At 47.2% G+C, this 143,440-nt stretch overlaps 3 protein-coding genes across 8 annotated transcripts; 1 reads left to right on the top strand and 2 right to left on the bottom strand.

The window, feature by feature from the left end:
- Positions 1-33,650: 33,650 nt before the first annotated feature.
- Positions 33,651-49,941, bottom strand: SPRING1 (SREBF pathway regulator in golgi 1). Of its 3 annotated transcripts, none has more exons than XM_019734106.3 (5): positions 49,648-49,941; positions 41,540-41,696; positions 37,883-38,034; positions 37,368-37,481; positions 33,651-35,496 (listed from the first exon to the last, which is right to left on the bottom strand). In XM_019734106.3, the coding sequence occupies exons 1-5, from the start codon at positions 49,756-49,758 to the stop codon at positions 35,413-35,415; spliced, it is 618 nt and encodes a 205-aa protein (XP_019589665.2). In that variant the 5' UTR covers positions 49,759-49,941; the 3' UTR covers positions 33,651-35,412. The 3 variants fall into 3 exon arrangements, with proteins under 3 accessions (XP_019589665.2, XP_019589664.2, XP_074177374.1); XM_019734105.3 differs by having other exon boundaries at positions 49,712-49,937; XM_074321273.2 differs by lacking the exon at positions 41,540-41,696 and having other exon boundaries at positions 35,279-35,496; positions 49,648-49,938.
- A 125-nt stretch (positions 49,942-50,066) lies between these two features.
- RNFT2 (ring finger protein, transmembrane 2) lies at positions 50,067-117,967 on the top strand. 4 transcript variants are annotated; one of them, XM_074321099.2, is made up of 13 exons: positions 50,076-50,224; positions 51,780-51,884; positions 52,437-52,614; positions 53,106-53,164; positions 57,776-58,254; positions 60,207-60,283; positions 63,813-63,913; positions 67,003-67,156; positions 95,567-95,665; positions 103,096-103,245; positions 104,518-104,583; positions 104,715-104,816; positions 110,879-113,841. In XM_074321099.2, exons 3-13 carry the CDS (start codon positions 52,591-52,593, stop codon positions 111,011-111,013), a joined length of 1,446 nt encoding a protein of 481 aa, XP_074177200.2. In that variant the 5' UTR covers positions 50,076-50,224; positions 51,780-51,884; positions 52,437-52,590; the 3' UTR covers positions 111,014-113,841. The 4 variants fall into 4 exon arrangements, with proteins under 4 accessions (XP_019589662.3, XP_019589660.3, XP_019589661.2 ...); XM_019734103.3 differs by lacking the exons at positions 51,780-51,884; positions 110,879-113,841 and adding an exon at positions 117,848-117,967 and having other exon boundaries at positions 50,067-50,224; XM_019734101.3 differs by lacking the exon at positions 51,780-51,884 and having other exon boundaries at positions 50,067-50,224.
- Positions 115,678-133,994, bottom strand: HRK (harakiri, BCL2 interacting protein). The gene is made up of 2 exons (XM_074321101.2): positions 133,524-133,994; positions 115,678-120,494 (listed from the first exon to the last, which is right to left on the bottom strand). The coding sequence occupies exon 1, from the start codon at positions 133,853-133,855 to the stop codon at positions 133,580-133,582; it is 276 nt and encodes a 91-aa protein (XP_074177202.1). The 5' UTR covers positions 133,856-133,994; the 3' UTR covers positions 115,678-120,494; positions 133,524-133,579.
- Between the last annotated feature and the right edge of the window lie 9,446 nt (positions 133,995-143,440).

Here is a 143,440-nt window from a genome sequence, read left to right as displayed (position 1 = left end):
TCTCTCGCTTTTTTGTACTGAATTAGGAACCCGCGTACTATATTCTGTGTGCCTATATTCTGCCTCACAAAATAAACACCGAGAACACAAATGCACCCCAACCGCTCACCCCAATCCTCGCCCTGCAGACCTTCCTGGAGGACACTGGCTCAGACCCGTCACCACAGCTCTTCGCCACTTAATCATATCAAACCTACTAGTTGTCGTCAGTCTGTGAGTGAAAAATGGGTTTTGATTTTTAGCGTGGTACAGTGGTTAGAAGTGTGGACTCTGAATCCGGGCAGCCTACGATCTGCTCCTGGCCCAGTAGTAGCAGTGGCAGCTGTGTAGACGAGTTACTAAACCTGTCTGAGAGTCTGTTTCTTTGTGTGAGAGGATTCCAGTGGTTCGGTCACAGGTTGGGGAGGAGGGCTGCATGACCTGACACGTGTAGAGGGCACAGATCAGGCGGGCCTGTGTGAGTACTCCGGGCGGCTGGCTTTCATCGTCACTGCTGATATCCCTGGTCATTTGCGGTGTTGGGCACACACACCCCAGCCCCTCACCTTCCCTTTCCAGTCAGTGTAGATGGTTCCCTGTATTTCTCAGGTTCTGCACTAAGGCTGGGGAAGAAGTGGTGAGCAGTGAATTCTGGGCTTCTATTCCAGCTGCCATACAGCCCTGGGCTTGTCACCGGCCTCTTCCAAGCGCAGCCCAAGAGGAAGAGAACTAACACTCAGGGTGACGTGCTTTCTGTTTCTTCCAGTGGGGACAACCAAGGGCAGAGGGCAGAGGGCGGTGGGACTCCTCTGGAGGCAGGGGACCAGCACCTACAAAGTAACTGTCCCTGTCCCTCTCCAGGGCCAACCCAAAGAGGCAAGTGGGAGCTTCCTGCAGAGCTGGGTTGGGGAGGACTCTGAAGTACAGCAGAGCTCGATGGGAGACAGATGCAGACAGGAAAGAGATGCTCTGGCCTGAGTACAGGAGGAGGGTGGGGGTGCCTGCCAGCCACCTGCCCCCCACCCTCACCTCCCACAGCCGCCATCCCCACCCACCACTGCTCTGCCTACCAGGAAATAATGCCTCCACTGAGTGTAAGGACCAGAACCTCTGCAACCCAGGTGACTAGGGCTGTGCTTCTGCACCTTGTTCTTCCTCCGCCTGCTCTTAAGGGCCTCACTTGGAGTTTGAAGGGCCGAGTAGCCTGTGAACGGTCTTGTCCAGCACTCCCTCATCCACTCGGCCAACAGAAGGCACGACGGGCCTCTCACAGGTATTCAGAAAGTGATAGCACAGCCCCGAGGCAACAATCGTTTAGGAGCGCTGGTAAACCTGCAGCTCGGCTGTCTCTCCAGGATAACTCCACACTCTCGGCCTGGGATTGATACTGGGGGGGGGGGGGAGCAGCTGTGCCAACGAGGTGCAGAGGCCAACACTGCTGCGAGAGGCTGTGGCGGGAGGGGAGCCTGAGCGGCCTGCCCTGCCCTCTCCGTCCCCTGTGGGGCATGGGGCTGTGGACGGCTCTGCAGCAGCCTGCCATCTGCTGCTGCCAACATCTGTGCTTGCTGCCTTCCACACAGACAACTGTCTGTCCTTCCTCGCCCCTTCCCTCCAGCCGCTCCTGCTCCCCTCTCCCCCGAGAACGTCATTAAAATGGGTGTGCAGACGGCAGGCAGATGTTTGAGACACTTCCTGGCCTGTCCAGGCACAGGGCAGCCAGCATGCCCTCACCGGTACCTGGGCAGCCAGATCTGCAAGCCTCTAGATAGCTCACAAGTGTGCCCTGCTTTGAGCTAACCCAGCAGGAGCAAAGTCCGCATGTGCAAAGCAGACACCTGAGAGTAGTGTCTACACTGCACAGGGAGCATTCTAACTGATTTAACAATTTCTTTCCTCCACTGGTTCTAGGTTCTTAACCAGAAGAAGAGGGGCACAAGTACTGGGTGACCTGGGAGCTTTGTGAACACTCACCTGGCCAGTACCCACTCCTACGCAAATCAGATTCGGGGAGGGGAGTTACTAAAAGACGTCTGTAGGGCCCAGGTAACGCTAATAGACGCCCCCCACCACCACTACTACTTGCTATCCGTGTGCATTTCAGTTCTGATTTAAAAATCAGTCATTACCTACATAAGGGGGAAAGGACTATCTCTTCAACAAATGGCATTGGGAAAACTGGATATCCATATGACAAAGAATGACGTTGAACCCTTACTTTAGACCATATGTAAAAACTAACTCAAAATAAAGACCTAATCTAAGACCTTACACTACAGACCTCCTGAAAGAAAACATAGGGGAAAATCTCCAGGACATTGGACTTGACAATGATTTCATGGAGATGACACCAAAAGCATCGTCAACAAAAGCAAAAATAGACAAATGAGAGGACATCAAACTTAAAAACGTCCGTGCATCGAGGGACTCAATCAACACAGTGAAACGGCAAGCTACAGAATGGGAGAAAATATTTGCAAGCCATATATCTAATGAGGACTTCATATCTACAATATGTAAGATATGACTGCTACAACTCAACAACAACAAAAAACTCAACAACAACAAAAAAACCCCAAATAACCTGCTTAAAAACTAGGCAAAGGACTTGGATAGACATTTCTCCAGCAATACACAAATGGCCGACAAGCACATGCAACAATGCTCAACGTCACGAGAAATGCAAATCAAAACCACAATGAGATATCACTTCACACACATGAAGATCAAAAGAACAGAAGAGAAGTGCTGGCAAGGACACAAAGAAGCTGGAGCCCTGTGGGCTGTCGGTGGGGATGTAAAATGTAGTAGCCGCTGTGGAAAACAATGTGGAGAGTCCTCCAAAGACTAGAACAGAGCTGCCATATGATCTGGTAATCCTACTTCTGGGCACGGATCCAAAAGCTTTCAAAGCCAAATCTCGAAGAGATACCTGCACCCCATGTTCACTGCAGCACATTCACAATAGCCACAAAGTGGATGCAACCCAAATACCTATGGACACACGAACGGATAAAGAAAATGCAGTATTTCCATGCAACGGACTATTATACAGCCTTACTAAAGATGGAAATCCTCTCACGTGCTACCACCACCTGGATGAACCTGGAGGACATTATGCTAAGTGAAATCAGACAGTCACAACAGGACAAATGGTATGTAAGTCCACGTACGTGATGTATCTAAAATCGTAAAAAATCATAGAAATAGAAAGTTGAAAGGCGGTTGCCAAGGCCTGGGAGCAGGGGACACGAGGAATAAGTGTTTAGTGGGTACAGAGTTTCAGTTTTACAAGATAAAAAAACTCTATAGAGATTTGTCGCACACAATGCCAATACTGAACTGTACACTTACAAACGGCTAAAATGGTAAATTTAATGTTAGTTGGTTTTTACCAAAGTAAAAAAAAAAATTAGTAATTACCTATGATGGAGGAGAGTGGACTTTAAACTGAGCTGTTCTATACCAAAGTGACCTTTAGATCAATTAGAAATGAGTTTTAAACACCTAAGAATATGTCCAGTTAGTAAATAGGATTATAGTTTTCACATTTATTTATACAAATTAGATCCAGAACACAGTTTATGTGAAATGAGCATCTAAGGCATGCTCCTGCCTTCACAGAAATAATTTTATTTCCTAGAACGATCTATTTGTGAACAGGAAGGGATCTTTAGAGTCCAACAGTGTCCTTAAATAAGGATGAAGATTCTGGGAATTGACTTACTTCTCCCAATATGGTGGGAGGCAGAGTTCTCTCAGTTCATTTCTTTACATCCACGTGGAGAATATAAACCCCCTTCCGCTCAGGGACTGTCTGCTTTGCTCACTGTTATAGACCCAGTGGCCAGAACAGCGCCTGGCCTGCAATGGGCCCTCAGAAAACGTTTGTTCAGTGAATGAATGAGCACGTGAACGGATCAACCAGTGAACAGTGAGCGTGGTACCATGGGGATCTGTGAGAAGGCGTTCCCGTATCGGTGTCATTTTAGTATGTTCACTCCTGTGCATGTCTGCGTTACTAATGCACGTTTTTGTGGACTGACCATAAATTCTTAGAGATGACCTAAACAGGCATTCAGGAGCTGCCAGCTAAGGTAATTCTACTGAGGCTCCAGGCATTGTGTTCTTATATTTTATAAATAAGGATACAAGGAGTACGCATTCACCTCTCACATCATGGAAGACTAGCTCTAGGAGATGCTCTGAGAATAAGAGTTCCATAGTCAAATGAGTTTGAGAAGTTTGGCGGGTAAACAGAGCTAAAGAGGTCTCTAAATGTGGGAGGTCTCAAAGTCTTTAAATGCCAAAGTACATGGTCATTCTAGACATGTGGAAAGAGGTCAGACAATTAAGTTTGCGAACTCATCCTAGACAAAGTGCTGCATACCTCATTGCTGAATATCACTACGGTCGCCTTCCAAGTACTCCCCTTGGGAAGCTCTGCACCGATGCCAGCACCTAGTCCACCCTTCAAAGCAATTTTGGAGCTCTTTTTCTGGAATGGCCGTCAGGGCTGTCATTGTATTACCCTTGATGTCCTGAATGTCATCCAAATGACTTCCTTTCAATATTTCCTTTATCTTCGGGTAAAGAAAGAAGTCATTGGGGGCCAGATCAGGTGAGTAGGGAGGGTTTTCCAATACTGTTATTTGTTTACTGGCTAAAAACTCCCTCACAGACAGTGCCGTGTGAGCTGGTGCATTGTCATGATGCAAGAGCCATGAATTGGCGAAAAGTTCAGGTCATTTTCATCTTTTTTCATGCAGCCCTTTCAGCACTTCCAAACAGGAAACTTGGTTAACTGTCCAGTTGGTACAAATTCATAATGAATAATCCCTCTGACATCAAAAAAGGTTAGCAACATCATTGCAACAAGTTCACGAACTTCATTGTCAGACCTTCGTATGTAGCATTCCTAAAACCCATTTGATATTGGGACCCTTCTGCATCCCCTCCTTGAGGAAGATTTTGCAGTAAATGAAGTTAAGTCTCATCTGCAGTAAATGCAGGTGCGTAAGTGCTGCACTTAGAACTCATCATGTCTGGGATTAGAGAGCTACAGGCAAGCAGAGGCATGCAGAGTGAAAGAGCTTCCTTCTCTCTCTCTCTCTCTCTCTTTCTCTCTCTCTCTCTCTCCCCCTCTCTCGCTCTCTCTCTCTCTCTCTCAGCACACATTGTAAAATGTGCATTATGAGCCATACCTTGTGAAAGGTACTGAAAATAGGAAGATGGATGAGAAATGGGCTGCCTGCTTCCCCTTCACACAGTCCCGTAAAATCTGAATACCGGGGCTCCTTGTTGCAAATGCCAGAAGACCCACCAAACTGATTGAAGTGAAAAAGTGGAAGTTATGGGCCTAAATATTTGAAAAGTCCAGGGAATGGGTGGGAAGGTGAAATAAGAAATTACTACAAAGGCTCCAGAAACAGATGACGAGGGCTTGGGATGGTAGAGGGAAGGTGGGATCCAAGAAGTAGTTCACATGTGGAATCCGGGATTTGTCCAAGTAGCCGATACAAGACCTTAGATGCTGTTTTATTCCGGGCACTGCAGGGATACAGGAGAAATAAACACCAGACACGGTCCTGAGCCTACAGGAGTTTATAACTAGTTGATTCACTAACTGTCCACTGTCTTTTCAACAAGGCTCATCAACTTTGTCAGAAGCACACATATCCCAGGATTAAAGGGACAACAGTGAAAATGGCACTCGGACCCAGGCATACAGAACGCAGGATGTTGGAAAGGAAAAGACTGGCCAGCTCCTTCTGAGCCAGCGTCACAAGATGTGCCACCTCTGGGGACCCGGACAACCAGTGAGTGGCACATTGCAACGCTGAACCTTTTTTCTCCCACGATAACCGGAATAATTCCAGCGTAAGAGAGGAAGGAAACCGAACAAAACAAGAACAAGGGTGGGGCGGGAGTAAACAAGCTAAACACAGGACAAGTTATAAGGTGCAGAAACAGTTGCCAAGTTGCGCTGTGCCAGAAGAACCGGAACCAGGAGTCAGGTGTGACGGTGGACATTTGGAAGGATGAATGACTTCCGCAGTGTGCCTTGGGAGCTGCGGCTCCTGAAAATGGCCTTTTGCCCACCTCCGATCACTTCCTCAGCAGCCAACAGTGATGTGAATCACCGCACAGGTTGGGGGGACATATACTTACAGAGGAAAGAGGTCGGAGTCAGGCGTGGAATTTAGGTTGATGTTTTATTAGTTTCTTCCTGGAATTTGTGGGTCTTAGAGTCACAAACACAGAACAAATGTTGTTCTGGGCTGTGTAATTATTATTTGCATCCGTGTGGGGGTTGGGGAGAGGAGGATGGCTGGCGAGAATGGGTCCTTTCATTTGCAAGCACTTGGAGGCTACTTCCAAGGAGCTTTGCAAACGCAGCCCCCATGGAATGTAACCTCTCATTAGGACAGGTTGTAAGGCAGAGCTGGGCATGGCTGCTTAATACACACACAAGATGAAAGGGTGAGAAGGGAGGCAGGGGAGGGTGGTGGGGAAAAGGGATGGCTGATGCCTCCATAAAGAAAAACAGGAAAGGAAATCATTGGATTTGGGTTTGGGTCCCAAGTGACTTTCCCACTGAGGAAACTCCCAAAGATCCTGAACCAACCGTGACTCCATTTCCCCCTCGTGCATTTCAGGATATCACCAGGTTTGCTATCAGACATGCTCATCTTTGGACCCCTCCTGGATCCAGCCTGAGGGCGGGTACCGATGCGGAAATGCATCCGTGACACTTAATATTCTGAAACGTGAATCACGATGGCTTTCACAGAGCCCGCACCTCCCAACCTCACTCAATACCTATGTGGGGGGCTCCGAGTTTAGAGTTATTCCCATTTCACTGACAAGGAGCTGAAGGCAGAAGGAAAAGGTCCCTTGTCAACCAGACAACAGCGGACAACTCAAAGACCAAAGATCCCGACTTCCCTATTTCCTGAATCCCTCTAGGCCAGGGGTTCTCAAACTACAGCCCACAGGCCACACCAGGTCCAATGCCTGCAAGCTGAGAATGGTTTTTACGTATTGAAATGGTTGCGGTAATTAAATAACCAAAAGAAGAGGACTATTTCATGATACGTGGAAATGACATGAAATTAAAATCTCTGTCCATGAAGAGTTTTACTGGCCAATGGCCACGCCAAGTCATTCCACAGCATCTACGGAGGCTTTCGGGCCTCAGTGGCGGAGTTCAGTAGTTGCAACAGAGATCACGTAGCCCAAAGAGCTGAAAGTATTTACTGCCTGGCCCTGTACAGAAAAAGGGCACTCCCCCACCCCCACCCCGCCAGTGGCTGCTGGAGGGTGAGACCCTCCATGGCAACTGCTCTCGGTCAAACAGAACTGCAGCGACCTTCATCCAAAGAGGTGCAAAGGCCCGGCTCCTTGGCCTCCAGGTGGGATGTTTCTGAAAAGCCATCCCTGCACAAGGAGGCCCTGCGTCTGCTGACTTCCTTACAGATGTCGGTCCCAAGAACAAGCCCCCAGAAGGCTCCATGCACTCTCTGTCTCAGAATCTATTTCCTGAAGACCCAGTCTCAGGCGGGGGACATAATGAAGTGCAGGGAGAAACACTGTCTTTTCTCCTCTGCTAATCACAGACGAGCAGCCATGTCTCCGTGTCTTCTTAATGTGGGTATCGCTGATGCCTGATCAACTCCAGGCTGGTTCTCCTTCTGTCAATTCAATTTAATAGAGAGGCTCGGTGCTCTCTGGTTTGGTGGTCGCTTTTCCTGCTGATCCCTCCAGAAGTCTCTCAGTGCCTGTTTTTGAAATAGCGAAGATTTCTTGCTGCTCTGGGGGCAAGGTCCCAGTGACATTCATGGCCCACATGGTCCTGCTTTCTCTCTGGCTTCCCCCTGCCCATGCATCCCCTTGCTCTGTGAACTACACCTTCCTGACAGTCGCACTGTTAGTTCCCTCTACCAGGTGCTGCTGCCATCGCCTCAACCCCACTTCACACCTGGCGCACTGAATGAACTCCTGTGTAGTCTTCAGATCTCAACTCAGTTGTCTCTTCCTCTGGGCAGCCTTTTCCAGGGCTGATTTCTTCATTAGATACAGCAAGTATCTAATGAAACACAGTACCTGGGGCCCACAATACCTCCAGGGGCCCATGAAAAAAAAATGTTTCATTTCTTTGAAAGTCAGAAGAACAAAGAAACTGTAATAACAACTTTATAATGATGAATCCAGCCTGGATTTACACTAATGCAGTTGTAAATGTAATTTTTTTTAACGTGAGAAGAGGACCCATTGAGTCATGAATAATGCAGCCCTGGGCTTTCCTGACCTCCCCCCAACCTCCCACCACGACGAGGTCAGGTACCCCCATTAAATGCTTTCATTGTGTCCTGAACTCTTCTCTCAAAGCACTTATCACAGTTGTCATTTTGCATTTGTCCCTTAAACTACATACTTGATGAGACAAGGGACCACGTCAGACCTATTCTCCACACATCATCGTGACTAACATGGCGTCTGGCTAATAGTATATGCTCAATAAATACTCGCTGCAGGCCTGACTAAGCAAAAGCAGTCCACCCGCACAAGGGACCCCACTTTTTAAGCAAGAACACTCACTCCATCTACTTTTAACTGCCCGCCTTGCCTGCAGGTCCGAGGGAGGGGACAGGATGGAAACCAAGAGGAAAGACTCACAATGGGAGAACTGACGGTGCCAAACTTCTCCCCTTGGGGAGCAGGGGCGAGGGGCGGCAGAGATTGAGCATAATAAACAAACATTTCCTTGTCTGGTAGGTCATTTTGTAATTATGTGCAGGTCAAGCGCTTTATAGACTCCCGGAAGTCAGACAATATCTGCTTCCAGAGGCCATTAGTGCCCAAGGGCCCCTGGAGAGAAGAGGGACTTTCATTAGAAGGTCTTGTCCTATGCAGGCAGGAAGCGTGCTAAGTGACGGTCCAGAGCGAAACAACGAAGCAAGCAGAAAGCAATAGGAAGGGGCACTGACCTCAGAGTTCAGAGAAGAGGAGGGGGAGCAAAAGCAATATATGAACCTGGGGAACTGGCCACGTGCAGCTTGAAGCCTTGAGCAAGGTGCGCTGGGGGAAAGGGGGTGAGAATGACTTTATGCTGCTCCAAGGAAGTTGGCAGGAGGAGTGGAGGGTGGTGCCTTTCTCCATCAGGCGTTTTGCACTACCATTGGCACTCTCCAAGGACGGAAAATGTGCCGAGCCAGTTAGAGAGAGGACAACAGGCGACCACCGAGGAAGCAGATGGAGCTGCTGCCAGATGTGGGGCTTGGTTCTTGCCACCTGGCTGCCCTCATTCATTTTCACTCCGCAGAGATGGTGGGGATTTTTCAGTTCACTCTCACCCCTAGGGTTGCTCCCCTCTGGGAGGGATGGGGTTGGAAGGTGACACGGGTAAAGGGGAGAACTGACTGGCAGCCAGAAAAAAAACACAAAAGCTTAAGCACAAAACCCCCAACTGGTAGCAAACAGGATGGACGGGTGGCCGTGTGCCAAGATCCTTTGGGTTCACATGTGACTTAGGCTCGGTGGCACAGTTGCTGGGGCTTCCCTTTGCCGGAACCGGGCAGATTATGGGAAGAGGCACCAGCATTCTTAAAATTCCCGTCCTCACAGACCTAAAATTAACACGACTGTTTATAGAGCTAGATATGGATTTGGACTATCATAGTCGTAAATAAGATAATAAAGATCCAATGACCCCGTATCTGAACTGCAGTTATTTTTGCCTATGGCTACCAATTGCTAATGCATTTAACAGGTCATAATCATCAGGAATTATGTCACTGTCCTTTGTATTCAAGGATGAAGATGACTGATATTGTGTTGGATGTGGCAAAGAGCATCAAAGAACGGACCATATAATCTTTTTTTTTTTTAAACAGCTTTTTGAGCTATTCACACACCATACAATTCAATGGTTTTTGGTATATTCACAGAATTGTGCAACTCTCACCACAACCTAATTTTAGAACATTTTTGTCTTCCCTAAAAGAAACCCTGTACCAACAGCAGTTAGTCCCAAGTTCCCCTTCCCTCCATCCCCTGGAAACCACTAATCTTTCTGTCTCTATGGCTTTGCTTATTTTACAGATTTCATACAAACAGAATCATACAACGTCTTTTGGGACTGGCTTCTTTCACTTAGTGTAATGTTTTCAAGGTTCATCCACATTGTAGCAGGTGTCAGTGTTTCATTCCTTTTTATGGCTGAATAATATTCCTTAGTAGGGATAGACTACATTTTGTTTATCTGTCAGTTGATGGGTATTTGGGTTGTTTCTTTTTGGCTGTTGTGAACATGCTGCTGTGCACATCCATTACCCGTTTTTGTGGGGACACCTGGAATATACCTAGGAGTAAAACTGCAAGGTCATATGGTAACTGTTTAACTTTTTGAGGAAATGTCAGATTTTCCTACAGCGGCTGCATCATTTTACATTCCCATCAACAATGCAGGAGTGTCCCAATGTCTTCACATTCTTGCCAACACTTGTATTGTCCATCTTTATTCCAGCCGTCCCACTGGCGTGTTCTCATTGTGGATTTCATTTCCCTCATGGTTAAAGACGTTGAACATCTTTTCATGTGCTTATCGGCCATTTGTATACTTCTTCTTTGGAAAATGTCTACTCAAATATTTCACGAAGTTTTCAATTGGGTTGTCTTTCGATGATTGAGTTGTAAACATTTTTTTATGTATTCGGGCTACAAATTCTTCATCAGATCTATGATTCACAAGTATTTTCTCCCATTCCATCCATGTGTTGCCCCTCCCTGTCTTAATGGCATCATTTGCAACACAAGGTTTTTCTTTTTATTTTCATGTAGGCCAATTTATGTTTTCTTTTGTCATTTGTACTTTCGGTATTGTATCGAAGAAACCATTGCCTAACTCAAGGTCACCAAGATTTATTCCTATATTTTCTTCTAAGTGTTTTTTACAGCTTTAGCTCTTACATTTCTATATTTGATCCATTCTGGGGTAATTTTTACACATGGTGTGAGGTAGGAGTCCAAACTCATTCTTTTGCATGTGGCTATCCAGTTGTCCCATCACCATTTGCTGAAAAGGCTATTTTGCTGATTGAACTGTTTTGGGCACAGTTGTCCAAAATCAACTGACATAAATTTCAGGGTGTATTTCTGGACTCTCCACTCACTCCACTGATCTACGTGTGTATCCCCATGCCAGGCCCACACTGTCGTCACTGCAGCTTTATAGTAAGTTTCGAAATCAGGAGTCCTCCGATTTTGTTCTTTTGCAAGATTGTTTTGGCTAGCGGGGTCGCCAGCATTTCCATGTGCATTTTAGGGTTAGCTTGTTAATTTCTGCAAACAAAAAAAAATCCGGCTAGGATTTTTATGGAGATTAGTTGGACCCCCATGTCACTCTTTACACCGAAATAAATTCCAAGTAGACTAGTGTTCAATTTAAAAATTAAAACCATAAAAAGACTACGGAGAAAAAAAAGGTTATTAGAATATATATATATATATATATATATATATATATATATATATATATATATAATTGCGGAGGAAAAACGTCACACACAAAACCCCAAAGCTGCAAGGAAAGATTAATACTCGCGTATACAACTACATAAAAATTAAAATCTTCTATCTGGTGAAAAAAATTACAAATGTAAACAATAAACTGGAAAAATATTTGTAACACATTTTTTTAGTATTCAGAGAGCTCTTATATATCTCTATGAAAAAGACGCAGCTGAAACAAAACATACAAAAGACACACACAAAAACAATTCTTAAAAGAAAAGTACATGGCCAATAAACAAAGGAAAACAATGCATTCATAATGCATGGGACTGAAAATGAGCCAATTTTTCAGCAGTCAGACTGGCAAAGACTGAACAGGTTGACCATGCCCAGGGGGGTAAGGAGGTGGGGCCAGCGCTTCCATACATTCTCGGGGAGGGTAATTTGGCGCGGCTGTTTTTAGAGTGCCATTTAGCAATATCTACTGAAATTTAAAGTATGCATACCCCATGATTAGCGAGTCTACTTCTAGGGATTTGTTCTACAGATAGGTTTGCTCATGTACTCCAAGATGTACACACATGGATGTTTCAACAGTGGCACTCTTTGGTAAGAGGGCATTAGACGCAACCCAAATATCTATCAATACCCAAACATGGCGTAACTAAAATGAAATAGCCAGCCATGTAAAAGCATGAAGAAGTCTTTATGTGCTGATTTGGAAAGATCTCCAAGAAAATGCTGTATGAAAGGAAAAAAAAAAAAAAAAGGCAAGATCTGAACATCATCAGAACAGCACTGATTAGCCGTGGCACCTCCTCTCCTGCCTGAGTTCAGTTCCAGCCCAAGGTCAGGGCTAACCTACTAACCGAATGACCCTGGGTAAGTCACTCCTCTCTTCGTGCCTCAGTTTCCTCCCTGGTGAATGGGGTCTACATGGAGCCCCCATCATAGGATTCAACGGGATAATGTCCAGAAACATTTAGAAGAGTATGTGGTACCTGGCAAGCACTAGCTAAATATTGGAGTTTTGAAAATTATTCTTACAAAGCAAAAGAGCAAGAAGTAGAACAGTACAGATAACATGCTATATAGTTTTTGTATTTAAAAGAAAAAGAGAAATAACGCATGGAAACATTAGTCTGCATATGAGTAAATTATTTCTGTACAAACACAACAAAATGGTGACATTGGAACAGAGAAGCTGCAACAGCAGTGGGACAGAGATTTTTCACTGTAAAACCATTTTGAATGTTGAAACATATGCATTATATTAACGAGTCAAAAATAGATAAAACTAAAAATTAATAAAGGTTATACATATATATCCTCAAATATGAAAATTTCTATACAAGAAATTAAACAGTGTAACGTTACATGTGGGAACTGACATGAGTTGCAAGGAGACTTTTACTTTCACTTCTCCTTTCATACTATTTAACTTTTTTTTAACTTACATGCTTATGTGAGCTTTATAGCAAAAATCAGAAAAGGATATCTACGCCAAAAAAATGATAAAGAAAAAGGCTCCCTTTGCATCTTGCTCGAGAGGCTCATCCTCCCCAATAGTCTGGTGCTTTCAGCCGAGCAGCCGGCCATACAGGGAGCTGGGCAAGAGCAGGGTGGTCAGCACTCGAATGATGGTTCCGGGCTGCAGTCAGACACAGAGTATTTCTCCCATCCATCTCCCATTGGTAACAGAATCAATATCCACTTAAAAACCTCTGCTGGCTTCCCACTGCCTACAGGAAAAAGTCCAAACTCCGTAACACAGCGTGAAAAGTCTTTTGCAATCTGTCCCCTACACCTCTCCAGCTCCATCTTCTGTGTTCCAGCCACACCACGCAGTGCAATGCTGGGGGAAAGCATGGGAAGGCAGGGGATGGCAGACCTGGGGGGAATCTCAGGTCTCCACTTGTTAGCCTTGACCTTGACCAAGCAAGGCAGTGTCTCCCAGCATCGTCTGAAACACAGGGGTAATACCCCCTACTCTTTGCAGCACGTCGGAGAATTCAGTGAGATGATACGCCTTCAAGCAGGGAGCGCACTACGTGTCTGGTATATAGCGTGGCACATAATCATCAAATGGTGCCCTTTGATGGCTCTAGCACTTCTGTTGTTCCCTCTTGTGGTCTTTGTAGGAGCTCTTCCTTCTGCCCCTTAATCTCCTTCCTCCTTTTCTGATTGGCAAACTTCTCATGAAATTTGCCTGACTCCCCCTTCATATTCCCGTACTATTAATTCTCTTGCCCAGGGTGACTCTCACCACTCTGTATCATCTATTACAGGGCATGCTCCACGTCTTCGTTATCACTTAGTACAAATCCTGGCAGAGCAGGTGCTCGGTAAATGTTTTCTGAGCGCATACACTTGCTCAACCTACCCTCAGTGAACCTCTGGGTACCAACTTTATCATGTTCATCTTGAGAAGGGGATTAACTGATTGAAGAAAATATGCTTCCAATTCAAGGAAGCAGAAAAGAGCTGCAGTCAACTCCCCGTGACTGGTGTGTTGTCTGAAAGAGTCGCACAGACCTCTGCCGTTAGTTTCATAAGGCTTGGGAGAATTCCCTTTAACGCATACCTGTTTGCATACAATGTAACCCCTGGGCACAATAATGCTGCCTTCTCTTCCAAATGAAATGTTTATGACGACATGGAAAGGCAAAGCGGACCATTCTGCTTTCCAATTACAGATGCACTAAGGCACCAACACCTGAGAACTATCAACCTTGTTCTCTTCCTGTCTGCGACCCTGGCAAATGTCAGCACAGATGTTTCTAAATTGTGTATAAAAATAAACAAACCAACAATAAAGGCTCTCTGGCTGGCCCCACACGCCCAACGGCAGCCTGGAGTGTGCTTTAATGGCCACGGAAACCCTTGAAATGAGAGGTCCACACTGTCTGTTAACAGCCCACTGGGTGGGGCGGGAGGGGTCCCAGCGCCCTAAGCTCAGGGGCGGGCACTCGCCATAGCCTGCCTCGGAGGAAGGGAGGCACGGCAGGTTTGAGGTCTTTGCATGACTCTGGGATCTGGGTCCCTGCTGTCAAAATTAAGCACTTTGCAGCACAGATTATAGGTTGGTGAATGGAACGAACGAGTGAGATGCCTAGTGCTGTGCTGCTGACTTTTACACAAATCTCATTTCATCCCGTGTCCATTCTGCAAGATGGGTATTCCCATTTTGCAGCTAAGGAAACTGAGCCCAGAGAGATACACACAAAACAGCAGTCAGTGGCACAGTCAGAATTGCCCCCAGTTCTACATGGCTCCAATACCTGCCCGTTTTACACTTCCCCCAGCAACAGACAGGGGCAGGACTTCACCCTCTCAGGGAGGAAGCACGCTCTCCCTTTGGGTGCCTGCGAGCTTCAGTTTAGGGTAAGCCAGCTGCTCCTGCTCTCGCCTCTGCCTAGGCAGGTAAGAGGAAAGCTGTTCCTAGAAAAGCCACGTCCTAAGGCAGGAGAGGAGGTGGTACCGCCCCCTAGTGTTGGACGGACCACACTCACCTCCACAGCTCACCAGACCCACACAGGAGTTACAGGGGGCACACGCTCTCTTGTGACAGCTCTTTCCCTTTAAGGCTGCCCTAGATGTCCATTTTAACCGGATTTCGACTTCAGAATGGAGACGCACTCTGTCAGTCACCCTGTCGTCCAACCAGAACTCTAGAGGTGGCCCTGGCCCAGCAGTCATTAGCTCAAAACAGGCCACGTGTGGAAGTGCCGCGTGAGGCCCTTGCACACCATAGGTAGTGGGAGTTGATGGAATTCGATTCCAGCGCAAGCTTTCCTTTCCAGGGCACGCCCATCAACTGGAGTATAGCAGAGGCTCCGATCCCAGGCACATCTGTTGAAACACGGTGTTCTGGGCAGGCAAATGCTCCCCCCACCCCATCTTTACAGACAGAATGACTCACCCACATAGGGCAGGGACTCCATGTCTGCTTGGAGGGCGGAGCAGGCGCTACCTCTGGTGGGGAAAAAGCCAAGTTCATGTATAATTGATGCAAGATGTCGGGGGTTTTTTGTTTTTTTGGGTTTTTTTTTTTTTTTTTTGATCAGATAAAAGATTCTCTGCTCTTTATCCCACTCAAGAGATTTTCTGTAAGTTTCTTTTTACAATATAAGTACTCAATCATCAGAAAAGACTACAAAGCCAGATAAGCCCATACTTTAAAACAATATCTTGGGCACACCCGCCCCTGCGCATCCCCTCCCCCCCCACACACACACACACAAGATGGATCAGTTTCAGAACACGCCTTTTGGCTCTGCAGTTTTCTGGAAATTTCCCTGACCCTTGCTTGCCTCAATTTCTCCTATCTAGAAAATGGAGCCATACTGGCTAGGATTCATGAAGAGATTCAAGGAAATGTAAGGCTCTTAAAGAAGCGTTCAAGTATTCTGAACTTGAGATTCTCATTCCAATAGCTCATTTCACCTTCAAAGCACTGCAGCATTAACCAGATCTGCCTAATTACAGTGCAGAGAAATGGCTTGCATGTGTTTCACCTGAATGTGACAGAAATTGGGGTGGTCATCTGTCAAAAATGTTCCTGTGCCCGAGAGAGAGATACATAAACTCTCAGTCTTATCTGATTATCAGTGAAGGTTCTGTGTGCTTTTTTGTGTTTTTCTTTAAGGTCTAAATACTGGGTACATGATAAAAGAACAGCTCCTTTCTGCAATATGCCAGCTGCCACGGGTTTCCAGGCAAGATATTATTTCTGATAAATAGATATGGACAATAGATAATGTCTATATTAATATCACTAAAACATGGTCCTCTCCTGCAGCTCACCCAAGACGGGGACGACAGTGTATAAAGAGGCAGATGCCAGACAAGAGACTTTCTTCTTGTGACAGTTTGAGCTCCCTGCTGCAATTAACTTTTTCTCCCCCTCCCTCTCCTCCTTCATCTCATGCAATGCGGTTCAGAGAAAGGGGGCCTGTATTTTCCTCCTGCTGATGGAAGTTGATTAGCAGTCAGGTGGAGTGACGCTCAGGGGACAACACAGCGGATTAATTAAATCACTTCTACTGGCTAAGTGGTGACACTTTGATTTATAGCAGAGCTCACTCAACCAGACAGCAGCTTTTCTTGCATGCCGAAGGAAGAAGGGCCAAACTGGCCACTGGTTGGAGGCCGAGGGCTCTGCAAACTTTAAAGACAAGCATCCTAGTCATTAAAGCAGAGGCCCCCGCTGGGCTCTTCTCTCCGGGGCAGGGGTCCTGCAGGCAAGGGAGAGAAACTAAAGAGAATGGAGCATGGCTGAGGCAGGCCAGCCATGGAACGAGAAGCCAGGGGATTCGTTCCAGAACGTGCAGAATCTCACCTCTGCTGATAAAGAAAAGCAGGCTTGAAACGGTTCAGTGCCGTTTTCTCCCTGTCTGTTTCTGCCGAACTGTGTGTCGGACTGGTACCTTGGCTTGCCCTAAAGCCCTAAAGACACAGCTCTGTGATGCTCCTGTCATACGGACTCACGGATTTGTGACTCTTTCCTGTTACAGCACGGCGTCTTCTCGACGAGGAGCCCTCAGACCAAAAGACACATGCTAGCTGTGCTTCTGGTGGTGTGTTTTATGTCAGGAGCTGGATGCATCTTGTGCTGACCCTGTGTCACTCTTGGCTCGGCTGCAAAGGAGCTCAGTGCTGAGCTTGCTGCCTAATCTGCTGGCCCTCAGGCACACTCCTGGATATGAATGCTCTTTATCCAGAGAACTTCCGTTTATCGCATCTGAAAATCTGAGAATGTTTTTTGGGAAGCTGCCTCCGATGCCCTTAGGAGTGAGGTCATACAGGATAGGAGTCAAAACCCTAGATTTTACAGCAAGCTCCGGTTCTGATTGCCTGTATCGGAGCAGGGTGCTTGTTAAGGTACAAATGCCTGGGCTCCACTCCAGACCTTTCTGAACCAGAATAGCTCAAGGCAGGGCCCAGGAATCTTCATTTTTAACAGGTTCCCCTAAGCAATCCTGGAATGTTTGAGAACTAGTTTTAGAGTCAGACAGCACTAAAACCGAATCTCAGTTCCACCAAGGAATAGCAGGTTCCCTCAAGCAAGGTCCTCCACCTCTCCAGGCTTCCTTTCCTCAACTGTAAAATGGCATTGGTGAGAATTAGACGTCTATATGTAGGTAAACACATAACCTAACATGGCTGGCCGGAAACTGTAAGATTCAATAAATGGTAGACAATCCAACTGTCCATCGACACGTGAATGCATAAGCCAACGTGCTAGGTGCATACATGGAATATTACTCAGCGGTAAAAAGGAACTTCTGACACGTGCTACAACATGGAGGAACCTTGAGGACATTATGCCACGTGAAAGAAATCAGACACTAAGGAAGAAATATTGTTGGATTCCACTTAGATGAGGTCCCTACAGGAATCAAAGTCATAGAGACAGAAAGTAGAAGGGTTGCTGCCAAGGGCCAGGGGAAAAGGGAATGGTGAGTTAGTGTTTAATGGGGACCAAGTTTCAGTTGTGGAAAATGAAACGAGTTTTGTGAATGGATGGTGGTAATGACTGCACAACAATGTGAATGTCCTGAATGACACTGCACTGCCCACCTGAAAATGGCTAAAACAGTAAATTTTCTGTTTTGGATATTTTATAACAATAAAAAATATTTGATATTGTTACAACCACTCCCAACAAACCAAATTTAGTTTGGATCCTCCACATTTCCCACCTTGCCCCTCAAATCCTCTCCACTCAATTTAGCAACAAAACATCTGGTTGAGGTACCAGAGGAAGGGGGACGGATAAGGATGGGAAAGAAATGACAGTAGTCAGCCCTCTCGTTGTTTTTCCTTAACCCGGAGCCCGAAAGGTCCCTGACGAGCCACAGAATGCTTATCCCAACCGAGAAGGAAGCTGATGCAACATCAAATATTAAAAGGGTAGAGGAACCAGCACAGCTTTCCATATAAATGAATCGACTAACATATATGAAGATTGCTTTTAAAATTCAAATATAATTATTCTTTAAAAGGCGTCCTGTGAGCTCTGTCTCTCTCCCGACACTGACACTTTGGGGGCCGTTGTCACGCTCCAGTGAGGAGCCCGTTGGCAGTCAGCCCAAAGCACTTTGTAACATGCCCTCCAGATCCTAAGTGAAAACTGATCAAAGAACTGGCACTGGCAAAGACAAGACTGAAATCAGCCCTCAAAGGGGTGGGGCTGGGCTATTGTCCCTCTTTGTGGGAACAGCTGCTTGACGGGGAATGGGAGCTCCATGATTATAATATGCATACGGACTGCTCTGTTAACAGAAGCCGGCTTAACGTCCTCCAGGGGCCTCCACCTTGCGTTTTGGCAAAGGGCTGTGCGAGGATGCTGTGTCAAACCTTTTTTAAAATGTCTCCTTGACACGGAGGGTGAGTAAGGGCGCCTGTGACTCTCATGACAGCCCCATGCCTCCCTCTGCTGTTCTCCTGCTCCCTTGTCTTGGCTGCCCACTGACAGCTGCACAGAGGTCATCCTGCCCCCTGCCCCTCCCTCCCTGTTTTAATCAGGACAGAGGAACTGCAGGAAAGGAGTTGTGGAGTTGTGGTTACCTGATGGCCCCGGGAGCCCAGCGCCTGGGTCATATGGGGGGCGGGGATCTTTTGTCTGCAAGTCGGAAGCTGGCAAGCCTGCAGATTCCCCAGGGGGCCAGGGGAGTGAGTTTCTCCCAAGTTCTTATAAATGAGAACACACCACTGAGCAATTAGTCTTCATCTGCTCTGCACAGGATAGCACTTGAATGGAAAAGGAAACAGGCCATCCCGACACTGGGGGCCTTAAGGAGCCCCAGGACACACCTGACCTCTGGTTGCTGGGGCCAGGGGAGGAAAGTGAGCCAAAGCCTTCGAGAGAGACATGGTGCTGGGCTCTCCACATTCCTCATCAGACACGATTCTCCCGTGCGAACCAGCATACCTCTGTACCAGAGGAGGAAACAGCGCATCAGAAAGGCGAACGCAATTCCACCAAGGTCTCAATGCCAGAAACTGGCAAGGCTGGGACACACCTCCCGGTCTGTCTCACTCTAAGGCCTTTTGTTTTGTGGGTTAGTTTGTTTTTAATTATACCCACCCAAAGGAAACGGATAGGTTTCTTTTTCGGGGGGGGGGGGGGGGGGAGTTGGCTGTTCCCAAAGCCCTGCCCTGCCCTGCCCCAATTCAGACTGATTTCACTGCCTTCTCCACCTGCTGGCAGCTAAAAGGCCCTCGGGCCTCCAACTCTTCAGTGACTGCGGGTAGACTGGGGCTGGGGGGTGGTGTAGCGGGGTGGGAGCAGTTTGAAAATGAATATATGCATGTGTCTCTCCTGCTAATCACTGGAATGCATTTTCAGGAGAGGTGAGCACAGGGATTAGCTGCAGGACTCCCATTAATGTTAACTTTATTTCAGTAATGAGGTGCCAAGGCATAGAACAATCACAGTGGCTAATACGGTGTAATCACAGTGATGAGATACGCATGCTGGGAAGGGAGGGAGAGGGGGGATAGTCAGGAGGGGGAAGCTGCTTGCTGGTTGGGACAGATGACACGGAAGTGGCAGCAGGAGCAAAACTCTAGAGGAAAAGGCAGGAGGCAGGTGAATCTTGCCGCGGGGCACAGCAGGTTAAACGAGAGCCCCAATTTAGAGGAAATAATAATAGCAGCTCCTGAGTGAATAGTTACATTGGCCAGGCCAGCTGAGGAACACTGCTATAATCCTCACGATGCGATGGAGAGCTAGGTATTCTCCCCATTGTACAGATCAGCAAACTGAGCTTCAGCAAACTAATTTGCCCAAAGCCACACAGCTAGTGGAAGAACCTCAGTTTGAAGTCAGATTTCTCCTAATCACTACACTTTACAGTACTCCACCTAGGCTAGAAGAGAGGGTAGAGAAATAACATGCAAACACCAGGAGCTCAAACGGTAGCATGTAAAGGAGTAAGAAGCGGCTTTGCATGTGGGCCCACCCCACAATACCGGTGGACGGCTGTGTTTGTAAGGCTCACCACACTACACCACAGCTGTCCATTTGGATGTCTTAGAGATACTGGGAGAGAAGAATGAAGGAAAGGGAGAAAACCAGCCTCATCAGCCAAGTTCTAGGCACCATCTGTAGCCGGAAAGGAAATCCTCAGTGCACCCATGAACAAAGTTAGAATGTTCTCCGAATCTCAAGACTGCCGAAATTCTTCAGTTTGCAAATGCTTGCAGGCCGGGGACAGTTCACTCTTAACAGTTCACTTGGAGGGTCTCCCCAAGTGTGGTCTGTAGGCTCAACTGGGTGCCTGCAGAAAATGCAGCTTCCTGGGTTCTGCCCTAGACTGAGCCATAAGCACTTCCAGGGAGAGGCACTGGAGCTGACCTTTAACAAGACCCCTAGCCTAAGTTTCCAGAAGATGTCGCTGTGCTTTACAGAACTTGCAGGAGTCCAAGACACAGCATTTCAATGTCCACAACCAGTAAAATACACCCTGCAAGCTGGTCCTACCCAAATGCCACGACACCATCACCCCACTGGTTGTTTAGACATATGAAGTTCATAATGGTCAACCGGCTTATGAGCACCTACTATGTACCCAGCTCTAGTCCATGCCCTGGAAATGCAGCAGGGGACAAATCTAAGACCCTGCTTTCATAAAGCTTGCATCCCAGGGAAGAACACAAACAGACAGACAGGACAATCTATTGGAGTACCGTGAGGAAACTGAGTCTCAGCCAGGGTGATGGTGCCACCCAGGGGACATTTTTGGTTGTCACAACTGGGTGGGAGGGAGCCAGTGTCATCTGGTGGGGAGGGGCTAGGGTGCTGCTCCACACCCTAAAATGCGCAGGACAGGCCCCACCACATAGAGTCGTCTGGCCCCAAATGTCACCAGTGCTGAGGCTGAGGACCCGGGGGTCAAAGAAAAACAGAGGTGTGCTCTTCAATGTAGGGGTCAGCAAAGGCCTCTGGAGGGGGACATTTGAGCGGAAATCCAAAGGGAAGTGAAGGACGCCTGTGGCAGAGGGGACAGGTGCAAAAGCCAGGGGAAGCGCACGAGGGACAAACCACCTGGAGCTGGGGATTTCAGTCTAAGAGCGCGGGAGCCGGGGGTTCCCAGCAGGGCGGGGAGATGCTCTCACTTATTCTCCCAAAGGGTCCCTCTGGCCACTGTCTAGAACAGCCTGTGAGGAGCTAAGGGACCAGGGGGTCTAGGTGGGAGGCTGCTGGCATCATCTAGACAGGAGATGTGTGGCTTGAACCAGAGCAGGAGACAGGGTGGCAAGAGGTGGTCTGGTTCAGAACGTACCGACGAGGCGAGCTGCTGGGATTGGCTAATGGCTTAGATGTGGGTGTGGGACAGAGAAGAGTCAAAAATGAAGCTTGGTCCCTTTTAGGGAGGCTCCAAGTGCCTCCCTAAAAAACGCTGATGCCTAGCCCCAACCCCGTGGTTCTCAACTAGGGGTGACTGTCTGTCTCCCCAGAGGACACTTGGCAATGTCTGGAGATATTGCTGGTTGTCACCCGTGGGGATGAGGGCTGCAACAGGCACCTGGTGGGGAGAGGCCGGGGATGTCCTCAACTCCCTACAACAGCCTTTCCCCCACCCATCATCCCCCCCACCCATCATCCCCCCACTCTCATCCCCCCAACCCTCATCCCCCACCCATCATCCCCCATCCCCCTCAACTCCTCATCCCAACCCCTCATCCCCCCACCCATCATCCCCCCCACCCATCATCCCCCCACTCTCATCCCCCCAACCCTCATCCCCCACCCATCATCCCCCCCACCCATCATCCCCCCCACTCTCATCCCCCCAACCCTCATCCCCCACCCATCATCCCCCATCCCCCTCAACTCCTCATCCCAACCCCTCATCCCCCCACCCCCTCATCCCCCAACCCTTCATCCCCCCACCCCCTATCCCCAACCCCTAATCCCCCCAACCCCTCATCCCCACCCCCTCATCCCCCACCCCCTAATCCCCTCAACCCCTCATCCCCCAACCCTTCATCCCCCCACCCCCTCATCCCCACCCCCTAATCCCCCCAACCCCTCATCCCCACCCCCTAATCCCCACACCCCCTAATCCCCCCAACCCTCATCCCCCCACCCCCTCATCCCCCAACCCCTAATCCCCCCAACCCCTCATCCCCCAACCCTTCATCCCCCCACCCCTCATCCCCACCCCCTAATCCCCCCAACCCCTCATCCCCCAACCCTTCATCCCCCCACCCCTCACCCCCACCCCCTAATCCCCTCAACCCCTCATCCCCCAACCCTTCATCCCCCCACCCCCTCATCCCCACCCCCTAATCCCCCCAACCCCTCATCCCCACCCCCTCATCCCCCACCCCCTAATCCCCCCAACCCCTCATCCCCACCCCCTAATCCCCACACCCCCTAATCCCCCCAACCCTCATCCCCCCACCCCCTCATCCCCCAACCCCTCATCCCCCACCCATCATCCCCCAACCCTTCATCCCCCATCCCCCTCAACTCCTCATCCCAACCCCTCATCCCCCCACCCTCATCCCCCCACTCCATCATCCCCCCACCCCTCATCCCCCCACCCCCCTCATCCCCCCAACCCCTCCACAACACACAGGACAGCCCCCACCACAAAGAATCGTCCAGCTCGCAAAGTCCACAGGGCCGAGGCGGAGGATCCCTGCCCTGCCCTTACTCTCTATTGCCTCCTCTCACCCAGCGCCTGGCCCGCCAGTGTAGCGGGGACTTCGTCAGAGTCTGGAGATTCCAAATCAATGCACGTCAGTGGCTAAGGTCCATATTAACTACATCTCACTTGCTTCTGCTGGTGACACAGATCAGATGCTGCTGCTGTCGCCACTGCCACCACATGAAACAAGAGCGTTAGAGAGCAAATTCATTATCCAGCTGTTAAGAGCAACAGAGCACGCACACCTCTCTCGGCCTGGATTACCTGAAAGCCAGCCCTGTTGGATGATTGAGTGGCTGTCAGCCTCCTCTTCTCAGTAACCTTGACACGCCTCCAGTTCACAAGCTAAAAATCCAAAAGGCAACGTCGGAGGCAACAAATGGATGGGTTAATTTGTTTCATGCCCCCATTGCCACCAGGCTCTCACAGGGAAAAAAAAAACCCTCCATTTGCGGGGTTTAATATCCCAGCTGCTAGGAATCAGATTAGACAGAAGGAAGAAAATGTGACGTCGATGCAGAGATCCGTTCATATTCAGTTATGTTTGCTTAAAAATCGGTTTTTGATCTGCAGGTTATTCCTGCTGGCTTAGACCTCAAGCAACAGCATAGCATACTTCCAGGTGGTATCCTTAAGGAAAGCTAATTAGGATTCTTGGCACTTGTAGCACGAAACATTTTACAATTTTCTGCAAAGCAATTTGCCAACATTAGCTAATTAAAACACCCAGCCTTCCGTTGAGGGACAATGGGAAGAGGGTAGAATCTTCATTTCTCAGCATCTGCTGTAGGATTAAAACTCCAAATTCCTGTTGCTTCCACTTCGTTGAGGTCCTTCTCGGAAGGTGGCCTTTCAATTGTTTTTAGCAACATTCCCGGGAAAAGATTCCCGTTTTCTAGCACTCAGTCCCTAAAAGAAGGGGCAAGACTAAGAAGGGGGTCTGAGCAATTAAGGCTGGTCCACTGAACCAGAGGTTAGCAAATGATGGCTCACAGGCTGTATCCGGCCCTCGAACTGTTTCTGTAAATAAAGTTTTATTATAACACAGCCATGCCCATTTGCATACATACTGTCTATGGCTGCTCTTGAGCTGCAACAGCAGAGTCAGGCAGTTGCAGCCACTGATGTGCTTTCTGTCTGTACAGGTTTGCTTATTCTGCATCTGTCATTTACGGCATCATACAATATGTGGCTTTTTGTGTCCGTCTGCTTTAATTTAGCATCATGTTTTCAAAGTTCATCTATGTTGTAGCATGTCAGTACCTCATTCCTTTTTGTGGCCAAATAAATATTCCATTTTATGGACAGACCACATTTTGTTTAGCCATTCATCAGTTGATGGACATTTGGCATGTTTCCACTTTTTGGCTATTGTGAATAATGCTGCTGTGAACACTCTTGTACATGTTTTTCTGCATATTACTTTAAAATCACATATTAACTTCCTTTATTAAAGACTAAAAGAAAAGTTATAAACCCATGTTTTCTCATGGGAACAACATTACAAATATTTATTGGAATGACTAAGGCATTTAGGACGGTAGAAGCATCTGGGTGTGGAAAAAAGGAAAGTAGGTCAGGAGTCAGGACACAGAAGTCACTTATCTTTTTCATTCATTCTATAAATACTTATCAAAATAGGGTGTAAGACATTATACTAGGTACTAATGATTTCACACCCTGTTCTTTCATTCACTAAAAAAGAAAGAGTTGTTGCCCATGCTGTTCTAGAAAACAAACAAAGGTCAGTCATTCATCTTTCCAGGGCTGCATTCTAATCGGCACAATACATTCACCTGGGGCGGCTGGGAGACGCAGGTATAACGATATACCTGACAGTGTTCCGGAGTATGAGACCCAACAGTTACAATGACAATATTACCAATATGACACCAGAAATGACTTGTATCCATTTCCTTTCCTCCCATGAGGTAAAGTATTGCTTCCTACTCTGTGGTGAAATTTTTCACGTACCAGGAGTCGCCCATGGCACAAGAACCACACACACTTCGTTGCCTTGTAAAAAACAGATTCAATTTTAGTAAATGGTTTGATATTTAAACACAAGCTTCAAAGGGGCAAAGACCATTCAAAGCGACAGGAATAAGTCAGAATGAAAGGAATTATCTGCTACTCGACAAGCTGCCAGGAATCAGTGGAAAAAGGAAAAGGATGGCTGCAGAATCAAGTCCTGGCATTGCGCTTTCCCGTTTCTGCCAGCAGATGGCGACAGGGACCTGTGAGGTTGCGTTAGTGCACGGATTGACAGTGAAAAGTCAAGGACAGAGGGCAACTGAGACTTGTGCACCTTGTCAATTGTTTTGCAAAGGTCTGAGCACTTCTAAGCACATGGTGGGAAAGAAAGAGAGGCATGTGGAACAATGACGTGCTTATAAAGGCTACAGGGATCTGACAAAATTGCAAATGGCTGGCGGTCTAACTCCAGCTGTCCCCAGGATAAAGCTAGCAGTGGTGGTGAGGAGGAAGATGTCAACAGCATTCGAAACAAAGAACTTCAAGCAAGTTACAATCACATGATTATCCCCTCAGATTACATCCATTGCAAGGAATAATATAGTATCATTAAAAATCAAGGGGTATTAGATATGAAACCAAAAGCACAGTAACAAAAGAAAAATTAGGTCAACTGAACTTCGTCGAAATTAAACTTGTATGATTCAAAGAACCCCATCAAGAAAGTGAAATGACAACTCACAGAACGCGAGAAAACATTTGCAAATCATGTATCTGCTAAGGCGCTTGTATCCAAAATGTGTGAAGAACCACTTTAATAATTCAGCAATAAAAAGACCCCCCCAATTTAAAAGTGGGCAAAGGATTAGGATAGACCTCTCTCCAAAGTAGACATACAAACGGCCCATAAGTACATGAAAAGATGTTCACCATCACTAGCCCTGGGGACATGCGAGTCAAAGCCACAGTGAGACACCATTCCATAACCACTAGGATGGCTGTCATCAAATCGACAGACAATGGCAAGTGTTGGTGACGATGTGGAGAAACTGGAATCCTCGTACATTGCTGATGGGAATGTAAAATAGTAGTCACTCAATAGACTCGATTTTAAATTCCAGAAGGCCGTCTTGCAGTTCTTTATCTCCCTCGCGCACAGCACAGCTAGGCACCCAGTGAGTGCTAAGTAAAAACCTACTGAATGAACCACTAGGGCTGGTAATTCAGCGTCATCACCATGAGAGGTAACAACGTTCAACCCAGAGTTTCTCCACCTCCGCACCTGGGACATCTGGGGCCAGACGGTTCTTTGCATAAGGGGCTGGCTGCCCTGTGCACACAGGGTGTCAGACAGCAAGCCTGGCCTCTCCCCACTAGATGCCAACAGTACCTCTACCTACACACTTGTGACAATCAAGAAAGTCTTCGGTGTTCCCTGGGGGCCGCAATCGCCCTCAGGTTAAACGGCACTGATGTAAAACAACACTTTCCAGGTCCTGGGAGCCACCAACTAGAATCCCAGAATGCCTGTGCTGGAGGGCTCCTTAGGCATGATCCTGTCTACACACTTTCACAGGAGGGCAAATAGGCCCAGGAAAGACACACTGGAGCCAGAAAGGACTCCAGCCGTGCAACTTGCTGTTTCTCCGGCCCTGCACCGCTCTTTGGATTTGTGTATTAACTCAGCGCTCATTTCCTTTCAGGGCTGTATTAGTCACCCTGAGCTGCCGTAACAAAATACTATAGACTAGGGGGCTTAAACCACAGACATTTATTTTCTTGCCCTTCTGGAGGCTGAAAGTCCGAGATCAAGGTGTTGGCAGGTTTGGTTTCTCTTGAGGCGCCCCTCCTGGCTTACAGATGGCTGCCTTCTTGCAGCTCTGGTGTCTCTCCCTCTTCTCATAAGGACCAATCCTGCTGAATGAGAACCAGCCCTAACGGCCTCGTTTTAACTTAATCATCTCTTTAAAGCCTTATCTCCAAATACAGTCACATTCGGAGGTATGGGGCGTTGGGACTTCAGCATATGAATTTTGGGGGTACACAATTGAGCCCTTCACAAGAACTCTGCTCAGTGGGTATTAAGATAGAGCCCTCTCACCAGGAAAGGCTAAGTGCGGAAAGGCTAAGTACCCCTTCCAATACGTTCTTCAAAACCCTTCTGAGCAGAGACCAGCAACTAGAAGGTGAAACAGTTTGCTTAAATCAAGGATAATCCCAGCCCAAGGCCAAACATCAAACTTCAGAGACATGCGAACCTTCCTCTCCCTAGGGCCTTCCTCCTTAGCACTCAGAGCCAATGCAACCCTCCCTACATCACGGGGCCTGAAAGTCCAAGTTCAAGAGCAAGAAGGATCTGGGATCGATCAAAATCCTGGTCTAAACCACCAAGCCAGTGGGTCCCTATGCAAAGTACTTAATCTGAGTTATTTTCCTTCAAGTGAGAATAAAAAGACCTACCTACTCACTTCATAAGAGCGGTTGTTAGGATTCAAAAAGAAGCCTTTAGCTCAGCACCTGCCCACCGGAAACGACTAGAAGATGGTAGCTGTTACCACTATGTGCCAAGGCAACGTGCTGTCCGCTGGGCCTGCAAGTACCTTCGGCAGCTCTGACAAACGTTCGCATGTGGCTCCACCAGCTGATGGTGTAACTCGAGCAAAATCTAACCCGTGCATCAGAGCCTTCCTCCATAAAACGAAGACGAGAAAGCGCACCAGCCTCAGAAGATGGCGCAGATCCACGGCTGGCAGAGACGCAGAATGGTACGGTACATTGTAAGCACTTCACAGGGTTTTTCCTTGTCTGGATGAGAAAGATCAAGTGACCTACTGTGCTTTGCATCTCGGTAAATGGGAGAGGAAGAAGGGGCAGCCATGGCACTGGGTTAAGCCTCGGGTCTCTGACAGAACTAGCAGCAGAAAGACCACTTCCTGAGTCCCTGCGCACACATTGGCAGAACCCGGGAAAAGGTGCCCATTTGTCATCACTATCAGGTGGTTCCCCACCTACAGACACAGCATCACTGTCTTAGGAAGAGGGAGTCCACGCACGCAGCGGTCCCACAATCTCTTGGCAGGGATTATGTTGAGGACAGAAAACCTATGGAACTGGTGCCACCAAGTGGCACAAAAAGCAATTGTTGGTGACGGTGCCACCAGCACCTCATTCTTCTCTCCTCTACACCTCTCCATCCTCACTTCCCCTTCTTCCTTTGAAAATGGGGCTCACAAGCATGCTTCACCGTGTAGCTAGGCGGCTGTCCTTGGAGGTCTGAAAAGGCTGCAGTGAAAAGACAGGGCTTTAAGATGATATTTGACTCGACTCTGTAGTTCCTCCCTGCGCTAAATCAGATCAATGAGCTTATTTGTGTCAAATAAATGAGCCCCGCTGACCGCGAAGCTGCTGCAAGACTATTTATCTCAGGCTCCCGAGTTGGCACTCAGCAGGCTGCAGACAAAGCCCAGGAAGGGGACGGAGGTCAGGGACCGAGTTCCCAGAGCAAGCCCTGCACTGCTGCCCCGGTGAAAACCTCCCAGGAGAAACTGAGTCAGCCTGTGGAAGGACTCCGGGCCGCCAAGCCTCTGGGGAAGAGCGAGCACGGTAGATTCCAGAGGGTTCCACGGAGCACTTAGGGACATCTTCAAAAACCGAGGTCCCTGGTTCCCTCCAAAACCGTCATGTGGACCAGACCCTTGACAGAGCAGAGTTGGCTTTGGGGGAAATCTGGGCTGGCTTGAGCTCAGATCATCTTTTCACTGACCCAGCAAGATGGTCCACGTGCCCTTCCCCACCTTTTTATATTTTTTTATTTTTACAATTCCTGCATCTAGTGGCTCCCTAACATGAATGGCACACTTTGATTTGGAGCGGGGTTTCCCCCATCTTTCCCTCAGCTCCCTCGAGAAAGGAGAAGCCTGCCATGACCAGCTTCGTCCTCACCATGCTTCACGCACGTCTACTCTGGCCGAGGTGGAACGCCTCTCATTTATTCGTGAAGAACAGAAAGACTTTTTTCCCCACTGGGTAAAAATCAGACACTGAAGAGAGATGCAGAAATGCAAAGCCAAGACTGTGTGCACCTCTTAAAGGGCTTTCACTTATAACCTGACTTTATTTTAGGGGCTGGATGATACAAGTAAAATGTGAATTTTCCTGCTTTGTAAATTAAGTAGCTCTAATTGGGTTAAATAAATGTTAACGGGAACTGTTGATTGTAAAACACCATACAGCAGGGTTCTACCTTGATATATGTACTGACAAAACACACGTTTATATATAAACCACGAACAAAACTTTATGTTGAAATTTCAACTAGTGGTTAATGCCACTTCTTCCAGTTTAAGGTGTCTGCCTTATAATCACAAAAGAAATGAAAGAAAAACCTTTTACTGGACAATGACTGCAGACGCCCTTACTAGGAATTCCGAGATGCTCTGGTAGCTCAGGTTAAGCACCTCAATAATTTAGCACTGTGTTAGGTACAGCTACTGAGTAGCTCTCTGCTCCCCTGCCAAAAGGCAGCTGTTTTTAGGATGGAAAACACAGCAGCTGTTTCCACAGGTGCAGAGCAACGATACAGGGTAAGTTGGTCCCAGCAGAAAAGAATATGGTGTCTATTTAAAATTTGAGGAGGAAGAGGCAGAAAAATGGCCAGCCCCAGTTGTAATCTTTGAGAGAGGGGGCGAAGGCCTGGTTTGAGGGAAATGGGCTCCAGGTGGCTGGTCTCCACTATCTCACCCTGTGAGAATCCCAAGCATGGTTCAGCTGCGGGGAGATACAGGCTCTGGTCTCTGGTGGTGGGATCTTTGGTTGGTCCCAGACATCAGAATTCTGTATCTGCAAGATACCTTAGCGATCACCCTCACGGGAAAAATGCGGAAAACAAAGCCAGAAGAGGTTCATTTCCACAAGGTCAATAGTGCCTGTGCTCTCGTCAATAAAATTAGGGTGCCACTCACAGACTTCACACACACACACACCTTCCTCAGCCATAGTGAGGTGTGGCCTACACAGTCGGAAACCTTGAATTTCACTGAGAAGGGTGATTTCTCATTTAGTCAGTGTCACTTTTGAGTCTGTGATCATCTGGATGCAAGCTGACCAGAGCTTGTTTCCTCTCCACTGCACAAACGACAAATTAAAAAAGTCCAAAGACTGCAAACACTATTTACCCTATCAAAAACTCCGAAAGCACCCACTGATAAACAATGCATTTCTGGCAGCGCTATGGTTTGGTCCGTCTGGGTCCACACAACGAGCAGGCCTGAGAAACAATAAAACTGGACTCCTGGTCAAATATCTGCGTAATTAACTGCTTGACCCATTGGTTGTTAACTTTCTGTATTATTTGGCTGTTTTCTTTCTGTATTATAATATTAAAGACTGTATTTTCATTTTATAAAGTCTAGAAGTTTCGGCTTTCGTACCAGACATGAATCAAGGTGCACCCACAGAGGTAAGGGACGTGGTTCCTCTGGAATATGGAGTCACCGCACGAACGGGACCCCCCAGTTTTCTCCCACTCACGGCGCCCGGCCGTTGCCACCTGTTCCTCTTTATGTCTGTGAAAGCAGACTGGACAAGGAACGTCGCAGACACGTGACTGAGCGGAAACGGGGACACTGGTACCCAAACTCGACTCACACCATGAAAACTAGGCAAGAAACATCCCCACCGGAGAGGGCCTGGGAGGCAATGCGCTGACATGCTGCGGAGTCAGGCAACTCACTTGTGGAGAGAGGTCTCACAATCCCACTGGCTTTTTGTTTTTGTTTTTTAAATTATTACTATTTACTTATGTACCTTTTTATAGTAGAATGACTCGTTTTCCCAATGGAATCTATGGTGGCATTTCCCACCTCTCCACCCCCGAAGTCCTTGCACGCACAGAGCTGGAGAGAGCCAATCCGTTGTGGGGGGCAGGGCCCTGTGCAGAAAGCTCCAGGTCATCCTGCAGCTCAGAGGGTGTCTGCACTGGGGTTACGGGAGTGTGTGAAGGACACCACGCAGACTAATAATGTCATTCCTGGAGGCAGCGCCGGGCTGGTAGAGACCTATGAGGAAGTCGCAGGTCCTGGGGGATTTCAGGGTAATTCAATCAACAGCACTTCAGCACCGAAGCCAGCAAAGGCAGCCACATAATAAAGTCAGCTCACAGCTCCTGGAGCCCTTCTGCTCCAAGGGGGAAATGTGACCCGAGAGTAGGGCCTCTTCCACCCAGCACGGCTGACGTGTGGAACCGGATGATTCTGTCCTGGGCACCGGAGGACGCTGAGCGGCATCCTGGGCCTCCACCCACTAGATGCACCACCTCCCCCAGCTGTGCGGAGAATGTCTCCAGGCATTGGCAAACGCCCCCTGGGGCACCACTGACCCCATTCGCTGCCCTATGTCACAACTGAAAAGTTAGTTTGTTAACATTTGAGCCATATGCTTCTGTACACACATAGGTAGGTATCCTACACAGAGGAGAAAAAAAGAAAAGGGGGTTAGGTTTCCTTCCTGTAAAAAGGCTCTGTAAGAACGCTGCCAACAGGCAGTTCACATCTGAATGATAAACGATAAACGGCCGACCAAAACATGGAAAAGGGTTCACCTCACCCAAATTAAATATAAATTAGAACATTGAGATCCATTAGCAAAGAATTAAAACATGGTAACAGAGGTGTCAAGGGTATGCCAGAGCCACTACCGTCCACACACTGTAAGAGTAAAAATTGGTGAAAATAGTTATCAGACAAATACAGAACTGTGTATGTATGTAAAACCATGTCATCAATGCATTATTTGTAGTAGCAAAAAAAATGGTAGTAAGTTAATCATCCTCAGCAGATTAATAACATTGTACATCCATGAAACTGACACAATACGGTCATTAAAAATTATTATATAGGCTTATATGTAACAAAAGGTTGTCCTTTATAGGATTGTTTTCAAGAGGAAAAAGTGCTCTCCTTTCTGCCTAAAAGTCATGAGGGAAGAGAAAAAAGACTGGGGCTTATCTCGAGGTTGTGTGACTTTAGATTACTTTCATCATATACCCGATCTGAAATTTTTTATCTTTAGCATGAGTTCTTTTAAAAATAGTAATCAAAACAATACCCAAAGCTCTGTAATTACCACCCTTCCACCCGAGGGGCCCACCTATCCCCACCCTGCTATCTGACATCACTCCCCTGTTGGGTGCTGACCAGACTTCCTGCGGAGCGCGGGGTCTCCCCAATACCGCCCAACCTTATGAGGGACAGATGTGATCCCATTTTACAGATGAAGGGCCTGAGTGCCCAAGGGCGTCCCAATAGTAAGGAATAGTTACTAACTATAAGGCAGAATTCTTTCCTGCCTGTGCCTGTATCAAATAAGCAACATCTCCGTATGTTTAAAATGTATCTATAAATCTCAACAATGGGAAACGCCTTGCATGATCCTTCCTTGGAGTTCCTTCGCAGCCCCACCACCTGCGGCCTTCCCTGAGACCCTCCAAGTCTGCTTTTGGGAGCAACAGGCAGAAAGCCACAGTCGCTGCTCTAAATTCCTATTTTCTGCTTTCCAAGACTGCTGAGCTCACCACCCTTCAATGCCAGCTCAGGCATGGCCAGGTCCCAGGCCACCCAGAGTCCCTGGCCTGGCAGAAGCAGGTCATTTCCTCCTTTGTATCTACCTGTCTCAGCACCCCTTCCCCACTTTACTGTATGCTTCTTTCCCTGTTAACGTAGCTTACCTTTATCGCTTCAGCAAAAAGCATAGCAATTAAGATTCATAATTGGGGAAAATGCTTTGAATTAGTCAATTACCTATAACTCCAAACACTCAATATTTAATAATTCTTTTCTAAAGGTGTTTTGTCCCTTCTTTGATCTTTTCCTAAAATCGCAGTATGTATTAGATGCACTTTGCTAAGCTCTGGGCAAAAAAAACTAAGGCGAAGCCCATAATTCTAGAAACCCTCAGTCAGGGGAACCAGAAACAAACCAGGGATTGGAGAGCAGGAAGGGGTCCTGGGTTGGAAGGCTGGGGAGGACGACAGTTCAGATCCTTGGGTGATCGGGTCGTTTCGTTATGTCATTTGCAGTGCTATGAGTTTCCAAGAGTGAACACGCCTCTAACTAAGTACAAAAAACATATTCCAGGGCCAAATGAAAATGACCTTTGGATTATCGACCCAATTTGGCTATTTATGCCACCTCTCCCCTCTTTTGGCCTGGACAACTGAAATCTATACGCTCTCAGGGGGGATGTTTACGGATGAGTCAGTGTTGGAGCTGGCGAGAGGTGGAGGAAAGGACAGTGAACCCGGAGCCCAAGATGAAGTTCTTGTTTTGGTTCTGTCATTAAATCTCAGTGGGGAGTCTGGGAAGTCACTTCACCTCTTACCATTGCCTCATCTAGGAGGTACGAATACAAGCAAGCTTAATTCTCTATCATAAGACTGTAGATACTGCTTGTGAAAGCCTGGAAAATGCAAAGTGTGCTCGTCAATATTCAAGTACAAAGTAAACAGGCACAGGTTAACAACTGTTGATATAAACTGTTTTCACATCAAATCTCTGTTATATTGCTCAAGAGTTCAGATAAGCTCAAAGAGACTGATACCAGTGACAACCCACAGAAGACAGACTCAAATAGCAACTGAGTTACCAAAAAGAGTAAAACGTCCAGACGTGCACATTTCTTTCACATACAAAGTTTGATTTAGCACCCATGAATACAGAGAACCCGAAAAGTCCACTGCAAAGTGAATACATTTCTGGTGATCTAACATTTAAAAACAACTGCCAGACAGCTTACCCTCTAAGGAAACTTATTTAGGGGTACAAACTACTTTGGTAAGATTAGTGTTAAGAAGTAATAGGAGGAAGTTAAGGGAAATCACTATTACACACGGTAGAAATATACAGGAAGGCAAACATGGCCAAAAAAAAAGCTCCACTGGAAAAAAAAAGTGTTGAAAGCAAATTGTAACACTAGTGCCCTGCTCTAAGGTCAACAACGTGAACAACGAAAAAAATGGAAAAGACCTTGCTCAAGCCCGCGCTCAGTGAAGGACTGCAGGAGACAGCTGTGCGTGAATGGAACTCCTGAGCAGGGTGGTGCTAGTATTCAAGGGGCATATCTTGAGCTGAGGACCCAACGCTCTTGGCCTTGACCCAGGGAGACTTAGTGTTGTCCTAGAAACGTGGGGAGCACCCAGAGTGTGTAGCCCAGCACCCTGCACGTCCAGCGTCCATTCACGGGTCCCACTTAGGGTAGATGCGAGTTTCTTACAGCTCCTTGATAGATACGTGGGTTTCCTCCTCTTCTTCTTCTTTGCAAATTACAGGGATACTGAACACCTGCACCTGCTACATCTCCTGCAGCTGGGGCAGTAAAGGATGACTGCGTACAGCCAGTTGCTAGATGTGTCTCCATCGAGGACTCGCCCTAACACAGGGTTTCCATGACAGGAGAGGAGGAGGTCAATTTCCTGAGGCTCCCACAGGACCCGGCTGAGCAGACAAGTCATTTCATAGGAAACAAGAACGAAACCCTCCAGGATAATAACTCAGAACTTGTGGTTAAAATAGTGTTCACACATAGGTATCCAAGTATCCCAGATACCATGAGAAAAAAAGCTGAGAGCACATGGTGCCAGCTGCTAGAAGGCTGGCACCAGATTAGAGTGGAAGAGTGTCTTTGAGATTTCAGACAATTTTAGATGTCAGCATATGGTGTTCAGGGTCCACTCCTGAGGATGCTGTTAAAACAAAACCAAAAATAACGACCTTGAGAGAACATGCCCCTTTCTGAGAGGCCAAACATTTGATCTGGGTGAAGGCATGATTTAATTCATGAAACTCAAGAACACAAGACAAACAACAGTTTCCTGGAATATATTCAACTATCACGACAGGGCATTTTCCTAAACATTATCATTTTCCCATGACTCCAAAGAAGTCCAATAAATAACTTGACAGTGAAGGGCCCCGCTGAGAACTTGAGTGACCACAGGCCCTGAGCAGCTGCGATGGGGGAGGCGCCCCAAGTGCCAACCCCTCCACAAGGTCGCCCGCAGTTCTGTCTTTTTCGAACGTGACCCTCTAGTGTTTCCACGGTGCTTTACACAGCAGTCCCATCTGGTAAAGCCCGGCGGGGAGCGAAGCCACAGAGTACAACACGAGAAGTGGTCAAAGCCATGGTTTCCGCACGACGCCTCTCTCCTTCCCATGGACTAGCGACCGCGGAAGCCTGGCTTCAGGCTGCACGTGCCTCAGCCGCGAGCACGGCAAGTCTTCTGCGCCCATCACGCGGGGAAGAGCTCGGGAGGGCTGTCTCCATAGCAGTACTTTGCTATAGGGTCCCTATAGGTGTTCTCATGCTGCACGCTCTGTTGGCAAAAGGGAAGACAAGAGCGCCGTGAGAGAGAGCAGAGTCGCACACATCTCCCTTTCCGAGCCGCGAACGTCAAAGCAGGACTGCTGTCAGACACTCCCTGCAGGAGCCTGGACAAGTCCATCTCCAAATGTCACTAAAAGGCTCCAAGGCACTTTCTGGAACAAGGCGAATGACAACGCAGAATGCCAATGAAGAACATGAAAATGGACATAACATCACTGTTTTTCTGTTTCTCTTTATGCATAGTAATGAGTTTTTGAACAACCTCGCTGTGACTTGGGCAACTCAAGACAACTATTTTTTCTCAAACCATTTTACGTTAGAGTAAGATCCAATGGGTGTTTTTTTGACCTGGCCCTGTGCTGCACAGAGAAATTCAGTCGCTGTCCTAAACTCTGCAGAGATGGAGGAGGTACACTTCAGATCACTTTCATAACGTTTCATGTACCTCAAGGTTTGGCACACGAACCAAATCCCACAATACCACACAAGCCTCATTCGACTTAGCAAATGGGAAGTGTGATTTCAAAAAATCATCCCGATGGTTAATTTTTCAGTAATTTGTTTTCCATACAGGCAACTTGAGTATTTGGCTAGTCTAGAGTTCAGTAATTAGTCCAAGACCAATGCTAAACATCTACCATTGTAAGTATTAATCCAATTTCTAGACATGCAGCCAAAAGCTTCTTTCTTGGGATACTGCTCTCAAAACAAATTGGCAACTGGGAAATCTTTTACAATAAAAAGACAAAGTCAGAAAGTTTAACATCTTCACTCACAAGTGAAATAACTCCCGGGTTTTATCAGTTAAGGAAAGACAATATTTCGCCTTTTCTAGTGTTTCTCAGAATGAGAGAGAATCTGAATCAAAATGAATCATGTGTTCAGCCTTCCTCCACATTCCTTTAAAGCCCATTCAAGTGGAAAGCTCTTCCCACAAAACAAGCCCATCAGGAATTTCTTTATGCTTTCAAATGCTCATTATAATCCCTGAAACATTTATCCAATGATGCTGAATGCTCGAGGAGCAGACCAGAGACATAAAAAACGGCGTAAAATCAAAAGGTGGACACAGGAATCTGGCAAAGGGTACAAGAGTTCCAGAAAATGACAAATGAGTCAGTTATCTCGGACGAAGCCGCACAATCTTGGAGACACCATGAATAGAAGCCAGAAGTGCGCTTGTGCAATACACACGTCTGGTGGTTTCACAAAGACGGCTCGGAGCACTGCCCAACCACAAAAGCAGAGGCGAGGACACAGAGGGATGGAAAGCAAAAGACTTGCAGACGCTTTCAGCGGCAGGTGCAACGTTTAGTGCCCACAGCAAAGCATTTGATGACAGTATAATAAATATTGAGAGCCTGACAACCTACACCTTTATTCATGTATTTTTAAACATCCACCTGTCCCATCCCCTCAAATCCTAAAATAAACCACAACTCTGTCCCAGAACAAATTACTACTTACTTTCAAAGAGTGGTTGCTGGAAAGCCTTTGTCACATCTCAGCCCAAGACGGGAGAACTTCTTTCAGAAATTAGACTATTAGAATCCCAACCAGACTTAAAAATAATTTTAAGCTTCCACTTAAAGTGTAGGTATGCCAATCAGTTAGGGGAGATGCCAGTTGATTAGACCTTGATTTAATACTATAAATTTTTTACTTCCCTAACTGTATAAATCTCATGTTGACATTCTAAACATTATCATTCCACAAAACAAAGCTTCATTTGAGTCTCTTCTCCATTATCACCCACCCCCATTATCATCATCATGTCTCCACTGTCATTATTTTCAGTTTTCTTTTAGCCCCTGACTTCCACCCGCCCATCCCCCAGATAGAAATATCAGGGCTGCTGACCTGGGATGAGGTCCGGCATTTAGCCAAACACAATTCAAAGTGATCTTCCACGGCCATGAAGAGGTTCTGGAATGCCACAGCTGCCCGGTTGAGGAAGCGCTCCAGGAGAAGTTGCTATGGAAACAAAAGTTAGTACCTGTAATAAATTCCAGACTCAGCAGCACAAGGTAACCTTGGATATTTCTCCTAAACTAAGAGACTAATAATGGAGGGGGTGGGGTAGAGAAAGGGAGGCAGCCAGCTCAAAGGAGCGAGCAAGAGTGCTGGTATCTTATTCATTAGATATCTGATTAGCAATACAATGGCCCATTCTGCAAAAGGACCATTCAAGTAACTGGGAACCACTTCCTTTCCTTGCAGACAAAGGCTACTTCACAGCAGCAATTTCTGACACCTACAAAGTTCCCTTCAGAGTTCTGTCCTCACAAGAATTTCCGGGGAAGAGGCCAATGCTCATCATACAATAAAGGCAGAAAGACAAAAGCAGATGAAGAACGAGGAGCAGCTCTCCATACCTTGTTGGGCTGCAGGCAGCAGGAGACGCAGTGCTCGTAAGCGCTACAGCAGCCGTTGGACAAGCAGCCATCGCAGCAGTACTGCTTGGTGCCCGGGACGTTGACGTTACAGCAGCCATTCACCAGCAAATCCTTCCTTTCACAAACATATCCTGCAAATCAGAGACTACCCTGAGTACAGAACCCGCAGCCCTCCCAGCTCCCCAGCAGGGCTGATCTGCAAGCAGCAATGAAAGGCACCGCATGCAAAGCACAGAGAGCGAGAACCCGAGTCTGGAGTGTCCTAAGCACCAGAGAGGCAGGAATCGGACACTGTGATGAGGGCTTTGCTTTCCTCCTGCGGCCGTGAGCGGGAAACACGATGGACCCCGTATCATAAGTAGGCTCCACATCGTCTCTACCTAAAACGGCCTGTTGTTGGTCTGATGCCGTGTGTTTATTTGACTTAATCACCACGTCAAATCACACCAGTGTTTTCCTGTTCTAACCTACGCAAGCCATGCCTGAAGACGTCATTTTTTCAAACAAAAATCTGAAAATTGGAACGACCAAGGCACTCATTCCTGAAAGTGAGATGCTTCTATGTAAAAAAAAAATAATAATACTCCCACACTCTTTACAAATATCTTTTAAATGCTTGCCATTTATTTTGTAGCTTTATAAATTGATTTAGGCTGTTTGTAACTAACTATACATGCCAGGGATGCAATTACCCCTCAACATCAGGGAAAAGGAGTCCTCTAACACCCAAGGAAGAAAAATCCTATTCCCTCCACTCCTCATAAATCCCATTACCCATGTGTGTGCGAACGCGAGCACACACGCGTGCGTTCACACTCACACACTCACACACACACACAAATCAATCAATCAATCTCTCACCGCCCCCAACCCAATCATTCCACGTCCAACTTTAAGAATCTCTTTGCAAAAGATAATTTACTGTTCGGAGCTCCTAAACAGACATTTCTCTACATCCTTCTGGGAGTGGGAAAGAAAAACGGGAGAGCACCAGCGCGAGGGCAACAGTGTGCCCTAGGGAAACTCCCAGGTGCACGTGTGGCTCCACCGGGGTACGGCCAGGCCCACAGGTGCAGAGCACCTGTTCCTAGATCATTCCATTCCAAATGCCCCAGCTTCTTAACCCTCAGAGAATGAGACCTAAAGTATAAGGTTGTTTTCAGAAACTACTCTGGAAAACAAAGACGGTGCAAAAGCAGGAGGCACCAGTAAAAAAACAATGGAAGAGACTAAAAGAGCCCTCCTTACACTTGAAAACTTGAGGCTTACCTGGAAACTGGTGCTTTCTGCTGTTATTTTGAATATGCCATTCTGTCTTCCAAATTAAGAGGAAGATGCTAACGCTATCATAAACGTTTCTGGGATTCTTCCTAGCTATTCTTACTCACTTTCTTCACAGGAATTATGAACAAATGTTTAAAATCCAAATAACCCTGCATGTTTCTCGAAATTCTGCCCCAAATGATAAATACACAGTAATCTTATCACTTGTGTCGGGAAGATGTAGAATATAATGTGACCTGAACTCCACTTGTTGAAATTATCTTTCTGCCTTTTCTCACTTCCCCACTGTCAGCATCACCATCTCAGGCTTTCTTTTTGTCCCCAGTGCTAACTGCCAGTAGCCTTGAAATCACAGGTCTTTCTAGTGCCTAGTGAAAGAAAGCTCATCGAGATTTCACCTTTCGCATCATAAATCTACTCATGCAAACATCATTTCCAACAAGGAGTCCTGTAAGATCGCAACCGCAGGGTGTGTGTCACTGACTGAGAAATTAACTTCTAACCTTTGAAAAGTCTGCAGTTCTAATTGGTTGTCTTATTTAATAATGTGTTACCCTGACAATATTCACGGTGGCGTCTGCTTGCAAGAGAGCATACAGTCCTGCAAGTTTGCTTTATTTAAACTGCTCTCCTCTCCCAAACTCATCGAGTTAAAATAAAACCTGTGGCTCTTAAATTTTTTTGATTCTTGGAACATTTGATTTAAGAAGTCTGAGAGTCTCTGACTCACTTGAATTAATCAGAGGAAACGATTTCATGTTTTCTCACTGAGTGTCATACAAACAAAACAGTATATAGAAAAAAAGCACTGAACTCCACGTTCAGTCCTAGTCCCAGGTCTGCCCGCTGACTAGCTGTGTCACCTTGTGGAAGTAAGGTACTGTCGCCAAATTTTACTCTATTTAAACCAAACAAACCAAAAACATGCAGAAGATTTGCAATCGTATTTGTTTTTCAACGTAATCCTAAAAACAGAGGTTGGCACTGGCAGCAATGCTGAGTAGTCAGTGCCTTTTCTATGCAAAACTGTCCAGCTCTTCTACCCAAGGTGGGTGGTTTTCCTCTGATTCTTCTTTCAATTACAAATAATCTTATCTGGTCTGAGATCCTTTCGGAAAAACTGGTTTTTTTTTATTTGATGGGAATGCAAACTTTAAAATAATAACAACAATAATAATGCACTGTAGTTTCCATGTGAGAGATAGCACGTCTTCGCTTTGTTCAGCTTCACCAAGTACAGATGAAGATTCTAATTCAAGGTCAGCTACATCAATTTCAATAGTGTCATGTCCATAACCATTTGCTCTGAAAGTCTTTTAAACAGAGTAAAATTTAATCTTGCAAACCAACCAACCAGATTATTTGCAAACCACCGTTGAAAGAAGAATCTGTAAAACACCCAGGGAACTCTAAACAGTTTGGATAGTAGACATCGAGGGAAAGTGTTACTTGTTTGGGGCAACAGCGGCATCCCATTTATGGTTTCCGAGAGTCCTTGCCACGTTGGGCAAGTTCCTTAGCCTCGTGGTACCTGTGTCTTCACCTATAAAGTGACAATACCTTTAGAGGTATGATAGCAATACCTACACTTCATAGGAGTGTTGCAAAAATCAAATGAGATATTCAAGGAGAGCTTTAGCTCAGTGCCCAGCACATAGTAAGAGCGCAATTAATGCAGGCTAAGAATTAGTGGGAGTCTTTCTTCGGGAAGACTGAGCCCGTCATAAAGTGGTAAGAACTTTAGCAGTTGTCTAATCCAACTACCACACCGGCCCAGGAATCCCCTTTCTTCATGACTAAAAAGAAGTGAGCAGACTCTGGGAGAAAGCGCCAACACAGACAGATATTTTAACTGCAGGAGTAACATATTTTGAATGTGTTTGTAATTCTTTTGCTATTATCCAGTCAGTCAATCAGTAAACAAGTACATTTCCTAAGTGCCAACACTATGTGTGTGGGGTCTTCTTCAGGTCACCAAGGAGGAAAACTGAGCTCTTATCTTATAGAGTTCAACAAAATGAGAAGAAAAGATTAGCAAGATCTGAAAATACTGAGGCTGCGAAGAGATTGGCAGGAGTAGCCTAGGGGCTGACTCATGATAAAATCCTAAAACTGTAAGCTACAGGCACAAGGAACTTCGGTGTTAGAACTATCAAACCAAGCTTCTCTCATGTTGAGGGGAACCTCGAATGATGAGTGAGGTATGCAAGACAAAAGATGTGAGAAATGTTGAAAACAAGCAAGAAGGGAAAAGGCCTTGCATAAAATTGCTCCTAAAAACCCCTAGGAATGGTCACACTGGAGTGCATCCCCGAGTGCAGGAGAAGAAGGAAGCCAGCCGCCTTGCCTTACCTAGTTCGTCCGTGATGAGGTGCTTCCCTTGAATGGAGTTCCGGCACTGGTTGCTGGGCCGACTGCTATTGCCCAAGTTAAACTGTACTTTCCAGAGAATGGGCTGTTCACGCTCTTGAACCTGGAGGAGATTCCGATCTCTCACTGCCCTCTCCTCCTACAAAGAGACCATAAATGAGAAGGTTCAAGTATCATTTCTTGCTTTTCTACCAATTTTTCATAGAAACCACAGCAGCAGGACAGAAACAATGTAAAGGAACTTGCATCCTGGGAACCTGCAGTCCCTGGTAAAAGCAAAGGCTGAGCCCAAGTCACAAAATAAAATGCAGAACAAACCTGTAGGGAAAAGTAATAAAGTAGGGCTTTGCTTCAAAACCAGAGTACTTACACCAAGGCCCCTGGATTACATGGTGATAAAGGTGTATAAAAGTGTTAATTTTGTGAAAAAATTGTGGAGGAAAAAGGTTTTGAACTTTTTCTTTCTGATGACAAGTCATTTAAAATAGTTTTTGATATTAAAACAAATACATGGTGGAATAGAATGTAAAAGAGAAGAAACTTCAAAGAAATTTCACAATTGTCATTTCAGACAATACCCGGACGCGTCTAGAGCACAATACACTTTCATTTGCAGTTATGAGTACTTAAATGTACGGGAATCCAGAATTAGGAGGTTGATTTTGGGGGCAAGAAGCATGTCAACTTGCAAATTTCTTCTATAAAAAACACTGAGTATGTAATCCTTATAACATACCTTTCTTTACAAAAGACATCCTTGCCAGCCAGCCCTTTACCTAGACATGCAAAGTGAAGAGCTAGCTGCTCTAGAGGCAAGAGTTTGGACCTTTCCTGCTAGCCTCCAAGCTATGGGTGAGCCTTTAGAATTGCCTTTCCCGTATCTGCACTATTAAGTAAACGAAGGCGGAAGGGCCCAAGTGCCAGAAAACAAGCCAAGCATGAGACAGTCAGCCACCTTCTGAATTCTTTAACCTATTGTTGTTGTTGGAGGGGGGAATTACAAAAAACTCCCCCCAAAGACTTTTTATATACGTTAAACATTTCACCATTTTAATAGAATTCTGTGGCTTTCAACATTAAGAATCTTAGTAACCAATGTTACCTCAATAAATTTAATTTAAACATTAATTTTAAAAATGATCTGTCATGTGTCACTGAGCAAAAGGGACTAACCTTGAAAGTTTGATGGCAAAGGTTGAATACTTTAAAGTAATGGAAAGGGTCTTTATAGTTACTAAAGTTTCTTTAGGAAAGAACTGGGAAGAGTTGTTATTATTTAAAATAAACATATCCACACATAATTTGGCCCAGCAAACACATTTTTGAGGCCCATCCGATAGAAAGTACCAATGGGAAAGGATCACCTGGGTTTATTTTAAATAGCACTGCTTATGTGGTAGGAAAACTGGAAACCCAACAACAGAGAAATGATTGCATAAACACTGGTATATCTGTGGCTATTATGATAACTATGGCTATTACCAAAAAATACCCCCAAAACCTGGCTATAACTGATAATGTATTTATAGTAGTTCTTAAACCTGACTTGCACATTAGGTTATGTAGGGAACCTTTAAACAAATTCTGATTCCTGAGCGCAATTCCAGACTGAGTAAAAATCTCTGTAGATGGGACCTGGGTATCAGTATTTTTAAAAGCACCCAGATGATTTTAATATAGACAGGGTTGTAGACAACTGGATGTCCATGGTACATTAAGTGAAAAAGCAAGCTACCAAATAATGTGCACACTATCACACTGTATTATGACAATTACAATGACATACACATACAGGTTTGTAAGTGGTGAGATAATGGCACAGAAAGCTGTATTACAGACTACTAACACGGAAGCGCCGGAAGCGATTATTAACAGCTTTTTTAAAAAATCATATTTGGAATATTTTCATTTTTAATTTAAAATAAAATGATAAAAACATTGTTAAAAACATGATTACAATTATGTAACAATAGGAAACACTAAGTCAGGGACCTATGGGAACTCTGTACTCTCCTTGAAACTTTTCTGTAAATCTATAATTATTCCAAAATTAAAAATCAAAAAATTGATTACCAACGTTAGAGACAAAAATTGCCCACAATCCCATCACTTAAGTGAAGCTGTACCAATTTTTGCCTATTAACTTCTAGCCTTGGACCCTGGCATTTACACTTACAAGTGAGGATGCTTTGCATTCAGCACTTCTTGACAATAATTGGATGATAAACCATTCAAGTACCTACATCATCTTGAGAATCACATTTTCAGAGCCATATAATAATCCATCATGCTGGTGTGCCATAAATTAGTAAACATACCCTCTACAGATCAACATTTAGCCCGTCCCAGGTTTGTTTGATTTTTAATCATAGATAGCACTGCAATAAAAATATAGAATTTGTTTATTCTCTTGAATAATTTGTTGCAGTAATTATTAAAGTAGTCAGTGCTAAACAGTGCCAAATAACTTCCCAAAGTTACACGTCCCATTTGTAATATTACCAGCATTTATATAACAGTGCTTACAATTTTACAACCACCACACCAGGACTGGATTTTGTTCTTTAATTACTAGTGCAAAGCAGTCCTTCAAGGTGGCTTTCATTTCTGTTCTGCTCCTTTTTTGTTTCTTTTAAAGGAAAGAACTGGCAGGAATAGGATGGGTTACACAAAAACAACATCTGTATTCCTCGGTTGGTGCAAGAAGAGCTAAGTGCAAAAGCCTTGGGAACATGGGGCAATCACTTTGGTGCATACTGCTTAACTACCTGCAAATTCATACTCCTCTGCTCTGCTGGGACCTATCAGTTACCTGCGTAATCAAGCCATGTGCAAACTAAACCAATCATCAAATGCTACCCTAGGTAAATTAATGGCCATAAAGACTGTTAAGAGACTGGTCAAAGTGCAGTAAACTGAATCTCACAACAAGGTTAAAAGTGCTCTTAACATTACTCTGAACTATCTTGTTATTCTTCCTGGGGGAAAAAACCAAGAGTTCATGGGCAAGTGTATCCCAGAAGGACCTCTTCCACATAATCACATTCCTGGTAAACAGGAAGGCAATTCTCCCAGCACCAGGACTTGTTTTCAGACATGAATACTCAAGACTTTGCCAAAAGGACTGAATAAGTGTTGTACAATCAAAAGAAACTGTACAGGAGACTGTGTAAGTGGCAAATGTAACGAATTAGCACATGTTCACTTGTGTGCAGAGGGTGTGGTGGAAGGGGCACTGACAGGAGTCCTTCATTGCATGGGTGGTTTCAGACCTTTCCCAGGGTTCCACTTACCCTATTAAGTTGTCTCAATTTTAAGAATCTTCCTATATATGTACATATATATTTTTTTCATTCAAGATTCATTCATTCAAAGATATCAAGATCTTACAAGGCATCAAGGAAAGAGAGACAAAGGTAGTCAGGGTCTCTATTCTCCAAGAACCTCCAGAGCAGTCGATAAAGCGGTACCAGCAATCAGTGCAGTCCTTTACTGCACATGTCCACCCAGGTTACGCTGGGGTCCAAAGAAAGGAGCAGGAACAAAAGGAGCTCAAACAAACATGAGAACTTGCTTCATAAATTGTAAGGAGCTACAGAAATGTTTTATTACTAATGTATGTTAACCTCTGATTTTAAAAGGTATGTTAATAACTGTCCTATTTTTCAGGGGTTATCATAAGGACCAAATGAAATAAATGTCCCATTTAAGGAGTAAAGCACTTAAACAGAAGGCATTGTCATTAAAAGATTTGCTTATGGTTCTCCAAAAAAGAAGAAAAAAACAACAGGAAAAAAAGGGATAAAGGCCAGAGGGCATCCAACACGTCTAACATTGGGGGAATGGCTAAATGCAACCTGATCATGGAAAATTTTAGTTATAAAAATTTTACTTATAAAAATCTCTCAAAGATGGGGTAAATGTATATATAGATATAGATAAACAAATAGATACAGATATAGATATATAGAGATACACACACAAACACACACACACATATATATATAAATAAAGTGAAGAAATACTATGCCCCAATTATATTTTTAAAACATGAAAAATGAAGGAAGAAAACATGCCCAAATATCATCAGTGAATCCCTCTGGTTGGTGAGATTATGGGTAATTGTTTTCCTCCTCTACTGTGTGTAGTACTTTACAAACTTTCTGAAAAATATATGTACCTTGGTGATCAGTGAAAAACAAAAAAACAGATTAGCAACTTTCTCTTATGATTTATTCCACTTTAAACAGTATCTAACTTGGCACCAATTTACGTACTTCATTACTTTAAAGCTGAAGACGTTAATATATTTTCAAGGGGTTATGCAAATAGCCACGAGGTGGTCAGGAACTGCACACCTGAACATTTATTCACCTCTAAGGACTCTTCTGACTCCCAGACTGGGATTTCTGTAATCTCAGCTCATATGCCCCAGGGTTAGGCCCACCTGGCTGCTCTATCACGCCATCTTGTTTTGTTTTCTTCAAATATTCTAAATCATTAAATGAAGTAACTTTGCTTATTTGCCACTTCTGCCCCTTACCCTCCAGCAGAGTATAGGTGCTTGGAGAGGAAGGCCTCCTCTGCTTTGCCCCCCCATCTCCATCACCTAGCAGGCTGTGCCTACCACACAACTGGTGTTCACTAAACATTTATTAAAGAAATGTGCCCAAGTCACTTGGCACCTCTCACCGTTCCCAATCCTCTCCGCCAATGGCATCCCCACCACTGTCACTAATTTCTCCTGCACTCCCATCTCTACAATTCCGACTATCCCCCAAAGCATTAATTAACATGAAAACCAAAAAAGCGGGGGAATTCAAAGCAGTAGAGGATAATCAACTATTCTCTAAGCAAAAATCCCAGCATCTGCTCCATGCGTTCTTGGCAGTGAAGCAGAGCTCGGGGTCACAGGGAGCGCGGAAGTTTTCCGCAGCCTCAAATAACCCGAATCCCCACCCCCACCCCCACGCACCACACATTCTACAGATGCAGAACCCGAGGACAGGCAACATGGAGCAAACTCGCCTCAAGTCACCTGGCTCTTGAGTAGATGACCAAAGCAGCAAAGCCCAAGGAGCTCACTCAAATGCCCGCGGGACAGCATCAGCCAGAATGCATTCCAAGTTTTTGGTCCCAAGGAACTTTTATACTCTTAAAAATTATTGAGGACCCCAAAATGTGGGTTTATGAGAAGTATGGCTTTTGACATTTATCATATTGGAAATTAAGACATAAATTCTTAAAGTATTTGTTTTTGACAAATTATTCATTTAACAACAACAATGAACCTATTCAACAGTTTGTAAGTATGTGTGTGAAAATATTTTTCAAAACAAAAAAAAAAGAAATTTAATGAGAAGAGGAAACGTTTTCCCATTTTGCAAATCTTTTAAATGTCTGGCTTCATGGAAGACAGCTGGATTCTCTTATCTCCCTCTGCAGTAGGTTGTTCGGGTTGAAGCACACGAAGAAAATCTACCTGACACAGATGTGTAGTTGGAAATGGGAATATTTTAAGGGTTTTTCCAGATAATTATGGATAATCTTCTTTGATACTACATCAAACTTAACAATTATAGCCTCTGAAAAGTTCACTGCAAATGGTATAACTACTTCAGAAAATAGTCTGGCAGTTCCTCAAAAAGTGAAAAAGAGTCACCATATGACCCATCAATTCCACTCCTAGGGCCAAACTCAAGAGAACTGAAAGCGTATTTCCAAACAAAACTTTGTACACCAATGTTCATGGTAGGTAGCATTCTTCATAATAGTCAAAAGGTGGAAACAACCCAGGTGTCTGTCCATCGACTGATGAATGGGAAAGCCAAATGTGGTAGATGCATACAATGGAATATTATTTGGACATAAAAATGAAGTACTAACACATACTATAACATGGATGGACCTTGAAAATATTGGTCTCGAACTAACAGAAGCCAGACACAGAAGACCACATATTGTAAAGTTCCACTCATATGAAATGTCCAAAATGGGCAAATCGACAGAGACAGAAGGTTGACTAGTGGTCGCTGACTGGCAAGGATAAGGAAGTTATAGCTAAAGTGTTTCTTAGTGTTTCTTAGGCCGTGGGGGAATTAGACCTGGAGAAATGTACAAAACAAAACTTTTGCCAACAGTTTTTGGGAAATCACAATCATCACCTCCCACCCTCGAAAAAATACACCTCAATTAGGGTCATAAATCACAGGTTTTTAAAAAAGACACACAGTAATAAAAAAAAATGAACAAGGTGCACTGAACACTGAAAAGGTGGTTGTAGAGAAGGTCACAGAGAAGACAGCGTCTGATTCAAGACATGAAAAATTAGGAGCGTGCCAGACTAAGAAAGGAAAAGATCATCCCAATGAAAAGACTCACGCATTTGTTCCAATATTTGAGTACCCATGAAGTGCCTGGCAGACTTCTAGGGGCTGGGATCCTATAAACAACACAATCTTCTGTTCTCAAGAAAACTACATTCTAGAAGGGAGAGTGAGAGGAGACAGATAAACAAGTAAATGAACAAGAAACTTTCAGTTCCTACCACAAAGAAATAAAGCAGGTCTCTGGGCAAAGCACTGAAATAATATAGATTGTGTCACCCAGTCTGGCCTGAGGCAGTAACAGCCAGCCTGACCTGAAGTGACATAAAAGATTCACCATAATCGTGGAACAGAGTCTGGGGTGTAACCCAGTGCAGTAAGAACCCAAAAAAGAATTATACACCTGGGAGCGGTGACGGACTTTTTAAAGAGCATCGCCCTACTGTGGGGTAGAGAATTGCCTGCAGGACAAAGAAGAAAGCATAGACCTATTGACCTATTGGTGGGTACTGCAGCGGTCCAGGCAGGAGATGAAGACAGCTGGGCTGAGGGTGGCAGCAGTGACGATGAGGAGACAGGAACAGATCCAGGATACACTGTGGAGGCAGCAGATAGAGCATTTGGGGTTTTCTGGACTGGTCTAGGCTGGAGTTATGAATTGGGATCCCAAGACCATACAGCTGGTATTTAAACCACGATGCCAGAGAACACCTGAATCAGGCTGGGAGGACGTGGATGTCTGAGTCCTGGCGCACTTACAACATTCACAAGTCCGCCAGACAGAGAAGGGACAAGTGCCCATGAGCAGTCGCCTGTGCGGTGGCAGAAAACACAAGTCCTGGAAGCACGGAGTTCACATGAACGTCAGCCACCCACCCGGTTAATAAAAGAAGCTTCCAACACTCAGCCTTCGCTGTCTTCCCTTTTCACAGCTGCCCTGCCAACCACTAAAACTGGGGTGACCGTGTAGTTTATTTTCTATTCAGTGATGTCGTTTCTGTACAAATCTGACCCTAGAGAGTGAAAAGGGGAGCCTTCAATAGCTACACAGGACAACAGCATACACCTGGGTTGTCCAAGGTACACCCTCTGGATGGTCTTCCTTCTAAAACCTCAAACGCTCAAGCGGGACGGTTCTACTGCGTTGGGGAACGTTTCCCACCAAACCACCCTGTCTTTTCTCTCGAGTTCTCACATAAAAGAAAAACTAAGGGGGTGAAAAGAAAATTCCAGCCACCCGAGTTACGCACAGAAAGGGCACTTCGTGGGTCCTGTGGAGTCTCTCGGGGGGACCACTGAGCCCCCGAATTAAGCCCAGGCCAGACGTTGGCCTCGCAGCGCGGTTGTTGACGGGCCCACCCACCTCGGCCTCTCGAGTCCCGCTTTCCCTGCTCTTACAAGGACGCCCCCTCCCAAGACGGCAGCGAGCATGAGTGAGAAACACACGCCCCCTTAGCACGGGACCTGGCGGGCAGAAAGCAGGTAGGGGCCGCAGGGTAATAACCACCGCAGAGCAAGGGCCCACAGCCCTAGGTTCCACCCCAGCTCGGCCCCAGGCCCACGAGCGTCTTCTTCCCCAGGAACCAACGAAACGGGCAGGTCCCTCCGCCCGTCCTCAGTCCCAGGACACGAATGCCCACATCTCCGGACACACGGGCAGCGCGGCTGCAGAGGCAACTCCTCCACCGCGGGGGGGAAGCCGGGAGGCCGGGAGAGGTGCCCGACGCGCCCGGAGCAAACGCGGGAGGGCGGGCGGCCACTGACCTGCTTCAAGGTGCTGGTGAGGAAGTAGACGAGCGAGAGCCCGAAGACCAGGGCGAGCACCCACCTCTTCCGCAGAAGCCGGCGCCACACCATGGCCGCCAGGTTCACCATGCCGGCGCGGACGCGGGGCGCGGCGGCCGGGGCGCGGAGCGGGACGGGTCCGGGGTCCGGGCGGCATGGCCCCTACACAGCCGGCAGCCCCATCTCTCGCGCCGGGCGCCGGCCCCGCGGCCCTCAGCCGAGCCAGCTACCAAACGCCAACCCACGCCGCCCCAGGTGACTACGCTCTACGTCCCGCCTCCACCCCCTTACGTCACCAGCCGACCTCGCTCGGCTTCATTACCATTGGTCCCTGCGAAGAGGCGGATTCCTATTGGCTGAAGCCCGGGAAAGGGGCGGGCAGTCATGTGCGTGCGGTGGGAGTAGCTCTGTCCTGATCTTAGCAATGATCGGGTCAGTGGGAGAAAGAATCCCAGCAGAGACCGGAAGCACTCGGTAGTCACGTGCTCCCCGGGCTGCGCGAGCGATTGGCTTGGATGGACGTGAATGATGCTGCTGTGATTGCTGAATTGTCCGGGCAAGTAAAAAGAACGCTATTTTTACCCCCCGGGATGGTCTGTTTAGTCTCCTACCCTTGCAGTCTCTAGGGTGTTTTGCGCTGAACGTTGGCTGCAGGAATTAAAAACGCTGGCGGCGTTTTATCCAAAGTGCACTTGTCTCCTTCCAATGCAAATGATGCAGGAGATGCTCCTTTGCATGCGTTTCGGTGCAGTCATGTAACGGCCCCGGGGCTCAACTTAAAACAAAGCATGCATTTTTCATAGGGATGTAGCACGATGCATGAAGCACAGGGTTAAAAGGGGTTGCAGTCAGGCATTAAGATGCATCCCAGGTGCAGAAATTTATTCTAGAATTTAATATTGGAATAATTATTTACGGCCTGTTTCCAACAGAATATCTGGAGACCTTTTGAAAGCCAACCTCTGAAAGTAGAATCTTGGGCGTTTAAGACGTTGTGTCAAATTTGTGGATGGAAGCTTTGGGAGACTTTCATTTTCCCCAAGTATTTTCAGGTGATGGGGGATCGTTGGGAGAAAGACATTAAGCTGACATTCTTGAGGAATGTTTACATAATGAGCTTTCCTTCATATATAAAGATGGTGCTACTGACCCATTTCTTAGCTCATTTTACAAAAGAAAAAGGAGGCTTAGCTAGTGGGTTTTCTCCTTAATCAGTGGCCCTAGTAACACCAATGCTGACCCCTGAAGAAGGCTGGTCAGGATTAGGAAGTCACTCAATGGTCAATTACGGTGCCTTGAACTAAAAGAATCAGATAGCATATTTTGTCCCCATACAAAAAGACATTCAAGACTAAACCTATTCATGGAAAGTCTACAACCTTTATTTCTTCTTTAGGGTGAAAGGGCTGGGAGGGAGTGAGGGGTGTAGAAAAAGGTAACTGAGAGACCCATAGATGTAGTACTCATTGAGTAAATACTTGTTGAGTGCTGCTGTGTGCCAGTCAGTGTTCTAGATGCTGACGTACAGGGGCAAACCTGTCAGACAGGCTCCCTGCTTTTGTGGCACTTATCTTTTAGTGGGGGATGCATCATAAATAAGCAAACATGTAAATCAGTACGTGCTATGATGAAGGTAAAACACGGCAATGTTATGGTGGGTCAGGAGGGTGTCATGCAGGGCGGCCTGCGGGGTCTCTGCTCCTGCTCCCCACACAAGAACGCAGGACATGGTGAGGCCAAAAAGGAACACCCACGGAGCCATGGATAGGGGAGTCATACCACTATAGTCTTGCTGGTGGCTGGGTTGGAGACACAGGAAGCAGGAGCCACACAATCTGCAACCTGCTGTCCACTGCTAACTGTAATCCACCATGCTAACTGCAATCCGCCTTGCTAGCACAGCCACCATCTTCTTGCTAGCCCCCATTTTCTGCTAACGTAGCCACAGCAATTATATTAGTGGCCAATGGCTCACTGGTTACAGCTGACGGTCAACTAACCACAGCCGATGGCCATCCAGTCACAGTTGATGGCCATTTACTACCTGAGCCAGCACCTTTCCACATGAGGCCGAGAGCCTGGAAACTGTACTCCTGGCTCTGTCCCCACAGAGGGTGAGAAGAGATCTCTGGGAGGAGGTGACATTTGACCTGAAGGAGCTAGCCAGAAGGACAAGCATTCCAGAGGGAAGGAACAGCAAGTTCAAAGGCCCTGAGGTAGGCACAGCTGGCGTGTTTAAGGAACAGAAAGGTAGTGTGGCTGGAGGGGAATGCTTAAAGGGAGAGTGGAGGAAAATGAGGTGGGAAACAGGTGAGTTACATCAGATAGAACCTGTAGGCAGTGAACGGAGATTGGATTTTATTCCGATGGCAATGGAAAGCCACTGTGGTTCTAAAACATATGTTCTGTATTTCTCAATAGCGACTCATCAATTCCGTGTTTCCCAGAAAATAAGACCTAACCAGAAAATAAGCGCTAGCATGATTTTTCAGGATGACATCCCCTGAACATAAGCCCTAATGCATATTTTGGAGCACACCTTAATATAAGACCCGGTCTTATTTTGGGGGAAACACGGTAGTTTGACATTAGGACAAAATACATTGAGATCATGACCATCCTCAGGAGTCCTAAAAAGAGATCACTGAGAGGCTAACCAGACAGAATCATATGCTCACAGCTACCCATGATGCCCCAAGACTTATTCACTTATTCTCAGGTTCACGGTATCTCATGGACTGTTCATGTGAGTCTTCTGTTCCATCCAGGGTTTGGAGTCTCTCGTGAACTCTCCTGACCCGTGCATCCCTCTGCAGAGGAAGAGCAGGGGGAAGCAGCTTTTTCTGGAATCCAGTGGTCACATATCCATCAGGAGCCCTGAATGCCCACCTCCGGTGTCGTCAACATGGAGTTCTGAAGTCCATGTGGCTCCTCACAGTGAACAAGGTGAACGTGTCTCCATGAGAATTCACATCTTCATTACCACTTTATTCATTGTGGGGGCTGGAAAGAAGCTTTGGGTTTGGCCACTCCGCCCCCTCCCATTTAACAGATGAGGAATCTGAGGCAACAGAGAGGTTACTGATTTGTCCACAGTTGCACAGCAAGTTCAGGGTTACATCAGTCCAGAATCCGTGTCTCCTGCCGCCAGTCGCGGCTCACTTCACCTCATCCATCACCACTTTGCTGCACAGTTCACTGCTTTCTCCTCTCCCATGAGGACATCTTCCACCTCTGGGTCTCAAGATCTTCATCTGTGAAATGGGATGATAACACTTTCCTCAGTGGGATTGAATGTTGAATGGCATAATGGACGGACACAGGGTTTGGAAAAAGTCAGCTCTAGGGCTATGAGAAGTCCTTATTTATGGGTGCCGTGGTAATCTGATAGACAGAATGCTGGGAGACTCCGGCTCATGCCATGTGTTGGTTTTCAGGTCTTAAGGAAAATGCAGAGACGCCACAGCAGTAACACGGATAACATTCCACCTGAAAGGTAAGCATCTCCTGGTTTCCTTCCATCTGGGGCCTCTGGGCTTCAGGTGGGCAGGGGCCACCCAAAACTGGATTGAATACCTGCTTCTCAGGGTTAGTTGGTAGAGGAGCAAAGGAGATGCAATTGGAAACTGCTTTTCCCAGTGATGGCATATACTACTCCATACATAACAGCTGGCTATTGCTCTTATGGTAATTCTCAAAGCCTGTGTGACAGGTGATCCACTTGACTCATTGTTTCAATGATGGTACCCCCAGGATTTTAATGTATGGAGGTGACTAAGTAACAACATGGAGAGGCTAATGCCATTGAAAGAAGATCCTTATTACTTACATTTCCCGAGAGAAGGGGGCATGTCACACCACGCAGGGCCACATGGGGAAGTGCCAGGGTCCATCAGGAGGCAGAAAAGAGGAGCAAAGTGAAAGCATAAGCCACCGCTTTTATTGTGTTTTCTGCACAAATCAAGGCAGAGCAGGGGAAACAGCTTAGCATTGTGTAGTTGGAGTAACATCAGCGGGCCCTGGGCTATAGGGTGGTCTCAGGTTGTCTGGTACCTGGTCCTGAGTAATTTGGGGCAGGAGAAATAATGTCTGGATGTGTGAGCGTTAGATCAAGGAAGTGGTTGGGGATATGGGCTCTGGATTGAAAGGGAGATATAAAACATCTTTGGCTATTAGTTTGGCCCTGTAATTAGTGGATGCCAAATAGACAAATAGAGAATCTAAGAAAACACAGTTAAAACACTGATGAGCTAGAATTTCTCTAGGTAAGCCCAAGAGAGAACACGCCATGGGACACGTTCTCAGGCTGTGATGATCTCCCAGCCCCAGACCCTTCCCACCCTCCACGCCCCACCATGCTGGCAGCCAAGCTTTTCCTCCCTCACATCCCATTCCGGTTCCCCTGTAACTCTGAGATTGGCTGCAAAATCAGAGTCCCCACCAGTCCCACATTGGGACTGAGTTTTCAATCAAGCCTGCCTGTTCTGCAGGGAAGAGCTCTGGCCTTAAATCAGACAGCCCTTGGCCAAATCCCAGCTCAGCCACTTCCCACCTTTGGAAAGTGACTTCATGCCTAGTCCTCAGTTTCCCCATCCGTAAATGGTAGATACTGAAACTCAGGTTGCTTATGAAGGAGTGACTGAGTGTGAAAATGCACAAATACAGCATCCAAGTAATAAGCACACCGGTTAGAGCCTTTCTAGCCTCTGAAGACCGAATTGCTGTCTGCTTTCAAGTGAACCATGAGATCTTTGGGGACAGAAAAATAAAGGCCATCGTGTATTGTGTATTTACTCTCTGTCACTGATGAAGTGAGGACTATTTTTAACCACCATTTTTACAGATGAGGAAACTGAGGCTCAGAGAGGGGAAGTCAACTACTTAATGTCACACAGCCAGGAAGCAGCAGGGCTGAGATTCGGACCCCAGTCCATTTGCCCCCCAGAGTCTGTGCTTTGAGCCAATACATTTCGACTGCCTCCTATCTGGGCAGATCCACTCCTCTCCTGGGCTGCCTCCCTCTCTAGCCCTTAAGTGATTAAGTTGGAAGCACAGCCTTTGCCTCCCCAAGGAATATTCTTTCCCACTTAGTCTGAAATCTCTGCTGGGTACTGGGGCCCAGGGAAGGGAGTCCAGCTATGAAAAGCCCCTTGGTGGGCCCCTCCCTGGTTGTACTGGAGGCCCCCTGAGCCCAGTGAACTCAGAGTGCTGGCCAGCTTACGGGGGCCAGGAAGGCTTTCCAGGGCCTCGTGGGGGCCACCGTGGGCACCTGCCAGGACTCCTTTCTTAGCTCAGCTTCGTAAAGTACAGAAAAAGCTCGAGGCCCCTTGGGGATCATAGCCATGGTGTCAGTTGTTGTTGTCATCATTAATATTATCTTTATTATTATCCCAAACCCAAGGGAGTAGGACCACACATTTCCTGGGATTTTAGAGGGAGCAGGGATGGGCCATGTGGTAGGAGAGAGGGGTAGCCATCTTCAACTTCCCTCCTTGCACCAGATTTATGATAACTTACCCCATGGGTCAAGTTTGTGAAGCCAGAGTAACCAACCCAGAGATATTTCCAGACCAGCATGTCCCTTGCTGGGTTTCACAGCATTAATAGGTTTTCCACAGCAAAAAAGAATTCCACGGTGAAATAAGTTTGGGAAACACTAGGTTTAAACAAAATTACTTTTTTCAGTTGCAGGCCTTCTCAGCCTTTAGCATGCTCATTCATTCATTCTTTCAAACAATGTTTCTTGAACATGTGCTGTATGGCACATGCATTGTGCTGGGTTGGAGAGATATAATGGGGGCAAACAATCGTGGTCTTTGACTTCATGGCATAGGGCCCAATCTAAACTGCTGTCCTCAGTGCTGACTCTATATTAGAATCACCTGGGGCTCTAAAGACAGCGATGCCAGAGCTCACCCCCAAAGATTTTGATTCGCATGCTCGATACTGGGTCCCCGTCACCTATATTTTTCGAAAGTTCTCCTGATTCTAATGTGCAGCCAGGGCTGAGAGTCACAGGTAAGCAATAAAAGGATGACACGTGATCAATCCCCTGCAGGTGAGGTTAGCATGCAGTGAGAACTAGGAGCAAGGAGACTGTCACTGTCTGGGGGTAGGACAGGTGCCACCAAGCAAGAGAGATATTAGTTGAAATCTGAGGGATGAGCATAGGTACCGAGTTGGGACAGGGTAGAGGTGACATCTGGAGAAGGGGACAGCCTGTGCAAAGGCACTACAGTAGGAAGCCCTTGGGTAGTTAGAGAGGGGCACACCTCTTTAAGTTTGGGGCCAGATAATCCAGGGTATCTGACAGGTTCGTCTCTCTGAGCCTCAATTTCTCTATCTGTAAAATGGGAATGCTATTACTCCCTATCTATAGGGTTTATCTGAAACTGTGGGAGGAAGTTTAGAATGGGAAGCCCTTTTAGTGAAATAATCGAATGTATGTTTCTTAAAATGCACCCTGGTCTCCGAATAGAGAATAAATCATACAGGGTCAAGTGTGAAAGCTATGTATAGTTCCCCTCCTGCTGTCACTTTGTGCCTGGATGAGAGCCAGCATACGTTTTATTAAGCACCTACTGTGTGCCCTGGGTTGTGGGGTCCAGAGGATGAGTGGAACTCAGCTCTGGCTTTCAGTAAGCTCATGATATATTTGGAGTGCCTTAGGGCTCTATGGAGGTGTCTTGGGGGCCCTGTTGCAGGGTGAGAGGCTCTTTGCTCCTCCCCCGACACATGCACGTAGAGCAAATCAGCTCCACTTGTATCTGTTGTGTAGACTGAGTTTCCACGTTCTGATTCCATTTGAAGACAGGACAAGTCCAAGAGAAGAGAGAGGGCATCCAGAACTCTGGGGCAGGGTGTTTGTGGGAAAGTGCACCTAGTTCTGGGCTTATCGCAGGGGTTACCCCTGGGCTCTCTGCTCCTTCTGGTAAAGGCCACGGAATCCTTTGCCTGATTCCCGTACAAGAGGTCCCCACTTGGAACTAGAAAAGGCAGTCGGCCCTGGAGCTCTTTCCATAGGGACTAGAGGTAATAGTTCCCAGTTATTGAACGCTGGTCCATTGAAAAGGGTATTCTGAATTTGATCCCACAGGAATTCTATGCACGAATGATGTTGAGGCCCATTTTTCAGGAGAGAAAACACAATGCAGGGTTGTTCAGGCCCCTAGGAAAGATAGCACTGGGGTTCAAATGTGGGCTTCTCTATTAAATCTTCCCATTACTGTCTGCTGCCCTCCACATGCCAGCTGTGACCAAGGCTGGACCTTTCTGGGGACTGGGAAATCGTTGAACTTGAACATTACTGAGCCAGGGGTTTCCTGGGTTCTGGAGGTTATTCTAGAGCCATAGAGCTCTGCTTCCTTTTCATTAAAGTACAGCAGTCAAAAAAGTGGGCTCTAGAGTTAGTCTGCCTGGGACTGTGTACCCCCAGCTCCATCCCTTACCAGCTGTGCAACTCTGGAGAAGTTGCTCTCTCTCGGTGTCTGTTTCTTCATCAGTCACATGGCGGTATTATTCGTACATCACAGGATTCATAGGAGGGTTTAATGAGTTAAAGGAAAGCACTTAGAAAACTGGTACATAGTAAATTTTCAATAAAGTTTATTACCCTGTTGCTGTTATCGTTTGTATGAGTTTGCTAGGCCTGCAGTGACAAGGTATCACAGACTTGGGGGGCTTAAACAACAGAAATGTATTTTCTCAGTTCTGGAGGCTGGAAGTCCAAGATCAAAGTGTCCGCAGGGTCGGTTTCTTCTGCAGCCTTTCTCCTTGGCTTGTAGATGGCCATCTCTCCCTGTGTCTTCAAATGGTCCTGTCTCTGTGTCTGTCTGTGTCCCAATTTCTTCTTATAACGACACCAGTCCTATTGGATGAGGGCTGCCCTAAGAACCTTATTTTAACTTAGTCACCTCTGCAAAGACCCTGACTCCAAATACAGTTATACTCTGAGGTCCTGGGAGTTAGAGCTTCAACCTAGGAGTTTGGGGGGTGGGAAACAAGTCAGCTTATAATACTGACACTGTTATTTGTCCCCCATCCTCCCCTGGATGACTGTCCTTCTCTCTGCTGACGTGGTGGGGCTTTCTCTTCCCTTCTGGCCCAGAAACCGCAGCCAAGCTCTCAGCTCCGAGGCGAGCGTGGATGAAGGGGGCGTCTTTGAGAGTCTGAAGGCAGAAGCGGCCTCCCCGCCAGCACTCTTCTCCAGCCTCTCCGGCCTCCCGACAGGCAGCCTTCCCACCCCCCCATTCCCATCCAGCTTGGTGCTGGGGGCCTCGGCCGGCAGCGGAGACGTGTTCATCCAGATGCCCGCGTCCAGGGAGGAAGGCGGGGGCCGGGGTGAGGGGGGCGCCTACCACCACCGCCCGCCCCACCACCACTTCCACCACAGCGGCCACCGGGGAAGTTCGCTGCTGCAGCACGTGGGCGGGGACCACCGTGCGCACTCAGACGAGGGGAGTGACGAACAGCCCGGCACTCCCGCCCCTGCCCTGTCCGAGCTGAAGGCTGTGGTCTGCTGGCTCCAGAAAGGTCTGCCCTTCATCCTGATCCTCCTGGCTAAACTGTGCTTCCAGCATAAGCTCGGTGAGTCCGGGAGACATGGGGGCTTCAACTGCAAGATAGGGGTGCTCTCCATCCCAAGTGCCAGGGGAAGGCAGCAGAGGCCCTCATAGTGCAAAGTGCTCAAGAGTATGGGATTCTGCGTCAGACCTGGGTTCAAATTCCTGTGGATTAGCTGTGTGACCTTGGGCAAGTACCCACCTTCTCTGAGCCTCGGTTTCCTCATCTGTCCAGGGCAGGTGGTGATAAAAGTTTCCTCAGCTGGTTGGTTGGTGTAGTGGAGTGTAATAACTAAGAGTTCCCACGACTTGGGTCTGAACCCAGGCTCAGCCCCTTCCTAGCTGTGTGATGCTGGGTACGTTATTTAACCTCTCTGTGCCTCAGGCCGTCACCCATAAAATGAGGGTTATAATAGGACATACTTCATGAGATTGCAGTGAGGTTAAATGAACTAATATGTGTAAAGCACTTAGGACAGTGCTACGCAAGTGTCGATTGTTTTCATTATATTCATTATAATACATGCAAAGTACTTACCATTGAACCAGGCACAGAGCAGGTGCTCAATAAATACTACCTATTGTTAGTATTATTAGGAAGTAAGATAACAATTCATAAAGTGCTTGGCCTAGAACCTGACATACATTTAATGTTCAATAAATAGTCTCGGGGCCACTGTTAGGATTATTACTTACTGTTATTAGATCAAGATGTTGCTGTGCCCTGCAGAGTTTTAGGCTGTCGTTTTAGTCCTATAGGAGGAAGTATGGCAGGAATTATCTCATGGCCTACGACGTCCCTAAGACAATATCTAGAGGAGACGACGCCATCCTTCTTATCTTATTTGCCCCTTTCTGGTGAGCTCTAGCTGACTCACATCTCCCCACTTTCCTTGTTGGGGTGCTACCATGGCAGCCCCTCCTTTTCTATTCCTAGAAAGGGAAGCCGGCGTGTTCCCCCTTACCCTGAATTCCAGGAAACTCAACATTTTATTCTCAAGGATGGTCACTTTCTTTTTCAGTTGGCAGGTTTATTTGTTTTTCTTATCAAAGAGGAAAATAGGACAAAGGATGGTAGGGGGTTAACTAGATTTTATCTTACACATTTCCAATGAAGAAATGCATCTTTGACAAAGTAGATCCGAAGAAATAACTGGAGTACATGTGCTAGTAAAAACGTAAAGGTGAACTCCGAGCATGATGAGCTGTGCACATCATGTGAAAGCAGAGGTCTGCCCACAGGTTACGAAAGGTGGGATTTGAAAACCCCTAGCCAGGGAGAATTCCAAGATTGTAACTCGGCAAACAGGGCCAATGGGATGAATTGTGGGATGAAATTCAGTTCTGTTCCCCCTTCTGCCAGGGTCATGTTTTCCTGCCAGTAGGACTGTTTTCCCCCTCCGACATTAAACTTTCATTCTTTATGGATCTTCTGGTCTTTTTCTATGCATGCTTTTATTGCCAAGAAACACACCTCAAATTCTTTTTGAAAGCAGAAATAATAATAGGTGCCATTTACTAACTGCTAAGAGATTATGCTTTATAAGCATTATCTTTCCATGGCATAAGAACTGTTATTATTCTGTCCATTTTATAGATGAGGAAAATGGGGCTCAGAGAGGTGCGGTGACTAGCCTAAGCTCACACAGAGAGGAGGTGGCAGAGGCGGGATTTGAACCCAGGTCTTACCAGACTGCACAGCCCATGCTTTTAACCTAGTTCTATAAAATACCCCACGATGGCCTCAGTTCCATCCCTACCTCAGAGGCCTATACTCAGAGTGGTTCAGGGATTCCCATGATTTACGTGGCAGCCCAAATCCCCCGAAATGAAATTTTCTCTCTCCTCTATGGTTAGTCTGTAAACTCCACGGGGACCAGGGATGTGCCTTTTTAATGTTGCTCCCAGCCCCTGGTAAGCCAGGGCGGGGACCTGAGGAGTCTACCTGATGGAGCTGGGCCCTCCTATGTCCTGCAGGCATTGCCGTGTGCATCGGGATGGCCAGCACCTTTGCCTACGCCAACTCCACGCTCCGAGAACAGGTCTCACTGAAGGTGAGTCACCCGGCCAACTGGTCTCCTATGGCTACTGTAACAAATGACCACAAGCTTAGTGGCTTAAAACATCAATGTTTTATCTTGTAGACGGGTCTAACAGAAGACTGAAGTGGGTCTCTCTAGGCTAAGCTCAAGGTGTCAACAAGAACACGTTCCTTCTGGAGGGTTTAGAGGAGAATCTGTTTCCTCACCTTTTCCCAGTTCTAGAGGTCGCCCACATTCTTTGGCTTCTGGCCCTAGCCTTCTCTTTGAGTCAATACTGTTGCATCTCTGTAACCATTCTTCCAGAGTTACATCTCCCTCTGACTCTCCTCTTCTGCCTCCCTCTTCCCCTTTTTTTTTTCCAATTTTTATTAGGGACTATTGGGGAACATTGTGTTTTTCCAGGACCCATCAGCCCCATGTCAAGTCATTGTTTTCAATCTAGTTGTGGAGACTTGTTTTCAATCTAGTCGTGGAGGGCGCAGCTCACTGGCCCACGTGAGAATCAAACCGGCGACCTTGGTGTTATAAGCACTGTGCTCTAACCACTGGGCAAACTGGCCTCCCCCTTCCACTTTTAGGGACACTTGGGATGACATTGGGTCCACCTGGATAATCCATGAGTCTCTCCCCATCTCAAAGTCAGTTGAGAGCAGTAGTAATTCCCTTTGCCACGTGACCTAACATAGTCACAGGTTGCAGTGTTTAGGACAGGGACATCTTTGGGTGGCCGTTCTTACGTCTGCCACCCCTGGGCAGATCCCCAGATATACCGTCCTCTCCCAGGCCCTTCCACCAGCACTGTCTCCATCACAGGTCCCAGCCCAGTCCCTTTACCCTCCTGGCATTCAGCCAGTTAGCTCACTTCCAACCTACCCTCATGGTTCAGGCCATCCCCCTGAAACTGCTGGGTGCCTTCTAATATTAGCAGAGCACTAACCATGCCCAGCACAGCGCTGGGCCCATTTGCACAGTTCATCTTGCACGTTTGTCTCAGCAACCTGAGAGGGAGACGGAGTCATTCTTATCTCATTTTCCCAATAGGAAACAGCAGCTCAGAGACACTGAGTGTCTTGCCTGAGGTCACACAGCTGGTGCAAATGGTGGCATCAGGATATGAACCTAGGCATTGAGCCCACAGGCTGTGCTCACCCCAAGTTCAAATCCCAGCTCGTCCACCCACCTACATCCCTTAGACAGGTTACCTCGGTGAGCCCAGCCTCAGGTGCCACCTCTAGAAAAGGAACGATTGACACCAACTTCATACACCCATAGAGAGGATTAAATGAGGTAGTGCAGACAAGATATTTAGCACAGTGCCTGGCATGTACCGTGTTTCCCCGAAAATAAGACCTACCTGGACCGTCAGCTCTACTGTGTCTTTTGGAGCAAAAATTAATATAAAACCCGGTATTGTATTATATTAAAGCGGTATTATATTATATTGTATTATATTATATTATACCCAGTCTTATTTTAATATAAGACAGCCTTATATTAAAATAAGACCAGGTCTTATATTAATTTTTGCTCCAAAAGACACATTAGAGCTGATTGTCCGGCTAGGTCTTATTTTCGGGGAAACACGGTAGGAACATTTAATTGAGCTTATTTTAACAAGCCTGTATTTTGTGCTGTACATGTGGTCCCATAACAGCCACCATCCTATCCTCTCTGATCTTTCTTTAGCGTCATCTGCTTTCTCAAAAGCACCTGGGCCTGCATGAGGTATGGAGGACGACTCAGTCTCCACCTGACACGCGCGCCCATTGAGGTCCAGAGTTGGACATGGAGCCAAAGGTTCTTCCTGACCCTTAGTCTCATCTTCTTCATGCAAACCTCTTTCTTCTGCTATTAGAACAGCAAGTTGATTAAGACCTTAAAGGGAGGCTTCGGGGGCCGGCTGTCTCTCAAATGCAGTAACGTCCAAATGGTGCCTTGACTTGAATTTTAGGACTCCTGTATCTGTGGATAGGTTTCTACAGGTCCTGAACCTTATGAAGTGAAGACGTGGGTAATGTTTTGCCTGTCTGCACTCATTTTCTGTGAAAGAAAGTCTGCATGACCCTCAGTAAGTTTAGGAATCTCAACTTACTACTAGGGAACTCCCCCTTTGTCCTCGAGGGTCTGGTTTCTGAGGGCATTGCTAAGTCCCTCTTTCTCTTCCACCTTTGCTTTGGGTCTACAGTGGATTAAACAGGAATCCATTATTTATTGGGGTAAAAAGAACTGCCGAGTGGGTTAATCACATTGATAAGAGCAGTTGGTTGGTTGGAGGTGGTTTCTCAGGTCGTTAACCTTGACCACTCCTGGAATAATGGCTGGATGGAGATGCATTTATTTTGTCTACTCTGCGAAAATACGCATCGTAAGGGTGTGTAGGGCACTGAGCTATGTCTGAAGACAGTGGAGCATTTACCGAAACCACAGGGAAGGTTACACTGGGAAAGTTATGACCTCATCCTATTCCAGCAATGCAGCCGCCCTGGTCCAGGAAGAGACAAGCTTTTGAAAATCAGCAGCTCCACTAGGGTCTGTGTACGTCTCCCAGGGCACATAGGCGGGGACGCGCCCTGCCCGGCGCCACCTCCAGAAATTTCCTGGGATTGTTCTCAGGCCGAGAAGCTGCTGGGAAACAACAAACCAAGAACGTTTTCCAGCTTGTCTTCCTGGGGACTAAACAGAAACGAGGCTGGAGAAAGAGAAATGGGGCCGGGTTGTGAAGGGTTTTGATGGCCAAGTGTACAAGTTTGGATTTGATCTTCTGGACCCGACCCACAATGAACGGTCGGGTCCAGAGCAGTAGGCCGGAGGACCATGCTAGAAAAAGTGAGAGCAGAAGTTTCTAGCTTGTGTAGATGTGAATCGTCTGCTGGGTTGTAAAGTCTGAATACTAGGTCCCACCATTTAGCAAGCACAAAATGTGAGCCTGCACCAGACCGAATGTTTATATTCATGAATTTTACTTCATGCTTAACAAAACCCCCATTTTTAAATGAGGGCACTGAGGCTTAAAACATGTGCCCTTGAGCAACAGTTGCTTAACTTCTCTCTGCTTCAGTTCCTAATAGTAAATGGGAACTAACATTTACTACGTGTCAGGCAATGTTCTGAGCATTTCATGCACCTTAATTCTCACAGCTTTATCAGAGAGATACACGGTATACCCATTTTACAGATGAGGAAAGGGAAATGAAAAAAAGTTTAAGTAACTTGCCCACCGTTGGACAGTCCCCAGGTAGCAGACCAAGGATTTGAACTCAGGCTTCCAGATCCAAAATCTGTGCTGCTAACGACTGTGGCTTGCCTGCCTTTCCAGGTAGTTCTCCAAGCGGGTTTCCACATTTCTGTCACCTTCTCTGTAACCACCCTTGGGTTCCAGTGGAATAGAAAGATGCCAACACCCCTTTCACCATTAGCCCTGCTCCCTCCAAACCTTTGAGAAAAGAAAAAGTTGCCACATGTCATAAAACATTCTGGAATATTCTGTTATGTGCACTTTTGACATTGTAGCAGCCTCACAGATCTCTTGCTTTATCTCCAGGAGAAGAGGTCGGTGCTGGTTATCTTATGGATCTTGGCCTTTCTGGCGGGGAACACCCTATATGTACTTTATACATTCAGTTCCCAGCAGCTGTACAACAGGTAAGCAGGGGAGTCTGACCCCCAGTGGGAAAGTGGTTGGGGAGGGGGCTTTGTTGGGCTTGGGACACACAACCCCTCCACTTGAGAATAATGCAGCCGCGTTACATCACATTGTAACTTTCAAGTTCCACCCCGTTGTTCTGTACACACATGCCTGGAGCAGAACTCTCCTGCTAGAAATAATAATACGAGCCACGTATTTCATTTTACATCTTCTAGTAGCCACATAGTGACTGGTCGGGGAGGGCTGGCCAGTGAGGGCCTCTAGGATGGGGTAGAAACTCAAGCCAAGCTTTCAGATCATGTACCTCTGTTTTAAACATGCACTGTGACAAATGAGCAGTTTCTCCACTTTCTGTGGCCGCCCTGTAAGGACAATTGGGAAGTTAGTGCCAAGATATCAACTCCCATCTCCTCACACACTGCATTAGTTGTCTGGCCCAGAATATCAAGGTCCTGGGGAAGGCTCTAGGAGGTGGAGTTTCCCAGAACCTTGGATAAATTTCCAGCTCATGTCATTCTCTGGCCATGATCACAGTGACAGGCTCAGCCTTCTGTGCCCCCATCAAACCAGGGCTGCGTCAAACTGGCAACACAGAAAGAGAGAAAGTGCTTTAGGGAGAAAAGCAATGGAGCTGAGCCCCCTTCCTAATGGATGTCAACTCGAGAGTGTGTTTGTGCTAGCAATAGCCATTATTTTATTTTGTCCTCTCAGTGACCCAGCATGGTGTTGCTGTCCCCATTTCACAGGTGAGGAAACTGAGGCTTACCAAAGCTCTTCCTAATAAGTCTTAGTCCCAGTAAGTAGCCCTTCACAGCCAACTGGAGTCTTCCTAGGATTTGAAGTCTGATGACCAACGTCAGGGAGTCTAAGTCCTGCCACTGACCAGCTTTGTGCCCTGTGGCAAATAATGGAACCCTTCAGAGGCCCCCCTCATTTCCTCATTTGTGAAATTGGGACCCAGTTAATTCTTGCCTTACCCACCTGAACAGGCTAATTATTAGGGAGGCCAAATGTTATAATACATGAAAAGTACAGGGTAAACCACGAAACATTTGACATATCTTCATCATATCATAATTAATATTATTGTTTTATGATGAATTACTATTCCTGTGGGTGGTGGTACCTAATAAGGAGCAAAACTGACAATAAAATAGATCAGTTGATTGAAGTTCACAGTGTACATTAGGCAGAAAAACACTTTTGCACTGCCCCTCCTCCAAATGCCCAGAAAAAAACACTAAGTACAAAACAGAAAAAACGCTAAGACAGTAAACTACAACCCAGATAGGTGAATTTAACACCGCCTCGCGTCTCTGAAAGAAAATGGGAAGTGGAAGGCAGATCTTCATTTTATTGCAATCCCAGAAGCACGATAGAGAAGCAGAGCGTGGAAGTCAGCCAGCCAGCCTGTAATACCCCCAGGCAAGGACAAGAGCAGAGGCAGAGAAGGGAACTGGGGGCTGCCAGCCTCTCCCCGTATTATAACATGAATGGCCACTCAAAGTGAGATGCGAAGAATTCTATAGAGAGAGGGCTAGGATGTAAGGAGCTGAGGGATTAGGAGACATTGCCCAAATCGATGGTTTTCGTTGATTTTGCCCTACTCTAGCTCTTTATAAAGGTATTTATTATGCATAGAAATAGGTTTTGAAAAATAAAAGTAAAAAAATAGACCAGTTCATTCCAAGGATCCTGTAATAAGGAGGCCTTGGTTTGCGCTGTGTTCCGCCAGCCCAGCAGAGTATGTTGGAAGCATCCAGAAAGCATCCACTCTGGGTTGTGTGCACTGTTCCCCGCTTTAGAGAGGACAGATACCATAGGACTCAATCTGGCCTTTGCTCAGAGCCTCGAATCCAGTGGGAAAACAAGTGAGGGGAGCAGCACAGGGTGGGTGCTTGTTCCAATCCTAGCTCCACATTCTCGCTGATAATGCTGTGGGCAGGCGACACCACCTCTTAGCACCTCTATTTCCCCAGCTCCAAACGGGATAATCATAGCACCTCCCTCATAGAATCTTTGGGAACACAAAATGAAGGAAAACATAAAGTGTGTAGAGTAGGGCAAGTGTGATATAAAGAGCCAAGAGCCTTTAGCTACTATTTTTATTATTACAAACAACACCATCTGCCTCAGAGGTGGTGAGCAATGCCACTCAAAGTATGGTCCGTGGACAGGTGCCAGTTTGAGAACAGCATGTGTCTGTCTCCAGTGAGGTAAGTACAGAAGTTAAGCGCGAGGTTAACTTACCTGGTTACAGTTGGGTAAAATGAGTTTACCCACTCCAAGTAGCACTGCTGTCGTGTAAGGACTGAGAGTAAGGATTAATATTTGCAGGACCTTGTGCGTGTTACTTTAACCTTTCTGTGCCTCAGTTTCCTCATCTGTAAAATGGAGTAGATAATAGTGCCTGCCTCATAGAGTTGCTGTTATCATTGTCATGGCTACCTGGCAGAGGCTGTAGTCTTATACAGGGATGTCAATCATCTCATCAAATCCCACCAATGACACTATGAGGAAGGGAATGATTCCCATTTTATTAGTGAAAACACTGAGGCTTATAGAGAAAACATTATTTGCCCAGAGTCCAATAAATGGAGAAGCCTGGATTCAAGTTCAAGTCTGTCGAAATGCCCATTATCTGTGACCTTGGGCTACTTAACCTCACCTCTCCAAGCATCAGTGCCTCTTATAAAGTGGGGAGAAGCAATGCTCATTGTGCAGGACAGTGAGATACAGTGAGTCAAGAGCTTAGCACAGTAGCACATCGGTTTTCCTCTTCTCTCCTCTCCCTCCCTCCACAGTGTGACTGCTTTTCTTCCTTCTGTTTCCTCTTGTGAAAACTATTGTGGACCCATAAAACTGGAGAGAACCTTAACTAATGATACTCCAGGCCAGTCTCATCTGTTAACTCTCAGGGGAACTAAGGCTCAGAGAGGTTAAGATACCCACCTGAGGTCACACAGGAAGTTAGCAGCTTTAGGAACAGGACACAGACATCTTTCTATTGGTGGTATTTACAAGGCTCCCAGAGTGAGTAGAAGTGATCCTAAGTGAGCATCCTGACTCTGAATCCTCCCCACAGCCTCATATTTCTAAAGCCCAACCTGGAGACTCTAGACTTCTTCGACCTGCTGTGGATTGTAGGGATCGCAGACTTTGTGCTGAAGTACATCACCATCGCCCTCAAGTGCCTCATCGTGGCCCTGCCCAAGATCATCCTGGCCGTCAAGTCCAAGGTAGGTGCTGCCCGTAGCCACCAAGCAACCTCAATCACGCAGATCATGCAGGGGATTCAGGGTGCCATGTGGAGGAGAAAAGGATGCATGTGGGCAGAGCTAATGTCAGCGTATCAATGAACAGCCTGAGCTAGTAGATCCTAGCACCCACCTGTTACATTTCCTTGAAGCTGAGCATGGTTCTTTGTTGTTACCACCTGCCTTCCACACCTCTACTCCAAGTGTATTTCCTGTTTCATTGTTCAAACTGCCCTGATGCAACTTTCATCTAAATTTCACCTGAGAAGGGACAAAACATGTTGATATGCCCCGGGTCCTGCTTCTCCCAGGGAAGAATGGCTCTTATAGGTTTTGACTCTTTGTGGCTTTGGAGCATGTTTTGTAAAGGGTACCGAGCCTCAGAAGGAAAGAGCTCTGTGATTGATTAGTGATGTCTGCTGTGGACACAGGAAGGGGAGTGATGGCAATGCTGTTTTGCAGTGGGAAAGGCCTGCAGGTGGGTGTGGGGTTGAAGAGGTCTTGGCAGGGATAACCACTATAATTCAGAGGGCTGAGTAAGGCTGGGATAAAGCATCACCTTTAGGATATAATTGTTGCCAGTGCCCCTGCAAGAAGATGCAAAGCAGGGAATCTGGACAGAGGCAGATGGACAAAACAATGTCTGGAGACTCCTGCTTTCCATGCTGCAAAAACTGTCATCTTTTCAACTTCAGAAAGCTCAGAATTTGTTCCAGGCATTGGTTGTTAGAAGAGCGCGTTGGAAATGGCCGTCCATCTTGCGTGACAACTGACCAAACCCACTGGCCAGGTATATAGGAAAAACACACTCCTGTGTTTCTTCTTTACTCACACACTCAATACTTCTGACACCGGATATGTGGGTTTTCCATCCATCAAGCAATTCTCTGACACCAGTTCGGTGTCCTACAATTGAACTCTGTTCTGACACTATCTACCTAGAGATAGCATCAGATCCCACAGATTAAGGGCTCCATCCTGCCCCCTCCTCACTTCAGATGCCAATCACAAGTCTAGGTTGTCGCCTGTGCTTCTAACTGACCGGTTATAAATCAGGCCATGCCCCTGTCCATGGTTCAGTCATTTGCCAGAACAGCTCACAGAACTCAGAAAAACACTTACTTACATTTACCATTTTGTTAATGACTGTTTTTCAATTATTCATTAAATATGTAATTATTTAATATGTAATTTTTATTAAATATGTTTTTATTATATACTTCATGTTAGTGGCGTAAAGCAACATAAATTTATCTTACAGTTCTGGAGGTCAGTTCCTCCATCTTCATATAATAGTACTTCCTATAATTTATTGTATGTTTATTCAATAATATAACTATTATTATTAATAAAGGATGTGATAAAGGAGACAGATGAACAGCCAGCTGAAGAGGTACATAGGGCAAGGTCTAGAAGGGTCCTGAGCAGAAGAGCTTCTGTCCCCGTGGAGTTGGGGTGCACCATCCTCCCAGCATGGAGATGTGTTCACCAGCCCAGAAGGTCTCTGAACCCCGTCCAGTTGGGATTTTTATGGTGGCTTCATCATGTGGGCATGATCAGCTATTAACTCCATTCTAGCCCCTCTCCCCTTTCAGGAATAAGGAAGGTGGGGCTGAAAAGTCCCAAGCTTCTATTTATGGCTTGGTCTTTCTGATGACCAGCCCCCACCCAGGAGTCCACCTGGGGTCACCTCATTTGAACAAAAGACACTCTGGGAAATTCCAAGACATTTAAGAGTTTCGTGTCAGATGCCCCCATCACTCAAGAAATTGCAAAGGTCTTAGGAGTTCTGTGTCAGGACCTGGGATCAAGGACTACATGGTAGAACGAAAGATTCTCCTAGCTCTTCTGATTCTCCTAGCTCTTCTTGAGCTCCATGTTAGGAACCCAAGTAGAAGGAGAGCAGAGACCAATCTGTGTGTTTCTTAGTATTTCACACCAGGGTAATCTGAGTCTGGTGTGGTCCCCCCTATGCCTCACCGTCACTCCTCCCCCCACCATGTCATCTATCTGATGGAGCCAAAATCCTAGGCTGTTGAAGTTGACTTAGATGAAGACACAGCTCTGGTGCTCAGACACGGTGCCAGGAAATCTAAAATAGCATCAAGACAAAAAAAAGAGAGAGAGACACAGAGAAGAAGGGCAAGAGGGGAAACCGGTCTAAAAAAGTCCTGAGAGGCCCCCCCACTTGCCCCTCCCAAGACCATAATAACCATTACCATTTGAGCTCATGCCACGTACCAGGTAGGCACTGGGGACTTGACCCTGGGGCCTGCAGCATTGGACATGTTGATATTCGGGTCCCAGCTCTACCCCTTCCTAGCAGTGTGAATTTGGGCAGATAACAAAACCTACCTGAACTCTTGGTGTCCTCATCTGTCAACTCAGGACGATAATAGCTTGTTCCTCCTAAGCATGAACCTCATAAGGACTGTTGCTGGTGAGAAATAGAAAGTGCTTTGCCCCTTGTCCAGCACATAGTAAGCACTCGGTGAATGATTTGCAGTACTTCTAAGTGTATTCATGACTACTAGTGCTTCCAACTAGCTATGTGACTTTGGATAAGTCACTTAGCCTCTCTGTGCCTCAGTCCCCTTACCTGTAAAATGGGGATGATAATTTTGCTGGATGTCTGCCTTCTGCCCCTCCAGATACACTCTCCACCTTTCTCAACCTGCTGTCAGTCCAAGAAGCTGACCTGGGTAAACTATATCAACAGGCTCGAGTGGCCCCTGGCTTCCAAGTAGGTTTGGCCAATGGGAGGCCTGAAGGAGAGAGAGGCAGAGGTATTTATTTCCCTGATGTCTTAGTCTCCTGTGGCAGCTGTAACAAATTGCCATATTAAAACCACATTAGTGGCTTACAGCAACATAAATTTATTCTTCCAGCTCTGGAGGTCAGAATTCCAAAATGGGTTTCGCTGGGGTAAATTCTGGGCATCGGCAGGGTTCCTGCCTCCATCCTCAGAGTCGGCAACAGCAGGTTGGGTCCCCCTCTCCTTTCTCTCCCTGACCTCTGCTTTCATCGCCACATCTCCTCTGACTCTCACCCACGTCTGTCTTAGGAGGACCCTTGGGATTACACTGAACCCACCCAGAGAATCCAGGGGAATCTCCCCATTCTCCAGATCCTTGCTCTCTTCTGCAAAGTCCCTTTTGCCATGGAAGCTAACACGTTCACAGCTTTGGAGGATTAGAAGTGCACACCTTTGGGGGTACGGTTACTCTTCTAGCGGCCACACCTGGTTTCTTTCCTCCCTGTGGGTTACCACAGGTCATCATTATTCCAGGTGCTTTACGCACGTTTACTCATTGAATCCGCACAACCGTCCCACGCGGTAGGTACTATTATTACCACCATCTCCTTTCACGGGTGTGGGAAGTACCATAAGTCTGAACACACAGTTCCCATCATGGGGAGCCTTCTGCAGACAGCCTTCTGTGAAGGTCCAGTAAGTACACCCTTCCATCACCTCTTCCGGGCTGAGGTGATAACAGCTCCCTTCCTTTTCTCAGGTAGGTACTGTTTCTGTCATTGAGGGGTGAGGAGATGGAACGTGGAGAGGGCAGGTGGCTTCTCAGAGTCACAGGGCTCTTACTCCAGCCCAGGGCTTCACCTCAAAGTGGGTATGGGAGAAAGATAAGGGAATCAGGCAGGCAGTTTAATGGCTACTTATCACCTGGTACGTTCTGGTTCTTGCTAGGTGCTTTCCTATGTCCTGACTCACGTAAGGCTCGCAACACCACTGTGACACTGTGACAGAGAATTTATTATCCCCTCTTTCTAGATGAACTGCTGAGTATTCGTTCCCTGTGGCTACTGTAACAAATTTCCCCCATGCCTGATTTGTTCTCACACTTCTAGAGGCCAGAAGTCCAAAATCAGTGTCACTGGGCCGAAATTAAGGTGTCGGCAGGACAGCACTCCCTCTGGATATTAGGGGCGGAGCTGTCTTTTCCTACTCCAGCTCATGGTGGCTGCTCATGTCCCTTAGGTTGTGGCTCCGTCATTCCAACCTCTGCTTCTGTGGTCACATCGCCTTCTCTTCTGTGTGTGAATCTCCCCCCACCTGTCTTTTATAAGGACACGTGCTGCATTTATGGTCTACCTGCATAATCCAGTATACTCTCCCCGCCAAGAGCCTTCACTTACGCATATCTTCAAAGACTCTTCTTCCAGATAACGTCACATTCACAGGTTCCAGGGATTAGGACCTGGTGCCTTTGGATGGCCATTATTTCGCTTATTAGACTGAGGCTGAAAGAGGGTGAAGATAATTTGTTCATGAAACACCCAACTGGTCAGTTACGGAATCAGAATCAGAGTACAAGTCTTCCAACTCCCAAGGCCATGGCCACTTGAGGAGCTCATCTGCCAGGCCCTGAATGGACCAGATGCTGAAGCTCCTGGGCCATTATGCACCCTGCCCCTTCCTAGCCACGGGGCCCTGGGAGAGTCACTTAACATCTCTGAACATGTTTCTTCCTGAGATGTTAATAAAACCCTGTTTGAGATGCTGCAAAGATAAAAAGACTTAATGTGTGTGGATGGAGGGAAGGGTTGGTCATTGCCTGGAGAGGAGGCAGGTGAGGCTCCACTGCTCTTCACCACTGGTCCCACCTACCTACCTGGTGGGACTTACTCATTCCACTCCCTTTCTTCTGCCCACCCCTTCACTCTGCTTTTCAGTCAGACGCTACTTCTTTTATTTCTTTATATGCTTTAACTAGTCCCAATTGGACTAGATGGTAGATGTTCTTATCCCATTTTCCAGATGAGAGAACCAAGGCACTGAGCTACTGAGTAACTAACTCACACAGCGTCTGGAGTGGGCTGTGTGCTGCTCTGTCTCCTACCCTCAACACCTGCTGATCCTTCTGCCTTCGAGACCCTTTCCCTCACGTGTGGCTTAACTAACCCCTGCTGCTTCTGCAGATCACAGCCTCTTAACCTTGCCTGCCCCTTCCGGTTAGAGTTCGTGGCCCTCCTGAGGACTCACACCGCCCTGGACTCCCCCTGTTCCAGCACTCACCACGCTGACAGTAATTGCTTGTTTAGTTGTCTGTCTTATCTGCTTGATTTTAACTTCTGTGGCAGCAGGAAATGAATGCATCTAGCTTGTTTGTTGATGGACCACCAGTAGCTGATATGTACTCAGAAGTGTTCACTGTATGTATGTACATATTTTGGGGGGTGGAGGAGGGATAGGTGAATGGATATATAGGTAGATGGATGAATTGGGTGGCTAGATGGGAAGGTTGGTGGGTATGTAAATAGATGGGTCGGCAAGCGATTGTATGGATGGATGGATGGATGGATCTTTGGATCTTTGGATGGATGGGTGGATATTTGGATAGATGGATATTTGGATGGATGGATATTTGGATGGATGGGTGAGTGGATGTGTCGATAGTCTAGTCAGTTATACTAACTCTCACCACCTCCTCTTGTAGCAGCAGTGAGAGCTTAGATTTCATTCTCAGCTTAGCTCATACGTCTTGTATTTGGTAGGTGTTCAAATGCCTCTGTCATGAAGACACAAATCCACAGGCAAAGTAGTACTCACTTCTCTGTGCTAGAAAGGACCAGGTAGGGAGCCTCAAAGAGTTCTGGCAGCCAAACTAATAATCATACATATGGCTAAACATTACTGAGTAATTACCAGGATCCCAGCAGTGTGTTAAGCAATGCCATTTGCTCAAGAAATATTTGCTGAGCGCCAACTGCATGCCAGGCACTGTCCTGGGCACTGAAGATACATAAGTGAACAAGTAGACACAAATCCATGTACTCATGGAGTTTAATCTCCTGAAGACATCATCTTACTTAATCTTAACAGTCCTGAGAGGGTAGGTACATTGATGCCTCTTTCCGCAGAGCAGAGACTGGGTTAAATAACTTGCCAAAGATGGCAAACCTTATAGTAACAACACTGAAAGCATAAGAGCAGCTTCTGTAGAGTCAGCCCTTTGTATGAGCCAGAACTGCTCTAACTCATTTCCTTCTGCCCTGTGTCTTACAAGGCAAGTGCTACTGTTTTGTGGGGGGTTTTTATTGGGGTAAAATTCACATAAACTTCCCTAGTAATCAAATTGACCAGTGGTATCCAGTACATTGACAGTGTTGTGTAACCATCACCTCTGTCTAGTTCCAAGACATTTTCGTCACCCCAAAAGGAAACCCTGTACCCATTAGCAGTCACTCCCCCTGCCCCCAACTCCTGGGAACCACTCATCTGCTTTCTGTCTCTATGGATTTACCGATTCTGGACGTTTCATATAAGTGGAGTCATACATTATGTGATCTTTTGTGTCCGACTTCCTTCCCTAGCATAATGTTTTCAGGGTTCATCCACATTGTAGCATGTGTCATCGCTCTCTGTGGCTGAATAATATTCCATTATGTGGCTAGACCACCATTTGTTTACCCATCCATCTCCTGATCGACGTGTGGGTGGTTTCCACGTTTTGGCTGTTGTGAATGCTACTGCTGTGACCGTTCGTGGACAAGTACCATGTTTCCCCGAAAATGAGACCTCACTGGACCATCAGCACTAAAAAAAATGCGTCTTTTGGAGCAAAAATGAATAGAAGACCCGGTCTTACATAATAGTAAAATAATACCGGGTCTTCTATTCATTTTTGCTCCAAAAGATGCATTTTTTTTAGCGCTGATGGTCCGGCTAGGTCTCATTTTCGGGGAAACATAGTATCTGTTTGAACAGAGTTTTTCTGGGTAAATACCTAAGGGTGGAATTGCTGGGTCGTATGGTCATTCTGTGTTGTACTTTTTGAGGAACCACCCAATTGCTTACCACGGCAGCTACACCATTTGACATTCCTGGCGGGTGCTGTTTTTAATCCCAAATGCGGTGAAAAGTTAGTGGCCCAAGGCCACCCAGCTTGTAAATGGCTGCGTGAGGATGTGAACACAAGCAGGCCAACTCCAGAAGCCCTGCGCTGAGTTAGTAGACCACACTCCCTCGCATCCAGCTTCCCTGGATTCATCTGGTCAAATCTGCCGAGTTGAGTGAGGAACAGGGTCCCCATACACCATCCATATAAAACTTCCCCAAGTTCAGGCTATAGCTACCTCACTTCCTTCTCCTTCAAATGGGCACTGCTGGTGGCAAGGGGGCGGGGATGGAACCCGGCACCCCTTCGCTGCCCCGCCAAGGTGTGGGCGACAGTTATTAATGTGTCCCTGGCAACTGTCCAGCTCCCTTTTTCTGATGATTATTATTTTATTCGGCGAGATTAATGTGCCAGGTCAGAGCATAATCCAGCCTGTAAAAAGGGATGTGAATAGTCTTCTCAAGATAAATTGCAGGCTTGGAAAAGGTTCACAGCCTTTCCTTGCCTGTCTGAGTGCTCTCCCGAATCCTCATCAATCCTTGTCTGGGCAGAAGAAAAGGACGGGTCTTCATTTGCAGCTGGGGGGTGAGGGGGAGAAGAGCACATCTGTCAGGGAGTCCTAATGGCTCACAGCACAGATGCTGCTTCCTGCGCCTCCATGCCATCCACTGAGAGGGTGGGTTGGTTTTTAATGTTATAATCATTATACTGGAAGGGCTTCTGGTATTTGGGTTTGCTTGATGGCCCCACGGTCCCTGATGTGTGAGGCTGAGCGAGCCACCAATTCCCACATGCCTTCCGACTCCAAAGGCCTGTCGGGAATCCTCTCACACCTGGGCCGCCCAGGAGAGCCAGGCCCATGGGCCGGCCAAGATGGAGATGAGATTTACGATCTCATGACCCCTGAGCTTCCACCTCAGTCCCAAACCATCACGCTGGCCGGTGTCTAGCGCGGCCACTTGTCATTATAAATCCTGATAACTTATATAACGCATACATCTTGGCGCTGCCTGATCTGGCTTCTACCCACTTCTCTGACCTCATCACCCGTGACTCTGTCCCTTGCTCGTTCTGGACCCGCCGCTGGTGGCCTTGCGGTCCTCCCGGTGCATCCACCACCTTGCTTCTCAGGCCCTTTGCACTTACTGTTCCCTCTGTCTGGGGAAGTTTTCCCTACGTTCCCTTCCTGTCATTCCAAGTCTCACGCCAATGACACTTCTTCTGAGACCCTGTCACCTCCCTGTGGAAAGTGGTCGTGTCTAACCTGCATTACCATCACACTGCCATTTTCTTTCTTTCTGAGCATGTACCAGTATCTGAAATGATCAGATTGTTTTGTGTTTATTGTCTGTGTCCCACTACTAGAATGGGGACTCCTGAGAACAAGGACCACTAGGTCTGTCTTGACTCCCTGAAAACACACAATAGACATTATGGGCTGAAAGAAGAGCCCCGTGTTAATTATTGATTAAGGGGTTGAAACCAGGCCTGCCGCTGCCCCTCCATGTAGGGCCCTGCTTGGTCTCCTTTCTCTCACCAATCCCACTGACATTCGTCGGGACCGAGACCCTAAGGATATAAAAATGAGTAAGCTGCCATCCTAACCTTCATCCCCTCACGTTATCCTCTGCGAATGAAACTTGTTTTTAAATTAACCTAACCCAAGCCTAGTTAAAAAAAGCAAATCTCTTGTCCCCAGAACATACATGTGCATTCCGACTCTTACTATAAATGGCAGTAATAATTAAAAATTGGATTTGTCCACATTGCTCCTTTGTTAAAATGAAATACTCGTGGACCAGGGTTCTAAAGCTGCGCTGTTCACTAGTGTAGCCACAAGCCACTTGGGGCTATTAAAATGTAAATTAGTGAAATTTAAAATTCAGCTCTTCTGTTACACTAGCCATGTTTCAAATGCTTGATAGCCACACGTGGCTCGTGGCTACCGTGTTGGGCAGCACAGATATAGAACATTTCCATCATTGTGGAATGTTCTATTGGACAGCACCATTCTAGAACATTCTTAGGACAGGGTTGGTTCACCCTCGCAGTAGTGTGGGTAGCAGGCAGCTGCCATTCTGCCCATTTCTCAGATGGGGAAACATACAGCAGGCACTTCTCTAAGAACTTTCTGGTGGGTCACTGGTGAATGGAGCCAGCCCTACAAGAACAGAAAGGACACCCCACTTGAGTCAGCAAAACTGGATTCAAATCCTGGCTCCTGAACTTATAACCTGTGTCACCTTGGAAAAGGGACCTCACTCTTTGGAGCCCTCCGCTTCCTCATCTCTAAACTGGCCATTGTTATCTTGTTATGGTTATCTGAAGACAGAAGGCCAGGCTGTATCCAAAACAAGGAAAGGCTTAGCCGAACTGTTTTCTCCAAAGAACACAGCATTTGACCATCCTTCTGTCTTTTCCATCAAAATCGGAGGGCAGAAGCCCTTCCCACGCCCGAAATCATAACGCACTCCTAGTTCAACCTGCATAGCCAAGCCCTGGACAAGAGGATTCAATACGTAGGGCAAGATTCCTTGAGCTCTCAGCCCCGGTGGTTTGTCTCTAAGTATAGGGTATGGTGTGGGGAGGGCAGAGAGAAGTAAGAAAGGTGGTTTTTCTCTGACATGCGAGCCGAGAGGATTCATGAGGCTTTTTGTGCCATTAAAATCCCTGTTTTCTGGGCCCAGAAACCAGCACTTGTGCTCTCATAGTGGTTTCCCGTTGATTGTGTCTTCTTCCCTCCCAGAGATAAGCATTCCCCTCTCTCCGCCAGCACTCCAGCACTCCCGATCAGACATCTCTCCACACCAGGGCAGGCCTGGGTTTCCTAGGTCTGAGCTGTGGTTCTTACAGCGCACACCATTCTGTGGATAAAGGCAGAACTTCTCAAAGAGCCAGCTGCACTTATCCCAACTCCCTGCACAGCAGGGCTAGAAGGGGTCGAAGCTGTGGTCCCAGCTAGAACATTTGGCAACTTCTGGAGACATTTTTGGTTGTCACAATTGGGAGGGGTTCCTATAGTGGTATTTAGTGCGTCAAAATCGGGGATGCTGCTAAACATCCTACCACACACAGGACAGCTCCCCGAAACCAAGAGTAATCCAGTCCCAAATATCAGTAGTGCCGAGGTTAAGAAAGCCTGCGTTCATTTCAGTGTTTGCTTTATGGTCCTGGGTCAGTTCTCCTATTGTTATAGGCCGAATTGTGTCCTGTCAAAATTCGTATGTTGAAGTCCTAACTCCTATAACTTCAGAATGTGTCTGGTCTGTATTTGGAGAAAGATTCTATATAGAGGTTGTTAAGTGCAAATGAAGTCATTCAGGTGGACCCTAATCTAATACGACTGGCGTCCTTATGAAAAGAGGAAATGTGGACAGAGATACACACAGAGGGGAAGAAACAAAGAGAGAACGGCCATCTTCAGGGAGAGAGGCCTCCGAAGAAACCAACCCTGTCGACACCTCGATCTCAAGACTTCCAGCTTCCAGAGCTATAAGACAATAACTTTCTGTTGGGTAAGCCGCCCTGTTTGTGGTACTTTGTTAGGGCAGCGCTAGCAGACTAATATACCCATGGACCAATTCACCTGCAGTTCTGGGCTCCATTGAGAGTGTACTTTCATCCATTCAGATCTATCTCCTAACTTCTTATCATCACCTTATTTATTGAGGCTACTTCATTGTTTAAATAGGTTATACAGTCATAGGGTTCAGAAGTCAAAACACCAAAAACTATACGATGAAAAGTCTCCTCGCCTTTCCTGCCCCCAGGCTCCCATTGCCTCGCCTAGGAGATAATATCCTGTCTGCATCTTTTCATAGCCATTGTATACATATATAGTTGACCCTGAACAACACAGGTTTGAATTGTGTGTGGTCCACTAAGACATAGATTCTTTTTCGATACATATTGTGTATTTTCCGTATGATTTTCTTAATATTTTCTTTTCTCTTGTTTACTTTATTGCAAGAATACAGTATATAGTACATATAACATACAAAATATGCATTAATCAACTATGTTATCGGTAAGGCTTCTGGTCAATAGTAGGCTAGTAGTAGTTAAGTTTTTTTGGGGGGGGTCAAAAGTTATACTCAGATTTGCAACTGTGTGGGGGGTTCAGTGACCCTAACCCCCACATTGTTCAAAGGTCAACTATATTATACAAGCAAATTCATGTATATGTTCTTCCTACTCACTTATATATATTCACACAGCAATATTCTACACACAGCTCCTACTTTGCTATTTTTGCTTTTATTTTCACTTAACCATCTATGTTGGAGATTGTTCCAGACACATACCTATAGAAAGCAGCGTAATGGTTAAAAGTCAGACAGCCTGTGTTCAAATTCTGTTTGAGAAACCCTTTGCCATTTACCAGCTGTGTGACCCTGCGAGTTACTTCACCTCTGCTTGCTTTCATTTCCTCATCTACAAAATGAGATAATAACGGTGCCTGCCTGTATGTGTTTTCAGTGGCTGTCTAACAAATTACCACCAAGTTAGCTTAAAGAACTTAAAGAACACCCTATGATTAGTTCACAGTTCTGTAGGTCAGAAGCCAGGTGGGCTTGCCCTTGTTCTCTGTATAGGGTCTCACAAGGTCAAAGTCAAAGGGTTAGCCAGGCTGGGCTCCTATCTGGAGGTTCTGGAGGAGATTCTACTTCCAGGCTCATTCAGGCTGTTGGCAGAATCCAGTTCTGTGTGGCTGGAGGACCAAGGTCTCCCTTTACATGCTGGCTGTCGGCCGGGGTTCACACTCAGCTCCCAGAGACCATTCTCTGGCCTTTTTATGTGGCCTCTTCCATCATCAAACTAGAAACAGTGTGTGGGATCCCTGTTCTGCTTCACATCTCTCTCTGACTTCCCCTTCTGCTTTTAAAGGGCACAGGTGATTAGATTGCCCCCCCCATAATCTCCCTTCTGATGAACTCAGAGTCAACTGATTAGAACCCTTAATTACATCTGTAAAATCCTTTTCATAGTGTAACATCATCCAGGGGAGATATCTCATCCTACTCACAGTCCGGGTGATGGGAACGGAGGGAATTTGGGGGATGCCCATCACACGACCTCAAAGTGTGTTGTGAGGATTCGATTGCACATGTCATAGCAGGCACTATATTAGAGTTAGAGTTTTCTTAATACGTAGCCAGATTTTTGTATTGTGGAAACTGTGTAGATTTATTTTCGATTTTTAAAAAGAATGCCTCTAAGGACCCTTTGGATCGTTGTGAATCTGTTAGCCCCCTTTGAACCTTTGATGCTGTCGTTCTCCTGGTCTCAGTTTAGATGTCACTTCCCCCTGGTGCCCTTAAGGCAATGTTAGTTCCCTCATTTACTTTCCTGTGGCTCCCGCTGTCCCAGCACTTACTACCACTCTGCTCTGCCATCCTCTGGGTTATTTTCTCCTCCTCAGGACCATAAATTCCGAGGGGTGGACACATGTCTGTCTCATTCACCGATGCCTCCCACCTCTTAAAAAATCCTTATAGTGACCCGGTGAGGGGGGACGGCCAAGTTTTCCTAAACCCACTTTACAGATAAAACTGAGGCTCAGGGAGGCTAAACAGTCTGTCAGGGGTCACCAGGCTTGTCGGTGGCAGAGCCAAGACCCAAACCCAGCTCCTTTGACTTAAGATGTAACAATAAGAACAACAGCTAATATTTCTCAGGTCTTGTTCCTGTTTGTTTATGTCTCCTCTGTGCAAAGTACTTTATTTGCATCTTTTCATTTGGCCCTCTGAATCATACTATGAGATAGGTACCGCTGTTATTCCCATTTTACAGATAGGAAACTAAAGGTCAGAGTCACCCAGGAAAGTCACCCAGCTGGTGAGCAGCGAAGCCAAGATGTGAGCCCAGCAGGTGTTCTGTCTGCAGCTGTTTCTGAAGGTGTTGGTCCTTTTTTCATCAGTAGGTTTCACTGGAACAGAACAACCCGCAGCCAAGATACTAATCATTAGTAGTACTAGTATTATCTATTGATTAGTGTTTTTTATGCTTTAAAAACACTTACCTCCATATCTGTCGTTACCAAGAAGATTCTGGAGCGTGTAAGCAAGAAAGACAAGCGAGAAAGTATCTTTCTCTGGAGGCACTGTGGGGTCATGGAAAGAGCACAGACTCTGAAAGTAAACAGGTTCAAATTCCAGCTCCACCATCTTCTGCCTGTGGGACCCTGATTAACCTCTCTGAGCCTCAGTGTCCCCATCTTTAAAATGGAAATATCAGGATTTATAACCCTGTTGTGAGAATTAATGACAATAATACAGGTCAAGTGGTTAGTTAATTATTGTTATTCTAAAGAAGAAAGAGATCGTTAGCAGTTATCCATTTATAATTTAAAGCAAGCAAGAAAGTCAGACTCTAACCAAAATCAGATGGAACAAAATACCATTTACTAAACTATGATTCTGGGGACTTAGGGAGATTTTAATGGGCTTTTTATAAAAAGGCATTCTGTGGTGAGATAACTTTGGACAATGCTCTAAACATTATCCATCACTTGCACATTAACTTAGTAAAGGCTCTGAGAAGTCCTGCAGTCAGGAAACTCATTACACTTTGACATTTCCCCAACTTACCAACAATGGAACCCTTTTACTGAGGAGCACGCTGTGCTGCAGAATTTAATTCAGGGGTTGACAAACTACAACCTGTGGACCCAGTGCTTGTTTTGGTAAATAAAATTTTAGTGGAATGTAGCCACGTTCAGATATTTACATATTGTGTGGGCTGCTTTCGTGCTTTAATGGCAGAGTTCGGTAATGGCAACAGAATCTGTATGACCTACGAAACCTAAAATATTTAGTGTGTGGCCCTTTAAGAAAAAGTTTGCTAACCCTTATCTGGAATTTACATTCCTGATTCCTTCCAACTTGGCTTTTGCAGGAGGCTATGTTTAAGGGGAGCTCAGTACTCTGCACCAGATAGACACTTTAGGAAATATTATAGAAGACCCCGAGGAGTGAAATACGGCCAGGAGGCTCTGGAAACCAAAAGAACTGAGTTTGGCCAAATGTCACTTTTAAGAACTTGACTATTTGAAATAGCCAGGCCAATTTTTAGTTTTACCCTAAGGCAACAGGCAGCCTGCAAGATCTCTTATGATCACAGTTATCCCTAGGATATTTTCTTTCTTGTTCTGCTTCAAGTTTGTAGCCAGGTGCCTACTAACGCCTACAGAAGTGCTGAAGTCTGAAATGGCAAGCAGCCTAGGAGCCTCAGTTTAGCTGCCTGTGCTAGTGTCAGGCATCACTAATCTATCATGGCCCTGCTGTACCCAGATTTATCTCAATGCAGCAGTATCCAGACAGCCTCTATCAATCAATGTCAGAGTATAAGATGAAGCCTAAGCCTTAACTAAGTTCTTCCTTAAAAAGAAAATGGACCATTCTGGCATCTGCAGACTTCTGTGGCTCCGCAGCTTATTGGCTGAAACCTCCCCAGACTATCAAAGATAATCTCCTTTACTTAAAGTCAAGGATTATGGATGTTAATTACATTGACAAAATACCTTGGATGCAACACCTAGATTAGTGTTTGACTGCATAGCTGGATACTGTAGCCTAAATTGAAACATAAAAACTAACCATCACAATCCCCCACTAAACAAGATGCTCATTTGGGGACTGAGGCTGATGTTTTGTGTCAAGGAAATATCCATCTAATCCAATTTATTACAATTTTTCAAAGAAAAAAATGGTGGTTGAATTTGATCAAAAATCGTTCGATATTTTTCCCCCTTAGATCTGTTTGTATGAATAACTGCATGATTAGATTTCCTATTAAGCCTTGCATTCTTGGAACAAACCCATTTGATCATGACATATTATCCTTTGGATATGCCTCTGGATTCTGAGTGCTACTATTTTGCTAAGGATTTTTGCATCAGCAGTCATGAGTTGTTCTTCTCCCTTTGTAGGTGACTTTCCTGAAATCGCTCCCGTCACTTTCACTTACATCTCATTGGCCAGGACTTAGTCACAGTTGCTCCATGGGTAGCTGGGGAACACGTTCTTTTATAGCTGGGTGCCAGTAGACCTGGGCAAAAATCAGGATGCTTATTTTGGAGGAGGAAGGGGAGAATGGACTTTGGGAGGCACCAGCGGTCTCTGTCCCAGAATGATTATACCGGGTTTGTCAAAGAGGGACCCGAGGCCCAGCAAGGTGTGTTCACTTACCCAGGGTCACACAGGAAGTCTGTGGTGCAGAGCTATTACTTAAGGCTAGGTCTTCCAGGTGCCGAGGGACCCATAATAATAATGTTTTTTAAATTCTATGATAATATAATAGAATAATAACAAATAGCTAATGTGCCTAGTACTGTTCTAACTGCTTCATAGACCTGAACTAATTTCATTCTTACAACAGCCTCATGACATAGAGACTCTTATTTTCCCCAGTTTGCAGATGAGAAAACTGAGGCACAGAGAGGGTAAGTGACTTGCCAAGGACACACAGCTGGTAAGATGGCAGGACTAGGATTTGAACTCGGTCAGTCTGGTTCTAGAACCCCCATTCTGAACCGCTGCACAGTTCTCTCTGCCCATCTTTCCTCCCCGCCTGACTCCGTTACCCCACCTCAGAAGGCAGCAGCAAATTCTTTTTCCACAACTGAGGAACCGTCACAATCACTCCCCACCAATCCAGGCGCCACATGCCCTTATCAACCAGGCCCTCTGGTCCAGAATCTCCTCCCTTTGCTACCCTGCCCCCCTCTGTCTCAGGGGCCCACACATCATTTTTTGTTGTTGATCTTGTTTTGTTTTGTTTGTTTCCCTTCACGCTATTCCCTGGGAGACTCTCAAAGGCTACATTCTATCACCAAGGGACCCGGAAGGGACAGGGCCTGAGCCAGCACCTGGGATTTCCCAAGCCTCATCCTCTAGCTTCCGCCCAGTTGTTGGGGGAGCCTTTGCGTTATTTATTTATTTACCTAGTCCTGCTCAGTTCCACACCCCCCAAGCTGTTGCTCCCCACTGGGGAAGATGAAAAACGGCTTCAGACAATGGAAGACAAGGCTTGCCACATGGCCTCCTCAGTTTAATTTCCTTTAATTCATTTTATATTGAACCAAATGATACTGTTTGTTTTTAATGGCAAACACTCAGCACGGAGGAGGGGCGGCCAAGCCTCCTCCTGGGGAAATTAGGAACACAGCTGCTGTTTAAACTCTCCTGCCACCCCCCTCACCCCAGCACTGGGCCTTTGCAAATCACTTTCCAGGTTGAAAGATGATACCTCTCGCCAGCTCAGATGGTCACTATGGAGCGAGCTGGCCCAGCTCTGCTCTGCTGCAGTCAAGCCGTCTTAGGGTGGTCACCCCATCCCATGACCCACGCTTCTCGGGGAATAACTGGATATGTAGGAACGAGAGCCTGGGCCATGGCTGTTCTCGGTGCCTCGACTCCCCTGCCCCTCACTGGTAATCTTGGGCAGGCACCTGGCCCAAGCAGGGTCCATCAGTGTCCTGTCCCAGGAACCGAGGAGCCCGGGGGTGGAAGCTTTCATTCATTCAGCACCTGGGAGCAGCATCATGGCTCCGTCTGTGTTTTAACCAGATCATGTGCAAGTCAAGTTAGAGAAGCTCCGGTCAAGAGGAGAGTTCCTTCCACTTCAGCTGTGAGGTGGCCTGGCCGTCCACCGTTCCTTTGAAGACTGAGATAAGCCAGCATCCTTCCAAAGTCCTTTTTGGCTTCGCAGGGGCTAGAGTCAGTTTCAGTTCCTTGCACTTGAAGAGGACTTGAATGTATGCACCAGCTCCCTTGGCGGGGGCTGCATGGATCCACAAGGCTTTGGCCTGGCCTTGGCAGGGGCCAAACCACAATGAATTCATGCCCTGTTTGGACATTCCAGAGGCACCCCCAATCCCTCAGAGGCAGGGCTACACCCCTGCCCTCTTATTCACATACTGTTAGACCCAGAAAAACCTTCTTAGTCTACAGATGAGGAAATCAAGGCCCCCACGTTACTGGTTCCAGTTCCTGTGATTTATCTGCTCATATATTCATTCTACGACTATCTGTCAGACATCAATAGAGTGCCAGGCATCCTGCTAGACACGGGGGTGACCCAGACCCAGGACTTCTCAAGCTCAAAGTTCATAGTCTGATGGGGCGGCAGGGAGGAAAGCAGTAACCCCAGGGCACTCTTGAAAAACCGAGGAGCACCTAACCCAGCCCCCAGCAAAGTCTTCTTGGCTAGGGTGACCTCGGGACGGAGTTTGAAAGGATGGGTGGGAGTTAGCCGGGTAAAGTAAGGCCGAAGGTTCATGCCAAGGAGCAAGGACGGCTGGAGCCCCAGAACAGAAGAGGGAAACAGTTTGGCGTGTGCGTCTTTCCAGAGCACCTTCAAGGATGTCGTCTGGCATGTTCAGGCTCAGGCACAGCGACACATATGTAGTAGGTATGCGGTGACTCTCAAATGAGCGAGCGCCGGTAAATGGTTGGTGTGAATTTGCATGTAGGGCAAGGCGGGGAGACCCGATCCCTGACTCTCAGGCCCACCCTGCCCTACCTTTCCCAGCCACCTTGTAGGAAAGTGGTGGCAGCTCCTACTCTGGGGTGCTGCGGGGACTAATTAGCCAGCTAAGTGGTGATTATTTTGCTCTTCTCCAGCTGAATGATTACAGAGGCAGCCAGGCTCCCTGAGGTGGCCTTGGAGGTGTCCACTTCACCTCCTCCCTGCGGGTGGGAGCCTGAAGTTACGCTGGGGCAGCCGCTCTGCAGGTTTTCTGTCGTTGGCTCCCACTGCTGTGGGTGGGGCTGTCCTGTCTCATGTTTCCCCCAGATGTTCTTCCGTCCCTGGGGAGGGCAGGAAGGGACTTGGAACGGATATTTGGCCCAAGGGAACCCACCGCTTACATTTCTCAACTTTCAGCTTGTCCAAAAATGCTCCAGAGTTGATTAGCAGGAGCTTGAGCTCCAGAGGCAGGCGGATCCATCCCCGTTTGAACCCTAGTTCTGCCATTTCCATCTGTATCACCTCTGGCTGGTCACCTCCCCACACTTTTCCTCAGTTTCCTCATCTGTAAAAGAGGTAATGCCGTGTACCTCTCAGGGTTTTAGGGGAGATGTGAAGTGAACTAAAAAGTAGGTTGAGACAGTGCACGTGGTTGTGCTTTCAGCAATTTTTGACATATAGTAGATGCTCCGTGTGTGTGTGTACAGCCATCCCTCCTTATCCGCGGTTTCGGTTCCCACAGTTTCAGTTACCTGTAGTCAATTGTGGTCTGAAAATATTAAATGGAAAATTCCAGAAATACACAGGTTATGAGTTTTAAATCGTGCACCGTTCTGAGTAGCATAATGAAATCTCGCGCTGTCCTGCTCCATGTCCCGGGACGTGAACCATCCCTTTGTCCGTGGTTTCCACGCTGTATATGCTCCCTGCCAACTAGTCACTTAGTAGCCGTCTTGAGTATCAGAGAGAGACCACATTCACATAACTTTTATCACAGTCTATTGTTATGATTGTTCTATTTTATTGTTGCCATCGTTAATCTCTTATTGTGCCTAATTTATAAATTAAACTTTATCATAGGTGTGTATGTATAGGAAAAAGCATAGCATGTATAGGATTTGGTACTGCCCGTGGTTTCAGGCATCCGCCGGGGGTCTTGGCACGTGTCCTCCATGGGTAAGGGGGAACTACTGTATATGTTTTCCTTTTGGTGCGTTCTCCCTCGTGACTCTCACCAGGCAGGAGTCTGCAGGAGGTTCGAGATTGGGGGTTGGAGGTAAAAACCAGGCCTTGTTCAGCGGCTGAGAGCCCTCCAAGGCGTGGCAGACCTCTGGCTCTTCTTTTTAAGGCCCAGAAGTGCCAAGGTCAGACGTGGAATGGGCCAAAGAAAGAAAGAAATGTTACACTTCCTAATTACCTGTATGTGTCCAGCCCTGGCCTGGGTCTAGGAGCAGTCTGAGTTTGAATCTGGCTTTGCCATTAGCTGTGCAGCCTCCGGTAAGTGAGTTCATATGTTCAAGCTTCATATAGGGGACTGACAGGTAGTATTACCTGCCACAGGGAGGAGCCCAGTGAGGCGCAAACGAGGTAATGGATGTAAAAGGCTTAGCACAGGGTCTTCAGTGCCTGCTAAATCTTTGCTCTGAGGATAAGACCTTTCCTGCCTTCAGCGGGCTGACAGAGAGATGGGAGAGAAAGACACCAGAGGAAGGATAAGGACAGGACAGAGGGAAAGCACCCCCGGGACTCACACTTCTTCCCTGCGATGTGCTTATTCTCCGCAGCCCTATATAAATACGTGGTGAGTGATGGCAGCAGGGATGCCAGAGGCAGCAGGACAGAGGAGGGGTGTCTTCTGTTCCCTCATGGGCTTGGCGGGGTTGCTGCAGGCTCCTGGGGCCTGGTGTTACCGAGAGAGGCTTTTCCCCGCACTAGGCGGGGTGCCTGCAGCCAGGCTTCTGTGTCTAGGGCTGCTTCTGTTGCAAGGGTTTCAGTGCATTGTTATAATCTTGAAGCCGTTCAGAGGCAAGGGAGACTTGGACTGCTTGCCTGGGCCTCACCTGTCTTTCCAGCTTGACATCCCATCCGTCACTTGCCAGATATTTTTAACTTCTCTTGGTCTCCTGTCCCCCAATCATGCTCTTGTTCTGTCACCTCCAGGCCTTAGCAGCGGCTATTCCCTCTGCTGGGAACACTGCCTCCCTGACCCCCAGCCCCATCTGGCTGACCCCTAATTGCCCTCAGGTCTCTGTTTATACCTCACTTTCCCTGGGAAGGACCTGACCCTAGCCCCACCTGTGTGCTCCCAAGGTCCCTTGATTATGTCTGTTTTGCGTGCATCATGGGATGTTGCGATTGCTGGCTGGTCTCTCCCCCTAGGCTACGTGCTTGGTTATGAGCAAAAACCAGGTCTCTCGTATGTTTCATTGTATCCCTAGCACAGTGCATAGCACATAGTAGGTTCTCAGAACACATAGTAGAACTAAGGAATTAGTTAAATGTGTTGCAAAGGCTTATGGTCTCTGAAGCAGGCCCTGTGCAGTCAGTTGGGAGGGTCTTACTAGACTTGGAGTCAGACGAGCAGGTTCCATCTCAGCTGTTCAACCTAATAGCCATGGGGCCTTGGGTGAGTCAGGAGACTTCTCTAAGCCTCAGTTTTGTCATCTGTAAAGTGGGGCTAGTAATCATACTGAGGTGAAGTTTAAACAAGATCGTGCCTGTGAATGAAGCCTTTCAATCACTGCAGTTCAAGCAGTGGTAGCCACGATTTATTTATGTAGTGAAAAAACAAAAGCAGAGGAAAGGAGGCCCGGGAAGGTATGACATCACCCCTCACCCTCTGTCATTCCCTAGAAATCAAGACTGTAATGTTGTCATTGCAACATTGCAAAAGCCAATCACGGCACACATACCACACGCCAAGCACTGTCCTAGTCCCTTTACATCCACCCAACCCTTTTTTTTTTTTTTTGACCACCTACTCTGTGCCAGGTCGTGCTTTACGTCCCACGGATACAGCAGTGAATAAGACACAGTGTCCACTTTCAAGGGACTTATGTAAACAGGATGCTGAAATAAATAAACAATATGTCAGGTGGAGAAAGATAAAATGAATGCCTTGGTGGGGGTTGCTCTTTTAAATAGTGTGGTCAGAGAAGGCCTCACTGAGAAGGTGGCATTTGTGCAAACACTTGAAAGCAGCAAGGAAGTGTGCCATGCAGATATCTGGGGAAGAGAGTTCCAGGCAAGGGAAACAGCATGTGCAAAGGCCCTGGTGGGGGAGCATGCTTGGGAAGTTCAAGAGCAAGTCAGTATGGCTGGAGCAGAATGGGGGGCAAGGCCAGCTTCGTGGGTGTGCACCCTGGGCAGAAGGGCCCCACGTTTGGCTTATGCTCTGCTGCTGCCGAGTTGGTATTCTTAACAATTTTTCCATAGTGACCGTGCATTTTCATTTTCCACTGGGCATCACAAATTATGTAGTCAGTCCTGGTGGTAGGAGGAACAGCCGGAGAGGTAGCAGGGGCCACAGCACCAGAGGCCACTCCCAGCCCCAGGCATTGGCCTTCTCTCATCCTGCCATAGAGCCAGCCCTTCAGGGGAAGACTTTAAACAAAGATCCTCTGACCAATAGATCCTGATACTGTCCTCCTGACAGTGGGAACTATTTCTTCCCTGTATTCATGTCCTATTACTACTATAACAAATGATGACAAACTTAGTGGCTTAAAACAACAAATGTGTCTAACAGTTTGAGGTTAGAAGTCCCAAATCAGTCTCATGATGCTAAAGTCCACATGTCGGCAGGGCTGGGTTCCTTCTGGAGGCTGCAGGGGAGAATCTGTTCCCTTGCCTTTTCCAGCTTCTAGAGGCTGCCTGCGTTCCTTGGCTTGTGGCCCCTTTGTCCATTTTCAAAGCACATCTCTCTTAAACTCTGCTTCCTTCACTCGGACGCTCCTACCTCTTTCTGACAAGGACCTTTGTGATTGTATCAGGCCCACTCAGATAATGCAGGGTAATCTTCCCATCTTTTAATCACACCTGCACATGCACAAAATTCCTTGTGCCATGTAACGTAACATATTCACAGGTTCCAGGGACTAGGACGTGAACAACTTTGGGAGGTCATTATTCAGCCTGCCACATCCCCCACTTTGCAGATGAGGAAACTGAGGCCCAGAGAAGTGATGTGACTTGGGCAAAATGGACAGACATGCAATCGGGACCCGTGTCTATCTAGTTCCAAGTCATGGGCTCTAGACTGCCAGGAAGGGAGGCACCTTCTGCCCATCTCTGCCTCCCTTGCACCTAAGCCCTAGTGCTTTAGGAGGCAGGCAGGCTTGGGCAGTTGCGGCCCAGAGCGTTTGTGCATAAGATTGTAGCTGACACGGGTACTAAGCACATCCATCCACCTGGGACTGGGACAGAGGGAAGAGGCCACCTTTCTGCAGGCAGCTCACAGGGTCCCAGGCCACTTCAGGCTTTATCATCAACACCTTATAATTAGGCCTCTCCTGGGTCCTGGGGAGCAGAGCCCTGTTTGCAAGGAAGCTCTCATGTGCAAGTTGCTGGGACACGTGGCCTGGGCCCTTTGTATTCATCAGCTGAGGCTCTTAAGTCAAGGGAACCACAGCCAATGAAATTGGGCACCCAACTGGCTGCTGTTGAGAGGCAGATTTCTCCTCACTGCCTAGTGACTCCTGTGGGGCCTCGGCTGGGCCCCAAAGGCTCTTTGCCAGGTGGCCCCTGGGGCCACAGCACCAGAGGCCGATCCCAGCCATTGGCATGCTTTCTGGTCTCCTCTTCATCCTAGGCATGGAAGCCAGAAGAGCAGAGACAGGATCTTTATTGGAAATTGGGGGTGGGAGGGAGAAGGTGGCAGGTTTTCTCACTGGCTCTGGTCTTTAATACTGAGTATCCGTTTATCAGGAGGCAGGACGTGGTGGTGGGTATGATCGTGCTGACATCAGACAGACCTGCATTCAAATCCCACCTCGGCCACTTATTAGCTCTGATCTTCAGCAAAATGACGAACTCTGAATCTGAGCCTCATACAAATTGGGGGGACTCATTTGCCCCCTTCCTCGTGGGGTTGTTACAGTCAATTTAAAAAGTCGGCAAGCAAATTTTCAACTTGTGGCTTTTTTTAAATATATATATATATATATATATATATATATATATATATATATATATATATATATATAGAGAGAGAGAGAGAGAGAGAGAGAGAGAGAGAGAGAGAGAGAGAGAAAGAGAGAGAGAGAGAGAACACATGTAAGGTATTAAAAAGTAATAAATACTCATATACCCAGCTTAAAACGTAGAAAATTAATGGTGCCTTAGAAGTTCCCAGTGCACGCCTCCTGGGTTCCATCCATCTCCTTCCCTCTCTCTGCCCATAAGAAACCACGGAATTTTTGCGGTTACCATTCCTTCATTTTCCTTGAGTCTGCTTTTTTGTCGTTTTTATGTCTCTTTCCTTGCTGAGTATTACTAAAGACCAGAGTGGGCATAAGCATTGTATTTCCTTCCTTCCACACCTAATTTTCTACCAAGTTCCTCCGCCTGCCCTCTCCTCTCTGTTACCAAGCAAGGATACTGCCGGTTGGGAAACCTGAACATCAAGTTTATGAGAACTGTAGTAAACGGAGAATTATTATAATAGGCTCTGAGTGAGCACCAGAGGGATGTTACTCTGAGTGAGGTACACGTACCAAGAGGCTTCGACTTCCTAGCAAGTACGGAATAAGTCCAAGCGTTGTGCTCAGACAAACCTGGGTTTGACTAGCAGCCCTGCTCACCAGCCTGAGCCACCAGTTCTTTGCATTGACTCCAGAATTATGTATTGAGTGTCGACTATGCCAGGCACTGCGTGGGTATAAGGATGCAGTGAGTGGTGAAGGAAACCAGGTCCCTGCTTTCATTTAGTTGGGGAGATCACCATTAAACAAATACAAACATAAAACTTCAAATTGCGATAAGCGCTAGGCAGAAAATAAATCAATTCATGAAGGATTCATTTAGGGAAATAGGAAGGGCTCTCTCTGTGGAAATGCTATTTGAGCTGACATTTGGACTTCCTTGCCATCTGACTCTGGTTAAAATAAATTCAGGTTTCTCGTCCACAAAGTGAAGCTGGAAATTACCCCCTCACATCTTTGCCCTTGGTAATATGCCCTGACTCAGTGCCTGGCTCGTCACAGCCACTCAGTAAATGTTATTTCCCTTCCTCCCTATCGGCCCTGGCAGTGTATTTTGCTGGAGATCTGCTGAGGAGCGGTGTTAATGAGCAGTTAGTAAGTGATGGAGAACCTGCTGCTGGCAAGTGAGTTGGAAGCTCTCTAAGAGGGTCTCGCTGGCCTCTCTTTGACTGCATTTGATGGCTGACCCTGGGGGAGGGAGAGAGGAGACAGGGTATATTGTTCACTGTCAACAAGAAGCCTGTATCTTTTTCTGGAGAAGGTAAGAGTAATGGAAAGGCTGTGCTGTAGAATCATATCCCAGCTCTGCAAGTCATTTCACCTCTCTGAACCTTCCGTTCTCATCTGCAAACTAGTCCTTATAATACTTCTTCCGTGGGTTTGTCATACGGAACAGTGACTTTTAATATAAAGTGCCCAGGACATCGTGGGCGCTCAGCAAGCGTGGGCCATTATCACTGTTCCCATCAGAGCAGGGAGGAACTGGGAGAAAGGTGCAGAGGGGTGTTGGGTACAGCCCAGGGGGAGGAAGAGGAGAGGAAAAGTGCTAACTCACATCTAGTTCCAGTCCTTGCCCCACTCTTTCCTGTCTGGGTAACCTGGTGCGGGTCCCTTATCCCCGAGCCTCAGTTTCCCAGCCTGTAAGGCAGCTAAACATAGAATTTCCTTCACTGCGCGCTTGTGAAATCACGCACGCAAGTCACCTCGCACCGTTCCTGACCTCAAGTCCAGGGGAGCTGGTGCGGTCACTCCCTGCTGGACACAGGGCCGTAAGGGGGAAAGGTTCAAATAAGAGGGCGAATGAAGACGGGTCAAAAGCATGGTAAAGGCGGCTTTGCCTATCACAAACAGCGACCTCCTTTGTCCGCAGAGGCCGAAGAGGCTTGGGGTTTGGGGCTTGGGCTTGGAACCCGCGAGGGGGTCTCCCGGAGGCCCCGACCCGGAGCTGGAGGGGAGCTGGAGGCTTGCAGACCCGGGCGGCCGGGGGCGCGGGGCTGTGACCTCATCGGCCGGCGCCGTCCCGCGGGGCCATGAGATCATGAGATGCCGGCGCTCGGCGAGGAGTCGATTTGTTGGGAGCGCGGGGACAGCCGGCCGCCCGCCACGGTGATCTCATCCGGCCCGGGGGAGGAGGAGGTAGGCAGGCCGCCCGGAGGGAGATTAATGGCTGCCGCCAGCCGGTGACGTCACCGGCAGCGCCCGTTGCCAGGTAACACGCAGCCACTGGCCTCTGGCCCCGCCCCCACCAGCCTCGCCCCCCGCCCCCCCACCTGCCCCACTCTCAGCCTCTTTCCTGGCTCGCTCTTCTTTTTTTGTTTTTCATTTTGAGATATAAATTACATACTGTACAGTGCTCTAATTATAAGTATACTAAGCTCGATGAGTTTTTACATATGTATGTCCATATGTTTCTAGATATCAGCGTTCTCCAATAGAAATATAATGCAAGCCACATAGGCAATTGAAAATGTTCTAGTAGCCATGTTAAGTAATTAGGAACAGGTGACATTAATCTAATAATATATTTTATTTATCCCAGTATGTCCAAAGTATTAATCATTTCAACATGAAATCAATATAAAAAAATGTAGTGAGATATTTTACCTTCTTGTTTTTCTAAGACAAATTCCCTGTGTTTTTTATACTTTCAGTACATCCCAGTTCGGATTTAGCCATATTTCAAGTGTTCAATAGCCCCATGACGAGTGGCTATTGTATTGGGCAGCGCAGATGTAGAACACTTCTAGTACCTGGAAGTCTCTTTCATTCCTCTTTCTGGCCAGTACTCCTGCCAAGCGTACCCATTATTCTGACTTTTCCCATCCCACGTTAGTTTTCTCCCACCACACACACCTTGTATCTTTTCTTCTCTTTCCTCACATCTCACTTTATCTCCTAGAGTCTCCCTTTCTCTGTTCCTCATGATGGCTCAAAGCAGGAGATTGGAAGTCAGACTGGATTTAAATCCTGGCTCTACCCCGTCTACAAACTTGGACCACCTGCCTGGCCTCTTTGAGCCTCTCTTTCCTGGCCTGTTATCTGGAGTTCCTAATATGGTCCATAACCTAGGGTGTCAGAGTTTGGGGGCAGCACGCAGGTACTGTATTTCACAGAGAAACTTTCATCACCAAACTGAGCCATCCCTAGTTCTCTTTTTCTGCTAGTTTCTGTTCTCGTCCATCTTACAACTCTTTCACTAGCTTAGTCTCCCATACTCTATTCCTCCCTCCCATGACTCTGTTGAGCTCTCCCATCTGAGAAATGGGAATAGATCACAACTGCCTCACCAGGGGAACATCTGATGTAGAATTTCTGGCCCATAGTGAGTGCTTAATAATAGATGTCTTTCTTCTCCTTTTCCTCTTCTCCCTGTCCCCCTTTGCATGGTCTCTCACTCTTGGGTGCCCTGTTTCTTCTGTTCGCTAACTCTGTCCTTTCTTTCCTCTCTTCTGCCCACCTTCCCTTTTTCCTCTCCTGTGTCTATCTCTTTCCCTCCTTCCCTGCATCCTTTTAGCCTTCCTTCTACTCCCAGTTCCCTCTACACGTCTTCCTCCTACCTCCACCACTCCTGGGCACACTGTTCTGAATTTGGTTATTAAGCTATTCCTTACCCCCAGCATCTGCAAAATGGAAAAGACCAAGATTGGGCCCGCCTGCCCCTCAGCCCGCCTGCCCCTCAGCTGATGGTCGCTGTTCCAGCTGTTTTGTTCTTAAGAGCTCTGTCAGCTGTGGTCCCCCGCGCAGCCTGTAATCATAACAGACCCGCAGGCTGCCTTCCCAGAAAAACAAGTCTTTGTTTTCAGCCCCTTGCTCCTGTCCAGCCCGCCCATTTCAGAGCAGGAAGTGTGGCCCCGTCCCCTGTGGGTGTGGGAGCTAACGAGCAGTCCTGGGCTAGAAAAGCAAATGAGGGAAAACCACCTGGGAGGCTGAGGGGCCCTTTGCACTTCCGATGGGGCCCCTGTGGCCCTGGAGGCTGGACGCAGTTCCTGCTTATCTATTCCCCCACCTCCATCCCCACCACCACCACCTCCCGCATTAAAGCAGGGCTTTGCAATGATGTCTCTGTTTGACCCGGTGCTTTGGTTCAGGGAAACTTTCCGGCCTCCTTCTCGTGACAGCCCCTTTCTTTGGGGGAAACGCCTCGCCCTCTCCCTGGAGTTCTGGTGAGGCTGTCTGTCACGGCGTCCCGCCCACATCTGGCCATGTGACCAGGCCCAACCAATGATAGAACCCCATGGCCGAGCTTGGTTCCAACGGTGAAGAAGGCTTGACCCCAGTAGGACTATCCGACGTTTGCCATTCAGTTTGGTAAAACGGCCAAGGGAGAAACACGGTCTCTCTTTATGTTGGAGTTCAAGCCGTACGAGTAGTCTTGAGGCTACCAGTGGTCATCTTTCCTACCAGTTAAAGGTCGATGCAGCACTTTCTAGCTGTGTTACCAGGAGCAGGTTACCTGTCCTCTCTGCCTCAGTTTCCTCATTTGCAAAATGGGAGGATTAATAACACCAACCTCAAAGTGTTGTGCAGAGTGGTGCCTAGCACCTAGTAAGAGCTAAGTCCTCCTCCTCCTCCCCCTCCTCTCTCTTCCTTCTCCTCATGATTGCCGCCTGGAGAGACTGCCTGCCCTTGTCAGGAGAAAAGAAAGCTTAAACAGGAAGAGGAGGAGAGGTGGAAAGATAGAACTGTAGAAACATAGGGAGATCTTTGCATTGTTTGAGCTCCTAGATCTAGCTGTACTGGAAGCCAGAGCCACCCCTTGCTCCCCAGTTTTGTGACCCAGTGCATCTCATTCTTTGTGTAACCTACTTGAAGTTAGCTTTCTGTCACTTACAACCTAAAGAGACACTGTACTACAGACTCTTATACCAATAATTCTTGTAACAGTGTTTAGAGGCCCCGAATGTCACAGCTGGTTAACACTCCCATCACCAGAACAGCACACCGAGGCCCAGAGAGGGAGAGCCACTTGCCCGAGCCCACACAGCTAGGAAGGATGCACACCTAGCTCTCTGACTTCAAACTCCACACTTTTAACACTGTTTCACATTACAAATGCTTAATATAAAAATCAATTCTTTTCCATCCTGCCTGCTTAGTCCACTGCCATCCTATTTATTCAGGCCTAATTCATTTCCTCTGTAAGATGTTTTATACTTGCTAGACTGCTAGCAGGGGCAGCAGTGCTTTCCATGTGCCAGGCACTGAATGCAACACTTTACGTGCTTTAGCTCATTTATCTTCCCAGGAACCTTACGAGGTAGGGACTTGTATTAGCCCCATTTTACCAATGTGGAAACTGAGGCATAGAGGGATTAAATTAACTTGCCCCAGTAAGAGACAGAGTCAGAATTCAAACCCAGGTCATCTGCCTCCAAAGTCCATGCTCTTCACTACTTGCTCAGACTCCAGGGACTTACCATCTTGGAAGAGGCAGAGCTGGGACCCACATCCAGTGCCACAACTCTTCCTGCTTCCTTCTGCACGGCATGTCCTTCCCATGATGCTCTGGTCCCCCACCCAGCAGTCACTGAACACACCCCCTTCCTCTCTCCTAACCTCATCATTTTATACACACTTATTTATATGCACATCCTTGGTTCCTAGCACCTTCGGTATCAGGCTTCTCTGCGAGCCACACCTGTAGAATACCTCGCTGTTTGAGTCACAAGGTTATTGAACTCCTCGTTCATTCATTCATTCAACAAACACTTGTTGATCACCTACTGGGTGCCAAACCCTTTGTATTAGTTGGAATAAGCTCGTAACAGCAAATAACCAAAAATAATAGTAGCTTAAATTTTTAAAGTTTATTTCTTTCCATATAAAGCCCAAAAGCACCTTCTGGTTTACTGCTTCTCCAGTCTTAGGGTGTGGGACTCTTCCTTATGGGCCAAGATGGTGGCCAGAGCACCAGCCATCACATCCAAGTCCCAGACAGCGGGCTGGAGATAGAAGGGAAGAATAAGGTAGAAGATTGTCTGAAGTTGCCACATGACGCTTATACTCTATCTTGGTGACTAAAATGGCATTTAGATGCAAGGGAAGCTGGGAGATATAATCTGTGTTCAAGACAGCTGTGCATCTAGCTAAAAAATGGAGGACTCTAGTACTAAGAAGAAGGGGGAGAAAGGATGCGGGGTGACAGACAGCAGAGAGGGACATACCCTGACTCAGCATAGAGGAAAGATGGTGAACAGGATATGGTACTTTGTACTCAGTTCACAGCCTAGTCAAAGAAACAGTTTGCCACCATCATCATCATCCTCAAAGGTATTGAGCACTTACTCTGTGCCAGGTGCCTCTCGGGAGTTCTAAAACATTTTAGACTCAGGACCTCTTTCCACTTTTAAAAGATATTGAAGAAGACCCCTCAAAGAGCTTCTGTTTACATGGGTTATAGCTATCTATGACAGAATTAAAACAGAACTTTGTAGGATACTTACTAATTGATTTAGAACCCATTACAGGTTAACATAAATAACATTTTAATGAGACATAGCTATATTTTAGTTACCGAGAAGAGGGGATTTCTTTTAATGTTTTTATAGATTTCTTTAATGTTTGACTTAGTAGAAGATACTTGCATTCCCATATTTGTTGCCACATGCCGTGTAATGTAGTCTCAGGAAAAACTCCACGGTACACTGGTTCATAAAAATGTCAAATAATGTCTTAGAAATATTATGGAGATAGTTTTGATTTCACAGACTCCCTGAAAGGGGTTTGGAACCCTTAGGTCCCAGATCACACTTTGAGAAACACTGATTTAGTTGGATGCCCCCAGTAATCCTGAATCGTGGGCACTGTCAAGGTCCCAAGTTTTCCCCCAAAGCAGAATAGATTTGGGGGAGCTGATTCATGGAAGCTCAGTGACGGAGTGGCAAGCTGCGATGGGGGACGGAAAAGACCAGCTGTGCAGAGGTGAGCGGGAACATAGCACACACATGGAGCTTCCAAGGTGCCGTGTGGCTCCAGTGTAGACGGGGCCAGGTCAAGAGGGCATGGTAAGCCATTTAGCTTTTCTCCTGAGGGTGGTGGGGAGCCATGGAGGGTCATTAACAGGAATCCATAATGATCAGACTTGTGTTCTGCAAAGAACATTCTGGGCGGAGGCACAGGTATTGCTGCGCTCGTGGCAGTGTTGCTGGCTTTTTGGCACAAGGTTTTGGAATGCTAACCCACCAAGACAGGCTTAAGAAGCACTGGTAAACATCTCCAGCCATCTACACATCAGACCCCATGGGACAGTCAGCACCCAGGGTGACTGACTTATCTCTCTTAGTCCAAAATGAGCTGCTTTTTGCTGGCCACAAGTATTAGGTTGGTGCAAAAGTCATTGGGGTTTTTGCAGTTATTTTTAACCTTTTAAACCACAATTACTTTTGCACCAACCTAATAGTAATAATAATAATAATAGCCAATATGTAATATTGTGGTATGTCACACCCTGTGTTAAGCTCTTTACATGTGCTACTTATTTTTCTGACAAATAGAGCCAGCCTGCCTATATTCAAATTCTGTCTCTACCACCTGCGAGTTGTGTGACCTTGAGCAAGTGGCCTAACTTCTTTGTGCCTCAGTTTACTCTTCAAAATGGACACAATAGTAGCTCCTATCTCATAGGTTGTTGTGGGGATTAAATTAATTAATACAAAGTACTTAGAACAGCACCTGGCAAATAATAAGCCTTCGACGTATATATTTGCTGTTATTAACATCACAACCCTTCAAGGGACATATTATTATTATCTCTGGTTTATAGACAAGAACACTGAGGCCCCTAATTCATTCAGCAGACGTGTATTGAGGACCCTCTTTGGTGCCAAGCACTGATCTAGTTCTGTAGACAGAAATAGTAGTGCCAAAAAGACACAGAGTCCCTGCATTTCAGGAGCGTATATTCTCATGCAAAGAAATATGTTTGGCAGTGAATGCAATAAAGAAAAGAAACACAGAATATGGGGCTGGAGGGGGGGAATGTCAAGGAGAAGTGGGGAGTCCAGGGGTGCTATTTTATGTACATTGTTCAGTGTTCTTTCCTGACAAGGTGACATTTGTGCTGAGAGCCAAGGGAAGTGAAGGAGCCAGCTGACAGGTATCAGGAGGAAAGGTGCTCCAGGGCGAGGGGAAAGCAAATGCAAAGGCCCTGAGGTTGGAATGTGCTTGAGTTTTTTTGAGAAACAGGCCCCATCAGACATGTGGGCTGGGGGCAGAGCTCTAGAATTGGAGGACATGGCAAGGGTTTCAGATGTCATGCCTAGTGAGACAGAAGACACTGGCAAGTTTGAGCCCAACCTAATGATTTGAGTTGCCTTGTATTTTGGAAAGCTCATTTTGGCTGCCGTGTGAAGAATAAACCAGAGGGGGACCAGGACAGAAGAAGGGGTCAGTGAAGGAGCTGTTGCCAACAGGGTTTGTAGACAGCCTCGATGCTGGTGATGAGAGAAGGGAGAATCAGGGATGACCACACGGGTTCCGGCACAGGGAGAGGAAGTACCCTGCCAAAAGTAAGCAGCTAGAAGGTGACAGCTGGGACTTGAACCCAGTCAAAAGATAAGAACAGAAGACCTCCATTCAAATCACAGGTGGCCTACTGGCCAGCTGCATTTGTCTGCTCAGGCTGCTGTAACAAAATGCCACAGGCTGGGTGGCTTAAACGAGAGACATTTATTTCTCACAGTTCTGGGGGCTGGGAAGCCCAAGATCAAGGTGTCGGCCATTCTTGTATCTAGTGAGGACTCTCTTCCCTGCTTGCAGAATGGCTTTTTTTCTTGCTGTGTCCTCACATGGCAGAGAGGGAGGGGGAGGGGGAGGGAGAGGGGAGAGGGGAGGGGGGAGAGGGGAGAGGGGAGAGGGGAGAGGGAAAGGAATCATGTTGCTTCTTACAAGGGCACTAATCCCATTCATGAGGGCTCCACCCTCCAAACCTAATTTCCTACCAAAGACCCTTCTGCAGATACCATCACATCGAACATTAAGGTTTCAATATATAAATTTTATAGGGACATAGTTTAATCCCTAGCACTCGCTAAGTAGCCTTAGATGAGTACTTCAGATTTTTTTCTTTCTTTCTTTTAAAGTAACAACCATTTTATTATTTCCCATGACTCCGGGGGTCAGAATTTCTGTCTGGGCACACTGGGGACAGCGGGTCTCCACGTAATGTCTGCGGAGGCTGGACCATCCAAGATGGCTTCTTCACTCACGGGTCTGATGCCTCAGCATGACTTGCCCAGGGTCCTGTATCTGGGCTGCGTTGGCTTGCTTCTTTCTCATGTAGTCTCAGAGCCTGTCCCTCTCCACGTGGCCTCTTCACGTGATCTCTCCATGTTGCTTTTTCTTCTTACAACATGGCAGTTGGAGGAAGAACCGCAAGCCACAGGAAGTCAGTGAAAGCTGCCAGGTCTCCTAAGGCCTGGGCTTGGGAGTCCCAGATAGCACTTTTGCCTCACTCTAGTATTCCTTAGTTCTTTTGGACCTGAGGCTTCTCACTTCTAGTAGCAGGGAATTTCTTTTATTTTTTTCAAGGAGGGCACAGATCACAGTGGCTCATGTGGGGTTCAAACCGGCAACCTTGGTGCGACAAGCACCACACTCTAACTAACTGAGCTAACCGGCCACCCCAGTTTCTCACTTCTAAAAAATGACAGTCACCGTGCCCACATCCCTGGATTATTGTGAGGTTCATTACTAGCTCTTAATCACATACGGGGCCCTTCCTGGGGACCCATATTTTAGGTTCATTCACTCATTTAAACCTCACAGTCACACTGGTGTGTTACAGCCAGATTGCACGGGCTTGTGAGAGCGATAGTTAAATTTTCAGAAAATTTGCAAGCGCTTGTTAAACCCCTGGTAGTTTGAAATTGGCCTTGTGGGAGTATTTACACCATAGAAATTGGCAAACACACGAATCAGGCCTTTTCATTGGTGTTGTTTTCTAGAGAGCTGATTTGCCAGCATACTAATGTGTGCATATATGTATATACTTTTTTCAACCCCATTTGCAGATGAGGAAACTGAGGCTCAGAGAGGTTAAGTTTTTGTCCAGATCAGCCAAGTTGGTAGGTGGCAGATCTGACCTTGGAGCCCCAAATCCTATGTCCTTACCCACTATACTGTCCTGTGTCTGTAGATGAGAAAATGTGTATGAAAGAAATTCATGAACAGGCAAAGCTATGTAAATATTCATTATTATTCTTGATGCAGAAAAATATTTTGATCTCTATCCATTCTTTATACATTTACGCTGCTAACAACTATCTTATTGTGTCTCCTCTCCCTTCCTCTTCACCCCCATAATACTTCAAATCATCTTTCCCATGGCGGCGCATTCTCAAAAATCATATTCCTTCTGTGTTCATTTCTTCTGCTTCTCAGCATCCCACTCTTCTTCATTTCCCACCCCTTTCCAGAGTCAGCCCTCTGTTATTTCCTTGTTTCCCATTTCACTTTTGTCCAACCCCCCCCATTCTAGCAGTAAGGAAGTCGGAATAGAATCTGCCTCCCCGCCCCCTTGATCAGAATCTCAGTAGAGAACTCTCAGTACCCCAGTCTTGTAGCAGTTGCTACTGTTCTCCCTTCACGGGTGGCAGGGAGGCCAGAAGGCTCATAATCTGATCGCTTTCCTTGTTCCCTGACACCCCGGAGAAACCACACGTTCCATTTGGTGGTCGTCAGAAATAACATGCTTAAGAAACCTGGAATTATAAAACTGCTTAATTAGAGAGAGATGGCTTCACTGGTATATGCCCAGTTTTCCCCGGTGGTTTTATCTCCTCCAAGTGGCCCGCCCCCTGGCAGCTAATTGCTACCTTTAGCATGGTGCCATGCAGGCACTCACTGCCTTTATTTTATTTTCTGTGACACTGGTGCTTACTTATAAAGAGATATTTTCTCTTTGATGTTCCAACTCTTTTTCTTCATCAGCAAACTCTAGGAAGTTGACGTGAGTAATGAGGGTAGAATCTTTAGCTTCAGAGTTCCTCAGTTATTAAATGAACCCCTACTATGTGCTACATGCTAGGGATACAACCAGGAGCTAAATTATCTTTACGCTTACGGGGATCCCGATCCAGTGGGACAGACAGGTACCAAAATAGTGTTTTAAATATTGTGAGAAGTGCTCTGGAGGGTTGATTTAGAGGGTGTAACAGGAACACCTAATTTAATTAGGAGTTGGGGAAGGCTTCTCATAGGAGTTAACAGCTGAGCTCGAAAAGATGAACAGGTGTTAGTTCGGCAGAGGAGGGGACCAGTATTCCATCTGCAGGGGAAGAGCTTGGTCAATATAATGAAACAACTGAAAGAAGGGCTGAGAAACTGGTACCTGAGGCTGCTGTGAAATTCTGGGATGTGTTGGAGTTCCCATCATTAGTAACGGAAGGAAACGAGGGAGGGAGGGGGAAAAGGGGCCATCAATGAGTAGGAGGGAAAGCGAAGGAAAGGAAGGAAAGACGGATGGATGGATGTGGAGGAGGAAAGGAAGAAAGGAAAAAAGAGTTCTTTGGAGGTACACTTCAGAGGTTCAAAGAGTGACAAAAGCAAGTTAAGGTTGGAAGTTGAGAGAGACTGGCTGTTGGTCCAGAATAAGATGGAACATGCAGTAGTTGGGAGCAGTTGAGAGCAGTGAGGGAAGCATGGGGCAGCTGAGGTTGGGTGGTTCAGAAAAACAGAGCTCACAGCCTGGGTATTCAGCAGAGCTTGGGGCCTGCTGTCAGAATGTGGACAGAGTTGGGCAACCGTAGCCATCCACTGAGCTGCTGCACCCATCATGCCGTTGGCATGTGAAACAAACATGGTGGCCATCCTCCACACCTGTGCTCCCCACTGACTGCCCCCTTCCCACAGGCATATATATATACACCCGTGTACCCACCATCCCAATCACAAGATAAAATATTTCTATCACTCCCCCAAATTTTAATGCTCTCTTGCAGTGGCTCCTCCCCCCACATCCCAGGAACTACTGATCTGATTTCTGTCACTACATGTTAGTGTTATCTATCCTAGGACTTCATATAAATCAGAATTATACGATATATACTCTTATATTACTGTCTCCTTTGATGTAATATCTGTGAGTTTCATCCATGTGGTGTAGATCAGCTATTTGTTCATTTTTATTGCCGAGTACCGTGTTTCCCCGAAAATAAGACCTAGCTGGACCATCAGCTCTAATGCGTCTTTTGGAGCAAAAATTAATATAAGACCCAGTATTATATTATTATATTATTATATTATACTTGGTCTTATGTTATATTAAAATAAGACTTTTTTGCTCCAAACGACGCACTAGAGCTGATGGTCCGGCTAGGTCTTACTTTCAGGGAAACATGGTCGTACCCTATTGTATAAATACACCACAATTTGTTTATCCACTCTTCCATTGGTGAACATGTGGGCTGTTTCCAGTTTAGGGATATTATGAATAAAGCTGCTTTGACCATTAGCATACAAGTGGACACACGTTTTCATTTATCTTGGGTACACACCTAGGAGTGGAATTGCTGGGTCGTAAGTAGGTGTATGTTTAACTTGATTCAACATGACAGGCTGGGGCCGTTTTCATCTTCATTTTATAACACAGGCCACAGAAAGCTTGAGAGACTTGTCCAAGGGCAAAGGGAGGTAGGGAAATAGAATTTGTTGAGCACAGTTCTGTGCCAAGTACAATACTGCGTGCTTTTCCTGTTTATCTCCTCGAACCCTCAGAGTAACCCCATAAGGTAGGAACTGTGACTTCCATTCTGTAGATGCAGAAACAGAGGCTCACGAACCTGTAGCAAGAGAGGATTCAAACCTGGCCCCGTCTAAGTCCCCAAGTCCTAAGTCCCCAAGTCCATGTTCTTTCACCAGGTATAATCCTGCCTTCTTGGTGACAGTCGATGAGGGAGCTGGGAACGAAAATGCATATCTTTCCCCTGTCCACCTCTCAGCCTGCCCTTACCTGCATCCTGGGGTCCGTCCTGCCCACGTCCCTGTGGGCGGTGGCTGTGATGCCTGGTCAGCCGCCTGGGGACGAGGGTGATCTGTGTGCCGTGCAGGGACTATGCCCTCACATTTGGCTTTGAGCCTCCAAGCCACAGCAGGCACCAGGGAGTGACCCACCCTCCAGCTCTCTGCCAAAGGTGTCCGGTTTCTCCCTCCCTGAAACACTATCCTCGGAGCTCTGATCTTCTGGGCTGGTGGGCAGCGGGTGAGGGCAACGGGCAGGGGCCACGTCTCCCCGGCCATATCTCAGGCCCATTAGGAGCAGGCCTGAGTGCTTTCCCAAGCTGATTAATGGCCTGCCTATGACCTGGAATGTCATTACTGCCCGGGCGGTGGGGCCCCCGGGCTGGGTCCTTTGGGTCTTTACTGCTAATAATAATTGATGCTTTCTGTGCGGTTGCAGGGAAAGTTCTATCTGGTCATCGAGGAGTTGAGCCAGCTGTTCCGATCGCTTGTCCCCATCCAGCTGTGGTACAAATACATCATGGGGGACGACACCTCCAACAGCTACTTTCTGGGGGGAGTCCTCATGATCCTCTACAGCCTCTGCAAGGTGAGGTGCAGGAGGGCTGGCCTGTGGAGGGTCCCATTCACTAGCTGGGCCTGGGGGACAAGTGGGGAACTTGGAATAGCACCCTAACCTCTCTTGTTTTCAATCGAGGTAAAATTCATGCAACACAAAACTCAGTGGCATTTAGCAGATTCGCAGCGCAGTGCCACTCTGTCTAGTTCCAAGACGTGTTTATCACCCCAAAAGGAAACCCTGTATCCCTTAAGCAGTTACTCCCCACTCCTCCAACCTCCCACCCCCAGCCCCTGGCAACAGCTATTCTTTCTGTCTCTATGGATTTGCCTATTCTGGACATTTCACATAAATGGAATCATAATAACGCGTGACCTTGTGTGTCTGGCTTCTTTCCCTTAGCATCATGTTTCCAAGGTTCCTCCACGTTGTAGCATGTATTGGTACTTTACTCCTTTTTATGGTGAAATCCGCCCTGATTTCTAGCCCATACATCTAACCATATGATATCCTTTCACATAGTCTTTTTCACAACAACCCTTCAAGATACCTACCATTATCACTCCCATTTTATTGGCAAGGAAACTGAGGCTCAGAGAGAAGTAACTTGCCCAGTGTCACTCAGCTAGGGATAACAGCAAGAACATCCAACCCAGGCAGCCTGCCTCCAAAGCCTGCAGCTCTTCACCCACGTGCAACATGGCCACTGAGCTTGTTTTCTTTTCCTCTTAAATTGCACACCCTCAACTCTTCACATCAGTATGGGTGCTTCTCTTTTCATCATTAGTACAAATCAGTTTTTCCCCCCTAACAATAAGTACATCCTCCTCTTTCTTTTTCTTTCTCTGTTTCTGGGGGAATCCTGGGGGAATGCATGTGTTCTTTCTCCCTCCAAGCTGGACTAGCCAGGCAATCCATGCGGTGTCAGCCACTGGGGCTTATCTTGCCTGCTGATCCTGATCGATTGGCAGTGGCTGACTGGAGTGTGGGGTGGAGGATTATCAGGCCCTGGCTGGGCTCAGAAGAAGAGTGCTGCGATCGATTAGCAATGCCTGCCTTGGGCAGGGGGAAGTGCATGTATTTGCTCTCCTGGCCCAGGTAGCATGGGACGCTGTTCACATAAGGCAGGAAGACCAAAGACAAGCAAAACTGATGGGAATGAGGAGTTTCAAATGGCAGGGAGTGCCCTAAACATGCTCAGAGGCAAAGACGAGGGTGTCCATGGGAGTTGTTCTGGAGTGGTGAGAGACATCCTGTACAATCCTTGGATATTTTTCAACTATCACCCTGCTCTCCTTTCAGTCCTTTGACATCTGTGGCCGTGTGGGTGGAGTTAGGAAAGCCTTGAAGCTTCTCTGCACCTCTCAGGTGAGTCTGCTTCATGTGGTCCTGGCCAAAGTCCCAGGAAGCAGGCGCCAGAAACAGATCTCATCATTCCTCTGAGATCACTCCAGCGAGGATCCACAGCTGTGTTTGTCTCTCTCCTTTTCCGCAAACAGAATTATGGCGTCCGGGCCACTGGGCAACAATGCACAGAAGCCGGCGATATCTGTGCCATCTGCCAGGCTGAGTTCCGGGAGCCTCTGATCCTTATGTGCCAGGTGAGCAGGGCTGGGCGGGGCCATCAGAGACTGAAGATGGGGGGTCAGCAGGCCCCACCCCATGCAAAAGTCTCAAGTTCCTTGATCAGACTTCAGGGCTGTGGGATGGGTCTTTAAGAACAGTGTGGTCAGGAATGGAGTCAGCCAGACCCAGGTTCAAATCTCCGCTCTGCCTGTTACTAGCTGGGTGGCCTTGGGCAGGTTACTTCACCTCTCTGAGCCTCAGTTTCACTGATAAAATGTCAACAATGAAAAGTCCTATATGGCATAGTGTCAGAATATCCTGATATAAATCTGGACCCTGGGAGGGTTGCTACATCTCCCTACATCTCCCTGATCCTTGGTTTCTCTCATTTATAAAATGGGTATCACAGTAATGCCTACTTCATAGAGCTATCATTATGCTTAAATGAGACCATCTATGGAAAGAACTAAATTTAAATTACTCAGCCATAAGAGTTGTCATTATAATTATTAGTATTGTTATAATTATTGTTGCCATTTGTTCTCATTATTAGTTGTGGGTCACCAACCTATCACAGTAAGTACTGCTCAGTCCTTTCTAGCTCCCTAATGTATCCCTCCTCCTTCTCCTCCTCCTCCTGACATCAGGGGCTGAGATGTCAATTCAGCAAATGTGTATGAGTCAAGCATCCTATCAGACACCAGGGAGGGGAGGCAGAGGGCACACAGACCCTGTCCCCTCCTGGAAGCCCACGATCTCCTTGGGGAGACAGACACATACATAAATAACCATGAAACAAGGCAGGCGGTGATAAGTGCTGTGTAAGAGAGATTCATGCAGCCTCCCAGGGGACCAGGATAGAGCGCAATGAGCTCCTGGTTGGAAAGGCTTTTTGGAGGAGGCCTAGCCTGCAGACTAGGAGGGATGGGCAAGCATATGGCTCACCCACCAGCACCACCTTCTAAGGGTGAGAAGACAGGAGGTGGGGGTCTTTTTTATCTTTTTGGCATCAGCAAAATCTTTTCTGTTTTTGCTGTTTGGGGATTTTAGGAGGTTTGTTTTTCATTTTATTTATTTTAAAATCGAGAATATATTTGTATGAGTCAAAATTCAGACTAAGGAATTCATGAGTGAGGAGTCATGATGACTAAAAGCAATGTGGGATCTGGTCTGGATCCTGACACAGAGAAAGGGCATGAGTAGGAAAACTAGTCTGATGAAATCCAAAGAAAGTCTGGAGTTTAATCAATAGGAATGTATCAGTGTGCCCAAAGTACCACGGTAATGCAAGATGATACCATTAGGGGTAACAAATACTGGATGAGGGGTACATGAGGACTTTCGTTACTAACTGCAACTTTTGTAAAATCCAAAATTATTCCAAAATGAAAATTTATTTTAAAAAGTGTTTTAAAGCTATAAAAAGGAAAGTGGTGGCAGGCCTCCTACCCCCGTCCCCAGCTCTCCAGACCCCTAACTACCCACAGAGGCCGCCATTGTTACCAGTTTCCTTTATGTCTTTCCAGAGATGCCTTTGTAGAATTTAAACACACACACGAACGTCTTTTGCAAGACGTAAGTTGCAGCATACGTCTACCTAAGCTGCGTTCTGCGTCTTCCCTTTTTGACTTGGAACTCTGACTTAAGAAATTGCTCTTTATTTGCGTATCATCCTATTTTATGGACAGACCATACTTGTTGAATCGTTCTCCTCTCAGTGGGCATTTAGTGGCTCATCATCTTTTGTTATTACAGACATGGCTGTCATGAGAGGTCAGAAAGGGGGAGCTCTATAGCACCTACCTGGGCCCATCGTGTTGATTAAATGAGTTAATTCAAGCGAAGCATTTAGAACTATGCCTGGCACGTGGTCAGCGTTCAATAAATACTAGCTCTTGTTGGCACGCCTTCCATTTCACCCATGTGCGGGCTCTTGGTAGGATAGATTCCTAATGATAGAATTACTGGGTCAGAGGGTATACAGTTTTGACAGATATTGCTAAATTGCCCTCCATAAAGAGTGTATCCATTTACACTCCCAGTGCGAGTGCCACGCGACCCCTTGCTCCCCTCCCTCGCCAACATGCTGCCTCATCGAGCCTTTTTTGAGCTTTGCCAATCTGACAGGTGACACGCGCCATCTCAGTGCAGCTTTAATTTGCATTTCCCTAATTATGAGCTCAGTTGAGCATCTTTTCAGATGCTTCAGAGCCATCTGTATTTCCTTCTCAGTAGCAGCGCTTGTTTGAACATGATGTCAAGGTGGAAGTCTTCCTTCTTCCCTTCTGGCGATCTCTCCGAGCTTCAGTTTGTTTGTCTCTCTCCCAGTCTTCTCCTGGTGCCACGCCAACCTCCCAGAGCTGGATGAGAACTCGTGGGAGGGGGGGACACCATTGTCCGAGATCTAGGAGCAACAGCCACAGCCAGTGGTGATTAAAACGCCCACACCTGGCCAGGCAGAGCACACGTCTCAGTCCTGCTCTGCTGCTCTGGGCCTGGAATGGCCGCAGTGACGTCCACAGGGGAAAGGGCGTAGTTAATTCCAAAGTGCATTGAACGAATGAGTGAATGAGTCACATGTTTCCTCCGGACTAGTTGGTGCTCCCCGCTATATTGTCTCATAGATCCCTTCATGGCTTTTATCCCAGTTGCCACCTAGATAGTTCATTAGGCACCTGGTTGTGTAAGGTCTGACTCCTCTGCCAGATTATTAGCAACTTGAGAGTGGTGACCAGGTCTGTCTTGTTTAGCAGCAGAGTCACAGTGTTGAGTCAGTAAAAATTAAATGAATGGATGGGGGGGGGGGTGGATGGATGGATGGATGGATGTATGGATGGATGGATGGATGGATGGATGAAATGTGATGGATGGATGGAATGTGATGGATGGATGAAATGTGATGGATGGATGGAATGGGATGGATGGAATGGGATGGATGGAATGGGATGGATGGATGGATGGATGGATGGATGGATGGATGGATGGATAGATGGATGGATGGATGGGATGGAGATGGACAGTGGCGAGGTAGAAGCAAGAGAGGGTGAGTGCAAAAGTGGGTAGATAGAGGTATAAGTGTGTGGGGACTGGGTAGATGGGCAATGGATGGACAGATGGGTGGGTGAATAAGTGAGAGATGGGTGGGTGAAACGGTAGGTAGATGGATGGATGGATCAGTGGATAGATGAACAGAAGAACAGATAGATGAAGAGCCCACTAGGCTAAAGGAACATGCTGTCTCTCCTTCACAGGGTCATCAAGTTACGATCAGTGTGTCACTCACACCCAGCCCCCACCCCCGTGTCCCCAGAGCCAGGGCCTGAGGAGCCGATTGTCCATTCAAGCTAGTCAGACAGACACTGCATGGGGCCAGGGGGTAGAGCACTCTGCTCAGACAGAACGCACTTGCCCCGTTACTCACTCCACAGTATTTGTGGCATGCCTCCTGCCAGGCCATAGGGGGTCAGAGAGTAGGCATTCTGAACACAAAGTCAGAAACTTGGCTTACTTAAAGGCTTCCCTGCCAAAGAGAAGAGCCAGAGTACGATTAGAAAACAAACTGCCCTCCAGTTCTTGGCTACTCTGAGTTTGTTGTTTTTGAGTGTTGATGATGTAAAGGAAAGGGGGCGAGAGAATGGGGACTCCGATTGATTTTGTGCTTCCAGGCGCCTCTCACTTGATGCTCTGTGATAGCCCTTATCTGTTTTCGTCCTTACAGACATCTTGATGAGGAAGTAGTAACTGTATTGTACAGAGGAGAAAATAGTGACTACTATAACTCAGAAAGCCTGCTCTGATTCCTTGAGCAAAACACAGGGAGTCTGGATGGAACGCTGGTGAGAGTGGGGTGACCCATCCAACCCCAGGGACACCTGACCCCACTTCATGCTCCAGGAGACACAGCCAGGGAACGGTTCACAGCTGAGCACCGCCTGCATCCCCCGCTGACCGTAAACCCACCCCATCCTGTACTTCCCAGCCCAGAAGGCCCCTTCCTTCCCCTCCCTCTGTAGGGGCTCAGCCCTTTCTCCCGATGCTGGAGGCAGTCCAGGATCATGCATTCCTCTGAGTGCACTTACGTTCTCTGAATCTCTAACTGTCGCACCACATTCTGTCCTGTCTAATTCTCTGACGAGGAGACTGTGCACTCCTGGAGGGCAGGGACCAGATCTTATTCATCCCAGTATCTCCAGACGCTCTCATCTGCTCTGGTATTCATTTGTCAGCTACAGTTACAGAGTCCCTCCTCTGTGCAGGTTCGTGCCTGGGCAGGGGGAATACAACAGCAACAGTCCCCGCCCTCAGTTGCTGGGCCTGCCGACCCCTGGGTCCTGCCCTTCAGACCATGGTGAGGATCCTGGCATGGCCTTCAAGCTCCACGAGGCCTGCTCACCTCCTCTCTCCCCCTCCCCTACGCCCACCTCACTATAGCCACAATAGCTGTCCTTGAGTGCTCGGATGCTTTCCCATCCCGAAGCTTTGCACACGTCTTCCCTTCAGCCTGGAATACTCTATCCCCACCCCCTCTCTTCACCCAGTTAACTCCTATATACCCTTCAATCCTACACACGTGTCCCCACCTCCAGGAAGCCTTCCTGGATGACCCCCCCCCCAAAAAAAAAATAAAACAGGTCCTCCTGTTACATACCCATATAGCACCATGAAGCTCCTTTAGAGCACGATCCACAATTAGGCACCTAACGTAAACCATGCTTCCAGTTTGGCTTAGAGAGACAGAAAATAGACAGAATATGATAACTATTACTGTGTAATAGCCAACACTTATAGAACACTTACTATTTGCCAGGCATTGTTCTAATTGCCTTCTTTCCTTATTTATTCTTTATTTTCAAAAAATATATTGCCTAGATTTTTATATTAACATTGTCCCCAAAGTTTTTATTTTGAAAAATTTCAAACCTACAGAAGAGTTGAAGGATAGTAAAATGAACACCCTTTTGCCCTTCGTGTAGATTCACTAACCATTAACGCTTTACCACATTTGCCTTTCTTGTAAATTTTTCCCCCTAACCCTGTTGCATATAAGCTGCTGACATTTTGATTGTTCATCCCTAAATATTTCAGCATACATCTCCCAAGAACCAGGGCGTTCTGTCCTATAACCACAATTCTATTCACACCCAGGAAATTTTAAATTGATATAAAATGCCAATATTCAAATTTCTCCAGTTGTCTTCAAACTGTCCTTAATAGCTAGGGTTTTGCCTCCCATCCGGGATCCAATCAAGAATTGTGTACTTCATTTGATTGTCAAGTCTGACTGCTTTTAACATTAGTTAATCTTCCTGTGAGGAGAGTACTATTATCCCCGTTTTACAGATGAGGAAACTGAGGCACAGGGAGGTTAAATCACTTGTCCAAGGTATAGCCAAAAAGTGGTGGAACCTGTGAATGTTTCCAGTCTCCCTGCATTTCTCTTGACCCCTGTGGTCTGTTCTCAACCCAGTTGCCAAAGGGATCTTTTACAAATGCAAATCATATCAAGTCACTCTTTTGCTCAGAGCCCTGCCATGGCCCCCTACTTCTCTCAGAATAAAAGCCACAGTCCACACCGTGGCCCACAAGGCCCTATACAATCTGCAACCCGCCGCCCTCACCAACTCTGACCTCATCTCCCCCTCCCACTCACCACTCCAGGCTCAGCCACACTCTCCTTACTGTTCCTCCAGCACACCAGGCACACTCCTGCCTCAGGGCCTTTGCACATACTGTTCCCTCTGCCTGAAGCACTGTTTTCCCAGATATCATCAGGACTCACGCCTCACCCTCCTTCAGGTTTTACCCAAATGTCAATATCTCATTGAAGTCCTCCCAAGCCAGCCTGTTTCACATGGCAGCCCTCCCAAGCATGTCCCATTCCCTCTTCCCTGCTTTCCATCTTAGCACTTACAACTGACACACTCTACATTTTAGAGATTCACTTTGTCAGTTGTCTCCCCAACTCCAGTGCAAGCTCCATGAAGGCAGGAATTGTCTGTTTTGTTCGCTGCTGCTCCCCCAGCCCCTACGACCAAGGTGGACAGGTAGTGGACACTCGGTAAAGCAGCCCTGGTGGCACTCATTGCTGTTCCCACAGCACGTGTTCTGTGAGGAGTGCCTCTGCCTCTGGCTGGATCGTGAGCGCACCTGCCCACTCTGCCGCTCCGTTGCCGTGGACACCCTGCGCTGCTGGAAGGATGGGGCTACTTCGGCACACTTCCAGGTGTATTAGGGCTAAAGCTCCAGCACACCCAGGGAGATGGCGGAGGGCCAGTGTCGTTGGGTCCAGCTCTGGGGACTTCCTGGAAAACAGGCCGCAAGACGGACTGTCCTGCCTCTTGCTCTCTCCACCTCCTCCCCTAAAGCCAGGCCACTGTCCTTCCCACCTTCACCTTCCCCTCTTGTTCTGTGGTCTAGTGTGCGCATCCCTCCCCTACAAGGCGGAAACCTCCTACTTCAGATTCAGTCTCCTCCCAGGTAGGTCTCCCACCCCCTCCAAGTCAAGGAACCGGAAATAGTCAGGGCCCCACCTGTTGCAGCGTATTTTAACTGGAGGCGACCAAATATGTGATGCTGCAAACTGGGGCGGGGCCTAGAGATCACTGCCTCCCCCCAGCTGGCCCAGGTCTACAGACTAGGATCGCTGTGAAGTGCTTTTCAAACACAAATGCCGGGCCCCACCTTCTACCTACAATAACGTAGTGTATCAGACACTTAGAGTGAGCCGGGCACAGCACCTAGCGTCCTGCCTGAATGACGTCCTGTGATCCTCACCACAGCTCAGGGGTAGACATATTGTTTCCTCCATTGTACAGCTGAGGAAACTGAGGCACCGAGCTCGATGTGGTAGCTATGCCAGGGTCACCCAGCTGGCAATGGTGGACCGAGTTTCCAGCCCAGGCCTGTCTGGCTTCAGAGCCCACGCTCTTAACCACCATGCTGACCCGCTGCTCAGACACTGAAGGCACAGGGCCTGGCAGACATGGTTTTGTAAAAGCACAAGAGGTGATTTTGATGTCCACGGTGGCCCACGTACCCTGAGAATGCTCATGGGGAATGCTACCTCCTGAAATTGAACTGTGGCTGGGCCCACAGAAAGACTTGGTCCAAAAATGGCTATTTTCCCAGGCTCTGGGCTGGGATGCTTAGTGCTGTGTGGGTACCAAAACAGACCAGCTTTGGCCCAAAGGCAGATCCCACTGGGTCTCCACACCTATCTGTGTTTCTCTCCTCCTCTTGTTCATGTCCTCTCCCTCTCCTAAATCTCAGGCTTGTCAACAGCTCTTTTGGACATCACTTCTCCCGTGGTAGCCTTCAGAGCAAAAGGGACAATCCACATTACGGATTTGTCCACAAGCCCAGGTGTTGGCAGAGAGCCCAAAGCCATGAGTATTTCTGTAATCTCTGTAGCAGCTACTAATCTCTACGACAGAACAGCTTCCCTCCCTGCTTTGAATCTGGGAGGAGATGGCACAGGTGATCACATAGAAGCCACTGGAATCTTGCCGGCCCTGCCCCTCTCCCAACTCTCTTCTCTCATTGTCAACCTCAGCACAACAGGCTGGCGCCCACAACATTACGGACAAAGCAATCTGGGTGGCTAGTGAGCGGATTAGTAAGAAAGCCCCAGAAGAAACAGTGGGAGCCTCCACCACCTTGCTCTTAGTCAGTATTAATATGCCCACCCCATCCCCAGTAGATTCAGGACATTTGCCCCTGTGTGCTATCAAGCCAGGACCTTTTTTTTCCCCTGACATCCTTGGCTCTCTTCTGGTACCCAGCAAGACATCCGTTCCAGGGCAGCGTGGCATCTTTCAAGCTCTGTTACTATGGCAATGGCCATGATGTTACAATCCCACTTGCCTGGATAATCAAGTCGGAAGGGGAAGTGGAGGGAAATAGGGCCTGGTGGATGTGGCTGCTCTGTGCCCCCCTTACACACACACACACACACACACACACAAAACGCACATGCACGCACACAAAACACACATGCACACACACACGCCTTGAGGAAGAACCAAAGGCAAGCAACAAGAGCTTCGGCAGCTGGTTTTTATCAGCAAGATCTCCCTGCCTGCAGATGCCGTCAAAGAGGCATGAGAAATTGGAGCTGGAGAAGACTTATTAAAGTGGCAGCGTGTGAAGGAGCAGATAGAGCATTCTTTTGGGAATCAGGCCTGGAATTCTGGATTCTAAACTCTGCATGACTTTGGGAAATCACTTCACCTCCCTGTGGCCATCGCCAGGGTGACAGAAAGCTAGTGTATTATCTACTGGAACCAGGGAAATTAACAGTGTCAGTTACTGGTGAATACACCAATGGTGTTTGTCAGTTACACTCATGCCACGCCAAAAAAACACACACAACAACAATCTGACATTCTGCAAATAACAAGCCATGCCTCTGACACTATAGTGTCCCATGTAGGGGACACTCTGGGGCAGGTGGGATGATTTAATTTAGGATTTTATTTATTTATCCCCTACCCTCTGGGGAAGAGTCCTGTTTGGAGGTTTTCTTTCAGGTCGATAGTAGGATTTAACTTCTGCTCTAGGGAGGAACAGTGGCCAGTGCAGGGTTTTCCAAACATCACCCCGTGTATATTCCCAACATGAGTGTCCAAGAGTCGCTATTGGAAAGGAAGAACAATGCCACTCTCCCTTACCTGTCTTGGCTCGGAATCTCATTTGTTATAAGCAGAATCCATCGAGTATCAGACCCGAGTACCCTGCTCTTCATATTTTATGATTCACTGACTCAAGTTCCACGAAGTCCTTGGAAATGGCCTCCTTAATGTAAAAGGTCTTGAGCATCATAAGTGCGAGGGAATAAAAAGGCCAGCCTTGCGCCTGGATGTGACAGGTTCATCCCCTTCCTAAGTGGAGAGTGGGAGAGGCATTGGAAGGACTCCAGGCTGCTGAGACTCCCGTTGGAAAGAGGAAACGTAAAGTGAGTCCTGGAATCGCTCAGTACTTTTTGCTCTGGGCCAAACAGCCGCCTTTGGTGTTTTTAATGTCCCCCTAAGTTCCATTCTGCCAATAAATATCACCTGTTGATGTTTTGTGGTCTTGCGTCTCCCGTCGCCCCTTGAGGCCAGGTTGTTTAGGAGACAATGCAAAGGAGCATTTCATGCCCTAGGTGGATAGCTGATGTTGGCTTTTGCCCAAAGCAGATCCCGCCGAGTGGCACGTGATTTTTAAGGAAGTGCTCCCAGGAGAAACCAGCAAGGGAATGAGTGGAACAGGAGAAGGAAGGGGGACGGGCTAAACAACAGGGCGCCTTTCTGAGAAATTGCAGCTCATCTGGGTCCCACGGGGGGCTCCGGAGCATCCGTTACACCTCAGAGTTTGTCCCACCCTGAGGTTTTTCTTCTCCACACTGTCTGTCCTTGGCTATGGGTTGATTGGTAGAGGGGAGCTCTCAGGCTCTCTGTTGATGAGGCCCCAGGCCTCTGACGGTGTCATGCCACAGAGCACACAGGGTGCTGCATGAAACACAGAACTGGTAAAAGGGATCTAAAGGGATCTGGGTGTGGCACCTACAGTGCCCACTACAGTGGTTCACTATAGGTTTTGTGGACCCAAATGTATAGGCTGATTTAAGAAGGGTTTTCCAGGCCTCAGAGATTATGATGGATATTTTAAATGTAAATTACAGTTGACCCTTGAACAACACAGAGGTGAAGGGGTGCCAACCCCCTGTGCAGTCGAAAATCCATATATAACTTGACTCTCCCCAAAACTTTACTACTACTACTAAATAGCCCACTATTGACCGGAAGCCTTACCGATAACATAAATAGTTGATTAACACATTTTGTATGTTATATGTATTATATACTATGTTCTTACATTAAGGTAAGCCAGAGGAAAGAAAATGTTGAGAAAAACCAAAAGGGAGAGAAAATACAGTTACCGTACTTACTGAAAATACATGCGTAGAAATGGACCCGTGCAGTTCAAACCTGTGTTTTTCAAAGGCCAACTGTAACAGCACTCGGTGACATGTCCTGCCTCTCAGGGCAGTATTATGAAGCCATCACAAAAACATCATCAGGCACAACTTTCAAGTTGCAGTTACTTGAAAACCAACTCAATTATGGCTTAAATGAAAGAAGGACTTGATTTGGTTCATGTAACAGTATGGGTTTCAGGTACCACTGGATTCAGGGGCTCCAGTGATGATATTGGAATCGTGGCTTTCCAGTACGATGGCCTCCAGTAGTTTCTCCTTATGTTCAACCATCTTCCCAAGCCCAGCAAAGAAAGGTTCTGCTTCCCCAAATCTCCAGCAGGAGTCCGAGGCTGACTAGTCACTTTAGCCTTTGGGACTTGGAACGCTGGCCAGGCCTGGGTCAGGTGTTGAGCCCAGGAGGTGGGGACAGGTGGGTGGGAGGATGGAGTCAGCTGCTCTCAGTCAGGTGGACTGAGTGGGGGAGGGGAGGATCACCAAAGAAAAAGACAGGATCTATTCTCTAGAAAAACAACCTGTCCTCAACCCACTATTCTTAGGAAGATTCTAGAACTTGGTCTTTTGGTACATCTCAGACCAGGTAAATGCAGGTGAAAGTACCGCACCAGAGTGACCATCTGCCTATAGTTGGAGACATCAGTCTGCAGGCTCATTAGCTTCCCTACATGATGACATACCTAAGTGACGGTTTTGTGCACTGACCTTGAACTGTTTGGTAAGTTCCCCCAACATGTTGCCCAGTCCACGGGTGCTATTTATGCCAACTCTCCCCTTGGGGGTGGTTCTCAGAACCATGAGACAAAGAAGGAAGGTGAGTTTGTGGCCTTCAGCCCCAGAGAAGGTTGAGGTGTACAGCTAGGTATCCCTATAGTCTTTGAGGAACAACCTTCCACAAAAATGAAAACACAAAGGTCTTTGGCTGGAAGCGCACAACCAGTTTTTTAATAAAGTCATTACAAATATGTACAAAGCATCTCCAAGGTATGAAATTCCTCTTACAAAAGAGCAAACGAACCAGCAAGGTCAGAACCCAGAACGGAATGTCCCCAAGCTTATTGCCTCTCCAGCTGAGCCAGAGGCCTCACCGAGATTCCAAATACCCCACAACCATCCCCACCCCATACACACACAGGCTCCTGGGCGCTCATAGTGCAAAAGATCTTGGGGAGAACTTGAGGGTTCAGGTGGGCGAGGGGACAGGAAGGAGGTAAGAAAAGCTTCCCATGTCCTAGGAAGTCAGTCAAATAGGCCCTGTTTGCAAATCAGATGCACCTCCCAGGGATCTTGTAGAAATCAGGAACACGAAGGGCTGGGGACAAATACATAAAACCCCAAGTAAACCATCTCGCCTGCCCTGCAGTGTCCCCAAACACAACACACAATAACCCTAAATCAGGCTGGGCCCTGGCTTGGGCTTGCCCTTGAACCAGCTAGCAATGCCTTGGGACCAGCTCAAGAAGGAAGCCAGCCTAACAGGACAGTCAGCTCGTGGGCTTAGGGGATCATACAGACCTGAGTCCAAATCTTGGCTCAGCCACTTCACTCCTTGTGTGGCCTTAGGCTAAGCTGCATAACCTCTCTGAGCCTCAGCTTCCTCAACTGTAAAATGGGAATCAACAATACCATCTTCCAGAGTAGGGGTGAGGAATAACAGGGGGAAATGTACAAAACACTAGTGAAGTGCTTGGGAGCAGTGAGCAATCCATACACGGCAGCTCTCATTACTGTGTGAAGCAGCCAGAACCAGTCTCTTCGTGCTGGAAATGAGTTGAGATTGTAGTCTCTTTAATTGCTTTCATGATAGTGTGGCGCTCGGGAAATATAAATACTATAGAACAATCTGCCAGCAAGGCTTAGGGTCACAGCAATGACCTGACAAATCTGTTAAAAACTGTGAACCAGACTGAGAAGGGACATGTAGCATCCTTTGTTCCAAGCAGGGCTGCCCTGTCACAAGTAATAAGTAAGTCTCTTCCCAGATGGGATTCTACAACCTGGCACATTGTAGGTGCTCCATAAATAGGTGTTGAATGAACGGATTAAAATGTCAAAAATAAACGTTCTGTGTTATGCTTTAAAATGACACTTTGACATCAACTTCCTCTTTCGGTCAGCTCCCATGGGACTAGTGTCTAGCCTGCCCCCCTCTCCCCCCAACCCCCAAAGCTTCTGACCCTCTGATTGGCCCAGGTGGACTTAAGGGAACATTCAGAAGAGGAATTGGTATCAGCACAGGAGAAAACCCGTGTGCTGGTCACTGCAGCTAATCCAGGTGGACACTCAAAAAGTCCACAATGGCAAACCAGTGTCCCCAAAAGATACTTGTGTAGGATCAGAGGACTCTCCCAATTTCCCAGCAAGGGGAAGTGATATTTTGTCACTGTCAGAAACATGATATAATAGAGCTAGGAGCACATGAGATCAGATACGTAAATTGTGAAATCGAAGTCACAGCTCCATTGTTCTGTGACAGTATTGTTTAAATCACCATTTGTCACCAACATAGAAAAGAATTTTTAAATGAGACCACTGGAAGAACTGAAAAGTCTCCAGGATCGCAATGAAAGTGGAAAAAATAGGGATCGCTTCTCAGAGACGCTCATGGCCCAGGACCATGGACAGCAGCCAAAGAGGTGACTAGACTCCCCCCAAGAAACCTGTTACTCAAGCTACATCTATGCCAAATGGAATATGACATGGAACCCCAAATATGAAAAGGAGAAAAGAGAACTTATTTCATTGTGGAAGATGGGGTAGAGGCGAGAAGCTTCCAAAAGGGAATGGAGCTACTTTAGAATGTGGACCTCCCAGGAGACTGCAATCCCAATGGCTCCTGGACCCCCACCCTCTGAGAAGCTCCAGCACTGGTCAGGAAGGAGGAGACCCTTCCATTTGCTCCTCACCTCATTATGCAGTAAGCTACCTAAACAATGATCTCAGAGGCCTCCCTCTGCTTTGCGCAGGCACACACACACACACACACACACACACACACACACACACACACACACTGTCTGCTGAAACCCGATATGAGGTCTTTTTTAAAATTTATTTCAAAGCCTCCCTCCCTCTCTTTCTCTCTCTTCACAGACGCTCTGCAGTGAAACTAATCAAAATCAATGACTCCTTGGCAGCCGGAGAAAAGGGATGGGGGGAGAGGGAGAACTGGTGCCAGCACTTTGCACACTGTGGAAATATTTTTAAAAGAAAACCACCACCCCACTATCTCATGCAATCCAAGTAATGCAACAGGAGAGACAGTGAAGGTAACATATACATATATATCATGCGTCAATTTCCTAATACAAATGTCCATCAAGAAGTCAAATCTCATATAAAAACAAGCATTAAAAACAACCCCGTGTCAAAAATCGGGGCAGTCGAGAAGTGCACTCAAATTAATGATGTGCAAGAAAAACCAGGATTAGATAAATACACGGTTTCTAATAATACAAGAGAATATGTACAAGGGACTTGGCTGCAAAGCTCCATGAGAAGGTCATGGGTGCCCAGTTCTCTCAGCAGTGTGGCTTCATTGAAATCAAAATTGCCCAAAACACCAACCCCAACATTTGGAGTTTGGATCCTCCAGCGGAACTGTCGTGAGCTAATAGGCAAATCAGGGTTGAAAAAGGGATTCTCTGACCTTTCCGCTTACTTCTGTGTCTACGTGGTCAGCATGTCCCCACCTGTCTTGAAGGTGCAGCCTTAAAAGCAGCAAACAGCTGTGATTACATACAACGATAATAATGGAAAGCCCCTCCCCCAAATGGGGTGAGCTGGAAAGACTCTGGTGTCTAAGTAAAAGCAGAGAATATCTTTCATATCATTCTAATTAATGTTGCCTTCTCTAAGTTCGCAGCTTGGTGGGGATGTCACCTGCTGCTCCCTGAAGACCTTGCCTACACACCCATTCCCTGTAAACATAACAGCAGGGAGGGCTCCAGCAATGAAATAAAACAAGTTCTCCATAAACAAGCTTTCCTTTTCGCTTTGCTAAGTTCCAGGCTGTGTGGGGGTTGGGGGTGGGAGCTGCCCTCACCTTTAGCCATTTGGGTTGCATTTTTCTTTAAAGGGCTGTTTAGGAAAACATTGGGCACGGATTTTTTTTATTTTTTGTTTTTTAAAGAAAGACAGCTCCCAGCTTGCAGCAGCGCTGTGAAAGGTCCTACATTCTAAAGGGCCTGGTCATTTTCAGCAAAGCCTATGGGGAATTATTCTCATGCAGCCCCATGTCGACCTTAACGGCTGCTCCCTCTGCCGACTTCTTAGAACTGGAAGGGTGTCTGCTAACCAGCCCAGTGGACACCGTGTCTATACGTACTGGGTGGTGACCTACAAATCCAGCCTTGTAGAATGACTGAAACTGCAGCCAGGCGCCTCACCATCTCAGCTTTGAAAACATCAGTGTGTGATACCCTGCACAGAGGAATAATACCTGTTTTTGTTGGACTTTTTAAAATGAAAGCAAAAAATAATCATTGTTCCCTGAAGAGTCTTTGCAGCCAAGTCTCGGTCCAGCACACATCTTTTTTTAGCCCTTCTAGAAACTTCTGAAAATAGGAGCTTATGGGGGGTGTGGGGGGGGGCAGCGGGAATCAGACCCTCTGTCAGTCAGGGAGATGCTGGTGCATTTCATTTAAATGACCCGCTCCCTCCCCCAACATCCCTTGCTTATAAATTACCCTTGACCAGAACGTAGCCATTTCTTGGCTCTTTAATCCATAAAACCTAAGCCCTGAAATCCCCTTGGGGAGTGAGGGAGGCTGTGGGCTGAACTCCCAGGATACTTTTTCTGGGGTGGAGGAGACAGCAAACAAGTCACATATGAGGTCAGCTTTCCACTTCGTAACCAGCATGCCACTCAATGCCAACCCCTTCCTTTCTCCCTCCCAGACCCCGAAGGCTTGCTCCAAAATGCCTCTGGATATTCATTCCCACAGAGAAAGAGAAGAGACTCTCAAGTGGCACTTTTCCCTCATCCCTTTAAAAAATGAATCTGAAACAGCAAAATATAAATCTCTCTTGTCCCCTGTCTGGCAACAGAATATCACGGCAGCACCCAGCAAGAACACATTTAGCACCAGCAAAATTTAAGGGAAGCACCGGAGACACCAGATTGGCAGGAAAAAAAAAATCCCATTTGTCTTGATGTGACAGTGGGACTAGCTATCTAGGTAGGTATAGAGAGGCTGGGACTTGTCAAGACTTGGAAATGGAGGTATCCCAGACGGCCCCTACCAACTGGCCTCAAATCCTCCCCACTTTTCTTTCTTATTTTGCCTTTTGCAATGTCACCTCTCACTCCACCAGCATCCCTCCCCAGGTGGTTGGTTGACTCAGGCTAATTCCCACCAGTCTTTGCAAATTTTCTTGGTACACAGTAGGCATCTCTCTTCCGGTGCCCCAGACATGAAAGAGTATCAGAGTTCACATGGGAAGGTGCAGAGAAGGGAGGGGACCACGTCCTCGACAGGCATGCACTGAATAGTAATATTCATATTTTCTTTTTTTATATATAGAGAGAGCTATATGTAAATAGCATTGGGGTGTCTGTTTCTGCAGCTGGATATCCAAAGGGCGTCCCCAGTCCCATTCCGCGATGCTTCTAGTGCCCCAGGCACTGTCTTTATTCTCCACTTCCTTCTCGAAGTGCCAACGCGGCCTTTCAAGCTCTGGGCTCCCCCTCAGGAAAATGGGAACCAGCTTTCTCCAAGGACACAGGGTTTTCACCAACCTGCAGAAATAAAGATTTGTATTTCGGTCAGTAGGCACGTGCACACAGCCACTGGGGATGACGTCAGTGCCTTGGGCTTCTGCACAGCCAGCCTGTGTGTCGGGAGGTGGAGGGGGATGGGGAGAGCTGCTAGATACAAAGCTGAGGTTTTGGAGGAAACGTTCCCCCCAAAGCTAGTCTTTGTGCTCCCCGCAAAGCTCTGCCCGCATAGCAGCCTTCCCTAAACATACATCTGTGCGCACGCACACACCCCTCTCTGTTTTCAGACTTAGATGTTTACACAGGCAGCTTCTAAGATTCAAAAGGAGACTGCATTGCCACGCTACCTTTATGCTCTTCCAAATCAGGAACAGGGTCTTCACCTATTCATTTCATAGATCCATATTGAAGGCAGACTTGTAAGACAGTCTCTGCTCTTGTTCATTCATTCATTCATTCATTCATTCATTCGTTCATTCATCAATTCATCCATTGCCAAGCACCACACTAAGTGTTACAGATCCAAGGACATAGTTCTAGCCTTTGAGGGACTCAAGAAGCCAACAGGGAGAGATGGGAAGTCACCGAAATGACAGGGTCATGTGAAGGTCATACAATCTGGATAAACATGGGTCATTGGAGCCCAGAGGAGAGGGAGCTCATGAGGGAGAGTCAGAGAAAGCTCCTAAAGGAAAGAGGCAGACCCCTGCCGAGGACGCCAGGCTTGGTCAGGATAAGACGAGGGGCTCTAGGCAGGGCAGGGAAAAACGGTACATATCCTAGAGACTCAAAAACATACATCCACACAAAAAAGTTGCACACAAATGTCCGAAGGAGCATTAGTCATTGTAGCCAAAAAGTGGAAACAACCTAAGTATCCATCCGCTGATAAATGGATAAATACAGTGAGGTATTTCCACGCAATGGAATATTATTCTGTCATGAAAAGGAAGGGAAGTACTGACACATGCTACAACACACATAAACCATGAAGACATCATGCTACGAGGAAACCAGACATGAAAGGACAAATATTGTGTGATTCCACTTAAATGAAATGTCCGTAGGAGACAAATCTTTAGAGACAGAAAGTAGACGAGTGGTTGCCCAGGGCTGGGGAAATGGGAAGGACCGACTGCTAACAGGTACAGGGTTTCTGTCGGGGAAACAAAAATGTTCTACAATTGATTGTGGAGATGGTTGTACGACTCTGTGAATATAATACAAACCATTGACTTGTTACACTTAAAGGGTGGGTTTTAGGGTAGGTGGATTACATCAGAAGAAGGTGGAGGAGGGGAGGGAGCCCAGGAGAAGGAAGAGGATGAGGAGGAGGAACAGGAGAAGAGGAAAGAAGAGGGAAGGGGGATGGGGGAGGAAGGGAGAACAAACAGGATGAGGAAAGGCAGGAGGCAGGAGACACCACTCCTAGGTCAGGGACCCAGTGGGAGCTTGGTGAGCCCTGGGGACAGATGAGTTAGAGAATTAGCAAGGGCTGCAAGTTAGCAGAGGAGATAAAAGCACTTCACACATCGCGCCAAAGCAGGTGGTGTAAGAACTGCCATGTAAGTAAGGCAAGCCGAGTGGTGTACAAGAGAAAGTGGGAGAGGAATCCCTGTGTTTCCTCCACGTTGGAAAAAGTCCAGGATGTTGACGTGTAGGAGCTGCACCAACAGGCGACCGGGGTCTCTGGCTTCCTGCCAGCTCTCAACAGAAGGCCTTCATGGGACAGCAAGATAGGGGCCACAGACTGACCCCAGTGCCTGCCAGGCGGCTCTCTGCTTCAGCTCCCTGCCCCTCTCCAAGGTCCAGGTCTTATTCCCTCGTCTCAGCCCTGCAGGTCAGGGGTGTTGTCAGCCCCCTGGTACTGCATTGTCCCCCATTGGTTTCCTGAACCCTGCCCACACTTTGTCATCCAACCCTTACTGAATCTCTGATTACTCAGTCTGGGGGTGCTCTCTGCCTCACTTGGACCCTCAGCAATACGTGTGACTGCGCGAAAGAGGTGAATCATAAACGCGGGCCCCACTTTCTACATGAGGAACCCTGGACCCCATCATCTACTTTAGCTGATAGTTTCAAGGATCCTAGTCAGCGACGTCACACAGTAAGGTTGTGTCTGTCTGGGAGCTGAATGCAGATGATGAAAGGAAAATGACGGCATCAGGAGAGGCGAGAGAGACTGTATGTTTCAAGCTGTGATGGACTGCGTCCACAAAAGGAATGGCATTTTCTTGCAAAACTAGGTAGGCCCAGCAACTGATTGTCACTTTTCCTACCTGTAAATCACTGAGTCTATGACTCTTTCTAAGGGTTTCCCAGGGTTGCTAAATGGATGAATTCCCACGCCATGTTGTGTTGGTTACAGGTTGGTGTCTATAGTGAAACACGCACGTCAGAAGTACACCGTTGCACAGCACTGAGTGTGTGTGCCCCGTGCCCAGCCCCACACTAGAAAGTGGGCCTGTGCACACACTTGGGGGATCTTAAATAGGACACCCTAAGCTGGGGATCTAACCCACAGAAGTAGTGACATAAAAGTGCTCAAGGGTTTTCCTTCCACCTTTATTTATAACAGCAGCAAACATCAATTGGAGAGTGGATTAACAGTTAAGCTACATGCATATTAGAAAGAGGTCAATCTAACCATGCTGAGACAGAAAGATGGCTATGATTCTTAACTGAAATGAGCAAATAGCTAAATAGCATGGTCCCAGATCATTTTCCCATTAATGAATACATGTGTGTATCTCCATATAAAAAGGTGTGGCAGAGAGGCTATAGTGTAATGGTTAATAGCAGACTTTGGAGCCTCACTCATGAGCTGGAATCTTGACTCAGACCCATAAGAGCTGTGTGACTTTGAGCTAGTTATTTAACCTCTCTGGGCCTCACTTTCCTTTTATGGAAAAGGGGAGAGAGTAACAGCAAATCTCATTGTGTTGATGTAAGGAGTAAAAGTATTAACGTATGTGACGCACTTAGAAGTCTGGCACATAGTAAGGTCTGCCTTTGTTGTTATTATTATTGTTATTGCTTTATATACTCCAGACTATAAGTTACCAAGGTAGTGGCTTTGGGGACAGAGGAAAAGGGCCCTTGCAATGCTTTACTTTATATACTTACTTCTGTATTGTTTATGTTTTGTTTTGGTTTTTGCAAGGAGCAAGTAGTAATTGTACCATTTAAAACATTGAGTCCACCCCGCCCCCCGCCATGAGCCACTGTCCTGCCCCTGGATATTTTTTCCTCAAAGTTGGCTCCTATAGAACTTTCTCGAATGCTGACGCACAACCAAAGCTCACAACAGAAATGATTCATGAAACACCTTTAAAAAAAGTCCCTATTTCCACTTTTCACCACAACGTGGAGAGGGCAGGTGGGCAGAGGGGGAGAAGGTGAAACATGGAGGTCCTTCCGCCCTGGGCTGCAGTTGTGGGTGCTGAAGGCAGAAAGCTGTGGCCTGTGAACTCCGTTGCCACATTAGATAAAGCGGGGGAGGCTCACGCCCTTTTCCCTCCATCTGAGAAGAGTGAGGACTTTTGGAGCCACACTAATGGGCCACAATTTTTCATTGAAAAAAAAAAGTATGTGTTTTTGCTCTTGCTATTTCCACATGTGGTAAGTTACAAACTCAAACAGAAAAGGCTATAGAAGTAAAAGGAAAGCCCCCTTCACTCTGCCCTAAGCCTCCCAAAATATTTTCTGTGCATCTGCAGACACCACATCCCCCCCCCCACCCTATCATTAAGTCCCTGGGGCCCAGCACAATGCCCGCACATAGTAGGTCTTCAATTCAACACGTTGAACAAGAGTGAACAAGTGAGCGTGTGAAGAATGGTGGCAACTTCCCCACTCTTCCATCTTGGTTTCAATGGGTTGATTTTGCCCATGGAGTTCAGATGGTACCAGCGGTTGTTGAGCATACGTAGTACCTAGGACCCCTGCGGACAAAGCTCTCCACGAGAACCTTCCTAGAGAGAAGATTGCTCTGGTCTGTGTCATGTCTTACATCTCCATCCGTGGAGCTCATGCTGCCCAGTAAGGAAGCTGGATCTGACAAGACTGGTGAGGGGGCTGAAAGAGCAGAAAGCTAAGTTTTGGGCGTGTGAAAAAGGAAGAGGCCATTTGGCAGCTCCTGGAAAAAGTATTTGCCCCCCTCTGCCCAGCCTCCTGCTACCTGAATAGTTATCAATGCTATCAGTAAGTAGTTATTAATTATGTAAAATCTGTGGAGAGAGACCAGACTCCTACCTCCCACTCACGATGAGGTTATGGCAAATGCCAAATGCCTTAAATGCCAAACTCACTTGACTTCCAGAAAGCTAAGCACTGAGAGATGGGAGGCATTAGCTCAGCACAGAATCTACACCAGATCAAATGGGCAAAAACTTCTTAAAGTAATCTTGCCATATGTACTATCACCAATGCCCATTCTTTGACCCAACAATTTCACCTCTAAAGAACGTCACTGCTTTTGCAAAGTTATCCAAACAAGAATGGTCACTACACCTCGTTTACACTATCAGAAAATGGGAAACAGCATAGATGTCCCTGGAGAGATGGACAAATAAGTAACTCATGGTCCATCCAACAATGGAACACCTTGCAGCCATTAAAAAGAATGATGAAAACCTTTCTTTGTTGACATGGGAAGAGCTCAGCAACCTGTTTTTTATTGGGGGGAAAGCAGATTATCAAACAGCATGAATAGTATGATCTCATTTATTTAAAATAGGATATGTGTGTGGGTGTGGGTGTGCATCAAGGGATGTCTGGCAAGGGGGCCTCTAAATCAGGGGTCACAAATTTAAATGTATGGGGTCCAGTAAAGTGCTCCCAGGAGAGGACGGGGTCACTGGAGAGTTTGTGTCCCATCTAAAGAGGAGGCTCATCTCCAGCCTTTTGCTGCCATGTGGAAATACAGACTCGGTGTTGTCAGATGTCTCCATTTGCCCAAGAAAAACTAGAAATACGGGCTTCTACATAAAGAATTGACACTGTGAAGGTGCCTGATGTTTAAATGTTGAGGGGAAAAAAACATGCAAGGTGAAAAAAATTCAACTGCAGGCCAGATTCAGCTGGGAGACCACCAGGTTTCCATTTTTGCCTACAAACTCAGAGTCAGCTGGCATGTAAGCCCACCTCATCTTAACCTTCAGTAGCTAACTCTGTGCCTCGGTTTCCCCATCTCTAAGGTAAGGGAGTTGAGTTAGGTAGTCTCTAAAGTCCTGTGTAGCTCTGATTGTGTTTCTAAAACAGTGACTTTTTGGGTCATAGGTCTTTTGAGAATCAGATGAAAGCCATGGTTTCTCTCTCAAGTGGGGGGAAGAAGAGGAGTGTGAAATCAGACAATTTTATGTATAATTTCTAAGGGTTCCCAAATCCTGAAGCCTCCTGAAATTCATCCATCCATCCATTCATTCACTCAGTAATGAGTGAATGCCTGCTCTGTGCTGGTTACCAGGCCAAGTGCTGGGATACGGTGATGGGCCAAATAAACATGGCCAGCACCCTTTGGGACCTGGAGGCCAGTGTCACTCACTCAGGTTGGGAAGTCCTGTCCTGGAGGTTCTCCCAGCTCTGATTCAGTGGCTTAAGCAGGCTATTGGTGAGCCACCGAGTGGGAGAAGCAGAATTAGCAACTGACTTCTGCAAAAGGCTCAGAAAAGTCCCCTATGAGTTCCCACCATACTATGAATATGGGCCCATGGACTGAATTTTACACCAAATAAGAACAACACTCTCCTTCACTAATGTCTGAACATCAGGAACGTGCCGCATACAGCTCAGAAGGTAAAGGGACAGGCCTGAGGTCTCACAGCCAGGAAATGGCCGATGAAGACCTGATCTGAAAGTCAACCAGCCTCCAGAGTTCATGTCACTTTCTACCCAGCTGTCCCTGCCTCAGCATAAAATCTGGGTGAATAAAGTTACCAGTATTTAAATTTCCCGGATCAAGAATTAGGCCCAATGGTGTGCCAGCAGGCTACAACATTTTAAATCTGGGCTGTCTTTGCAAATGGTTCATCGTCTTGAATCCATCCCACTGCCCCTGAATCCATTCCCACTCTCTGAAGACCCCCCCACCCGAAGCCACTTTGTCTAAGTTTCATCAGTATGTTTGCGTCCTGTGGTCTTTATTAAGTACCATGTGATGGATCCAAGAATATCGGAAGAACATGGTACGTGGCTGTCCCATGGTGACAGGTACAGCCAGGCAGGCAGAGAAGCTCTCCAAACCCTCAGTGACGTGACTGTGACTTGGAGCCTTCCCCTGAAGCATGCAAGGAGTCACCTGCCCTCTTATGCACTCCAACAATGGCTAGAGGTGCCATCTACAAAGGACGTTCCACAAAAAGACAACGCAATTTAGCTGAGGAGAGGAACGGCCAACTCAAGAGCCAAGCCGATAACCACATTATGTATAGAGGCCAGTGACGTGAATGAGAAATGGGAACAGATGATAATGTTTGTCTAGAAAGCCCTTCTGGACCTTTAGGACAAGCTTTTATACTCTTTAGACAACCTTTATGATAAAAGAATGTTTTCCTATGCTTTGATACCAAAGTGCCACTTGTGGGCATTCTTAAGAAAATCATCTGTGATGTGCCCAGAGTTATATACAAGGAGAGTCTTCGTCAGAGTGGGAAGAATCTAGATGTCCAACGGGCGGACTGGGAAGGTAAATGATGGAGCAGTGAAATAATGAAAATACTAAGCAGCCTCTAAGAAGTGTGTCAGAGAAAATATTGTAAGGCGTGGAGAAGTGTCTGTGATAGAATGAAAAAGTCAGGGTACACAGAATATGTTTAAGTGATTCCACGTGTCAAAGAATCTACCGATGCATTTTTAGAATGGAAAGAAATCTATCAAAATGTTAACAATGGGTAGTGAGACAAAAACAATTGACTAAAATTTTCTTTGACCAACATTTTCCAAATATTCGATAATAATGAACTTGCAATGTCTTTTTTGAAATCAAGAAAAAGGTGGGGTTTTTTCCTTCTAAACAAAGGAACATTACATAGAGTTTCCCAAAGCAATTTAATTCCATCTTGCCCTAGTTTATGGCCTATGGAGCAAAGGTTCAATGATGGCAACAGTCGTGGGGCCGCCAGTTTTCTCTCCAGGAGGGTCAAGGAGCTTTCTCTTTTCCTGCGTATCCAGCAAAAATAAAAAGATGCATCTCACCAAAGTGGGCTAAAACAGAGATCTCCCACGCAATAGCGGGGTACCAGTTTAGGGCAGGAAAGAGAGAGAGGATGATACTGAGTTGAAACGTGAAATTGCCTAGGCGATGGAAATCCAGCCAGTACCCACAGCTTTCTGCGGGCACTGAGGGTCGGGCATCCATGAACTGGTTCATTTCCACTGAAAAGCTAGGGTCTCCCGTCCCAGAGGCTCCCATCTAGGGGCGTCTGAAGCCAGGGGCTGGGACTGCTTCGTCTCTGCATCCCTGCATCCTGGTGCCTAGCTCTGAGCTGGTGCTCAATTCGTGTTTGCAAATGCATGATGATGGAACGTTATAGCCCCTTTACTGCATCACATCAAATTCTCTTGTAAAGGGTCTCTTCGTGCACTGTTGGCGCTTGTGAATCCCATTCCTTACGAAAGCCTCTCTGAGCTTGGATTTCTCCCCAGCCCCTACTTCCCACTGTGCTTGGAACAAAACTCAGACTCCCGACGGTGGCCTGATCTAGCCCCTGCCCACCTCTCTGACGTCTTCTCCTCCAAGTTCATATGGACTTAGCCACACTGCTCGTTTTTCTCGTCCTCAAACACACCGTGCAAAGTCTCACCTCCAGGCCACCGGGCGTGCTAGCCTCTCTTCCCAGCACCCCTTTCTTTCAGGTCTTCACATGGCGGGTTCCTTGTCATTCAGGACACTAGTCCCCTGGTTCCTGTTCAAAGTGGGCATTCCTAACCACTGCAGGTCGGGGGTCACTCAGGCTCTCTCTATTACAGCACCTTTGTGTGTGACCTTCAGCGCCCTTGGCAGCTTCTGAAATGATCTCTGCGTTAGATTGCATAATCCCAAAATGGCCACCACAATATCTCCTGCACACATGTTATTCTAGGACCTTCCCACTCCCCCATTGGGCAGCATCTGGTTACACTCTCCTTGAATCTGGGCGGTTTTGTGACTTGCTTCTAACCAAAGTGACTTCTGAAGCTTGGTCAGAAAAAGCCAAGCAGCTCCCACCTAGCCCCCGCCCCCTCCCCCAGGACATTTGATTTTGGAGCTCGGCGTGCCATTGTCAGAATCTAATAACCAAGCTGTGGGGAAGCCCAGGCCACGAGGAGGCTGAGTGTAGATTCCCAGCTGGCATCCAGCGTCAACAGCCAGATCTGTAAACCACAATTCCCCCACCATGATTCCAGTCCCCAGCCAGCCTCGAGCAGAGACGACTCACCCCGGCTCTGCCTGTCTGAATTCCTACGTATGAGTATATTCGAGTGGTTGTTTGAAGCCACTAAGTTTTGGAGTCGTTACACTGCAATAGTAACCAAAACAATCTTTATTGACTTCGTTGCTTGGCTCTTCCGACTAAAACGTCGGCTTCCTGAGAGCAGGGGCTCCTCTATCTTGGTGTTTCCTGTGTCCATAGTGCCCTGCGCACAGTAGGCACTTGTTAATTACTAGGTGAATAAGTGAAAGATGTTGAATTTGGGAAACAATAGTACCCGTCTTGCATAGATTCTGATTGATTCCTCCTGTATTCATTACATCGTTATTGTACACTTACTATGGGACAAGCAAGTCGCCAGGCGCTAGGGACACCGTGGGGCAATCCTGTCACACGTGGTGATGATCAGAGGAAAAACAGAAGCCCCCACTCCACTCCTCCCTACCCGATACAGGTCTAACTTTTCAAAAACTAGAGGTGCAGTTGCTAAATCACCCAGTCCACATTTGGGATTGTATTTAACTATCCCGGGCGTGACTATTTTTACACCCACAGCTCAGTCACTTGTGCCCTGGCCTCTCACTGGGCACGCCGATGACTCCAGACAGGGACCATGTGGCAGGAAGGCTGCACATCTGGCCCCTTCCCGGGGGTTCCTCCCCAACAGCTGTCTCCTTCCGTTCTGCTCTCTCCCTCGCCTGGCCTAGGCTTTCAAGCTCTAACAGTAATGCTGGCAGGGGTGCCGGCCGGAAGGGAGGCCTGAGGGATGTGCCTCCAGGTTTAACCACTTCATCCCCAAAGTACCTGCCAAGAACCAGTGAGCGTGTCTGGCTGATGGGCCAGGCTGTCATTAATTCATGAAAGCAGGCTCCTGCTGGCTCATTATCTTCCCTGCCCCTGATCATGTCGCCTCTTGGGCCTGCAGAGTCCCCTCTTCTCCCCTTCTTAGTCCCAAGGCAAGATTCTTCTCACCCCAGCCCCCTCTCAGGCAGATTCCTCGGCTCCATTCTCTCCCTCCCCGCCCCGTCCCCAGGAATACTTCCTCCCTCCCTCTCAGGCCTCCCTCCACGAGCCAGCACTCACCATAAAACATCTTTTGTTCCCTCTCTCCCATATCTTAGAACAGTGACTGCTTAAATCGCACCCATCCTCCCCTTGGCGTCCCCGGCCTCCCAGTGAGGCCCTCTCAGAAGTGGAATCTCTCCAGTGTAGGAATTCCGGGCTCACTGCCCCCTCTGCTTGTTCCCCAGTATTTCTCATCCCCTGCACCTCCCAAGTCATCTGTCGGGGCTGTGTGCTGCAGGCCCTCAAAGACAGAAACTCCAATTCCATTTCTGACGTTGCCACTGATCCTTTGGGATGATTCAGGTGGACGCTCTCTGCCTCAGTCTCCCCTTTGAAACAATGAGAATGGCATTAACCATTTCATAACATCCTCTGTTGAGTGAACTACGTGCCAGGCACTGCACTGGGCACTTTAAATGGATGCTCCCCTATCATCCTTCCAACAACCCTGAGAGAAGTACTGCTTCAGTTTATACAAAAAGGCTCAGAGAGGTTGTGGTTCTTACCCAGGGTCACACAGCCAGCAAATTCCTGGGCTGGGACTTAAATCCATTTCCATCTGATCCTTAAACCCATGCTCTTAACTGGTTTACTATCCTGGCCCATCTAGCCCTAATTCCCAAAAGGGCAAGTAGGAATGGTGTGGAATTGCCAGCAAATGACAATGGCAAAATGTTGTCTACTTTGGGAAAGAAAGAAATGCACAGTCATAATCATGCTAGTTCATATTTTATCCACTTGAATGCTCCAGGCACTGTTCTAGAGCTTTCTGTGTATGAGTTTATTGTACCCTCTTGGCAACATCTATGCATTAAGTACTATTATTGTCCCCATTGTACATACGGGAAAACTGAGCCTCAGGTTTTGTTGTTTCTTTAATGATGACTTCTGAGAAAAGTATTGCTGGCTCACAGCAGAGGCTCAAAACAAGATTGCTGAAACTGTTGTCCTGCATACATCTAAGCTCCCCCTTAATGTTTCAGAGAAGACTTGTCTGTCCTATATGGCTGTCTCAGGGCCCTCTGAACCCCCTAAGGTATCCTATAAGCATTCCCATCTCTCCTCCAGTGTAGGAGCAGTGGGGAGGACCACACACAGAACTCAGCAAAGTCTTTCTCCCCATGGATTTCCTTTCACTTCCTCATAACTTACCGGGGCTGGAGAAAGACGGGTTTCCCCAATTAAGCCAAAAACACAAGAAAAGGCCTGCGCTGCAGGTAGCAGGCAGTGAGTTAGGGACCGAGGCTGGGTGAACCCCTGGATGGAGCAAGGCGAGCAAGGCGAACCCCTGGATGGAGCACAGGAGGGGGTGGGGGTACACAATCCTACCGGTGTCCTAAGGGAATGAGGGGAGGCGCTGTTGGGAAGCCGAGAGGGACGTCCTGAGGTCAGGGCACCCCCGGCGGGAGAACCCCAGAGGGTGTGGCTGCTGGGGACGCCCGAGCGGACACAGAGGGCGGGTGGAGAACCCAGGGATGTGGTGAAGGGGTGGCCTGCAGTCAGGACGCAGTGCAGAGAACTCTGGCGCTGAAGCAGAGTGAGGAGGGGAAAACAAACTCTACGGCCACAATTATCTGCCGGCGCCGCACCAGCGAAACTCCTCTCCGTCCCCCTCACATGTCGCATGGCCGGCAGCCTCCTCCTTGGGGTCCCGGGAGCACCTCCAGCCATGACGCGCACACATAGTGGGGCTCTGGCCGGACGTTCCCGCCCCCTGGGTGGGGCGCCCAGCATCCCCGCCTTTTCCTGGGAAGAGAACGCGTTCCCAAACCTAACCTGCACCCCAAGACCAGAGGAAGCCGTGTCCTAAGCCCGCCTCCTCATTTCTTCTGGATTCTTCTAGCTGCCCATCGTTCCTTCTATCCCACTTTCCTAGTATCGTGCAACTTGTTCTCTAGGCTTTTTCTCCAGCTCCCGCGCGCGACCTTGCTTTCTTTCCCTGTCTCGCCACCGGTTTGGTTTTGTTTTTTTCCTTCTCTTTCCACCTTTTTTCCCCCCTCCTTTTCCCAAATTCCACCTTTTGGGCTTCGCATCTTTCTCTCGACTCCCTTTTTCTGCTCCCTGCGTCCGGTCCAAAATGTTGTTCCCTCCCCTGAAGATTTGGCAGCCCCAGGCTGGCCTCTACCGGTCGAAGAAGACCCTCTTTCCCTAGAGAGTACCGTATGGGACCTCCGGGAGCCGGGCAGGGAGCGCCCCGAAGCGCTCACCTCTTCGCCAGCGCCCGGGCTGCGCAGGCCCACGCGACATCTGTCGCCTGCGCTCCCGGCTCACACCCTGCGCACCCCCGCAGCTCCCGGGGCGCTGCCACCCCCCACGCTCCGGCTGCCGTCTCTCCCCGCGGGCGCAGACGCTCGGGCCTCGCCTCCGGGCGCCGCGCCAGCTTCCCAGGATGTCGGCGCTCGGCGGGGCTCAGACGCGACCTGAGCGCGGGGCATGGTGGGCCGTGGCATCCTGGTGTCTCTGGCTTTCTCACCTTCGACCTTCACCTTCCCACCCTAGACCTGCCTGTGGTGGACTCAGCCTGATTCTCTCCACCCCCATGCTCTGCAGCTCTCCTCTCTATTCCAGGATCTGAAAAGACATTTCTTACGCGTTTGGTCCCTCAAAGTGCCTAACGCAGTGCCAGGCACACAGTTGGGGCTGAATAATTCCCCAACCCCAAGAGCCTAGAGCACAGTAGGTGCTCAGTACCTCACTCCCACTGGAGCGCCAAACACACTAGGCGCTCAATACTCACTCCCCACCCCCACCACCAAGCAATGCCTAGCATTCTGCAAGCTCTCAAACATTCCCTCGCTAAACAGGGCATAACGCTCAGAAGGAGCTCAATAAATGCCCTTTCATTAAGGCTTCCCCATGGAGTTTCCCTAAGAACTTAAGATCCCAGCCTACTGCGGGGGCATCTCCTCCAGCTCAGTTCCAACCGTCTGGTGAAGAGTGGGCCACGATCCTTAAACGGGACACCTCGCTGGAGAAAGAGCGAAGAAGTTGGCAGAGCGGAGGAAAACTGTAAAGTGCGCGGGCCTTTGGGAGAAAGAGAGCCAGCCAGAAACCTGGAGGGGGAGAAGTCGCGAGATGCGCTCGGGGCGCGGGAGAATAGGGAACAGAAACTGGAGAAGTGACACTTAGAACGGGGAGTGGCGATGATGGAGACGGTGGCGATTTAGGACCGCCAGGCGGCTTGGAAGAGGATGGGGGGGCTTGTCTTGAAACAGCGATAGATTATAATTATTTGGCGTGGCTTGTAACTATGTTGTCACAGCAAGCACACTTTTTACTTGTGCGTTTACTTGATTATGGAGGCTGAAGTCCTCCAAAAGCTACCCCTTTGGAGGGAATGGCAAGATGCGCTTAAGGAATCGGAGAGAAGGGGACAGAAACGGTGGGCTTGGCACTTGGAAGGAGAGATGGGGACTAGATAGGATGGGCACGGAGATCCTTGCGAGAGAAGGGAGTAGAGGAAGGAGATGGGAAGGGAAGAAAGCCAAACTTGCCGCTCTCCCGCTCCCTGGCCAGCCTAGCGTCTCCAGTCCCCAGCTGCCGCGCCCTGGCGCTCGCTGGCTGGCTAGCGTACCTGTTGCTCGCTCCGGCTGGGTCTCGGCTCCGGCCCCACCAAGAAGCCCCGCGTTCCTACAAGTTCCGCCTGCCGAGCAGCCAGGCCGCCAGCGCCGCCACCTGCGCGGCCGCGCACAGCCAGGGCCAGTAGGTGGGGAGCGCGCCGGGCGCCGGCGCCCTCCGGCTCCGCGCGCGGCGCCGCCACATGGTGCGTTGGTGCAGCTCGTCGCCGAGCGCCTTGAGCCGGGCGGCGGTGAGCTGCGCCGCGGAAGAGCGCAGACCCAGGCGGCCTGCGCTGCAGGCGCACACGGCTGGGGGGCCGCGGCCGCGGTGCAGGGGGCACGGGCACATGACCGCTCGCCTCGTTCCCTCCCCGCTCTCGGGCCGCCCCTCGCCTCCTTTGCCTCCGGCCTCTGCGCCTGCCTCCGCCGCGCTCCAGCCGCCGGGGACCTCCCCTGGACACCAAGTTTCTCCTTGTGTTGTGCGTTTGTTGTGCTGACGGCGCTATTATTAATTAAAGTGTCACATGGTGGAGGGGGGCGGGGAGGGCTGGGGAGGGGGGTTACATCATCCGGCCCCGGGAGGGGGGGGCTGCAGGCAGAAGAAACCGAGAGGTAACTTTTAACCCTAGCGGCGCCGGCAGCGAGGGGGCGCGCGGTTTGGGAGCAGAGGAGCGCGGCGTGCTGGGACGCGCGAGATAGGACGCCTCGCCGCGGAGGTCCCGGGCTAGGGCGGGGGATGTCGCAGGGGACCCCAGTGGAGGCGTGGAACGCCAGGAAAGGTTTTTCTCCTTCCGTTTTTTCCTGAATTCAGCTCCAGTTCCAATTTGGCCAGAGAAGCAGGCTTGTTTGCCGTTTTGGATAAAGCTGATATCGAATTCGGCTGCATTATTCAAAAATAGTCCAAGGCCATTGTTTTGTTTTGGGGAGGTGGGTTGGTTCAAAATCTTACGAGAGGGCCAGATTCAACCCAACCTGCCTACTTTCAGGTCTGACTCGGCACCTGTAAGCTTCGGATTTGAGCACAGTGGACACACGCCCCAACCCCCCCCCCCCCCCCCACTGCTCTTCTCGGCCAGACAGCACCCGCCCCCAGCGCTGCTAGAAACCCTGATAGAGGCGCGGTGGGAGTTGCAGAGGTCGAGCCTCAGCCCTCGCCCGCATTCTCTGCGCACCGCACTCGCAGCGGAAAGACCCTCACCAGGGGCTTTCTACATGGAAACTTATTTTTGTCGGCTTCCTTTGTGAATATTATTTTGCTGCCGGGGTTACAGTTTCTAGTAGTGATCACGATTCGATGCGCAGTAGAGAACCTAAGGGGTCGACAGGGGTTGGGGGGTCCACGGGGACATGAGCTCCTCTCTTTCTAAACCGACTACCCTAGATCCCTCCAGACTAGAAAGTGTGGAGTTGTCCCTGATAGTGAAGTTACAGATGGGGGAGGGGGCTCTCAGGATTCTTTGAGGGAAAATGAGACCTTCTTCGATCTTAAATCCATTGGGATTCAGATAACTTTTGAGATTCAGAAATGAGGAATCTTTGATTCTCTCCTTCCCACAGGCAGTGTTGCCAAGGCCTGGTAAGTCCTTTGGTCACTGGGAAAAGATTCTTCAAGACAATGCACTTAGTTTGGGTCTGGATTTAGTATGAGGAGAGATTTTCCCTTGTCTGCAGCATGTCAGGGCTCAGATGCCAGCTCTGCTATATGATCTTGGTGGCCCCTACTGTCACCCAGCCCCATTCTCTTACCCTTAATCATGCCAACACTTCCTCAGTGCCTTGTATGTAGGTTACTGGGCTATGGTCCCTGCCTGGCTGCCTAAAGTAAATCTCCAAACAGTTGCGGGGGGGGGGGGGGTTTGCTATTACTATCCTATTTTACAGATGAGTAGGTTGAGGCACAGGGAGGTGAGGCCACTTGCCCAAACTCACAGTTTGTGAAGAATGAACCTGGATCTAAACTAGAACAGTCTGTGGCAGGCTCTAAACTCTTAACCACGGTTTTATACTGCCCCCTGTAATCTGGGAATAATAACACCTCCTTCTCAGGATCAGGGCAGCAGAGATTAAACCAGAAAAATGTGTGCCAAGCACCTGGCATGCAGTGGGCCCCGGATAAACCTTGGTTCCCTTTGCTTCTGGCCAGAACCACTTGCCCATTCTCTTGGGACTCACCTCCTTAATCCCCCCTAGTCTTTGCAGAGGGGACCTGAGCCATTGCCGGGTGTAGTGTTCCAAGAATGAAGATACAGTGTCTATTTAAAAAGCCCTTTGGATTTAAATTGAACAGTTCCCTCCTCCCGCCCACCCCCACCCCCCTTTTTAATCTGCACGCTTTTAACGGCTCACTTCATGGACATTAATTTTAATGGGACGATTATTACCCTGTTTGGAAGCCTGCCCCTCGAAATGCTGGGCTCGCAAGGTGGCGCTGGGTCGGGTCCCAGCCGCTTGGATGTTTTCTGTAGCAAAGAGAGTACAGCCTTGGCCGTGGGGACGTGTCATTCAGCAGAGGGAGAAGAGAAGAGGGTGATGGAAAAGTGGGGGGAAAGAGAAGGTCCCCACACCCCACACCCCACCCCACCACCACACACACTAGTCATCCGACAGTCCCTGATTGGCGCACACTGGAGTTCTGGCCGATTCCACTGTTCACTACTTGGGGAATGCGGCCTAGAGGTGCGGCTTTTTGGAGCCTCCCTTCCTTGACTGTAAAGTGGGAATAATAATAGTACCTACCTCACAAAGTGAAACAAAATCAGACTGGAATAAATCACCCTTAGCACGTTGCCTGCCATATCCGCGTTTAATAAAGGTCGGCGGCTGATAAGCTTTTTAAGTAGGTCGTGCCTAAACAGTGTGCTTTGAGGAATGTTGGAGGGCGCGCACCCTCAGAGAGTACATCCGGTTCCCCTACTGTGCATTGGTGATTCTTCTGCTGATGTTAAGTGTTGTCCAGAAAAGGCAAATACTTCGGCAGAGTAACAACAGAAGGCTGTCCTAACACTTTAGAAAAAAGGAGTGTTTTCTTTTAATGCTTAATTTAATAAATACTTATACAGAGCTGACTCTGCGCTAGGCACTGTTCTAAGTGCTCAGACCTATCAACTCAGGTAACCCTCCTAACAACCCCATCTCATGGGACAGGTACTGTTATTTATCCTACATTATGGATGACGAAACTGCGGTGGAGCATTGAAATCATTTCTCCAAGGTCATATAGCTGTCTGACCCCAGATGTTGGGCTGCTCCTTGGTATTATTTCACCATCGGGGATTTGGGAAGAGGGAGGGAGGCTTTTATGGGCTGAACGGTGTCCCCCGCCCCCCCCCAAGTTTTTCTGTGGAAGTCCTAAGCCCCAGTACCTCAAAATGTGACTGTATTCGGAGACTGTACCTCAAAATTGTGACTGGAATTAAGTGAGGTCATTAGAGTGGGGCCCTAATCCAACCTAATTGGTGTCCTTATTTTTAAAAAGGGAGGGCCACCAGGGGCCCAAGAAGGTGGCATCTGCAAGCCAAGGTGAGAAGCCTCGGAAGAAACCCACCCCGCCAACCCCTTGATTGGGGCCCACTGGCCTCCAGAACTGGGAGAAGATAACTTTCTGCTGTTGCAGCCCCTCAGGCTGTGGCACTTGGTTGTGACAACCCGAGCAAATGAATACAGAGCCAATGAGATGGGAGGACTCTCCTGAAAGGGATGTTAGAAGCAGATATTCACCCTACTTTGGCTGCTTTTACTGCCAGCATGTGCTTGCACAGCTTTGTGGGTTCTTGAGAAGGGTTGTGTTCTGGGGACTGTTGTCCTGTTCCCCCTCCTTCCTTTTTCATGCCCTGTTGGAGACTTTTACGGGAGTTGTTTTAGGGGGTTATTTTGAGAAATACTTCATGAAATACAGAGAAAACTTTCCCTACCAGTTGCAAGGATGCGCACCCTCTCTCTCATAGAGCAAAGAAATAAGACAGATTTTTCTAGTCCATGAAGGCTCCCTCTGGTACCCCAGTGCTTAAAATTGGGCAGAGCACGTAGCAGGTGTTCAGTAAATATTTGTTAAAAGGAAGACTCAAGGAATGAATGAATGGATAAACAAGTGAATGAATGAATGGTAAGCATCCTGATTTGTCTTTCTTTCAGACATACACAGTGATGTACATAGAATTGTTATCATCAATAACACAAAAAATTTCTTGTCCCAAATCATTTCCTTACCTCCTACAGAAATCAATGCTCAAGTGTTTTGAGCAGGAAGGGGAGGAAGATTTCTTTTCTTTAATTAAAACAATAATTACCTATCCTGGTGTTTGAGACCAAGTGAGCCTTACCTTATGGTGTTTTAATTCGTGTGGCTTGGTGAAGTGGTAAATGAATGAACAGCTGTTGCTGCCTCCAAACAGCTGTGTTTCCTAATGCCATGTATTAATGCCAAGGCCAGATTTGATGCCAGGAGTTGGTGAACAACAGCGCTCTTGAATCAAAGAGTCATAGCAGAGTGGTTTCACACTCTGAGCCAGAGAGACCTGGGTTCGAACCCTAGCCCCACCAAGCAATAGCTAGGTACCTTTGGGCATATTTTTTCACCTTTCTGAGCCTCCACTTTTCCATCTGTAAAATGGGAATAATAACCATGGTACTCCATTGGGTTGTTGTGAGGATTAAAAGAGAGACCATATGAAGTGTTTAGCAAAATGCTTGGCACTCAATAAGTGTTAGTTATGGTCCTTGTTGACATATCAGGATTATTAAGTATCCACTTAAGAAACAGAATGGGGACCCTGACCCAAACCCACTGGGAAAACAAGAGGATTCAGGTTTCAGTGAGTTCAGTATTCAATTACATCACAAGTTATTCCCAAGAAAGTCCCTTCCATTCAATAGACCCAGAGCAGGACAGCTCTCATCTCTCACATTTATCCTGTTTCACTGTCTGATACCTGAAAAGATGGGGTAACCCCTCCTCCAGGGATCTCCTACTTATTTACTTGATACCTCTCCCTTAAGGATCTTTTTATTGTAAGTAAAGGGGGAACAAGCAGAGGCATGTCCACAGCAGGGGAGAAAAAAATTAACCATCCCATAATTATAGTCTCATCAATACTTTAAGCATAAAGGGTAAACCTCACCAAATAAACCCTAATGCTTTGATTACTGGAGTCACAAGAGACAGGGTTGATTAAACCTGCACTCCTGCTGTGAAAATTCAGACATATTGTCCTTTGCTCAGGCGATAATCACTTTATTGAAGGCAACGGAGCTTAGTTTAAACAAGTGAATCACGAAACTTGAAATTATACTGATGAGAGGGTAAATGAGGATAAATGCTGAGGAACAGTCTGGCAGACCTGGAAAAAAAGAAAATGGACGTAGCCTGTGACCAGGTGATTGCATTTCTAGCTATCGACTCCAGATCCCTGGTTCTCAACTGGGGACAAATTTGTTCCCCAGGAGACATGTGGCAATATCTGGAGACATTTTTGGTTGTCAAAATTGAAGGGTGCTATTAGCCTCTAATGGGTAGAAAAGCGAGGGATGCCATTTAACATCCTATAATGCACAGATGACAAAGAATTATTTGGCCCAAAATGTCAGTAGTACCAAGCGTGAGAAACCCTGCCCTAGATATATCAGCTAGTATGCATCTGGTACAAGTTACAGAAAGTCCAACTGGTAGAAACTTAAATCATAAGGATTTTTATTATATGCTTAACAACAAGTCCAGAGCAGAGGGTAGGAAACTATGGGTGTGTGGACCAATCCAGTCCACTGCCTGTTTTTGTAATAATCTTTTTTTTTTTTAAGGAGGGCGCAGCTCACAGTGGCCCATGTGGGGATCAAACCAGCAACCCTGGTGTTATTAGCACCACGTTCTAACCAACTGAGCTAACCGGCCACCCCCTGTAATAATCTTATTGGAACACAGTCAGGATCACACATTAATATATTATCTCTGGATGTTTTTGTGCTACAACAGCAGAGCTGAATAGTTGCAACCGAAACTGTATGACCTGTAATGCCTAAAATATTACTGTCTGGCCCTTTTCAGGGATAAATGCCCAGGAATGCAATTGTTGGGTCCTATGCTAGTTGCATGTTTCGTTTTCTAAGAATCTGCCAAACTGTCTTCCAGAGTGGCTGTACCATTTTACATTCCCACCAGCAATGGATGAGTGATCCCAGTTTTTCTACATCCTCTCCAGCATTTGGTGTTGTCACTTTTTAATTTTTTTATTTATTTTAGCCATACTGACAGGTGTGTAGTGATATCTTGTTGTGGTGTTAATTTGCTTTTGCCTAAAGGCTAATGATATTCAACATATTTTTATGTGTTTATTTGCTATCTGTATATTTTCTTTGGTGAGCACATCTATTTTTGTAAATAAAGTTTTATTGGAACACACTCACCCCCGTACATTTATGCATTATCTATGTGTGCTTTTACACTGTAACAGCAGAATTGCACACTTGTGACAGAAACTGCAGGGTTGCAAGCCTAACTTGTTTACTCTCTTGGCCTTTACAGAAACATTTGCCAACCCCTGCCTTAGATGAATTATGACTTATTCCTTGAGATTAGGTGCAAAGCTATCCAAATGAAGTCAGGGTTTTCATGGCAAAGGAGGAGCAAACAACGGTATCTGCTGCTCTAGAGAAAGTCTTGCAGTGGTGCTCAGAGATCTTCACTGCAGTATTGTTTGAAATCACCAAAATTAGGAAGCAACAAAAATACCCTCCAAGAGGAGAGTGGGTAGATAAAATGTGGTATATTTGTACTGTGGGATATTGTAAAGAATTATAAGGCATGAACTAGATTTACAGATAGATGTATTTCAAAAACATAGTGTTGAATAAAAACAGGCATTTGCACAATTATTTGTGCAGTTTGATACAGTTTGTATAAATTTGAAACGCACATGAAACAATCGTAGAAATTATCCACTGACATATGCACTTGAGTTTCTTTAAAAGGGGTGGAAGGACACACAGACACACATGAAATTCACAATAGTGGTTTTGCCTTTGCCTCTGGGAGCTGGAGGTAGAAATAGCAATGGGGCAGTTGACAAAAGGGACTTTGGGAAGATATACACGCACTTACTAGCAGTTGAACATATTTCAATTTCAGGAATTTGATGACAAGTTTTGAAATAATGAAGGTCAGCTTTCTGTGACATCTTTGCATTTTCCCATTTTACTTTGAGGAAAAGTACACAAATAAGGATTTCCCTGGTTATTACAGTGTCTTGTATCTTTTTCTGTATCACTTCTACCTGCCCAGTGTTCACCCTCTGCTTTCCGGGAATTTCTCGCCCTCCTTTGGTCCTGTGGTGCTGGTAGAGGCTGCCAGTCTTAGGACCCTCTGCACTACTAGGTCACAGAGGTTGGCAGCTCTGTGGGCCTTTCCACCCTGCTGGCCTCAGGAGATGGTTGGAGATGGATGTGTGGCCAGTTTCCCGCCTCCTGCAGAAGCAAGGCCCTTTCTTAGGTGTGGTCTGGGACTGTTCCTGAGAGCCGAACCTGGTGTCTATTTCTTCAGCCCTCTCACCAAACCTGTAAGCAACTTAACTCAGTGTGATCATTGCTTTTCTGTCCTCTACAGTTGAACACTGACTGATACACAATAGATTAGCAAATGAAAATCCTATGGGCCTATGGGATATATGTTCCCAGAGCCCCTCCCAGGAGATAAAATAGTAAGGGACTCTGCAAAGTGGGGAGATGCATGGGAAAAAATAGGACAATTGATGAATAACTCTGGCATGCACTGTGATGCACTTCTCAGAACTCCTCAGCAGTGATTTTTCCATTTTTGCTGCACCTGGGGAGCTTTTTTAAATCCTGAGGCTCAGGACACACCCCAGACCTATTAAATCAGAATGTCTGGGGTGGGAGCCAGACAGCAGTAGCTTTTACAGATCCTAAGATAATTCCAACGTGCAGCCAAGTTGAGGACACACTTCCCTTTGGGAAGGAAGGATGTATTTCCAGGTGCTGTAAGTGTTGCTGGAAGACTGCCCCCAGCTGTTAGTCCCATGTGAGATGGATGGCTCCAGTTGTAGAAACTGCCTCACCCAAGATTGTGTTTCCTTCTAGGGTCCGTCTGTATCCACTGACTCATTAACATAGGGGTATAAACGCCTAGTCCCTTTGCCACAACCTGCGACAAATTTACGGTACAGCACTCCCTGTCACAAGCACCACATTACAGATCAACTTTTCCCTGTGCCGAATCCTGCTCCTTTCTCCTCCTTTCCACAGGTGGCACTCCCAAGGCTGTCCCTAATAAATCTGTATGCCAGTCTCCAGCTTAGATGGGCTTCCTCGGAAACCCTACAATAACCATGACAATAAGTATGTTCGATCTTCCACCTTTGTTCAAATGCATGTCCTGTCACCTAAGTCAAAAGACAGATGACTGAACAAACAACATGTGGTCTATCCTTACAATGGAAGAGTATTCAGCCTTAAAAAGGATGGTAATTCTGACACCATCTACAATGTGGATGAATCTTGAAAACACTATGCTAAGTGAAATAAACCAGACACAAAAGGACAAATACTGTATGATTTCACTTATATGAGGTACCTAGAGCTGTCAAATCCATAGACAGACAGTGAAATAGTGGGTGCCAGGGGCTGGGAGGAAGGGAGATGGGGAGTTAGTGCTTAATGGGAACAAAGTTTCAGTTTGGGATGATGAAAAAGCTCTGGAGATGGATGGTGGTGATGGTTGCACAACGTGGTGGGTGTACTTAGTGCCCCTGAATTCTACACTTAAAATTAGTTAAGATGGTAAATTTTATGTTGTACATATTTCTGCACAATTAAAAAATTGCCAGTCCCCGACACATGACCATGATTCCAAATCTGAAAACCTAACCCTGTTATTAATCTTTTCCTTTACTTATTCCAACAACTTTTAGATCCATAGAATTTCATATTTGAAAAGTCCCCAGAAAATCATTTCAAGATGTGGGGTCCCTGGAACAGCAGCATCAGGAATGTGTGAGAATTTGTTTGAAGTGTAAATTCTTGGGCTGCACCCAGACCCACTCAGTTAGACACTCTGCGTGTGTGTGTGTGTGTGTAAGGGGGGGGGGGGGGAGACTCGTTAGTCTAGATTGTCTTTTATATTTTGCCAATGAGGAAAGCAGGGGTAATAGAAGTCAAGTGACTTGCCCAAGATTACAGAGAGAGGGAGGCAGGGAGAGAAAAACACCAGCAAGAGAAGTCTGAAGCTTTGATCGAGAGCCTGAGTTTACTTCTATCCTTGCACTTCCCACAGCAAAAATAAATTCTTTTTAGCTAAAGTTGTTTTAAGTTGGATTTCTGTCTTTCAACCTAAGAATCTTCCAGGGTGATGTTGAAAAGCAGTGGTAAGAGGGAACCTCTTTGCCTTGTTTCGGGCCTTAGTAGAAAAGCTTCTAGTTTCTCACCGTCAGGTATGTTAGCTGGAGGTTTTTTGTAGATAGCCTTTATCTAGTGGAGGTAATTCCCCTCGAGTCCTAGTTTACTGAGAGTTTTCGTGAATGGGTGTTGGATTTCATCACATTCTTTTCCTGCGTCTATTGATATGATCGAGTAATTTTTCTTTTTTAGCCTGTCAATGTGATGGATTACATTAATTGATTTTTGAATATTGAACCAACTTTGCAGACCTGGGTTAAATCCCACCTGGTCGTAGTGTATCATTTTTTATGTACGTTGTTGGATTTGACTTGCTAATATTTTGTTGAGAATTTTTGCATCTATGTTCATAAAAGATATTAGTTTATAGTTTTTTTTCTGGTAAGGTCTTTGTCCAGTTTTAGTATTAGGGCAATGCTTCCCCATAGAATGAGTTAGGAACTATTCCCTCTGCTTCTACCCTCTGAAAGAGATTGTGGAGAACTGGTATAATTTGTTCCTTAAATGTTTGGTAAAATTTGCCAGTGAACCTGTC

This window comes from Rhinolophus sinicus, chromosome 9 (genome assembly GCF_057876585.1).
Source record: "Rhinolophus sinicus isolate RSI-liver-muscle chromosome 9, RSI-T2T, whole genome shotgun sequence".
Taxonomy (NCBI): domain Eukaryota; kingdom Metazoa; phylum Chordata; class Mammalia; order Chiroptera; family Rhinolophidae; genus Rhinolophus; species Rhinolophus sinicus.
The sequence above is the reverse complement of the archived record's forward strand: the minus strand, read 5'-3'. Positions and strand labels throughout refer to the sequence as shown.

What these genes read in the sequence shown, in the direction of transcription:
- SPRING1 (XM_019734105.3), bottom strand. Translation starts at nt 49,825, where the DNA reads ATGCCGCCCGGACCCCGGACCCGTCCCGCTCCGCGCCCCGGCCGCCGC. An exon ending in CCTCATCACGGACGAACTAG is followed by an intron (nt 38,035 to 41,539) that starts GTAAGGCAAGGC and finishes TCTGATTTGCAG; the next exon opens with GATATGTTTGTGAAAGGAAG. An exon ending in AATGCCGGACCTCATCCCAG is followed by an intron (nt 35,497 to 37,367) that starts GTCAGCAGCCCT and finishes TTTTGCCAACAG; the next exon opens with AGCGTGCAGCATGAGAACAC.
- RNFT2 (XM_019734101.3), top strand. Translation starts at nt 52,591, where the DNA reads ATGTGGCTCCTCACAGTGAACAAG. An exon ending in GTGCTTCCAGCATAAGCTCG is followed by an intron (nt 58,255 to 60,206) that starts GTGAGTCCGGGA and finishes TATGTCCTGCAG; the next exon opens with GCATTGCCGTGTGCATCGGG. An exon ending in AGATAGAAGGGAAGAATAAG is followed by an intron (nt 95,666 to 103,095) that starts GTAGAAGATTGT and finishes GTGCGGTTGCAG; the next exon opens with GGAAAGTTCTATCTGGTCAT.
- HRK (XM_074321101.2), bottom strand. Translation starts at nt 133,855, where the DNA reads ATGTGCCCGTGCCCCCTGCACCGCGGCCGCGGCCCCCCAGCCGTGTGC.